The following is a 144179-nucleotide window of genomic DNA, read 5'->3' on the forward strand; positions in this document are numbered from 1 at the left end:
AAATGGTCATCAGTCAAAGTTTAATTCCTGTTCAATAATTCACTCTTTAGAAAAACAATGAGTTTTGATAAATTCTGACCCACAGGGACAGATATTTTTCCTGCCAAAGCACTTCTCTTCTTGTTCATGGTATAGCAACTCTATCTCTATCTGGTAAGGCTGTTCCTCATCCATGGTAACACAGGTGATTACACTCAAATGGTATTTAACATAAATTGCACCAAACTGCCTTATTTCATTTTGGACTGAATTAATTAACTTCACTGTAGGTGGATGACGTATTGAACATAAACCTAACGAACTGTTTCACTGCTTAACCTACCATACATGAATTGTCTCTAAATCAAAAAGTACCAGGTAAAATAACATTCAGTAGGATCCTAAAGGGTAAAGACACAGCATTTATAATAGATGGATTCAGTTTTCCACATATATGCATATCCATCTAAAAGAATTCAGGGGGCACTGCAAACAGTTAAGAGGGATTTAATAAATGTCACCAAGAGTTGGCATGCCTGATATTTTGAAAGACTGTTTACTTTAGGACGTATGCATTTAATAACAAAATGCCTTCTTTGTTCTTGCAAGATGTTTAAATGAAAAGCTCAGCACTTTGCAGCAATCAAAAATAATACTATCTTAATATTGTTGTAAGTTATTTATATCCCAGAGCTTGAAACGTAAATGTAATTTTCTAAAATATTATCTTCTGATCATCAGTATTATAATATCATAAAATATCTATTCTTTCTATTATGTTTCTCCAATTATAATATTATCAAGATCTGACAGCTAATTCTTTGTTTCAAGTTTATAGTCTTCATATATCAAGAAACAAATTAAAAAGACAAACAAAGAATGTGAAAAGCCAGCTCATAAAAAGCTGAAACGTCTTTTATTACATGGCATATTTTTCTGCCATAAACTTCCAGTTTAGAAAATGAGAAAACAAATACTTCTTTTGATGAACTCCTTAACAAACTGTTTAACGCAGTATTTTATTTTATTTTATTTTTAACTGTGGAAGGAAGGAAGGGAAGGAGGGAGGGAGAAAAGGAAGGAGGGAGAAGCCTCCACTTTGTATACCTTTTGGGGAAACTGAGCTAACATTTAACGAGCACAATGTCAAAGAAAGTGCCGTTGAAAACTTCAGCCCAATTTCAAAAGCTTTGCAACACACAGTAAGATTGGCCCCTAGAGAGAGCCTGAATAATTTTGATTGGGGAGGTGGTCCTTGGCCAGGCTTCACCTAAATGGTTCTAGAAAGGGCTTCAGCCTTGTTTCAAAGTACCTCACTGAGGGCACAACTGCTAGGTAATTTCTCTATGAATAAATTCTCTTTCCTGTACAACTTAAATTCTTCTTGATATAATATGCATAAGAAGAAATGACAAGAATATAATTTGGAAGTTTTAACGTTGGTTTGTTATAAGGAAGGCTTCAACTAAAAAAAAAATAAAGAATGCTTAGATGCCACTTTCGGAAACAATTTTGCCTACAGCATCTTCTAGCTCAATAATTTAGTGGCAATGACAGTCACAAATGCTGTCAAAAACAGCAGTGAGGTTTAAAAAAATAAAAATTCAAACAACAATACCCTTTTGCTTTTTAATACCTCATTTACTGAACTGGCAATCACTACAGAGATTTACAAGAGACTTCTAGTTAGAAAAAAATTAACCCTACCTTTTTAGCTTTTCATATATGTGTTGTCTCTAAATTCTATCAGGCAATCATATAGGTTTCCTTCTCAACAAACAGTGTCTATCCTGATGTTGCCACTCACAAGAGACCTTTCGTATCATTGCTCCCTCGAGCCCCAATTCTTACTGGAGTCCTGGGCAAACACAAAAGTAACTGGCAGTTACATCATTCTATATAAATGAAAAAAGACTCTGCTATGTGAAATTAAAGAAAGGCTCCATTTAAATTAATGTTATTTTTTTGTCCAGTGTCCATTTTATTTTGTAATAATCTAGTTCTGATCCAAAAAGAATTCTTACGGGCTTTGAAAAGATCTCTAGAGAGTATACGCAGGGCAGTAATTTTTTATTTCTTGCAATGACATTTAGGGTTCACTGTGATTTGAGATTTTTAGTGCAGTTGCTGACACATTATGGAAACTGTTTTATTGGGAAATTCTGATTAGATTTTAAAAACTGTTCAGCTCTTGTTTACAAGAAGCATTATTATAACAAATGGATTTGTTCCTTTAAGGTATTCAATCTCTTGCTATTTATTCCTGCCTTGATTTTGTAATTCTGTTTGGGTCACTATGGTTAGTTGCTATGGAAATTACCTCCTATGGAAATGATTCCGATGTCATTATTGTAAGAATATGACTTATAATGAATAATATCAATAGCAGACATCAACCCTTACCAGAAAAAGGAAATCTAATTAAAAATTTTAAAAAGGATTAATTCTGAAATTTATTATCATGGCCTACTTTTGATATTTTTGAATTGGCCACCTGCTTTTTAAATAAGTATTAAATGAATTTTAAGGTGTTAATCAGCTACTCATTTACCCAAATTCCAGTGTCACAATGGAAATTAGCACTACGCGTAGAAAAATGGAAGTGAAGAACATTTTATCTATCTTTTTTTTTAATAAATGTTATGCTTTACTTTTGAGAGTTAATATCTACAGGATTTCAGGGCTCATCAAGGAAACAACTTTGAATAGCACATTACAAATTCCCTTTAAAAATTAAGAATTTAATAATCCAAAATTTATCCCAGGAATTTAAAAGGTCAGTGAGTTAATGAGTCAAACAATAGATGAGAGCCAGTGAACCATTAGATGAGAATTCCAGAATGCTAAGAAGAAAGTTTCTTGGGTGGATTTCATAATTTGTGGTTTGAATAAAACTTTTGAAACATTCCATTAGAATTAAAATTCTCACAATGAGAATATGGCTCATATTTAACACATTTTAAATTACTAGACAGTCTCTCTCCAAAGAAGTTTTAATGCTTTCTTCTGAGTAGTGCTTGTTCACTGCCTGGTACTAATTTAGGAATAAATTAACCCTTCCAACAATTAGGATATTGTCTAGAAACTACCTCTTACACTCTGCTAGGAAAATCACTTACATTCTGAAAATCAAAAGCAAAAGAGAAATTCGTTTCTTCACTATAAAACATTTTAATACCTAATAGCTTATTAATTATTGATGCAAATAACTATCTTATTTGTGTACATAATTTCATATTACCACATCTATAGCGCTTCTGAATCAAGACTCACAGTTACAGATTATGTTAAATGTTTTATACATTAAGGGTTTTCTATACTTGTGCCTGTAACCATGATCTAGGGTCCAAAATATCTTTGATAGATTTCTGCCTTGGTGTTGGCACTGGCTTGGCTTCAAAATTGGTTTTAGTGTCTATATGTTCACCATCAGTTAAACTATTTTTCCTGGCAGGAAGAAGTTTTCGAGGAGCAGCCGTTGGTTTCTGTAAATGATGCATGAGGGTTGATAATTTGGTATTTAATGACGAAGTTTGAGATACACTTCCTGCTTTTTCCAAGTTGTCTGTAACCAATGGATCTGTATTGCTCTGTGTTTTTAAGCTGAATGGGGCTTTATCAGAAGGAGGAAGGGGAGCTCGTCTCTTTTTCCTTTTCCCATCGGGTAACTGCTTGTTTGCAGAAGATAATACCTTTTTCTGGATGACCACTGGATGATTACCATCAAAGAGTGTTGCCCAAGGGGGAGGTGAGGCTTCTTCATGCTGACCGATAAGGAACTGTCCATTAGTCTCTTCAACTTTTTTTTGTATTATATCAGTTAAACTTTCAAGTTTTATAGGTGAATCAATGCCTGTAATAATTTAAAGAAAAAATACATGGGAAAAAAATTCAAAACTATACATTTTATCAGAGTAAGTTATTATTTTCCAAACCAATACGCTATCTATAATAGTCATCAAAAATACTCTAGGGAAAGCAATAAACAAGTGGGTTTTTTTCCAAGTGTTTATTTATAAAAATAACCATACCAATAAAACCAAAAAATAAGATCATGTATTGTGCACTGCGCGCGCACACACACACACACACACGCATACATGCATAAATACATGCATTCTTAAATAAGTAAGTAAAATCCAGCTTTCAAAGGAGTGGAGTTACATCAGATTTTTTTCTTTTTAATTCTATAGATTCAGTATTTATTAAATAACTTCCCTTGAATTTAAAATCCATTCTGACTTTTAGGTAAGAGTAGATTCCATTTTTATAAATGTCTCATATATAAACTAGGATGAATGCAACTGAATTATTCTTTCCTGTAGACCAGCAAAGTCTCTGTTAATAGAGTAAAAATACAAAACCAAAACCCCAGAGAAATTCAGTGAATCCCTGATACCATTTTGGTGATAAGAATGAGGGAGAAATTTTCCTTAGCAAAAGTTAGAGAACAGAAATAAATGTCTATAAAGTGAAGTATTTTTCCATGGCTTAAAAATTCCATGGTATTTTCAAATGTATAAACCTAAATGCATCATTTTTAATCTAACATTTTAAATTATATGTCAGTGCAGGGATATTGGTGGCAAAATAGACTAGATTTTAGTGTTGACTTGTGCTTGTTCACACTGTTCACTGAAGCATCTTACAAAAATAAATATCCTTCAATGTGTGAGAAAAAGGAACATTAATGAGTTTAGAAATTTTAATTTTTCCAAAGTATTAAACTTAACCAATTTTTTTGACCTGAGATGAAAGCTTCAATTTATTAATATTCATTTATCAACACTACTTTAAAACAAATTTAATAAAATACAGAAAAAAATTACCGAACATGATTACATTTTAGAATCTGCAAGTTTACATTTTCAGAATTTTCATCAGCTACTCAGCTAATATTTATTTTCAGTGCACCCGTATTCATTTTGAAGCTTTAACATTTTTGTTTGATCTTAAGCATTCAAACTACGAAAAATGTGTATTCATTAATTTTGTATTAAATCATCTATTAAACATGAGTTCCTTAGTCTATAATCATAGTCTTTTTTTCATTCATTTTGACTGTGCCCTGAAAATTTTAGCATTTTAATGTCAATAGAATAAGCTGCTTGAGTATGGACAATGTTGTTTTTGTTACCCTGCAGCTTAGAAAAGACAAACCCCACTTACTCATATCATGGTAGACTGAAGTCGCCTCTTTTGTCAAGAACAAAGGTGGTTTCCGTGGTGACATAATCTCAATTTTCATAAGTTCTTCACAACAATGCTTCCATTGGCCTAAAGAAAGACAGAAAAAGGCAGGCTAGTTTAAAACATAAATGTGAAGATGTATATTTCATTTTCAATAGATATCAACACATTTTTCACTTTGAAAAATAACAATGAATTTATAAAGCATTACCTTAAGGAAGCCACAAAATCTAGTACTATCCATAATTTCAAAGTCCAAGTCTAGGCATAAAAATAATCTATTTTAAAAATGAAGTTCTCTGCACAGATATTAAGCTAAGATCTCTAGGCTATTAAATGCTATACTATTTTACTAAATGGTCAATAAATAAAATTTCTATTCAAGGCAAAAATTTATACAAGTTGTCTTCTTTTAAATATTAAATAAAAATGTCCAGTATTTAAGATAGTTGAATGGTAAAAATCAACTGAAATATAGTTACCTAGGACACAGTAAAAAAATAAGGAATAATGGTTCTCAAAAATGATTTTAACTTTGAAAATTCTAATTAAGAAAAGAAAATTGGTTATTTAACAATTACCTTTTCAAGATAATTATTATGCTTTTAAAAATCATACAACTCTAGAAAAACGCTGTAATTTCATTTAAGTAAAAGCTATATAAAAGCCTATTATTACAAAGACAGAACACTCAAAATTCTAATTGAATCTAATTTATTTTAGGAAATACACTTTAAACAAAGCCATTAGGCATTCAGAATAAAAAAAAACACTCTAGAATAAGTTGTTTCGATTATTAAGTTAAACTTTAAAAGTGTGGCCAACATTAATTTTTCCTTTAATTTTATTTTACTATTTTCATCTTAAAATAAAATTCTCAGATTTACTTCTTCAGAGTGGATATAAAAAAATTTAACCTTTCCATATTTATTGTGCTCCTGCATACTGGATAACAACTGCGTGAGAAACTGTATGTCTATATATTTATATTATAAAAGTTTAAGTTATTGAGGTTCACCATTCTTACATCAGTAGAAAAGTAATTGTAAATACACATGTGCCTTTTAGACTGATTTATGATCTGTATTTGTTTTCCTTTTATTATAGTCTCAATATCCATACTCAATATCCAACTTAATTATTTTTCCATGGCTTAAAAATGAAAGACATTTCATGTTTATTCAAATTATCTGTTCATTTCTGTTGTTTTAAGTCTAATATACTGTCACAGTAATATATGCATAAATTTTAAATCCATCACCTTAAATAGTTAAGCAACATAAAAAATCTTTTTGTATGTTTTATTACAATGCTAAATGCAGAATATCATAAAAATTTCAAAATAACCCACAGAGCAACTCATAAAGGGAATAAAATCTTGAGTTTGAGGCTTCAAAGGTTGCTCTGCAGAATGTAAATCTAATAGGATCTGAGATCTGATAACTTATTCCTCCCCTACACTTCCTTTTTTTAGATAAATATATAAAAGCCAGCTTTTCCTTCTTAGGGGCAGAGAAAAAGGCCATATCTAATGGAAAAATAATGAAACACTTTAAACTAGCAAACATTTCTCTGTCAAATCTTAGACAAATTATAAAGTGCAGTATTTTCTCTATATTGATAGATGAAAGCTTTTGATGGTTAAACTGGTAGCAGAATACTAATCATGCTGAAAATTGGAATATAAAGCCACATTATCCCATGTGTTACTGAAGTCAGTGGTACAAAAATGTGGTATGCTCACTGGTCAAGACTTCACAATTGAAACATTTTAACCAGTGAATAAATGAGTATGCCTCGTTATATGTGCTAACATATGCTAACATAAAGACCCAATATGAAATATTAAATAAATGTTTTATTTACATAAAATCTGTATATTGAATATGTTTCCCACAGTATTTATTGTTACAATATTCCCAGTCAAAACAATCTGTTATGCTAAGCTGCTTATGTAAGTCAATATTTATATTATTAAATATTTGAAAAAAATTTATCTTTCACCCACTATTCCTAGGCTCTACCCTTTTTTTCCCCTTAATTTATTGGGGTGACAATTGTTAGTAAAATTACATAGATTTCAGGTGTACAATTCTGTATTACATCGTCTATGGCTCTACCCTTTTTGATCATCATCCAGAACAAGTGTTGGTTGGCTCTCAAGTATTAAAAATTAACTATTGCATCCCCCTTGCCTAACTTTGGCTCCTCAGGCTATTCTTCTACAGGCTGAACAGACCTAATTTCATTAATGATTTCTCATGATTTCTAATTATCTCACCCTCCTGATTTTCTACTCTTAAGCAGTGTCAAATAATTGAAATTTGCTCTAAACATTAAATTACTTTTTATTGTGTGCTGGATATGTATCCTTTACTTTGTTCTACATATCATATTTCACCTAAGATCACAAGAGGCCAGCTACGCTTATCACTAGGAAGGTAAAAATTTTAAAGTGCAGGTCAATCTTTAGGACATAGAAACACTTCCATCTTTGCTTTGTATCTCCATACACAATGAATTTTAAAGTGCGAATGTAATAAAATTTATACTTTGGAAATTAGATTGGCAGATTTTATCCCTAAAGCATTTAGTACCAAAGAAATAGCCAGACCTAAGAACCCCGTTGTCATCGCTTTCTTATTACTTTGACAGTACAAAAATGCCATGAGATTCTTATCCGTCCAACTCCCTTTTTAGCACGATAAATTATTTTACATAACCTGCAGAATGAAAATATGAGATCATCTGATAGTAGTTTATATCCAGACTATAATATCCTGGCATTTTTACCTCCTTTTATCCCTCCTTCGTGTTTTTACACACATAAAAATTATAAAAATCATTTCTAAAAATAATAGTCTTTTGTAAGACAGACTCTCTAAATCAGGGCATTTAGGAAAGCAGTTAAAATTTTAGCAGTGATCAGCAAACAAAAGGAAGTTGTTGTCTTTTTAGTAACACCTAAGATCAGCTGAAATTTTAAAAGAAAGAAATGCAGTGCATTGCTGATAAGTATGCAACAAATATTTAAACAGCTATTGAGTGCTTAGGGATAGTATTTAAGGAAAACAAGTCTCAAGAAGGCCAAGGAGGGAGTCTTCTGGTTTCCTGCAGCAAACCAGAAACCTTTCAGGACTCAGTTTTCTCATAGTTAGAGCAGAGGAAAATAATTTCTACATCACTAGGTTGTTCTGAGTAATAAAAGGTGCCATATGGTACATGGAAGGTAATCAATAAATTTAGTACCCTTTCTGCCCCCTCCCCCACCAATCACTGTAATACTTGAGCCGGCCATGGATGAGAGCAGGTTTATAAAACTTAATCTGAGGATTGCAGATATTAACTCTTTCATAGAGTTCTCAAATAACAGCTTGTAAGAAGTCATGAAAGGTCTGTTGGATTATTTCTAGGAGTGGCACAAGTAACTATTGTTTGGAAATGGCTGTACTTGTAATTCTAAAGATAAGCATTCTAAAGACATAAAATACTGGTTAAATCTGACAGTAGGCTTAATTTGGTTAGAACTAGCCATTATTACTAGTCTACATTTTCAATATACAATTTCAGTATTTTCCTTTTGATAAAATTCCTCTTTAAATTGAGAATATTGGAGCCTCAAATATTTTACATACTGGAAATCTATTACATTACTATCTCATTGTTTTTATAATTCATGCCATTGGACTGTATTATTGAAACTCAAAAACCATATGTATGGGGTTTAAAAAAAAAATCTCCTTGGATGATGTCCACAATGACATTATAATGAATCTGGAGTTAACAGAAGGTTATAGACCAATGAACCTCCTTCTGAACATTTCAATATTTTAGGATCATCACTAGCTTAGAGAAGTTTTTTATTTCCCAAATATCTTTTTATCCCTTTGATCAAACACATTGCCTTAGGCAGCTAAAACCTAATATTTTGAAAAAAACGGGGTTTAGTTGTTTTAGGGGCCAGAGGAACTCAAAAATAAGAGGTAGGGATACTAGGAATTCAAAGGTAAGCTATACTATAGTCTGTCAGGCACTAGGGAAAGGTTAAGAGAAAGAAGCATGGGTATATACTACCATTTTATTCAAGAGCATAAAAATTTTGATACAAACCATAAGATTATAATTTTAATATTTAGATTGCTGTGTGCATCCTTTCATGCTAAATGAATATACTACTAGAAAATCCAAACATCAACTTACTAAGATCAAAGAAATGCTGCCAGAAGGCTTCCATCCACTTCTGAAGATCTTCTCTATTGTCAGCTGCAAAAATATGAGTTATAGCCTGTCCAGCAACAGGGTTGATGACAGAGAAATTATGGATTCTTGTCTTGGCATTCTTATCCATTGCCCGAATTCTGGTTTCCTAAACATGAAGACAAAATTGGTGTTTTACAAGAGAATATTTCTGTAATGATCAAATGTTTTATTGCTTAGCTACCATATTTACACCAGATGCAATTATAATCTTATTGCTGATCATCTAAAACTTAAAATATGTAATTTTGAGAACTTTCAATATTCAAACTGAAATCTAGGTTTTTAACAAAATGCTTTATATTAAAAATATTTTACATTAAAAAAGTCATGTTTCAAAGTATGCTACATATAGCACTTACGTTAAATTACATGAGATTAAAACATAACCTCTGTTTTGATCTCTCAGTTTAAGTTTCCTGTCTTTTTTATATACATCTTAAAATCTGCAATAAAACAAGTACAGCATGCCATAACTGTAATGTGAATTATGTTAACTATATTTCCAACAGTAATAAAATAGAAGAATCAGTAAAGTGTATTTCTTATTCTAACATTCATGGATAATATACAGTGTTATCAGTTAAAGTAGTAAAACCATAACTTAGTGTTGACTGCAGCAAAACTGTTAGGCTTTTCTCATTAACATTTATTTCAAATGTAATGTTCATTTACAAAACTCTGGCCAAAGATCCATAAAGTAATATAACCCTCATAATGGTAAAAATTATTTTTTCAAATGCCAAGTGCAAGACTCTAGAATAAAGGCCATGTTTTCATTCATGCTGATAGTCCAGACCTTCGTTCTGAGTGGTACTAAGTATGTCGCTGTGGTGATACTTATTGTGTCTGTGTGTAGAAGACAAACGTCTATTCCCAAGTCACATACAAGCACTGCCACGCCAAACGACAAGCTGGCAACTACATGTAGTTTACAAGGAATCTTGGGGGGAAAGTCTGGAATAGAACTATCTATTATGCAAAGACAGGGAGTTGGATGCCTGGATTATGATTGATATTACACAATTCTAGAGCAGTGCTGTCCATTAAAAAATATAATGTGAGCCACATATGTAATTTAAGATGTTCTAATAACCATATTAAAGGTAAAATGAAAATGGTTAAAATAATTATGTAATGATTATCACATTATTTGAAAATAATGTATTTTATGTAACCCAACATATCCAAAATACTAACATAGAATGGACAAAATTTTGAGACATTTTGCATTCTTTTTTCATACTAAGTGTCCAAAATCCAATCTATCTTATACTTACAGCACATCTCAATTCACACCAGCCACATTTTAAGAACCTAACAGCTACTGATGGCTAATGGCTACTGTGTTGGGTAGAGCAGCTCTAGAGGAGTATGGTTAAACCTACTGTAATGTGTGCAGAAGGATATTTGGTTGGCAGTTACAAGAGTTGATTGAGAACGGGAAGAAATTCTTCACATTGATGAGTATAGAGTGAAGAGACACTGTATGTACAGTCACACACCAAAACCAACATACTCATACAGTGGTGTCTATGTGGACATTATAGAAGTAGCAGAGTTAGGAAGAAAATCCATTCATTCCCTGAAAAATGGGTATAGATGGACAGGTGAATGCCAAATGTATTATATGAGAAGTTACTTTTTGAAGGAAGGAATTCTTATTCAAAAATCACATAAGAAAACAATGTGTGTTGTATAAAGCAGCAACATAACTTGGAAACTCTGGAGCATCACAAAATGTAATGATTGGTAACCACTGTCACTTAAAAAAAGTAGCAATGTGAGTTCAGAGGATTATAATGGATTTATGGCCAGCACTGTAATTTTATCATACAACAGGGTCTTTTTATACTTGTATGCATTGGTAATAAACTTTGTGAATTAACTCTTTTAAGTAATTATTTATAGATATTTAAAAATGTTGTCCTAAACGGCATCCTTGAAGCCTGAAAATGCATGTAATCAATCTCTAAGTTTAAAGCTTACTATCACTACCAAAGAATGATTTAGCTCTAGAAAGAATCTTTGATATGCTTTTCTATCTGACTAATTGAAGGCTGACTCAGTGAGAGGCTGGGGGGGGGGGCAGGGGACCATCTATTGTTATTAACACCCAAATAATAAAATATGAAGTATTTGTTGTTGCTGCAATTGTTCTTCCCTTGACCTAAATCCACTTTAATACAAATTTCTGACTACCTTTTGTATATAGAATTAAAATAGATTCAACTTTTAAATAAGAAAAGTGTGATTTTTCTAAATAGATGAGTGTGAACATTTTTAACACCAACATATCATTTCAAATGAAAACCACTATGTAGAAAATCTGATGAATTGAATCATTTATATCCTTCTAAGGGAATATAATGTTATAATATATAAATACTGTTTACTCCATGAACTCTGATAACCAAAAATATTGTTTTTTTAAACGAAGTTTTTAAAGGTGTAAATGAATCACAGAATAGATTCTTTAAATTAACTTCTACATTTTATTACCCCAAATAATTTATCTAATGAGAAATTTTTTAAACCAAAAAGCTTCATGTCAAAGAAAAAGTGATTAGACAAAGTTTAATATTAAATAATGTTAGAAAGTTCATGCAAGCTATTTTTCAGCATGGGAAAGTACCAGTAACAGTGCTCACTTCTCAAATAAGAAATGGATTAGAAAACACAAGGTGAATTTTAGGACTGTTATCATTATGGGCTTACACAATGAATAGATGATGGAAGTATCTCCTCTTAGCAGGGTATGAAGGGAAAAAATTTGGGTATTTTTGTCCACACTATTTCTACCACCGAACATATTGCCTGGCAATATTAATTAATACGACCCATTAAGTGATTGAAAATATTTAATGAATAAAAGAATAAGAAAGGAAAAGATCAACTCGGATAACTATAAAAAGTTTTACAGATCCTAGAGAAAATCTCTAATCCAATTCCTTAATTTATAGATGAGAAAACTTATGTTCTAAGTGTTCTATCCAAGGTCAGAGTTTCCAGTTTTGCTTTTGATAATCCCAAACCTTTTAGTTGATTTTGGAGGTTTTACAGTCAATTTTTATTGTTTTGTGGATAGATTTGAGATTATTCACTGTGAAATTTTAATCCTTGTTGGCTCAACTTTTATCAATCAGCACATATTGAACTACAATTTTCCACTGCATGAGATGATGGCTACCCAGAGGAGGCCAAAAATATAATCTGAGAAACCAATTTTGTAACAAAATTTAACTCTAAAGTCAAAGGAAAGTTTCTTTTAGCTTATTCATTATTTTGAATTAAAACTGTACTTCAACCTCTCCATTTCCGTGATAATGGAAAATTACTAGTTCAGAATTGCCCTAACCTTACTTTTGACTTTAAAAAAATCTGCTATGTACCCAGATTATGGTTTCTAAATACTCTTTGCTATTAAAAAGCACCGGAGCTCTTTAGACGGCTGATTACCAGCCTAGGTCAGGAAATGTACAGGAGGATCCTAGAATATAGGGTGATCCACGAATGAAAGATTACTAAGGTTGTATCAAATGGACCAACTTGGAGAAGTTTCCAGTAGCCAAGATAGGACAATCTGCACACCAATAGAATAACAATGGTAATGGACTGATGCATGAAATGTTTTAAAATCCATAAATTCATAATGATATTTAAAAACTTATTAGTCATCTTTGAAGGATGCTAGGAACCACCTTCATTGTTTTGGTAACTAGTATATAAATGCAAAATATCAAGCCATTAGATTGTCTTTTCTGTAAGAATTGTACCTCAACCAAATATGTGATGAAATAGAGCTATCTCCACCAATAAATGAAGAAAGAAATTTAAAATAGCACCAGTTTGCAATTCCTAATGAAATAATGGAGCTAAGCAATGTTCATCAGTGGGTGTTAATATCAGTGGATGACCCATATTATTATTTAAAATTCTTTTAAATTTTTTCAATTACAGTTGACAAACAATATTAGTTTCAGATGTATAACATAGTGATTATACATTTCTATAACTTACAAAGTAATCACCTTGATAAATCTAGTACCCAGGCATATATGCCTCTTGATAAAAGCAAACAATATTTCCTAAAACATATTTACTAACTAACCAACCAACCGACCAATCAACCAACCTAAATCTGAACCCAAAATATCGTGTTTCCTTGAAAATAAGACCTAGCCAGATCATCAGTTCTAGTGCATCTTTTGGAGCAATAATTAATATAAGACCCGGTATTATATTATATTTTTATATTATATTATACCCGGTCTTGTATTAAAATAAGACTGAGTCTTATATTAATTTTTGCTCCAAAAGACACATTAGAGCTAATGGTCCAGCTAGGTCTTATTTTCGGGGAAATACACTAGAGGAAAAAAAACAACTGGAAGATGCAATCAGCAAAACCCAGAGTGTAGGATAAACGACCCACTTTCTTCAATTTCTTCAACAACAAATTGTGTGTGTGTGTGTGTCTGTGTGTGAGAGAGAGGGAGAGAGAGATAAAGAGAGAGAAAGAATTAAGCCAACAGATTAAGAGATTTAAGAGACCTAATTGATTAAAATGTATGGCTCTTATTTGGATCCTGACTCAAAAAACTATTTAAAAAATTACAAGACTGGAAAATTTGAACCATCTGGATTTTTGATGATATATTGACTACATATATATCTATACATTTTCTTAAGTATGACAAGTATAATATTTACAAATAAAATGATGTGGTCTCTAGGATTTCCTTCAAAAATAATTCTATGGTGGGGGTAATGTGTGAAGGTACAGATGATTCATTTATATTATTCTCTTTATAGATTGTCTTGAAATTAAAAAAAAAAAACAATTAAAAAAATACAGTACAAAAACCTAAGTGTCTGCTTTCTTGTCTATAATGCTGAGATAGTATTTCACTCACACCTTCCTCAGAAGCTTGTTCTAAAGATAAATGAGTTTTTTGAGAGGAGTTTGGTCTAAAGTTAATCAAGAATGGAGACAAAATTGCTGGCTTAAGTTGCTGGCTAAAAACAAGATTTAGACCTTATATATATTAAAGAATGCATAGTTTCATAATATATGACAAGGAATGTAAAGTATAACCATAAATTAAACCAAGCACTACGTATAATTAGTACTAGTGTGATATAATTATTTTCAATTTATGGCAATGAAACCAGATATAAACTGCTAATGGAATCGGCTGTTTAAAATATTATTTTTGCTGTATTTAATAAAGGATAATATGAATAGTTGGCAGGGTTAAGACATTAGGACTAACATAATCAGAAGAAAATCCCCTGTGCTTCATAATAATTTTGCTTGCTAGGGTCCATGATAAACATAATGGTTAAAAGCAATTTCAAGACAATTTAACAAAGGTCTACCACCCCAAGTTGTGTTATGACTTGTTTAGTACAGATTTTAATATTCATTAAAATGAAGTGATGCATAATATTTAAATCAAGAAAAGAACACTGATCTCAAAGAACCACACTTCTTTTCCTTTCCACTCCCCATTGGAAGTGGATAAAACTTTGGCTAATAAAATGCTTTCTACCATGTATAGGAGATTCAGTGGCTCCAGTTAAGTACCCATTATTGAAAATGTCTTACTCAACAACATTCACAAGGAAGTTTTTTGAAGTTGAAGCAATCACTTTGAAGTAAATCATCCTTTCAAATTGGGATTGAAAAGAAGAAGGGAATAGCTTTTAGGCTTTTCTTCCCTTAATGTGACTATTTCCACAGATGGCTCCCTATGAAAATTAATGAACTGACTAAGCCTTACAGGAAGTGCCATTTAGAAGGACAAGAATTATAGTTAGAGAACAGATTCTGTGATCAAAATAACAGAACAATTATTTATATACCTTAGCAACAGCAAAATTTATGTTGTCACATAATTTTTAAAGCAGCATTAAGCAAAATTATTATTTTCTAAATCATGAGAGAAGACAACCAAAATAAAGGAATTCTGGTTTGTATTTAATATCTAACATTACTAAGCATGAAAATATCTTAGACACCCACCATGGGAAGTATACTAAAAACTAAAACAAAATACTATTCTTAAAAGTTTTATTCGGTGCTTACTTGCTCTACATATCAGAAAACACCAACTCGGCATTTATCAAAGCTCCTGTTTATTGAAGAATACATTAATAATGTCCTTAAAAATTTCCAAAGTAAGCAAAACAAGTAAAACATGTATCTCATATTTAAAAACCAAGCAATTGAAAACATTCAATAGATAAAAATCTGTAAGTTTATCGTACTATTTATGGGGTGGTGAGACATGACAGTCATTTGCTACTTCTTGGAGTGGTAGTATCACTCTAATACATATTGCAAATGTCAATACAATACCAATATTCAATACCAATTGGCAATTAAAACAGTAAGCATTTCTCCTGCCTTTTCAGGAGGAACTGTAATAGTTCCTTCCTAGTTGATGAGAAAAGGTCCTCAAAATGAATACAAAAGAATGCCAGCTAATATATCTACAAGGAAAGACAGTACGAGAAAAACATAGCAATCTCCAAGGTAATAACAGATTTAGGTAAGGGCAATCACAAACCATTTACCTCTTAGACTACTTGCTAATTGTAAAGAGCTTACATATTCTAGAGAGAGCTAGTGGTCACCACCTTAACTGAGTCTTTAAACTAGGTATTGCCAATAGTGAGATAACCTGACAACATGTGCCTCTCAACAGGAGGCTCTATAAACTATTTGTCATCATCTATGAAATGTTCTTATAAAAAATGTTTTAAAAGAATCTAATCAAGCCTCTAGACCTAATTTACAGTTTAGAAGAACAAAGGATTCACAATACTTAAATATTCCTAGACTGAAAACAAAAGCTAAAAGAACATTTTGGTGATAATGGGATTGAATATAAACTGGATATTAAACGATATAAGAAAATTATTGTTAATTTGACTGGCTGTGATAATAGTATTGTAAATGTGTGTGTGTGTGTGTGTGTATAGATTTTTTTTTCCAAATAGGTTAGCCAAAAACATGGATAAGTAGAGGCTTTATAAACTTTTAGCTAAAAGATGAATAAGGTCCAAGGATCGAATGTAAAACATGGTGACTATCGTTGACAACACTGTATTGTATAACTGAAATTTGAAACTGAAATAAAAGAGTAGAACTTAAATGTTCTTACAAAAAGATTAAAAATAAAATAATACTATAATCCAACGATTGTAGTCATGATTACATAAGTGTATATTTGTCAAAATTATCAGAAGGTACACTTAAAACTGGTGAATTTTATTTTATGTAAACTGTGCCACCATGAAGCTGATTAAAAATTAAATAAAATATCAAGTGTTCAGCGCCATATTACAAAAAAAGAGAAAAAGATACAGCAAATATGACAAAAAGTTAACTGTTGAATCTAGATGGTCTACAAGTGATTGCTATAGTATTTTTTCAACTTTTCTGTCAATTTGAATAATTTCTTAAGTTTAAAAAATAAGTAAAAATTACTTTAATTAATTTGGTGACATAATTATATAACAAATGTCTTTTCAGAAGTTGACAAATAGATTTCTTGACTGAGATGATATTTGACATATTTAAATAAGGAGACCAATGGCAAGTACTGTTACAAGAGCGAAGTTTTCAGGTGAATAGAAGAGTTCGAAGGATACCTGAGGTAGAAGAACGAAATGCAAAGAGAGAAGGCTCTACAGAGAAAGGAGGAATCAAGAGAAAATTAAGATGACAATACTGTAAAGCTAGATAATGAAGGACTTTCCCATCAGTTTAATATTTGAGGTTAACAACTAACTTATATTAATCTTTCCAACCTTAATTCTTACCTCATAGTTTAATCTTAAATTCTCTTTTGTACTTTAGACAAAAGTCGTGAACAATGGAAGAGATATTTGTCATCAGCCTTTAGGGTCAAATACAACCCAGGTTGTTCCCAAGTCTAAGACTGAGTTTATACAAATTACTTAGATTCATCATTTTTCTGTGAATTTGTAATGGTCAATTGTGGAACCACCATTGGGATTTCTAAGGATGTTGATTTCAGTCATCTTAATAATGGCACTGATTGACTACAGAACCCTATTCACTGCCAGGTCATCAGCCTTTTATTACCACAAGGAAAAATGAGTCAATTGAAAAAAGGTCAATTCTGTCCGGCCATGTAAACACTGTTAACCACTTTTCAGAAATTAGACTCTTGTCGTCAGACAAGAAAATACAGATGCGCTTCCTATAATAACAGTAGTTTCCTTATAACTGCTCTCTAAGATTTAAATGGCAAAGATTCAACACATGCCTAAGCCATAGGTAGTGACTTCAGGCTCAGAACCTCATTTCAGAGCTACTTTTTACTTCCAAAACTGAATCAGAACAGGTATGGAGATAGGAAAGTCTAATTTGCCTTCCAAATCTAGTCTAGCAGTATGTTTACAAGGAAATAGAAAAAACAGTCCATGAATTATTATCTACCCATTAAGAAAAGAGTGAGCCATATAATTTTCCTTACTAGCTAGGCAAGTTCTATCTCATCTGAGTCTATTTCGTCACTTGTAAAACAGAAATAATATACCCGTAAAACAGGGCAGACTTACCTGTTCTGACTACTTTAAAGGGCTGAGATAAAGTAAAATGAATACCTTGAAGACTGTTTTCAAATGAAATAAATCGCTTTAAATATACCATTTGTTTAGATTACATTTTATTTGGTTTATGAGTATCCATATTCCATTGTACAATATGTAAGAAAAAAATTGGTAGGATTCCATTTTTACTACATAGCTACTTAGTAAAAAACAGATTAGACAAAAATCATCTATGTAGAACTCTTGCCAAAAATATTTAACCTGAATCTAGTAAACTAATTAGTCAAATACAGATTTGTGGACTGGTCTGGACTTTTCAAAAAATGTCAATGTAATGAAAGACCTCCCCCCTCAAGTGAAGGGCACAATTGAGATGAAAGGGAAGCAAACAAAAGACATGGTGACCAGATGCAATTTGTGATCCTTGACTGGGTCTTGAATCAAACAATAAATAAAAATTGGAAAGAACATTTTGGGGACAATTGGGGCAATTTGCCCTGTATGTTAGATAATATTATTTTATCAACAATAAATTTCTTGACTGTGCTAATAATATTATGGTTATGAAAGAAATGTCCTTGCTTTTAGGAGAAACATGCTGAAATATTCTAGGGAAGAAATGTTATGCTTTTTGTTACATTCAAATGGTTTAGAAAAAAAACTTGAAACTAGAAAGAAGGCAAATGTGGCAAAATGTTAACAAGAATTAAAGAATATAAGTGAAGGATACACAGGTGTTCATTATTCTATTCTTTCAGCTTTTCTGTACATTTGAAATTTGCAAAAAACTAAGGTGGAGAAAAGTGAATGCTGAATTAACAAAATGAAAATATAAAAAAATAAAAAAATTATATCAATTTTCCAATAAAATTGTACTTTCATAAACCTAATTTTCTAGACCAAAATAAATTCACTGTTGCATAATAATATTGAGGTTTATTATTTAAGAGTAACACTAATCTCTCTAATACACAAAACAGATAAATTAAGTGAATTTATTTATATAATCTAAGGTCTCACAGAAAGATTTCCTCTAAGTAAAAAGCAGTGTAATTTCTAAAAGCAGGATAGCAACAGACCAAATTGAAAAAGATCATAGAAATTAACTCAAGTCCTTATAGGTTAGCAGACCAGTATCTACATGTTTTTCAGGGCATACCACATTACATTTTTCTTCAAAAGAAAATTTAAACACAAGTAGAACATGCAGAGTTAACAGATGTGATGGCTCATATTTTGTAATATACTTCAATTCAACCACACCAAAGGCAAGCAAATTAAAACACTAGAAACAATTAAGTGTAGTCCATAGGCAGAAAACACAATATTCTGCTCTAGAAATGCCATTAAAGTATTCTTGAGTAGGAATGCTGTAAAAAGGGGGGGGGGGGGAAAGCCCTCTAATAAACACTAGACTTGGATGATAGATGAAGACAAATTTAAGATCCTGGGATAAAAGAAAGTCTGGTTTACCTGTATTGTGACAAGTTTTCCTACAGATTGCAGGTGAAAAATTTGTAACTAAATTTTAATAATCTCCTTTGTATGAAATGTGTGTGTGTGTGTGTGTGTGTGTGTGTGTGTGTGTGTGTGTGTTTGATAGATTCTCTAGGTGGTGTAGCACTACTTTTTAAATGTAGTGTAAGTACTCAAGTATTCTAATGGAGTGTCAGGCTTTCCTGTTCTGACAGAAGGCTGGACAATTGCCCATCAACCCCGTAAGAAATCAGAAAGTATACTCAATGTCTTTTTATGGGTTCATATGAATACTAACTAGAAAAAGTATCACTGTAACCTGAGCTAACAATTTATGTTTATATACTCTCTTAATTACATAACTTCATGAAAAATTTAAATATCCTGTTATGGAGTTACATCCTCTGCTTTCAACACTATTTACTGGTATAGCTTTCCAATCACTATTTTTTAAGGAAATACATAGTATTTCCTTTACCAGATAAGCTCTATAATGGAAAGAAAAATAAGATTACTTATCTTATGAACTAACCTATTTTTAGCAGTACTTCCCTTTTCTTTTTAAGATAGCAACAATGTAAACTGTATAAAAAGGAGCAAACTTCATAAAATGTTATATCTTTATTTTCAAAATATCATTTTATTTACCTTGTTAATGGACACTACCAAAGCTGGTTCCACTTTAGCTTCAATTTCTTCTGGAGTATAAAAACAGTAGAGTTTACCCCCTCTTAGAACACAATACAACCTTCTCCAACTAATCAGACCTTCTACCATTTGCTGGGGGGAAAAAAAAATCAAGAAACTATCAACCTTAAATCATTATTTACCATCATAACTCTAAACTCAATAAAATAGTTAAATTATCAAAGTTAAATTAGCTGTTTGAAAATTTTAAATGTGATAGAGTTACCCATTAATTTACTGTGTAATAAGTCAATAGCCCAAAATCAAAGAGTAAGTTAATTTAGAGAAGAAAGGTTTAGAATTTTCAAAAGGATTAAATAAGCAAAATGGAGGTAATGATTACCACATAACTATTATACACATAAAATCACAAATCAACGCAGTTTTCCAGAAGCTAGTCTATTAAACAAACGAGTGCTTAGAATTCCACGGCAATTTATCTAAGGACTCAGAAAAATTATAAAAATAACTCATTCAAAACACAATTTTCCCTTACTGTCCTTAGAACATCGGAAAATGTTGACTACCCGGAAGAATGCAAATTTTCTTTCCTCTTAACGGATTCTTTTAGAAAAAGCTATTGATTCATTGGAGCCCATAATTAATTATTTACTGAATATAAATGACTATGGCTATAAATAAATCAGGAGTAGGTGGCACAGAGACAGCTTTGGAAGCCCAGAGGCCTACACTGTGCCAAAACCTGCCTGCCAGAAAGGCCTTTATGTGAAGGGTGGTGAGTGGTCGTCATCAGTTTCCACAAGGAGTCCTCTGTTGCTGATTATCTTGTTACTGGTATTAATGAGGCAGAGGAACCTGGAGAGGTAGCTCTTTAGCCTTCCAAACTGCATCGGACCCCTCCCTTCCCACCTTCTCATCATCCCCCAGTCTACATCTAACACTGAGAAAACCGTTATTTAAAAGAAGACTTTACAAAATACTTCTTAACATCCGAAGGATTAAGATCTAAATTGGAACTACAATTATTATAGGATATTTAAAGTCCTCTAACCTGCTGATTAAGAAATCCTGCAAATGCATCTTCAGCCATACAAGCTGGCTGGGCGACTAATCGGCAGCACATGTTGCCATATAAGGGAAGCCAAAATGAAGACTCCTCTATTTAAACAAAAGAGAAAAAAATCAGGTTATATGTTTATTTAAGGTCATTATACATTTTGGTTTTTTCTTTTTAGTTTTTTGCTTTATATAAGAACATATGTAAAGGTTCATCCTACTCAAATACTAGTACCATATTTAAAATCAAATCAGAGATACTAAATGGACAGTTTATAGCATGCCATCACCTGGAACAAGACATGGAACTTTCAGTCTCTTGACCTTGTTTGATCTTAAAGTAATTAATCAATAGAAGTAGTTCAGAGCACATAAACTCATTTATTATAAAAAACATTCTAATAAAGTGATTTTTATACGTTGAATCCTACTTTTGCTCTTTCATTATAATAGTAAAGGGATACTCTGAATAAAACATTTCAGAACACAACTTTAAGATAATAATTTTAAAATTTTTTGGCTTTTCCTCTTCCCCTCCCCTTACTGAATAATTCAGTTATAAGCCATTAGGTGGAACCCACCAAGATGGGCATCTGTGCCAGAGGTTTGGGGTGGAGCTGGGGTATGTCACAGCTGGGAGCCGGAGGATGAGAGTGAGCAGACCTGCTAGGCCTCAGATGGGCTGAGGATAGATCACAGGGGGCACAGCCTGGAGCCCAAGGGGGATCTGTGCTCAAGGGATGGCCTGGAACAGGGAGTCAGGGACCAAGCAGAGTAAGGAGTGTGCACATTTGTGGCATAGCCCAGCCATGGCAGTCAGAGTCTGAAAGCAGTGAGGAAGCCACCCACACATTCAATGGCCCAGAGCAGTATGTCAGAGCCCTATAAGAAGGACATCTAAGCAGAAAGGCAGCGGGGTATGGAGTGTCAGAGCACAGGCAGGCTGAGAAGGGTGTCCACATGGGGTTGGGTCAGGGCAGCCAGGTCTGGGGAGTTAAAGCCTGAGCAGAAGGAGGAATGTCTACATGGGACAAGGGTCCACCCAGAATGAAGAGTCAGAGCCCCAGCAAGGAGAAGGAAGCATCCTTGTGGGGGAGATGGGAGAATGGTTGCGTTCAGGGAGACCGATCAAAGAAGAAAAAGCATTCAAGATAACAGGAGACAGGTTTCTCACTGTCACAGAAAGGAATTACACATATATAGAGTGAACTCTCTGTGATGTGGGATTAGAACTGGAGGTACTAGTACAAACTCATGGTTTTCAACATACAGAGATTAACATGACAAAATATACGTACATGTATGTAGCTCTGTCTACTAAGGGGACTTAGGGAAAGCAATTCCCTAATGGTGATACTCCCATAGCAATGAATATACCGTGTTTCCCCGAAAATAAGACCTAGCCAGACAATCAGCTCTAATGCGTCTTTTGGAGCAAAACTTAATATAAGACCCAGTATTATATTATGTTGTACTGTACTGTACTATACTATACTATATTATGTTAGACCCGGTCTTATAGTAAAATAAGACTGGGTATTATATTATATTATATTATATATTATGTTACATTATATTATATAAGACCCGGTCTTATAGTAAAATAGTAAAATAAGACCGGGTCTTATATTAATTTTTGCTCCAAAAGATGCATTAGAACTGATTGTACGGCTAGGTCTTATTTTCAGGGACACACAGGATATGGAACATAATCAATTCTGTGAATCAGGGGTGTAAATAAAAATCTAGCATATGGCCCTTTGTTCACCTGGATCACACAAAAATGAATTTTAAAGTTTTCACTGTACTTCTGTTAGTAGTGTCTATAAAATGGCTAGCCATTGGCTGTTACTATTATTGACCAAAAAAGCCATAGTACTCTGGAAAATAAAACATTTCTAGTAAAAGTAAAATTATTTAATATATAGATGCAATGTAGCCACGGTTTAATATATCAGTTAAATAAAAAAGACCAGCCTAAAATGAAGAGTACAACATAAAACAAAACAGGTTTTCATTAAGTTACCTGCTCAACATTCTATTATAAAATAGCACACAACAAATTGTTGGGGACTATTCAAATATTTTTTTGTTAATATCATGTTAAAGATGCTATCTTTTAGAAATAAAGGGCTTGCCTGAGAGAAATAAACACATATACACAACACGGGCAATGATTCCCAAATGCAGACATACAGACAGACAGAAATAAACAAACAAATAAATAATCTTCTTTCCTAAAATAGGCTGGAAAGGAAATAAAAGTTCTATAAAAGCATGCATCTGAGTAACACATCTGAAATCAACTTTGTGATTTGTGAATTAAAGTTTGAAAACAAATTTCTTTATGAGCAATCCCAGATTTATTAATAACATGTCCTAAATATCTGTAAGCTAGTTGTTTTTAAATTAAGATTCACTTCCTAAAAACAGAATCATAAATGATTAGTTTTGCAGACCAGTTCCTAAAGTTTGTTCAATCAGTAATGTACCGGAACCTAAATATCACATGTAACAATGTGCTTCTCTGATAAAACAAGCTCAGGTTTCATGGCCCACCAAGAAAAAATAATTCCTTCCTGATTGCAGTCGTTGAAAAGGCCTATTGGATGTAGACTTCCTTGCCACATACCATGCAATCACCTGTTACTTCTAATCTAGGTTTCTTTACAGGTTAGGAGCACTGTGGATTAAAATGTAGTCTAGCTCCTCTCTACTTCTGACAAGAAATATGGCATCTAGGCTAGTCACCTAACTTATCTCAGTATAAATTTCTCATTTAAACAATACTACCTATCTTAAGTAGGAGGGCTGTGAAAATCAAATAAGATAATGTGTATATGACATCTATCATTGTGTCTGGCACATAATACTTCTCATAATTTCATATCCAGAGTAGTCTTACTCCCCAAACCATACCCTTTCCATTTTTCAATGCTGTCTCTCAGTCCTTGCGTCAACACATTTAATCAAAATACTCAATTCTTCTTTTCTAACCAAGGGAGGTATAAGGACAAGATGAAATGAAACAGGAAGTGAAAGAGCAGTTCGACTTTTCATTACTTAAAGATATTATCTAATTCATCTGTAGTTTCAAATGGGGAACAAAATGGAGTTTAAAAACGGCAGCAACAACAAAAACAATACACAGGCAAGAGAAAGAATCCAGATAACATCTCAGTTCCGTGTGAGTCAATCTTCACCATGTGGTTTCATTGTTTTGTAAAAAGTATAAAAATTTCTTGATGACAAACATAAACCATATCATTTTGGCTTTTCTAGGAAGAATAATAAAGTTGAGTTATAAATTTCAAAATCCTTGTGTTTCCTCTTGATTTTATGGTAAACATTAACATAACTTTATTTAGGAAAACCCCATTATATTAACGTAGACTTATATTAATGAAAAAATCAGGTGTCTTTTTCTATATAAAACTTTTCATTTTAAGATTTAATTACAAGTTTTTAATTTACACACACTTCTAGGAATATACCTATTACATAAAAAGAGTTAGGCATATAGGTTAGTATTTCTTAGATTATTTTCCAGTGGAATTTACAAATTCTAAAGTCAACAATTTTGGGGTGTTATTGCTTTAAGCATAGGTCTATTCAGTCTTTAATATGCTAATCTGCATAGTGTTTCTATAAGAAAGAGCTATAACCACACAGTTTTCATGTTTATTTGCCCATGAGCATTTTATTCAAGGAGAATGTAGTAATATCTTAAAGAACACTGAAGACAACTGAGGAATCACTGCTAAAATTGATACTCCCTTTGTGAATTCTATTCCTTTCCCCAACTTTTCGGATGATTCAGTTGAAAGAATGGGACCTTTTATTATCAGGTCCATTTTTCACACATGGATAGTATTTTGAGTCTTTTAGTTGCTTTAACAGTAACCATGCCTGACCAGAAACCAGAGCAGAAAGAGCACAGCCTGTCCTGGATTATTTAAAGTCTAGCTCAACCATTTGCTAGTTGCATGACCTAGTATATTATATTCTCTAAACTGTATTTTACTCATCTGTAGACTGTAAATGATAATGAGGAACTTGCAAAGGTCACAGAGAAAGCCAGTGGTAGATCTAGAATGTGAATCCAAGGCTGTGGCCCCACTATTAACCACTTCACTGTAATGTTTCCGTATAACTATATCTCACAGTGACTAAGAATAAAAACTGTGTTAAAAGTGCTTGTTTGCTTATTTATTTATTTCTATTTTATTGTGGTAAGAACAGTAACAGGAGATTTACCCTCTTCACAGATTTTTAAGTGTACAATACAGTATAGTTAACAAAGGCACTATGTTGTCAGCAGATCTCTAGAGCTTATTCATCTTGCATAACTGAAACTTTATACCTGTTCACTAGTAACTCTCCATGTCCCCCTCCCTCCAGCCCCTGGTAACTACCATTCTACTCTCTGCTTCTATGAGTTTTACCATTTTAGAGACCTCATGTAGGTGGAATCATGCAGTATTTGCCCTTCTGTGACTGGCTATTTCAGTTAGCATAATGTCCTCAAGGTTCATTCATGTTGTCGCATATCGTAGATTTTCCTTCTTTTTGAAGGCTGAATAATAGTTCATAGAATAGCATCTGACACATAAGAGGCACTCAACATATGGTAGTAATATATATAATTCTAGAGAACTGTCACAAACGGGATGACAAAGTTCATTTACCAAATTTTCTGATAAAATTGATAATGCTACTACTACTGCATACATCAAGTATGGGATGATGAAAGGCTAGACTATTCAGACCAATCCTCCTATTGAAGATGCTGAATCAACAATGTTTAAAAATTTTTTTCCCAGAGCAACAAAGAGGTAACAACACTACAAGAAATTATCAGTACAAATCGGATAAATGAGAACCAGTGAGTACAGTTGCTGTGTTTGTCTTGACAGCATTTGCTGCTGCCAGCAAATCTGAATTTATGATTTAATGATTCTGCAAGCTGAGGGAAGCAGAACGAAATCACAGTCTAGGGCCTGACAATGTAAGCGGTTTAAAGGGAGATTTACCTCATACTAAGTTGATATCCCAAAGGAATCACCAACAGTGGTGAGCCAGAAGCAAACCAGCCTTGCTATCCAGAATTCCCATTGCCTGGAGGTGAGGAGGAGGGATCCATAGAAACTCGGACATGGCCTTTGGATAAAGTGGTCCTAGACTGACAGTCTCCCCAAGTGCCGGCCAGAAGCAAACAGAAACACTGAACATCAAGTTATTCCTATACTTGAACTTTCAATTACAATGACAAGTACATAAAGATAACCAGATATGCAAGAAATTGAGACATCATGAGTGAGAATGAGTAGAAAAAAACAACAGAAACTAACCTAGAAAGACTTTATATATCTGAATTACTAGTCATACATTATAAAACAGCTATGTTTACTCTTTTAATAAAAACCTAAAAGATAATATTAACAATGTATGCAGGGAATACAAAGTGGAACAGCAGAATTGAAAAAGTAAAATAAAACTTCTAGAGTTGAGAAATATAATAACTGAAATAAAGAACTTAGTATACAAATTTAACAGCAAATCAGACAGAGTTGCAGAGAGAATAAAGGAAATGGAAGATAGTTCAATAAAAATCCAGAAAAGTATCAAAGACAGAAAAAAGATGAAAAGTACATCATAGAGGATAAGAAACAGAGAGTACAGTGAGAAAAACTAACATAGGTGTAACAGGAATGCTAGAAGGAGAAAAGGAAGAGAATGGAGCAGAGGCTGTCTGAATAGACAAGTGACATTTTGTCCAGAATTAATGAAAGATACCAATTTAGAGGAGGAGTTCAAGGAGTTCCAAAAGCAGCATAAATAAAATTAAATTCTATACCTATATCATAGTGAAACTTCAGAAAATCAAAGACAACGAGAAAATAAAAAGTTAGCTTCACAGAAGAGACACACTGACAAATGACTTTCAATAGTTAGTAAAAGAAGCCAGAAGATAGTGGAATTATATCTTTAATATTCAAAAATAACTTTTAAATGTCAAACTTCTATATTATATAAAAATAATTTCAGAAAGCAAAATAAGGTCATCTTCACACAAACACAAAGAACCAAGAAGTAGAGCAGCAGAACATACTAAAAGAAATTCTAAATTATACTTCAAGCAAAAGGAAAATGATCCCAGATGTATGGTGTAAAATAAACGTAATGCATAGAAACATGTAGGTAAATCTAAATAAATATTAAATGCATAAAACATCTTGTGAAATTTAGAAATCAAATAGAATTATAATACATAATAATAGCATATAGGTCAGAGAAATGGTATTTAACTGTTTCAACATTATCTGAAAAGAAGGTAAAATTATGTTTTAATTTTAGCTTTTAATAAATATGATTAATGAAATTTCTAGAGGTAATATATAAAAGATGAGAAAAAGAATTATAACTTTAATTAGAAAAAGAAAAAACTGAAGTCATAAAACCATCAATCCTTAAAAGGCAAGAAAGAACAGAGAACCAGCAAGAGAGAGGTAAGACAAATAGAAAATACAAGATATAATGGTAGATTTAAATCCAAGTATTTAATATAATGTGGGTTATAAACTATTTGGTATTATTTTCAAAATGACCAAATGCTCCAGTAAAAAAAAAAAAAAAAACACACAAATATTGTCAAATTGGATAAAAATTAAAATTCAATATATAACCCTGTTTGAAGCATATCTACAACATAAATATAAGTAGTTTGAGGTAAAAGAGTAGAAGAAAGTACACAATTAAAAACTGTGTGCACCAAATAGTAAAGGCTCAAATTATATAAAGCAAAAATAGACAACTATATGAGAACTAGAAAAATACATAATTATAGATTTTATTATTATAATTGTAATATAGAATATGTAAACTACAATAATTATTTCTAACAAATAATTAGCATATATAGAACACACCAATGACTAAAAACTGACAAACCTACTGCATGACTGACAATAAAAAAAACAGAGAAAGTACAAAAAGCCAGTATCAGGAATAGAAAGGAGGGGCATTGCTACAGATGCTACAGAAATTCAATAAAGCTAATGCTTATAATGCTTATAACCCTCAAATTCTAGATTAAATAGATCCATATGTATAAAAATGTAACTTAACTAAACCTGATTCACAAAACAGTAAACCCAAAAAAACCCTAAAACTATTAAAAATAACTGAATAAGGGATAATTATAATTATACAATGAAATATAATTATATAAAGAGATAATTATACAATAAAATACTATAAGCAAAGAAATGCAAATATACTGAAAAAGAAACAAAAAGCAAGTCACCAAGAAGACATAATGGGATTTCATCTACATAAAGTTCAATCCAGGAAAAACTAAATTATATTATTTAGGGAATCACACATAGGTGGTAAAACCATAAAGAAATATAAGGAAGTGAATTTCATAGAAGTTGGGACATATTTACACCTAGGGTAATTGAGGGGAAGTAGTGTTGGTAATGTTCCATTTATTGATATGGAGGTAATTATGCACACATTCATCTCATACTTATTTGTTAAACTGTTCACTTACATTTTATCAACTTTCCTCTATTTTTAATGTAATTTCTAGTGTGAAACAAAAACACTGCTGTAAAATTGTCCATCTCATCAGTACGCAGCCAGTCAACCTTTACAACAGTATTAGTAAAGTACAATCTACTTGTAATTGTATATATTCTGCTTCAGAATATGAACAAGAATAAATAACACAAATCTTATTTCCAAACTACTTTACCAACACCAGTCTATATTCTTCATCACAGGTAAAATAATCTGGGAGAGTGGGGAGCGCTCATGCTAAGTTTTACAAACCTTCCTAATAACCTAACTCTCTTCTTCACCTTGCCACATATTTCTTTTGGATAAACTACAACTAACAATATCATCCAGAGAGAAAACAGTTAAGACTGATTTAACCTTATCAGCTCATATCCTCTGATTCCCACAACAGAAGGGTTGGCTTCCTCAATTTTAAATTTAAAAATAAGACAGGTCTTTGACTGCCAACTAGTAGAGTGGTGAAGCCATCAAATTTAAGTCAAAGACAAGGATTCAGAATACACAAAACCTTTCTGTTCTCACTAAGCTAGCCTCACACACAAATCTCTGGCAAACAGCATGGAGAAGGGAAACAAAGTTTTCACTTGTGGGGAAAAGGGATGGAAATATTTGAAAGAACCTACAGAATCATTCATGCCTACATTATTTAAGCCAATATCCACTTCAGGGGAACATGTTAAAACTAGAAATTATTACTGTCATCACATATATATACGGACATAATCTATGTAATAAGTAAAATATAGACTGTACTTACCATTTCCATTAATAGACAGATTATGTGTCTTGAAACTGTCCTCAGCATTTTCCAAGGTCAAGGTAGTATGAGCTAGCAAATTATACTTTGCACCACTAATAGTGAGAAAGAAGACATGTTTTAAGTATTTTAGTAATCTTCTATCACATAAAATATTTAGATGTTCAACAACAACAAAAAACTTGATTAAAAAGTGGGCAAAGGACTTGCATACATTTCTCTAAAAGAGTTATACAAATGGGCAATAAAAACATGGAAAGATGCTCAAGATCACTAGTCATGCGAATCAAAACAAGGAGATTATCACTTCACACCCTTTATGATGGCTATTACTGAAAATCAACAAAGAAAAATAGAAAATAACAAATGTTGCCTGGGATATGGAAAAGCTTGAACCTTTGTACAAAGCTGATGGAACTATAAAATGGTGTAACCACTATGAAAAACAGTGTGGTGATTCCTCAAAAAATTGGAAATATTAGGTTGATGCAAAAGTAATTGTGATTTTCCCAATTATTTTTAAGCTTTTAAACCGCAATAACTTTTGCATCAACCTAATAGCATCGACATATAATTCAGCAATTCCACTTCTGGGTATATAGCCAAAGAACTGAAAGGGAGGACTCAAGTAGATATATGCACACCCATGTTAATAGCAGCATTATTCACAATATCTAAATAGTGGAAGAAGCCCGAGTATCCATTCAAGGGTGAAAGGATAAACAAATGTGGTATATACATACAATGGAATATTTTCAGCCTTAAAAAAAAAAAAAAATTCTGACACTTGCTACAACACAGTTGTACTGCAAAGACATTGTGCTAAGTAAAATAAGCCACTCTCAAAAGAACAAATACTGTATGACTCCACTTACATGAGGATCTAGAGTAGTCACATTCATAGAGACAGAAAGTAGCATGGAAGTTGCCAGGGGCTGGGTGGAGTCGGGGAAACGGTGTTATTATTTAATGGATACAGAGTTTCAGGTGGTGATGGTTGCACAACATTGTGTATGTACTTAATGCCACTGAACTACACTCAAAAATGGTTAAAAGGTAAATGTTATGTATACTTTACCACAATAAAAAATGAATTAAAAAAACACATTTAGATGTTATAAATGAGTTTATAGTTAACAACTGATTAATCAACTTAGCATGTTTATTTCTTTATGCTACTTTACCTTAAGAAAATATGAAAAATATTTGGTTTAAGTTATTAAGTATTTCTTTTGAAAGATCTCCATTCACTCAAAAAATATTAACTGAACCCTAATATGTGTCAAGTCTTATGCAAGGTGATGGGCATTAATGGTAAACGAGACTCAGTATTATATTCTGATGCAGGGAGGAGAAAAAAAAGCAGAAGAATTTATCAAATATTCGCATTTGAAAGTTATAATGAAACTTTTTCTATGAAAGAAACAAAGGGGATGAGAAAACTGAGGACCTGTGTTAGGCAGGGGAACCAGGAAAGAACTCTCTGAAAAGGTAAGAGTTATGAACTAATAGAAGGATCGAGCCAAGCAAAGAAGGCAGAAAAACATTCTAAGCAGAGAGAACATGTGTGAAGAAGCTGAAAGATGAGAGTGGCTGAAGCACAGCAAGCAAGCAGAAAACATGGTACAAAACAAGAGTGGAAATACAGACAGGGATTAGATCACCTAAGACATTCTGGGCCTGAGAAGAAGGGTGGATTTAATTCCTAGTGTAAAGGGAAGTCTGCCAATATAGTTCATTAAGCAATAGTTTAAAATTAAGGTATTTTTAAAACAGATACAGAGTGACCATATTTTACTACTGCAAGAATTGTGAATGCAGGGAGCATGACTTATTAACCTTTGAATCCAATGTACCACATGATATAACTGCTGAATAATCATTTCTAAGATCATTAAATGAATGAATAAATAAATTACACTCAATAGCTGAGTAATTCCTTAGTTACATTTGGACACTGCATCATCTTTCACACTACCAAACCATTAATACCCTTGTTCCTCAAAACATAAATAATCCATTTTATTGTGGACAAGTGTTAGTATAGTTGTTTTGTAACTTCTATCTAATTTAAAATGTAGTGTAGTGGCTTTTTTAAAAAGTTAATACACCTGTTTGTCAAGTCAATAATCACTCTCAATTTTACCAGTTTTCACAAGATGATTGTTTAAAATGATGTATATTTACACAATGAAGAATAATGTACTAAATAGGTCTTAAGGAACATAAAATAGTTAATTCAGCTATTAGAGGCACTGGGAAAATGTAGCTACAAGAATTTCAGTAAGCTCAATTCCACAAATTAAATGAATAAATGAATCACATGAGGGAGCATGCTAAAAATTACCAAAAATGTTCAGTGTCTTCTTTCAGATCAAACAATAATACTTTATGATGACATTTCAAGTTACTTCATTTTTAAACCATGACTAATTACAGTGGCAATACTTCCAACACCAACAATGACCTCACTTTTAAAACATTCTTGTCAGGATAACATTTTCTTACTAAAACATTACACTCATTCCTTTTGGCCAACCCTAATATTGAGTTCCCAAAAGTTTAATCAGCTACATTTTTTAAATCAAATAGGTCAATTGTTATAACATTGGGGGGGAGGGGGTGTCCAAAAATGTTATGAAAAAATAAATAACTATTATACTTTAAATGGTAGTCTGAAAAAAATGCACTCTTTTGTCAGAAGAACAGCTATACTTTGTCACATGCCATGTTACTAGATAAGATATATGAGTATATTGCCCAAATTTGATCTCTCATGCCCATTTTGGCTAAAAATTAAAAGCTGTATTAGGAATCTTCTTATTGAACGAGATCACAATTAAGAAAATAACATCGATCCCTTTATGATTACTAATATTATTCTCAAACTCTTATGGTGGTGCTGAAGTACTCCGTTAAGGAAGTATCAGTGAAGAGTGGCTTAACCTCGGATACTCTGGATTCACACCAGAAGCTCGACAGTATGCCAGTATTAAGAGAAAATGATTTGGTGAAATGTTGTAAAAGGTTGTATTCTATCTTTTGACCAAGTTTAATGGTATAAATGAACAAATGGCAGGCAAGTTTCATGGGACATGTTATTCATAAAGGAAATTAATATTTGGATTCATGTATAAACCAGGTAAAATGACAGCTCTAAATAGAAGAATGAATACTTCAAGACAAATATGTCAATCCCTGTTAGACAGAATTTAAGACCAATAATGTGTCTCAAAAATTCCTTTAGGCTTTGAAGAGGAATATAAGTTAAATGCAAGTTCTAACATCATTTAGATTATCGTCTATGAGTTTAAATTTTATTATAAAATATATGTTTATATTTTATAACCCTATGTTAAGTTTCTAAACTACAATGCTTCGGCATGAGTTTTAAAAAAAGCACTGGTCTTGGAACATTAAAATAGTAACAATAATGGTAAGAGCTACATTTATTAAATGCTTACAATATACCAAGTTCATGCATTATCTTTTTGAATCTCATAATAATCCTATGTTGTCGGATATGATTACATTACCATTATTCCCATTTTACAGAGGGAAAAACAAAAACCCAGAGAGTAAATTAATCTGCCCTGGGCCACACAAATAAATGACAGGATAACAAAATGTAAATATTCACTGCCAAACAATAAAGTTTTAAAACTGTTTGAGAGGTCTACTCATTATTTTTATGGGCTTTAAAGGTGTATGAAACACTAAAAAATGTCTCTAAGGATCCTTCTAAAAAGAAATGATTATGTCTAAGCATCCTTACCTTTCCTATGAGAAAACAGAGGCCCTGGGAATAATGTACCTTGTCCAGAACACTATTTGTCCTGTCATTTCTTTTAAATAAGGAATTTTGCTGCTTAAAAAAGTCTTAAAACTACAGAACTCGGTGATTATCTCTAATGTCTCAGTTCTAAAATCTATGTTTTGTAATTGCTTATTTAATCATCAAAAAGAAATCGTTCCACTACGTTATAGTTGAATTAAAGCACCTTTCAGCAAACACTTGACATAATCTTAACCTAGAAAAGTTTTAAGATGGCCTTGATTCTAGAGGAAGAAAATTAAAGGGTCCCCTTTCTCCTTTTGAATGACATTTATATCAGGGAAGACATAGCTTCTGTGACTGTTTTTCAGTGGATTGGACTCATTTATGGGTCATGAAATCAATTTAATAATTCATAAATAGATTTTTAATGGAAAATAACTAGAATAAAAAGTCTAATAACTATATTATAAACAGCAAGAGTTAAGTATTGCTTCATGAAATCTGCTTATGTAGCTATGCACTCAGTCATGATGTAAAATTAAAATGTATTTCTTATTATGGGTCTCCAGCAAAATAGACTGAAAGCCACAATGCTAGAGTACCAAGGTATTTTTCACATGTAATATGTCTGACATGAAAAGTTATTTAATTACATTATGATGACTGATACTTCCAGGATCTATACCTAAAATATTTTCTTTTTGTAATTATAGCAAAATTATTGGCATGTTGAAGGGCTAACTTTACTAAGACATGCAAAGAAATTCTAGGAATGTAGCCTGATCAACAGTTTTCTCAAGATACATCAACATAAAACTATTTGTGAAGCAACAAACACAATGTTTAAAGAAAGTACCTGAAAGAAACCAGGGCTACTTGAAGAAATGGTAATTCCAAGTCTGGGCAGAAAAGTACAAGATGAACGTGGAGCATCGTGTGTCAGAAAGCAAAGAAGCTATGAGAGATCAGGTTGTGTCAAAAAGATGCAGGAGTCAGCTTGAAAGAGGCCCACTGATCAAAGATGGGACTATTTGGCTTCAAAGAGAATAACAACTATAATAGATTGAAATAGAAATATATAAAAATTCAAGAGTTCAAATAAAACAGAACATTGATTACCTCCTCCCTGCTTGCTAGGATATCAACTTATTGTAAATTTGGGTAAATAAAAAAAAAAGCAAGTGTCTTTTTCCCTTTCTTTCATCATTTTTTTGCATTTATATCCAGAGAGTTCATGAAGGAAAGTTCTTTTTGAAAATTCCAGGTTTAAAAAAGAAAAAAAAAAAGTAAAACAAATGTAAAGTCACCTAATGAAATAATGAAATAATGAACGATCTGCAATGACTGCTAAGACCATTAGATAAAAGATTGAGAAGGAACTTTATAATGGATGGATCAGGAGGGCAACACCTGAACCCAGTGATCAATTTTAGTATATGTGCTGCCGAAGCGAGCACCCACTGATCAATTTTAACATGACTAAAAGTGGGACAAGGCCTCCTAATGGGAGACAGTGGGAAGTACATATAATCAATATGAAGTATTATTGCCCTAGAAAAGAACCTGAATCTAATCAGTCCTCTAAATCTACCAGTTGTAGGAAATACAGGGTATAAAAAAGATATTTTTAAAAAACCCACAAGGATGCAATTAGCTAAATTAAAAAATATGGGAAATTCTATAAGATCTGGTTTCTTCAATAAATAATGGAAAGGAAAAAAGTAGATGGGAAAAAAAGATTAAAAAAAAACTTAAAAGACTCACTTGCACTTAGACCTTTTTTGGATCCTGATTTGCACAAATAAACCACAACAGGAGTTTTTCAGAATTGGGGCAATTTGAATACAGACTGGATATAAGATGATATTAAAGACTTATTTTTTATTTTGTTAGGAGTGAAAATGGTAATGTAGTTTTGTTATAAAGAGACAAGTTATTTTTAAAAATCTATAAGAACAAAGCATGACATAAATATAGAAATCCAATTAGCAGACTGTATTTTTAAAAATGTATAAGAATAAAGCATGACATAAATACAGAAATCCAATTAACAGACTGATATGTAGTAAACACTTTGACATATAGATAGTCCCTTTTCAAGAAAAACATTTCATCTTTCTGGTAGATACTAGAATTCCAAATCACTAAAAACACAATCACCCAACTTCTTACTTTCAAAGTAAGGTATTAAGACTACCTCAGCTGGGTAAATGTCAGACAACCAAGTTTTGTTTCTGCTTCAGGATGTTTTTTTCCATTTAAAATGTAAACATACACTCCACAGGCAATACTTTAAAATGTCACAAACATATAATTATACTATGTCACTGTAATTATACTATGTCACTACATTGTATTAGAAACTTACAAAATAGCAGAACTGAAGGACAAGCACGTTTCATGATCTTCTTGAAGCACTGAATTTATTTTCTTTCCTGTAGCTTTACTTATAGATGTCTTCAGTTTCTTAGCTAATTTTTTTGGTGTGTTGGTTATAGAAGATTCCTCTGTACAGCAACTATATAGTTCCACCTTTATCTGAAAGTCTGGCTTTGCTTCATTACTATAAAACAAGGGCATTCGTAATGTTAGGAATTTAACTGAGTAAAAATAAAATTATAACATCTCTTGATGTTTTCATACATTTAGAATCAGCATTTGAAATAGGTTTATGCTAATATATGTTAATGAGACAAAAATCTCCCTGTGTTTATTTAGTATCTAAATGACCTGAGTCACTGCAACATTCAGAGCTACCAGCTTCTAAAGTAGGTCAGTCTTAACTCAAGTTAATCAATATGTACAGGCATAGTACTTAAAGAATAAAATGTCCTGGTCATTTTGCTGCCAATATTATTTCTCCTTGTTATTCCTTTAATAGTTATACTTAAGGTATTTACATTATTCATGTGATTTCCTGAAATGACTATTCTTCCAAAAGGAAAAGGTTTGAAAACAAACAAAAAGGAAAAAAAACAAAGATTTCATCTACTAAAATCTTTAGTTTTCATTTCTTTTTCATAGAGTCACTTACACTCACTACCTTGCCGCTACCTCCCCCCACAACCTGTCCCACCTTTGTACCTAATAACTCTAAAATAAGATTTCATTATTTAGTTATTAATATGTAGGGGAAAACAAACAAACATACAAAAAATAACATAAAGAGATATATCAAGGTATGAACTCCTTGAAGGCAAGTGCTGCTTGGTAATCTTTGTATTCTTAACCATAAAAATTACTCAATAAATACCTATTAAACCAATAGGCAGAAATTCTGCAATTTAACAAACACTAATATTGGCTTTGCCCCCACAGACACGATTAACTACCTTTTCTATACAAGACTGTGAGGGAGTTACTAACAATAAAATATACTTAAAACTGCAAAAGAGGTCCATCAGCAGGAGATGTTGCCTGCAGACGATCCATCAGCCTCAGAGATTTTTAAAATGCAGCACAGACTTTTTAAGATTTAAATGGCCAATCCAAAGTTTGGATAAATCCAAGGAATAACTTCCAGATATTTTTATAGTTTATTATTTGGCAACTTTTAAACATACAGTATTCCTGGTAATGACTAACAAATGTCAATATTTAGAAGAAAACCAGAGATTCATAAATATTGAATACTTATTAAAACCAATCATAACAAAAAGCACATTTTTAAACAACATTTAGAACATCTGACCGCAGTTATTTTTAGAACAATTTAAAATATTTACAGAATTTTTTTAAAAAAATATAAATTATGTGTTGTCTTCCCAAGTAACTTGCATTGTTCTGTCGCTGACAAAAAATAATTTTTGTCTTTGTAGTAAAACGAACAATAGCAAAGCGATGTGAAGAAAAGAGCTCATTAACAAGATGATTTTGACAGGAAAAAAATGTACTAGCAACAGTTGATAATGGAAATAAATGTATTTAGGTAACTAAGAGAAATTATTTTTTGAGTCTCAATTATGTAAGCATTTGGTGATATTTTTGGGATCCTTAATAAATTGCTTTGGTTCAATAGAGCTTGTAAGAGGGTCTGTACTACTGCTAACAACTTAGAACACTGCATTTTATTTTTCCATGCTATACAATTACTTATGGGACACTGGACAGAAGCCACAAAACATGGTTTGCAATAGGTTTTTCAATGTTGTGTGAGTGGCAAAACGAGTACTCTCAAATCTCAACTGTATTGCTCCACAGCAGAAAATGGCAAAAACAATGTATACTGATTTATTTTAATAGTTAAATAGCTATTCATATTTAGATATGAAGATAGTATCTTTCAAACTTTGAAAGAAATACAAATCACACACTGATTTAGGCCAATAGAACCTTTGACAGAGGCCAGGAAAAACTTATGTTAGTTAAAAATGATTTCTATGGCTACCTGAGGAGTTCTTTCTGGTGTTGTATTATGACCACAATAAAATGGGCCTGTAAAAGAGCAGACGCAATAAAAACAGCCCTGAGGATCACCCAATTTTTTATTGTTCTGGAGTACATGAAAGAAGTACACCATAAGAAAAAGAACACTTCGAAATTTTACTAAAGTGCTTTTTCTATGGTATATATTTCAGGACTATCTTATAAATAAAGTTGTAATACTATTTTAGTAATTCTGAAACTAAATCTCCTATATGAAATATAAGAACTTGTTTTAGGCCCAAATTCACTCTATATACAATATAATGAGATTGCATTGTATTCATAGCTTAGTAAATAATTAAACTATAAACACTTACAAAAATTTATAATATCCAATTAGTCAAATATTTACTACTAATACTACATGATTTCTATTTATTTTAAATTGGAAAATTTTAAATGTAGAAATTGGATTCTTTTGAATAAAGTAATTTTAAAAATCCATTTAAACATTTAAAGTTCTTAATGCTTCAAAAATAATCCAAAGACCCAATAATTATAACCTCCTTTAAAAAAGGAAGAATTTTAGATTATTTTCATTCTCTAAAGATTAAAAAATACTTACAATATGGTTACATTTTCAAAACATATATCTGTGATTGTTTTATCCACAATCACCATGTCAGTATCAAAAACTTCAGCTCCCATTTTGAATAAACAAAAAATGGCATAGCGCTGTGATTCTAGAGGAAAAAAAAAAAAATTTTAAGCCATGATCCATGGGATAAATCATGCCTATATTATGATAGAATCTATTTGAAAATGAAAAAACTTAGCTTAAATACTTAATAGATTCTTATTTTCATACATTGCACATTGTAATCCTTTTTATAGTGACTGTTCTGTCACTATATATGTCAGTATATATTAATACCTTACCCAACTACAAAAATTAAACCAGGGAATATCAAAAAATAAAGTAAAAAATATAGGCCTCTCAGCAGCCTAAAATAACCACCAAACTCATAAATTTTATCCTTAGAAAACTCTTTAAACTTTAATTAATAGCAAATTTATTATTATATATATACTACTACCTTTGTTATTTTGGTTTCCAAGTCTATTTAAGAAAAAAAGGTTTTCTATTATAAGAAGTTAAGAGCAGGCACGTTAACAACAGCAAAACATTTTCCACCAAACAGCAAGGGAGGAAACCACAAAAACAATAAAAAGTAGACATGTGAACACAAAAAACATAGCTGCTGGGCCTTTTAATATGGTGATTTTTAAAAAGTATTAGGTGATTAAAGGACTAAATCCTCATTATTGAGAAAATATAGCTCTTTAGAAAAACTTATTCTCTATAGTAATCAGAAAGATGTACTTAATTCCCACATGTATTCTTTGGTAAAGTAAATTATATTTCCTAATTGAATAACAAATACACTAACCTGATTTTGGATTCTTCATATAAAACTAATTATGCTCAATATGATTCAGTTTTTAAACTATGAGTAACAAAGCTATCACAATTGACAAGAAATATAAAGGATTATCATATTTTTACTGCTTTGCTTCTAACAGCTAGAAATCATTTGAGGTTAATTTCCATGACCTAAGCATTACAAGGATTAGTGAAGACTATATAAAGCCGTAAAATGCTGAAGGGGAAAAAGAAAATCAGATCAAACTAAAAATCTTTCTCTCTTACATCCTGTTAAATAATCTGAAGTAACAAAGCAAGGCAGAAAAGATCTCTTAGATTCTGGTCAAATACAATAAATGCTATCTTTACCTTCACTCCTTAAACATTTTCTTTTGTTTCATACTTCCCTTCCCTTATAACTCGTTACAGACTGTCCTTGCAGAGGTTCCTATCAACAACTAAAAGTACATTACATATGCATTACCTTAATTAGTATCAAGCAATTACAACATATCTATACTCAAAATTGGAAAAAAACTGTTCAGCAAGATTTTGCTTATTCTGTCAAATGACATGAATTTATTTCAGTATGGAAGCAGCTTTTTCTCCCAATAATCATAAATTTATTATACACTAAAGAAAATATTTCAATTGCAAATTAAAATCGTACATACGTTCTTTATTGCTGAAGTGATCAGAGTCTTTCCACATTAGTGGTATTCGAATATCTATAAAGGGGGGAAAAATGACAAATAATAATTTTGGTAAATTTCATTTCTTAGAGTGAAATGAACCTCTGAATTCCATACTGGAGGCTGACCATTAAAGCCATATTATTTAAATATTCTAACACAGGTGATATTTTCTGTAAAAAAATAGCTTAGACTAGAAATGTAGTATCTGTTATACTTATTCAAATAATTTACTATAAAAAGAACCCACCATTATTCAAGAAATTAACTTATTGAGTCTGTAATAAGGTCATGCCATAGTATTTTCATTGTGTGATTTATGTTTTTCAAATAGATGAATTATGGGGAACCCAGAGTTGAATTTCTATTTTTGGTAAGTAGTAGCAGCAAAAGTAGTTAGGTAACATTTCAAAATCACAGAATGATATAGGCAGAAAGAACTTTCATCCACATGTAAGTTCTAGAAACTTACTAGTTCTAGTAAGTTCTAGTAAAGATGAAGAAAATAAGTGACTTGTCTAAGATCATTGGTTTCTGGGAGAGACCCAGCTCTTGACAAACATACCCAAACCCTTTGCATTAAGATGTAACTTGTCTACAAAAGAATTTGCAGATCTTTGTATATGTTACTATCATTTCCCTTAAGAAATAAAGCTAAAAAGAGGAATGCATTATTCTTTCAGTCCAAGAAAAGGGCACATGTTCTAAAAGTGATCTAAACATATTTTCTCTAATTCACACATTCTTCAAACTCTAAAGTAATTGTGTTAATAATTTTTATTCCAGAAGTTAATCTAGAGATTTGACACAAATTTTTTTCCTCTTAGTTTCCTCCACTCTTCTCGTTACTTTTAATACTAGATTAACAGTAGTAACAATTTCCCTGACATTCCCATGCTATTTATGTATTTTCAAAGTTAGAGGATCAAGGTTGTACCTACCTTAACAGATGTGTGAACTACGGTATAATATAGCACAGTAGAAATCTCCATGGTAAAGTGAAGTTAGTTTTAATTACTCAGAGTACAAAAACTGTATAAATACCCCAAGCCTTTGTGGAAAATGTCTCTATTTAAGACCCTTCCCTGTTATACTACGGAAGTTTATGTGCATATTTTCATACCTATTAATTATGTCACTTTCAAATAATTACAAGTCTTGATGAAAATAAGCTGTTTGGCTCCATTTAGGTTGTGCTTCACTTTTAGATCCCATGATCCTTTGTCTACATCTTTGTTTGTTTAGAATTGTATTTTTAAGGTTCTTAATGCCTATTTCCAATTTCCTTTCTAGAAAAGCTTTCTAATATTCCTTCATCCTTACCCTACCCAATCACACGGTTATGTATCAGTACCCTTCCCACTGCTGCCTTAGCAGTTTTGATAAAAATATTACTTATTGAACTCTCTCCGTAGGCCAAGCTAAACACTTCACATACATCTCATCAAACAGTAATTTAAAAAATGTTTGCCAATTTAATAGTTAAGTGACAGAATTTAATTGTTTAGATTTGCATTTTCTTGATTAACAAGAAAAATGTTAGGACATTTTATTGGCCACTTCAATGAATCTGTTTGTATCCATGGCCCATTTCTCAATCTCTCTCTTTTTTTAAACATATTATTTATGGTTTCTACTTTTAAAAGTTAATTATTTAATCTATGTGAGAATTTGGGTATGTGAGATAAAATTTTAAAATAATTATTCTTCTTATAAAAATAATAGACAAGTTAATAGACAAGTTTCAGCTCCATTTATAACTAATAGAATATCTTTTCTTTACTGATTTAATGATACCATCTTTATTATTGTTATTATTATTATTAGTTTCAGGTGTACAAAACAATGTAATAGTTAGACATTTACACCCCTCACAACGTGATAACCCACCCCCCCAATCTACTACCCCTCTGACATCGTATATATCAATGATGCCATCTTTATCATATATACCATTCTAAGTGTCTATTCCTTGACTATATACTTTATGATCTAATTGATTTATTTATTAATGACTGTCTATCCTAATATCAATACTATTATAAACATTGAACCTTTATAATATACTTTACTGTTAGAATACATTCTTCCAAAAACAACTTTTTTCACTTGCTAAATTATGTGAATTTTAGAATACTTTATCAAAATTCCCCCTTCAAAATGTTTTATTAGTATTCTATTGTCAAAATTAATTTGGAAACTGATAATGTTATAATATCATCTTTACCCAGAGTAGCTTGATAAAATGACCCTTACATTTTTATTAAGGGTTAGTCTAGGGGGTTGTTAATGTTTGCTTTTTATTGTTTTAATTGTAAAGGAGATCTTTTTCACCATCATATTTTCTAACTAGTTATTGCTGTTTTTGACAGCAGCCACTACTTTTTGTATATTTATCTCAAATCTAGCCATTTGTACTGAATTCTCTATTAATTCAAATAGTGTGTCAGTACATTTCCTTAGATTTTCTAGGTCTGCAATCTATTATCTTCAAATAGTATTTGTCTATTTGTTTTCGGTAGTTTCATCTTTCATTCTTACTATTTTAGCTAGAAATTTCTAAAACTGTGTCAAATTATATTGATACAATAGACATTGTTATTTTGTTCTTGACTTTAATGGGATTGCCTTTATTGTTTTATAATTGTGAATTGGCTGATGTCCTGTCAAAGAGCCTTCTTCTTGCTTCACCACAGTTGCTGACTCATTTCATTTCACAACTGTTCTTTTTCTATTAGGGTGGTATTAACTATTTACACTATCTTGGGAGGAACATGGAACCTGACTTCCTTTACTGTAGACCCACAGCCTGTGGGTCAGTTTTGCCCTTTTCCATGCCTAACTATGTCAGAGCCTCAAGAGGAGAAGGTAGACACTTCTTATCTATTTCCCAGGTGGTCATGTACTGTCAGATGGCAAAGGATGCGTAAGCCACCAACTGTTTCTTAATTCACCTGCAAATAGTAAAAATTCCTTCCTGACTCTTGCAAATGGTTGACACAGTTTTGGTTTACAGTACTCTTACCTTCGTCCTTTTTTGGGTCTTCATTGACATTGTAACGGTAAACCGAAAGAGTCATAGTAAGATGGCTAACTTGACGCTATCAGGCCCTAGACGTCTATCAGAATTTTCAAAAGTGAAAACTGAGGCACTTTGTGAACTGATTTGGCATTAGTCATTGAATTAGCAGCCAGTGAGTAAGCTCAGACAATTACCACAGTGTAGTTATTTGATGCTTGGCAGAAATGATCAGAATACACCTCAGTTATTCTTTTTACTTTTATGAAGATCTGGCCAGTGAACGTGAAGCTGGAAATGAAAAACCCAGGTATCTCCTGGCAATCAATGTAATCTCAGAAACATTATCAAACTTTGTTGAAAATATTCATTTTGATCAAAAGTTACGTTTTCATCCCAATATCAAAAGAAAATAGATTTATAAAGGTGAATTAGCTTTTGTTTTTTATTTTTTACACATAAATAAATGAGATATAATTAAGTCTAAGCAAAGATGAAATGAAATTATGTACGTATCCCATTTTCTGAGACTTTCAGTTCCTTAATTTAAAATTATCTCTTGGAAAGAAGGAACACATGCAGAAATAAGTTTAATTTCTATACTTGAGTATTTGTGGTCAGGAAAATAGTTTTTTCTCTTACTTTAAATGCTTTTACTTAAGCACTCTTCTAAATGTAGTTAATGCTAATTTCATGAGTTGCTGCAGCCAATAAACTATTTATTACGAAATGACAATAGATGTTAACTCTAACATGTCATCTGAGTCTTTAATAGCAATTTAACATATCTCATTTGCATAGTAAATGGCTCTACACTGGAAGAAAGAAATGAAGGATTATGTTTAAGTATTTTTAGAAAATCCTCTTTAAAGATCTATAATATTTATCTATCATGTTAAAATCTATTGAACAACTACTTATGTAAAAGTACTGTTTCACATCGAAACGATACAAGGAGGTGTTTTATTCTAGTCTTATAATTAGAAAGAAGAAAACATGAATATAAATATAAAACAAGCAACCGATTTTTACACAGTTCAGTTATTTTTCTGACAAATTTTTTGATGAGGGCGATTCCTCTGATTTAGGGCAGTTACATCCTATGTGAAATTCAGGCCTATCCTTCCTGTATGAGAATTTTTGTTTATCCATAAAGACATTTCTAAAAACAGTTCCTTGGGTGAGAGGGCCTGAAATACAGCGCAGGGGCCCTGGAGCTAAGAAAACACGGCTTTTGGCCAATGAAAAAACCTAGTTATTACTTAAAGATTGATGGAGGTCTGTTGTTTTTCAAAGTGTACTGGTGAGATATTTGTAAAGGTGCATTATCTAACTAGCATTCACACAAGTCAGCCATGAATTCACTTCAATCTGTGGCATCTCCAAGCCATTGTCTTGAGCTTCCTTAACACTTTGGAGAAACTGAGACAACACAGCATAAGTGCCATCTAGTGGTAAAGGATCTCCTAAATGCATTAGGAATTCAGAGAAGGGAAACTTCATTTCCAGCTGGAATGATAACAGAGAAGACTTTATAGATGAGCAAACAGATCCTGAAGACAATACAATTATTTCAAGAACTAACTGGGTGTCAGAAGCATGGGGTGTGTAGATGGAACAGGGAGAGAAATGTCTGGCTAAAGCAGACAGCTTATGTATAGGAGTAGTAGAAGATATGGCTAGAAAAATAGCTGGGTCAGAATAGAAAACTCGGAGGTGAAAAGTTTGGTCTTTGTCCTATGGGCAACGAAGAACAGTCATTGTATGAGCTTCTGGGTCATTGTATGAGTCACTGTATGAGCTTCTGGGTATATAGTGATGAACAAAACAAACCTCATGGAACTTCTAGCCTAGCAAACATTAAAAACATTATTGAAACTTCTGAGCAGAAAAGGAATGGAGAGTCAAAAGACTTGAGTTTGCAGCCCAGCTCAACCACTTACAGGAAGTCATTTAACCTCTGAGTCTGTAGAAAAAGAGAACTACCCTACATATTTCACAAAGGTGCACTGAGGACAAAACTGCATAATATATATACCATATATGAAACAGCTTTTTCAAACGATTTGTAAAATTCAATACATACGTAAAGCATAATGATGAAAACAGTGTTTTAGAACAAATATTCTGAATGAGGTATGCAAAATAAAATGATGGAAGAGAATGGACACAGAGCATTAAAAAACTCCACCAACTCTAGAAAGTTCCTTTATAGAATTTATTCGGTAATACAAAAACAATCCATCTGTAAGCATACCTGATATGGCAATTTTTCCTTTACATGCTGTTCGTTCTTTACGTTCAAAATTCACATCACTGTCAAAAAGAAAAAGCCTAATGAAAAAAAAGTATCTTTTCTAATAAGCATTTATTTTAACAATCTTTCACAAATGTCTAATTAAAAGCAAACACATAGCCATGAATAATAATGACTTCCACTTAATATAAACACTTGACTCAAACTTTAAGATGTTCAGTCAACAGCTAGCTGCTTTTAGAGAAATATAAAGAGTTATTCTCTTTGATTTTTTCATATAAGCTTTACATTCCCTGATGATTATATACTGGCTGATTCTACAATGAAAACCTTTTGTGATTACTTACGTTTATAAACAAGATATACAATATTTGTACAACTCCCAGGAAGTATCAGACCGCGGATCACCATTTCATAAATTACATTTACATTTCTAGCTTACCAGATTATAGTTGCCTGAAAAAGTTAATGAATGGCCCAATCACAAACTTGTTGCCCAGAAGTAATTCATCCTTATAAAATACAACAAATATTAGAAAAATTACTCTCTGCTCTATATTTATACATAGTAATATAATTTCCTTGAAATTCCAAAAAAAAAACTAAGCATATACTAAAACAATAAATTAACTAAAGTGGAAAAGGAAGGGAATAGCTCCATAAAAAGAATAAAATATGGAGAGGAAAATATTATGACAATAGAAAAAAGTCTCAAAGCATATTCTTGGGATATAAGATACTTCCAGATCTGACTTTAAAATATACTTTTACCATTAAAAACAAACAAACAAACAAACAAAAAACCTTTCAAAATAGTTATTTCCTACTAGACCAAATCAATCCCAACTTCAAGTATTTCTCCAATATCGTATTTCCTAATATCCTGTATTTAAAGATTAGCATTCCATTTCTATGGCAATATTTCCAAGAGTATTCTTTGCACCATTTTTTTGGTCTTTATTTAAATTAGTTAACTAATTAACTGCTGGCTAATTTAATTAGGCACTTCAAATACGTGGTAAGATAGAAACTTTTCATCTGAATACTCTTTGATTTTTCTAAGAGGCCTTTTAGGAAGGATTGGGTGGGAGTTAGAAGTGTATCTAATTAATTTTCAGAAGAGTACGATACCATCTCATTGCATTTCAGTAGGCTTGTTAAAAAGATTGCATATATTCATTATCATGTGTCCAAATTTGAAAATAAAATATATCAGCCTACTTTTCTCTTTTACTCCCTTACTGGATTAAGCACATAAGTATTACAGGTGAAATATATTCCAAATGAGCTACAATAATTTATTAATGTACTTAAGTTAGACATAATATGGTATTTACAGACTCGCATACTAGGTATAACTAGAGTAATGTAGTAGACTTAAAGACTTAAGTTCTCAGAATCCTATCTAATTACTTTATGGTCACCCTGGTATTTAAGTTAAAATATGGAACTGACTCTGTGAAAAATAAAAGTGCTCATTGATTACTTCACAATGTTTCATTGAATCACACATTTTATACTTAAGTTTACTTTGTCATGTTGGAGAACATTAGATTGCTTATTAGTTCATTATAGAGTGAAAAATTCTATTGAATAGTCTACTACATTTTGGTAAAAATAATATACTGACAGGCCCACTCAAAATCAAACACAAATCTCAATTTCCACAAATTGGAACAAGAAATACAGTTTAAATGCAGTTGTTGGCATTTGTAAGTCATATTTCTGAAAACACCTTCTATATGAGCAATGTATAATATAAATTTTTAAAATACTTATTATTTCAGTGAAAAAGTACAAAAAAGCTCAAATACGGTAAGTAACTTGAGTATTAAGAAATAGGTAATAGATTATGCTAAAGTTGAGATCCATTAGGTATTATTAAATTGGATTAAACTTGAGGCTTTGGCAGGCAAGTGATATTCTGAAATACCAGAACCACCAAAAGCAAACTTGCTGAATATTTACCAAAAAGAAAGAAATGTTCCCCTCCCAACTATTCAACCACCTGGCAGAATATAGCTTTCTTCCCTGTAATTATAAATTACTTGCATGGGTATTTCCAGGACCAGTCAACAAACTTATTATATATAGATATTATTAAACGATAATATAATTTCAATTAACCATATAATCTTACAGAATAATTAAGTCTGTCTTTAAAAAACTGAGAGACGAACTGAAGTAGTTTAGCCTCATTTTTCTGAGGCTTAAATTATTTTCAATTCAAATATAATAAATCCTCAAACTGTTATTTAGGGTGCTAAAATGTGATGTATTCTAATTAATCCAAATTGACAATAAAATTGTTAAACATTATCTGTTTAATAATGTGCTACTGTAGCTAATAGTTTGCTCCAGTTAAATAAATGTTTGTTTGAAAATTTGCAATGTTAACGCCAATTCTAAATGCTACAATTAGAGAGCCAGTCGGAGGAAAAAGCAAATAACCACACAATCATCCAAACAAAAGTATAGCTAAGTAACAGTGTATCTTATTCTTATGAACCCAGGTTGGAGAATTATTTTGGTGAGGCCTGTAAATGCTAATTTAAAAAACAGAGAAAAATACAAAAGATACACAACTTTATTATTTACATTACTGCCTGTAGGTAAATAAAATGACCAACAGAGGGTGCCAATCAGCCACCTTGTTGCTCAAAAATCTATATTAAAATTGACTGAGTAAATACAGATTACCCTATTTTATATTATTCCATGTGGGAATGTAAAGTAGCATTTCCTTGCCAAAATGAACAAGCTATCATGAGAAACAGCACAATGATGAAAGTATTTTATATTTTCTTAATGAAGTACTAAAAGAATTCTAAGTGGGATTCTATTATTTGAAAGCAGGTTATAAAACCCTTCACCTCTAATGCAAATCAGTGAAAACTGTAAGACTCAGAAATGTTTAACATGGAATTTTAAACCATTCTGAAACTATGTGGTATAAAATTAATATCTTTATAAGGATCTTAAATTGAGAAGAAGAGTTTTCTATTTCAAACCTTGACATAAATGCTTTTCAACAGATACTAAATGACATAAAGTTTAAAAAATAAAATTAGTAATGTCTGTCATTAATACATACCATGTTTTATTGTAGAAATACCAGCAGCATACAATTTTCACTTGCAACCTACACTTTTTTCTTTAAGTTATAGTATATAAGAAATAAACTAGGCAACTGGAGTATAAAAAACTATTTAATTATTGTGGCATTATTAAAATCCCAATTATGTTAAATGATACACATAATTATGTCCCATAAGTGACTTTGACTAGTATTGTTTTTACAAAGCCAAATAAAGTATTTCAGAAGTTAAGACAAGAGATAGGTTGGCAGGTTGGGGCAAGGGAAGAATATCATTGCCAAAAATGTAAGCTCTGTAAGCATAGGGCCTTGTTTTGTTCACTGTGAATCACCAGTGCCTGCTATATAGCTCAGTATATTCTAAGGACCTCAATAAATGTTTACTAAATATTAAATGAAACGAAATAGGATATGGTCGTTTTGATGGAGCAAGCAGAAGATTTAGTAGATTTAGACCAGAGTCAATGAGTTGCTGTTAACCTCTTAGCCTCAGCATCCTCATCTGTAAAACTGTAAATATCTACCTACCTCATATCTACTGAATGAAATAATATTTTATATGTATTCTATGTCATTCTTTAAAATGTTACACAAATGTAAACATTACTTTGTGAGTATTTATATTTTTGGCCTTGGTATTTAACTTGGAGCTTATGTGAAATAGGCACTAGAACATCTGTTAAATTGATCAGAGTAAGACTTCCTAGTCCCTGGACGATAACGGTAGTCACCTAAATCGGAATCTCTTCAGGCATCCTACAAAGGCTTGCAGATCAACAAGGAAAGCAAATAAGATTACCTATAGCCCACACCTATAGCACAGTTGGGAAACAGAGACTACTACAAACTTTATTTTATATGTAAGTGGGAAAATTAATCACTGAAATCATCAAAGCCAGCTCCTGGAGGCCTAACTCAAGTAAAGAGTCATTGCAAAACGCAGTTATCAACTGTGATCTCCCTAGATGAAAAAAGAATGGATGTAAGACCTGATGGATACAACAGCACTGGTTTCTGGGGAGTTGAAAGGAAGGGGCTCCAAAAGAATTCTAGTTCAGAAGTTGTTAGTCTTAGGGAGAAGAGTGACACACAATGGGGAAGGTATCCTTTGAAAGTTTGGTCATGAAAAAAAAAAAAGGAGAAGAAGCAATTGAAGTTAAAAACCCCAAGAACAAAACAGTATCAAAGAATCAGAAAACCAACCAACCAATCAACCAAACTCCCAAAGACACCATTTATTAAAGAAGTTGCTCTTCACAGTTCCACTTACAGAAAACACTATTGAACTAAGAAACCAAGTAAGCCTTTCTACCCACCCTCCCCATCAGTTGGCCCAGAAAAATCCCATATTTCATTGTATCCAAACACCCATACAAAGCTACTACAAAATGAAAGTAGAAAGAATCAAAATGCTTCAGCTAAAAAAAATACTCCACTAACCACTCTCCAAAAAAATAAAATAACAAAAACTACAACACGATACTCAAAAATGAATGAAGTGCAATTAAATAAGCTGTTGTAAATCTGAAAGAAACTGGGAATCTCAAATCTAAAACCTCAGACTAGTAAAGGAGAAACAACAGGTAAATATGCAGAAAGAAGAAAAAAATGAAAGACCCAAGAAAGAAATTGGAAAAAACTATAAAATCATTTCTGAAATGAAAATACAAAGTGCCCAAGGACAAAGAGATAAAATTGAAAGTACACTAAAAGACATAGTGAATGAGAATGAAAAACCAAACCAAACCAAAATATAGTAAAAAGCTTAAAAACATTAAAGAGAAAGTGATAGGCATAGAAGACATGCAAACAAATCCAACTTTTGTGCAATTGGAGTCCTTAAATAGAAAAAAACAAAACAATGAGATAAAATTAATGCTTTATGCTGGAGGCTTTAACTCCAGAGGAACTTTCTGGAAAAAAAAAAAAAAAAACAATTGAACCTACTTATTGAAAGGGTCCTAATTGAGCCAAAATGCTCAGCCTTAGACACATCCCAGTAAAATACTCAGACTTTAAGATAAAGGAATCTATTTTCAGCCTCCAGAGAAAAAGACTAAGTCATTTACAAAGGAAAAATAATTAGACATTATATTTGTTGATAACAAGACAACAATGGAGCAAGGTTTTCAAGAAACTCAAGGAAAGAAAGTGTTTGCCAAGGATTTTGCATCCAGTCAAGCTGCCCTTTAAGTACCAACACTAAAGAAAAGTACTTTAAACATGCAAGAATGTGGAGAAAACTACTTATGTTGAGGAATCTACTAGCTCATGAGCTTTTCCCCAAACAAGAGATGATTTTGGAAGGTACGACAAAGGACATATAGCAAACATTATACATATTTAATTGCAGACCAAAGACTAAAACAAAGGTGGAGATACAAGATTAATATGTAAATATTATCCATTCCACCAAAAGATAAATAAATAATCATTTTCTGAATAGAATCACCAAGGAAACTGATGATGCAGCACAAAAGAGGTCTTGGTAAGTAGAAAAGAAAGATAGGGCCCATCAGTATACACAAAAGCACTGGAGACGAGAAAATTCAAGCACTGTTTTGGGGATACAGATCTAGCATTTGGCTGAAATAAATTTGTAAAATAGAAATTCGAGAGATGAGACTGAAAGTGTTTGAAATCAGACCACAAACATCTGGAATACAATGCCTATCTAAGGAATTTTAGTAAGTGGAAACCATTAGCTGTTTCTTAAGAAGTGGACTGACATAACCAGTCTTTTAAATAGATGTATCTGGTTATAAGAAGCAGGAAAACGATAGGGAGATAGTCTAGGTTACCAGTCAAAAGACTAGCAAATTGACAGATGGCTGTAACTAAGCAATCCTATCATCTAAACTGAGGCAGTAAGCTGTCTCTATTCCACCCCTCACCCTAACTATCTCCTGTTTACTTAACCTAGAAAGCTTTTTATATCTCACGTTTTAAAATTGCCCTGCCTGTATTGTGAATTGTACACAAACCTGGATATTTCTTGCATATTTAATAGACATAAAAAATGGGTGGTATACCAGAAGGTGTTTCATAACTACACACAATTTAGGAGAACAAAGCTTTTGTTATATAATTAGAACATTATAGTAATAGAACATTTAACCAGTTACCAATATTCCCAGACACGTTTTTTTTTTTAAAAAGGAACAAATGATATGACTTTATCACTGATTTCTCAGTGGGAATTCCTCATCTAAACCACAGAAGGACTATTTTCTCAATTTTCCCAAGAATTGTACAAAACTAGCACTATTCTAGAAACATGGAATTTAAGTCACTGTTTACAACGCATGTCTTGGGGCATTAAGGGCTTAATTCTTTCCTGAAACCCTGGTTTAAAAAAGCTGTAAAATGAAGTAAGATCATTTGCTTACTTTAATAAATTCACAATAAACTGATAAATAACTGAAACTGTTTGCAGAAAGTTGTTTTTGTATAAAGAGCACCTTGAGTGGAAAATCTATTGGAAAACCCCAAAACTCAAGGACTATTTTTGATGTCCTTAATTCTTTCATCAAATTACTTACTCAATCACTTCTAGGTCTGCCTATTGCTAAATAATTTCCCTAAAACTTCGTTATTTCAATTATTTTGTCTCATCGTCCTTTCAATACTCTACTACTGGATAACCTTCCCAAACACCCATTTCATAATGTCTCTTCTTTTGCTGCAAATAAAATGATAAAAGATAAACAATGAAATAAATGTAAACCTTGGGGTAGTACAAAATACATGGGCTTCTTTTTGGAGGATGAGGGGTACTCAGGCTTTTAAGTCAAATGGGTTCATATCCCAGCCACACCTAGTCACTGTGTGCCCTTTGAAACAGTTTCTAAGTTTCAGTTTCTAAGTCCTTAATAAAGATGTTTATACCTCTCTCTCAGTTTGTAATATATTTGTGAACACTTTAGCACAATATCTGGCACCCAGGAAGTCTGTCAATTAATACCAATTAACTTCCTAGCGTTCCAAATTTTTTTGAATCTTGCTACCCCCCCTCCCTCCATTTCCTTTTCAACTTTGGCTTGATCTTCATCTGAACCCCACATACGTCTTCGCTGCGCTTGAATTGTTCATGCTCTTCTTCCACCCTTAGCTTTTATTTTGCTATTTTCCTTTCTTGGAACGCTGATTTCTCCTACTCACCTAACCAAACTCTATCATCCTTCATGATCTAGAAGATTCAGATCCAACTCTTCCATTATACCTTCCTCAGTTCTACGATTTCATACTGATTTGATTCTCCTTTGAAAAAGTTTAGATGTATTATCCGTATTAATTCTTTTGACATTTTATCATAAAATTTTAGAGAAGGTAGACTAGTGGTAGGCAGTAGACTCATAAAAATGCTATTTTAATTCTGGTAGCAATGTAAAAACAGAGCATTTTTCTTACCTTAAAGATGATCAAAACCAAGTTAAGGAACAGACTGTTAAGTCTCTACAGCATATGACTGCAGAATATACATGTAGTCTCGTATTTTGGTAAATTGTGTTTTTTGAATTTGGATATACTAGCACAGTACTTAGTAAGAGTTCTACAAGTAGTAGATATTCGGTAAATATTTGATTGACTAATCAAATGGCATAATTTACATGACTTTCTTCAAGGAACTTAAAAAAACTACCATAAGATTCTCATTAATCTTTAGATCATTTTTATATAATAAGAAGGCAAGCTCTATAATTTCTAGTTACATTCAATCAGTGAACTCAGGTTGTTTCTGCATATAACAAAATGAACTTATAAACAAAAGAATTCATACAGAATACTCAGGTATTTATTTAAAAAATAGAAATATTTCAATAATTAAGGGAGACAATGTTTTTATATGAACAATGAAAAAATATAAATGTGTATAGCATCAAAGCTATTTTCATTTATCAAAAATAATCAATAAAGAAACTGAAAATCATGCACATCTTCAGTTGAGAATCCTAGATATTTTTTTCTGTCTTTGTTATATAAATCCAAGAGGGATTTGGTTTATTTAACGTTTTTTATAAATCAGCCACTTCAGAAAAGTCATACTGCCAAATGATGGAAATGGCCAACTCACAATTAATTTTACAGTACTCCCTCCCTCATCCGTAATTTCACTTTTCACGGTTTCAGTCACCCACGGTCAAATTTGGTCCAAAAATATTAAATGGAAAATTCCAGAAATAAACAATTCGTAAGTTTTAAATTGCACACATTTCTGAGTAGCGTAATAAAATCTCGATCTGTCCCGCCTGAAACATGAGTCATTCCTTTGTCCAGCATAGTGACACTATACATTACCGGCCCGTTAGTCACTTAGCGGCTATATTGGTTATCAAATCGGCTGTTGTGGTATCACAGTGCTCATGTTCAGGTAACCTTTATTTTACTTAATGACCCCAAAGCACAAGAATAGTGATGCTGCCGAGTCGGATATGCCAAAGAAAAGCTGTAAAATGCTTCCTTTTAGTGAAAAGGTGAAAGTACTTGACTTAACAGGAAAGTAACCTCATATGCTGAGGTTACTAACTAAGAACAAATCTTCTATCCATGAAATTGTGAAGAAAGGAAAAGAAATTTGTGCTAGTTTTGCTGTTGTACCTCAAAATGCAAGTTACAGCCATAGTGCATGGTAAGTGCTTAGTTACGATGGAAAAGGCATTAAATTTGTGGGTAGAAGAAATAAACAGAAAACGTGTTCTGATTGACGGTAATGTGTTGTCCAAGAAAGCACTGAGCCTATAAAAGGACTTCAGCAAGGGATCCCCTGAAACAAGTGATACCGAGGCATTTATTGTAAGTAAGGGATGATTACACAGATTCAGGAATAATTTTAGACTGAAATATATAAAAAATTACTGGAGAGGCTGTGTCTGCTAATGAAGAAGCTGCTGCCACATTTCTGGCAGAGTTGAAGAAGTTAATTAAGGTACTATCCGTGGTTTCAGGCATTCAACTGGGGTTTTTGGAACATATCCCCCAAGGGTAAAGGGGGTCTACTGTAAATATTTAAAGAACATGAATATAGCGGACAGACATGATTCTCAGAGGAATATTCCATAAAACTGTGAGAGATGATACAATATTGTTTAATTTTACACCGTCCTTAAATCAGTGCTTCTTAAACTTTTCCACTGAAATAGCCCCCCTTAACCAAACACCCTTATAAAGGCTAGAGAGAAGGAACATATATCCGCACAAGTAGAATAACCCAAAACTATGCCACAATTCTAAATTTCTCATTCTTTAAGTTAAAAAATCACGTTATATGAAGATATTCCATATTTATTCTATGGCTTTGCATATCTCCTAACACATATGATAATCCTGTATTCTCAGTGACACATGTGACCTAGTTTGAGAAGCACTGACTTAAACCAATGTATGTCTATCTGAAAAATATTTTCCTAGACTATGATACTAGGATAATTTCATTTTATAATGCCAGGGATAAATAATAATAAAAATTATTTGACATTTGTTGAATATTAATTATGTAAAAGGCATTACAATAGTTTTTACATATATAATCTTAATTTTCAAAATGTAAACATTATCATGTCAAGTTTCATAAAGATAATTAGGCACAAAGAGATTAAATCACTATCCCAAGGAAATAAAGCTAACAAATATTAGCTACATTGTACATAAGACTTTATTATATCACAGTCACATCAATATTTTGTTTTTACAGAAATCTCTTTCTCTGATCTGCGTTTTCACCTTGCTTTTCAAGAATTTAACGGCACTGTGAACAGCCCAAAGACCGCTGGTGTCTAAAAAGAAACTTTTTACTAATGCTAGAGCTTTAAGACTGATCAACAATAGGTGACATAAGACTATTTATATTAAAAAAAAACAAAAAAAAACAACATCTAGTCACTAAGTTGAGTCAATTCTTAGGTCCAAATAAGACTTTTCCTGAAACCCCCAGAAAGACTTTCCTGTATTGTAAAGAGCACAGGAAGTACATTTTATACACAAATCCCAGACCTGATACAAAAGGGCAGCTCAGAGTGACAGAAAAAGAAACAGAAGTTACTTAGCAAATCCTAAGTGACCTCTCATTAGCTTCTATCACTAGCTAGTTACATGTCCTTGAGTAAGTTGTTTGCCTCTCTAGGATTTATATTCATATGAAAAGGATGTGCTAGCAGATTTTTAAGTCCCCTCCATTCAGAAGGTTTTATATCTTTTCAATTTTGCTGTCCACTCATTTCAATTTACATACTGAAGTTGCCATTACACTCAGCTAGTACCTGCATTATAAACAATTAGTTTTTTCTTTAATTTACATTCTTTATATTCAACTATCGGTCTCAGTCCTTCTTAAAATATTGTCAGTTCTTGCTTCTTAACTATTAAATTTAGAATCTGGAAGTATTAAACACAACAAAACTTCCCAGTGAAAAATGCTGCCTTAATAAGTTTATTCTGCGCTCCATTGTCAAAATGTTTATGTTATCACAGGGCACTTCAGTATATTTTTAAAAGCTTCAGTGATTTGACATTTGACCTTAAGGCTAAATTATATATCATGTTTTTAATTCAAATATGTAAGTACATTAAAAGTCATAGGTAAACTATGCCACTAACCATCTTCCAGTTTGATTTGCAATCTGTTCTTCTAGTTTCTGTAGTTCCAATGTGTAAGCCATTATTCGAGCATTGCACACCATGAGATTCTTTACTGCATGTAAAATCTGGTCTTTCTGAGTGCTCAGAGAAAGGAGTTTCCATATTCCTTGTTGCATTCGAATTTCTAAATCTATTTTTTCTCGAATGCTGCAATCCTTAAAAAAAAAGAGAGAGAAAAGCATTTTTAAAAGATAGAAAAAATCCAAAACTGTAACATTTCTTTTTATCCCTAGTAGATGGATGTGTACTAGATATCATTGTAATTTTCTACCATACTGGCAAAGTAAAAAGTGTTAATGTATGATAGTATAAAAATATAGCTATTTTAAAAAGCTCTTTGCAAAACCTTAATTTCTTGCTTTATTAGGTAGTCTTTATAATCTACTGGACAAACAGAATAGAAACAAAAGTGAAAAATATTACATATTCTTACTGTAACTGTACAAGTTTGAATAGTGTCTCCCAAATATGCCTGTCCTCCCAGAACCTCCGAATATGACCTTATTTGGCTATTGGGTTTTACAGATACAGATATAATTAGTTGAGAACACACTGAATTGGCATGGGCCCTAAACTCAGTGATTGGTGCCCTTGTAGGAAGGCCGTGTGAAGACACAGAGAGAACTCCATGTAGAGATGGAGGCAGAGACTGGAGTAATGACACTCTAAACCAAGGGACTCGAAACATTGCCAACAACCACCAGAAGCTGGAAAAGGCCAGGAAGGAGTTTTCCCTAAGGGCCTTTTGTGGGAGAATGGCCCTGCGGATTCCTTAATTTCAGATTTCTGGCCTCCAGAACGATGAGAGAATAAATTTCTAGGGTGTTAAGCCACTCGGTTATGGTAATTTGTTATGGTAGCCTCAGGAAACTATTACAATAATATAATAACTAATGTGAACAATATAGCACATGTACCTCTTCTTTAAGTTAGATTGTGGAATGGCAAGATGTGGTTGACGGCACTGAATTAACCAAGGGAAAACTTTCTAAAATAGCAGATGCTGAATAAAGAAACTAAGCTTTAGCATCAGGGAGGTAAAAATGTAAAGCAATGCTAAGCAATGTAAATAAAATCTCAGAAGCAACAGAGCAAAAATAAAAGCACTGTGCTTAGAAAAATATGAGAAGTTTTAGCTACCTGAAACAGAGATTTAGAATATTGTTTTGGGTATATTTCAGTTTTAAGAGTCAAAATGAAACTACTAAATCATTTAGTTCTGAAAGTCTTTTATTCCATAAAAATGATCTTGTAATGGCCTGACTCTATATACTAGTTTCATCCGTAACACTAAAATTCTGTAAGCTAAAATGTACTGTTCTGATTTAATTCACAGTGGGTTTTTTAAAATTATAAATCATCAGATACTATACTATACTACAAACAAGAAATAATGCTCCAGTATGTCTATTTTTAAAATAAAGTGACCATCCTGCTTTCTGTGTTTAAAAATGAATGTTATAATTTATCTTCTATTTGGATCAAAATCTACGTAAAAATGTGAATGGAATCTAATAACAAAAGTTCCAGATATTAAAGACAATCTTCTCAAAAAGAAAAGCTGAAAGTTGGGAGAGCAATAGTCTACAAAGATGACCCAAAAAGAGAAACTGCAGTAGATGATTTCACTTGGCTATCCAAATCAATCAGATATACTAGTCGAATGAAAAAAAAAACCAGATCTGTTTAATTACCTTCTGTAATTACATCATGTAATCACCAGATAAAGTCTTCTCTTGTAGTATAACTCAAAACTGCTGTACTATATAAATGCAGTCATTTGCTGGTTTTCCTTCTTTACACATGACTGAACTTCAACAACTCCATTTCATCCTTTTATGACTTGTCAGCCCCAAAGTAAATTCTTATTTAATGTAATTAATACTTAGTTTCAAGGATTATCTATGTGACCCACATATCTACAGAAATAAACTCTGGCAGGCTGGTTAATATTGGAAGAATGCACATAGTGAGCAACTTGAAGCTGGGATGTATAGCTTTACTCCGCAACTCAAATATAAACAAATACCATCTGGTGCCATTAAATTCAATTTTGCTTTGTAAATGCTACAGTGAGGCAGCTAGTTGAACTAGTACAGTGGTTCTTAAAGCTGGCCATACATTAGAATTACCTCAGGCAGATAGGAAGGGCCTTATAAAAGTTTATGACCTACCCCCAATTAGGATCTCTGGAGAAGGAACCTGAGCTTTTTTTTTTTTTTTCAAGTTCCTCTGGTGATTTGATATTCAGCCAGAGTAGAGAACTACTACTGCTGGACTACTTAAAATTCCACAGCAATCTGGAAAGTTGCAACAACCTTAAGGAACCAGTAGATGGCCATAGCCACATTAAGGAATCAGTCTGGGCTTCCAGGGTTTCCATCTTGTAAATGAAGACTGTATTCTCTTCATCGTTTATTGATAAAGACTTTATAAAATTATAGAGGCTTGGGAAAGAGCAGAGAAAAAAATGTAAAGTCAGGGTTTTTTTTTAAATGTAGTTATACGATTAAATATTCATTAAGGAAGTGAGATATATCTAGCAAGTATTAATATCAGAATTCTACCCTTCAGAGCAGGAGTCAGCAAACTATAGCCTGGCTGGTGCCTGTCTTTGTAAATAAAGTTGTGCTGGAGCATAGCCACGCCCATTTGTATGCAAGCTGCAAATGCAGAGCTGAGGGATTTCAAGACTGTCTAGCCAGCAAAGCTGAAAATATTTACTATGTCCTTTTAGAGAAATAATTTGCTGATTCCTAAACCAGCCAATTTAACATACGTGACATACAAACTATGACTGTACCTCTCCTGCTCTATCTACAGAGAGAGGATGTGGATCTGGGAGGGCTATTGTGTTAGCCAGTCTTGTCTTCTCCATGCAACTTCTTTCAGTACACGTCTCTTACTTTACACGCAGAGAAAACCTCTCTGGTCAAGCCATATTACTCTAGCTAGGAAAGGCTTTATGGAGTTGAAGGACTTGTCTTAGGGGGTGCAAAGTGTGCTAAGGTAGGAGTTGATGTCTAGGGCTATCCCCAATGAAAATAATGATCACGCAATCAGGGCACCCATTGAGCATTCAATGGTGATGCTTACTGACCTCAAAGAGGAAGAGGAAAGCGCTAAAATCTTCACCGCTGCTGCCTCGACCATCATGGCAGATTCAAGACCGATTAGGACCCACGACAAAAGCATGTTTCCCTATACCCATCCCTCTTAAAAGTGTCTGAATGCAAACCTCCAGGAAGAGAAGAGAAGAGAATGGGAAGAGATCCATCCTCTTGCTATTTCTTCAATTTTCTGAATAAGGGCTTGCTTGTATACATGGCAAACAAAGGCCTATGGCACTGTCCTGATCTTGTAGGTATTTGAAGTCAGGTTGATAAAAATAAATGGACAGGGCAAGGCTAAAAGTGCAATAGGGAGATGACGTAAAAGTGAAAATCTAGATCATGTAGAAAACAGAAACATAGGAAGCTAGAATGGTACAAAGGAAGTGCAAAGAAAATGGCCTTACTGTTAGAAGTAAGCACTGATTTAAAAAAAAAAGAAGAAGAAGATGAAGAAGAAGTTGGGCTGCTGGTGAAGACAACTGTACTAAGCCAGATAGAAACTATCATCCACTTAATGGATATAGTTAAACCATGCTAGCTAAGAAACCAACGTGAAAAAGAAGATTGAACAAGAGTATATTCAATATACATTCTTCTAAAAGAAATGGTGTGTATTTTAAGAATTGTTCATGTACAGAATAAAATCTGGAAATTGTTAATAGCGGTCATGCTGGGAAATGGAATTGGAGAAAGAATTCTTAAATTCATGTTTCTATATACGTTCACTTTTCTGCAATGAGACGGTATTACTTCTCGAATTTTATTTTTATGAAGATTTCAAAAGCTTAAACATTTGTAAACCACGGTAGGTGGCCGCTCCAACTGCTCAGATGAATAAGACAAAAAAAGATAATAACAAAAACAGTCATCTCTCAAGCATGTTCTGGGTGAAAAGTACGGTACTAAGCACTTTAAAGAGATTCTCGAATTCCAACAACTTTCTGGGATAGGCATTTTACCCATTCTACAGCTATGGAAACAGATTTAGAAAAGACAGGTAACTTATTCAAGGTTGCACAACAAGCAGATTTGGAGTTGAACTTAACCTGACTCCAAATCCAATATTCTGTGCTCTGAGTAGTCACAGATGATTACAAGGTTTGAGGAGAGGTGTTTCAACAGTGTGTGACCACCTCAAATTCTTCGGTCCTATTCCTATTAGATGGCAGGGTCATTAATATCAAAGGAAGTACACCAAATAAAAATTCAGTGTTAGTCAAGTATAAAAGTCTTATTGACCCTCAATATTCCTGCTAGGTTGAAACCTATTACTATTTTACAATTAATTTTTCTCCAAGATTCAAACAGAAGGAATTCCACAACTAAATTAATTTGATTTCTTGCTGCCTGAGCAATCATTAAGTATTGTACATTCTCACATGTAAATAATTCAGCTCTTATGTATATTTAAATATTTATTTTCATTCCATGTAGCTAAATTTCTTTCGTGACCATACCCTCTTGTCTATTTTGTATCATTCCTAAACATTCCTGCTGCACAGAGCTCATTAAATATACTTGAATGGCTACACCAATAACTTATATGATAAGTGCAATAAGTCGCCAATTCCCTAGAAATCAAGATGTCAAATTAACAATCAAGATAAAGTACATAACATTATAGGGCAGAAAAAACTACTTTACATCAAAGTGTTTGAAATATTTGAACACGTTGTCATAAAACAGTATAAATTACTGACAAAAGCACTGGGCTTTTTTGCATAATGATTCTTAATGTTTTGCTTTATTTTTCACAGTAGACTTGAAAACTTCCTAACAATTTTGTATCCGCTGAAGTTTTTAAGGTTTCTTGAAAAGGTAAAGGTTTCTAAACAAAGGTTTTACCAGGTTTCTAAACAAAGATAGTAAGTTGGACCATACATATTTGCTAACTTCGTACCAATTTCGCCCTACAAAACTGGCAATTTCATATAGTTTAACCTACTTCAGAAGTAAGTAAACGGAGGTGGAGATTAAAATGGAGGTGACGATTCAGCATAATGACATCACAATTTTCTTTTAAGACCCTAGAGTTCTGGTTGAGAGTGGAAAGGATAACACTTTAATAACTGATTTTGCCAAGAAACAATGTTGGTCTATATTAAGTAAAAAGGTTTCTAACACATTTTAGGTGACTAAATAGAGAACATCAAACTTCTAGCCAACTCAAAAAGAATCCACTATCAAATCAACTTTTTCTAAAGTCCAAGGGTTGCAGTTTGCTTCTCCGCCCCGCCCACGTAAGTTTATGTGGTGCGCAGACATGGTTGCAATAATTGTTTTCCATCAGTCAAGTAAAATAAGCACACTGCTCTCTATTGGCCTCGGGTGAGCTTCTCGTAAATCTTAGGGCTCCCATTTCCCATGCGTTACCTACACTGGCAACAAGACTAGGGTCCAAATCTTGCAGGAGGGCGGGGAGCGGACAGGTGCGCCTGGAACCGCGCGGCGGTACTCCGGCATCGCTTCCCCATTCCGAGCTTGTTTCCTCCATAAGAAATCGGGGGCGGGGTGTGTGAAGATTTGCAAGTTCCATTAGACCCTCAAAAGGCAGTCTCCTAGTCCTGCCCTTTGTTTCTGGCCACCGCTGAATACGAGATGCGGAGTGAGGGCTTTCCCGACGACGAGACAGAACGATCGCATGAGCACTTGAAGCCGGGCCCCCACCTCACTCACCTGCTGTGCAGGAAGCCCGGTCAGGCAGAGATCGGGACCCCTCAGCGTCTGCCCCTCCATCTCCAGCGCTTTCAGCTGAGACCGCCACCACTCCTCCAAAGATAAGATTTGAAAAGCCCGCCCCTGTCTGGAGCAGCGGAGGACGCCAACCGTCCGGCCGTACCAAGTCTCGGCCGTACCAAGTCCGGCTGCAAGAGGAGGGGGTGCAGGGGCTGCCGATCGGGCGCGCGCACGCGCAGTGGGCGCTCCCTGCGCCCCTCGCCTCCCGCACGGGTAGTTTGCCGAGACCCGAGTTCTCAGTACGCGCTGGGATGTGGGAAGCGGCTGACTGACTTAAGGCACTGATTGGGATGTGGGCGGGCCTGGACCCAGAGTGGGCGGGGCTGTAGGGAAAATGTCTGCCACTGAGTGCCCCTGACCCAGCTCTGGGTTTAGGCTGGTGGTTTTCGAGGCACGCCCTTTGCACGGGGAGCCTTCTGCCTGCATCCCACCGGTGGCCTTCCGAAGCACTCGGAGGCCGCTGACTTTGGAGTGAAGTCGCTGGGCTCCGACAAACAGCTCATGGACACATAGTGTTTCTAAGAGCCCATGGTCTGGCTTCCAAAGGCCCGATTGACATTTTTTTCAGAGATTACTCTCTCCCACAGCACAGAATTGTTACCCAGGGTCACTCAGATCACAGCTTTATTGATCAGGCTGGTGAGACATCATGCCAGGCATTTCACAAGATCTATTCTTTTACCCCAATGTTTCTTTATGATTCCAGATGCCTCTTACCCAAGTAGTCCGTTCTTTCTTGCAGAACACCTCTGTCCTTATTCTTTCCCCGCCAACATCCAGGGTGACAGCAGAATGGGTTGTTTTCCCAGAGCTCCGTTTTTTGCTGTCCCTAAAGACCAATACAAATATTCTTTTGAATTAAATGTTTCTGTTATTAATCATAATGGGAAAGTATGAAATCTTTAAAAGTCAAAATTGTAGTGCCAAAGATTTCAGGCCCTTTCTCTGGCCTTATCCTGACTTCCTCTTGAAAGGGCAATAAGATACCTCTTTGGCTTCTGACATTTTTTATCCAAAGGGTCAAGAATCTATCAAATCAACTCTCCCATCTTCACCTCATGGAAGGATTTGAACACTTTTTCTTCCACAAATAGGGAGACCATATTTTTTATTTGCCTGAGACAGTCCTTTCTGGATATGTGTCTCAATTTCCCACCAGTCTTGCACTTGTCCCACAGTGGATATTAAATTATATGGTCACATTATCCAGAAAGCCCTTTAAAAACAGTTGAAGATGTACTTATAAAAACGTAAGTGCCTTTCCTCTCAAATGTGTAATTTGCCTCTCTGAGGCCCTTTGGACTAGGTGATAAGATAAGCTGCCCAGCTAAGAATGACCCTCCCCTTACTTTAGGAATGACCCATATCCTTACACACAACTATAAAATATGTAAAGCTCAAAATTACCAACACAGAGTTCACCTCGTTCTCTCCAAACACAGATCTGAATTCCAGAGTCATTAGGTACCCTTCTCCTAGTGTACACCTCTCTCTTACACTTACCATTTTGTGATATAATTATTCCCTCTTCAGGGTAAGCTGCATAAGGCTCCTATAGTACCTGACTCATAAGAGAAGCACGCACAGGGAGATCATCATCAGATGTATATTATTTTTCATATAACACACACAGCTCTCAGGCTCAGATCAAAATACCTAATGTAATCATCATTTCATGGAAACAGAGGCAAGCCAACCAAGTTTAAATTGGGCACTGATGTAGGAATATATGATGAGTAAATACTAGGTATGTATATCTGCAGAAGCATTTATTTATAATCCTCGAAGAAAGAGATCTAGGAATGGTCATATTTAGTAATTATCTGTAGAATACACAGTTGCTATTAAAGAACTTTCTCTTTGGAGAAGAAGATATGATGTGGTATTATCTCTTTATTATTCATCAAAGGATGGATCTAGGAAGTGCTAAAAATGTAACTATTACATGGTGATTAAAATGCCTCCGAGTAGGAATGCTGCTTCCTTATTTATCCCTAGGTCCTTTCTTGTTACTGCTAGTTTCATCAGTTTTCCCTTGTGCATGTAATGTACATAAAATAAAAGTAGAATAATCCATGGAAACTACCGAAAGGTTAAAGATTTCACATGTAGTAGTTTGATTAGCTTGAGAATGAATGAAACAATGGCCAGAAAGTAAGAAGCACATTACTACCTATTACTATTTCAAATGTTTGAGAGATAATATTTGGGCATCTCTCATTTGCAAACAACATCTCACCCTGCTTGGGCTCCCACAGTAGGTGGATACTCACCCAGCTCATGCCTACACTCAGATAGGAGCCTCTACTGGAGGTTGAGTGATGGAGTTACTGTCCTACCAATATTACATCCTGTCGTAAGTTTAACATTTAATGCTGATGATAAGTATTAATTATACCTAATATAACAAATAGACAATATTTAATAGTAGTTAACTAATTAAATATAAAATCAGTATTTGATATCGATCGGACAGCCAATTTAGATAATACTAATAAATGTTAAAGTATATTTCTTCTCTTTATTTCCCATATTCTTCTTTTTAATTCTCTAAAGGCCAAAAAAGAAAATACTGAACTTGAAATTAGCTCTCTTACATGATAAACCCATTATTTCCAAAAATGTGATTTGCTCCAGAGTAGATAACTGTTATGGTTTTTAATATCCCCCTAAACTCTCTTAAATTACAAAATATATTCTATTTAAAAATTGGCACTTCCTTTACTCTTATGTTATATTATAGATAGAGTTTAGAATGAACTTCAGAGACTAGAGCTGTAATTTGAATTATATGTATATATATATATATATATATATACATATATATATATATATATATATATATATATATAAAGAAATGAAGTAAAGATGCTAAACAGAGGTGCAGCATTTGCTTAAATCAATAGGCCATCATTTAGAAATAGCTGAAGCATCATATAATCATAAGGAGGATATGGAATACAAATTCAGAGGACTTATTAGTTGTACAATCTTGGGCAAACCAATCAGTCTCCTTATCTATAAAACCAATATAATGATACCCAGCTTGTGTATTAAAAGTTGTTGGGAAGTCAAATGAGATAAGATTTGTGAAAGTGCTTTGTATACTGGTTATCTAACACAAACGTGAGGCATTGCTACTGAAGGAAGAAAACATCATCAGTATCTATGGGCAAATGTACAGGACCCACAGGATACTGAGAACTGAATGAGATAAGTCTATGTGACAAAAGTTGGATATAATCAAGATATATCACAACTGAAAAATAATTAATACCTGGATTATATATAAAGAACTCTTACAAATCAATAAAAATTCAACTGGAAAATCGTGAAAAGTTATGGTAGGTATACGGTAAAAGAATAAACCCAAATGACAATAAATTGTGTAATTTGAAATTTACATATTAAGACCACAAGGAGATAATATTTTATCTAGATTGATAAATATTAAGATGTTTGGTAACACTTAGTGTTGGTGAAGATACAAGTCAAAAGGTATGGGCAATGTCAATTTGTTCAATCCCTCTTAAAAAAAAATTCAGAACTATCTTGTAAAGTTGAAAATGTGTATACACAACATTTCTACTCTTAGGTATATATATCCTTAGGGGAATTCTTGCAAGTATGTATTAATACTAGCAACATTGCTTGTAATAGCAAAATTATTAAAACAATCCAAATATTCATTTCAGGAGAATGGGTAAAAAAAATTATGGTGATTTACCCAATGGAATATTATGCATCACTAATCACAAATAAACCATGTAACATCATTGCTGAATCTTAGAAATATTGAATGAAGAAAGCAAGTTACAGAGGAGTACATAGAATATATAATTTTTATAAAGTTGAATAATAAGGACACCTAAACAATATGTTGTTTAGAAATACATACATGTGATAAAAGTTTATATTTAAAAGGAAGAGAGTGCTAAAAACAAAACTCAGGATAGTGACTAGAAAGGCGGGGAATGGGAAGGAGACAGAGCATGCAGATAGATTTAAAACTACTGCTAATATTTCAGTTCTTAAGTTGAGTGATGGGTTCAAGGGTATTCATTTTATTTTATTTTATTTTATTTTATTTTATTTTATTTTATTTTATTTTATTTTATTTTATTTTATTTTTATTATTAGTTTCAGGTGAACAAAACAATGTAATAGTTAGACATTTACACCCCTCACAAAGTGATAGCCCCCCACCCCAATCTACCACCCCTCTGACATCATATATATCTATTACAATTCCATTGACTCTATCCCCTACGCTGGACTCCATATCCCAAGAAGAGTATTCATTTTAATGTTTACCTGATAGTGTACATATATATTACATATACATTCTATTGTATTTCATAATAAGAAATAATTCTAAAATATTCTTGTACAAGTTAAACAATAGTGATAATGTGTAGTATTTTAAAAGATCCTTACTTGGCCACATAGTACATTTTTGGCTTACAAAATTTGACTTACATTTGATTGGTTTCTGGTACGTTTTACTATGTGAAAGCGCGGAAAGCACAGCTGTTAGGCAATGATGCCTATGCCCAGTGAGAGACAACTGCCATGTGGATTTATCAGTGAACACTTAAAGAGCCACTTCTTGGGGGTGTGGGTTGGGGGTGGGGTGGGTGGAATTTGCAAAGGATGAGAGGTTTTGTCAGCAGGTGAGAACGAAATAAAGTTTAATTTGAGTTATTACTGTTAATGTGACCTGCGTATTACTCACAGGCATGAGGATATTTGAATGACATTAAAATCAGAGGGCTACTTACTGAGCAAGTAAATCAGCCAGAGAAATTAGTTACATGACTCGAATAAATGGTCCTCAAACTGTGGCACACAAAGCCTTCCCAAGGTTTATATAGGCTTGGGAAATTTTAAAGGAATCATTGTTAAGATCTTCAACCTATGGTCCCCGTCCTAGTATAAAATTGCTCTACCTAAACCTTGCTTGCTGTCTGGCCCTCACATTGGTCTCTCTTTACAATTACCTTTTCCCACTTGACAAAAGAAAAACATCACTTTCACCCATCTCTACTGCATTGCCCCAAGGTATAAAAACCATCTGGGTGCTGAAGGGACAATTACATTTATTGGTATTGGTATTGTTCTAAGCAATGAACCAGGAGTTCAGTACTTACATTTATAAAAATGAAAACCAGATGTGGACGTGATGTTGAAACCCGTGTCATTCTAACATTATTTAATATTCACCCACATATACACAAATAATTGGAGGGGAAAAATGGTTCATCCATCTCATTATGAAATTTACTTCCAGGAAAACATTTTCTTTCACCGTATAATATTGATCCATTATAATTTGTAATATAGTTATTTTGTTTTTATCAGTTGTGTACTAGCAATAACTTTAATAATGCAATCCAAAAGAAAACTCTGGACAATTAAATCTTATAGCCCATGAAATGTAAAAAAAGGATAAAATTCCAATTTATATGCATCTCTTTGCTGCGGAGAACATGATAAGATGAGTAATAAAAAACAAAAACATTTTATATGAGCATAATATGCTGTGGAGAAAATGGAATAAAAATACAAGTTCAGATAGGAAAATGAACAATGTAAAGTTGTTCATATATATTTTTAAATGGATGATGGCGGCTGGGTATCAAATCTTTAATAGTTAGAATTCCATTGTATACACTTAATAAATATAATGTTTTAAATTTTAAATTGTAGTTCTTTTCAATACACCAGCAATTATATCCTTTGTAACTATTTAAATGTATGCTACAACAACAGATGCCACCTTAAAAATATGTAAGGGGGAAAAGTTTTTAAAAATTCTTTTAGGTGTTTTGCACAAAAAGTTTTGAAAATTGCTGAGTTAGGTATCTAATAGCACCAGATTACAATAACCGGAAGCCTCTATGTTTAACAGAGGGGTACACTTGCAGACTCACTCCCTCAAATTTTTCTCTGATTCTGCTGTCTCTACTTACCATCACCCCTCACAGTCTCTCATGTACACCTCTAGTTTCCTGGATAGACTCAGTTACTTCTCTAGGTAATTTTTTCTTTAGGTATATTAATGCATTAGGCTAAGGACAAATTCTGCTCTTCCTGCTTTGGTTCTGGAAATATTTTCTTTGTAGATGTTCATTGTTTTTTTCTTCTCAAGAGTATCTTGGCTATTAATGGACCTTTGCTCCTCTCTCACATAAAAGCTTGAATCAGCTTCTCAAGTTCTGAAGAAACAAAAAAGGAAGGCTGTTGGAATTTTTATTGGAATGGAATTGAATTTGGAAGGAAATTGTATATTTAGGATATTGGCATTCCTATCCATGAACATCACATGTTGCAAATTTACATCTCCTTTAATGTCTTCCTGTAAAGTTTTACTGTTTTTTTCCACATAGGCTTTGCATATCTTTTGTGCCATATATTTTAGATTCCTTCTATCTTTTCTTGCTATTTTAAATAATTCTTTAAAAAATATGTCTTCTGTTTGTGGCTAGTGAATAGAGATAAAATTAATTTTTGTCTCTTGGTTTTATATCCAGATACCTTACTAAATTCTCTTACTATTTCTAGCAAACTGTAGGTTTCTAGGGGGTATTCTATGTAGACAACTAAGTGTAAATATTAATTTTGGTTTTAAGAGTTCACCATATTATTTTTGTTTTTCTCCTTCTGCAAATGTAGCCACCTGAAGAAGTTGATCAGTGACCCAATAAGGTCATATTCACTGATGTTCACTTCGAATGTATCCAAAGAGTAAAATAAAAAAGACAGAATCTTTCAGAGGTAGAACAAGGAGTCATGGCGAAGAAATGGACTGGAAAACCCCCTCCAGGTCTAACCAAGGAACATTTCTGTCCTTTGGGTAGTGGATCCTTACAATACCTGCCCACCGGGCTTTCACATCTGCTACAGACCAGTAACTGCTGTGTCTCCCATACTTCTCCTTTCTAAGTGAGAATAGTTATTGAAGTTACCCAAGCATGTTTCACCAGTGTATATTGGATGTTTGGGGAGCAGATGACCTGCCTATGTACTTCATAGGTTTTCTTTGGTTCGAAGAGAACCACAGCCAGACCTGAAGCACACTTCTCCCTGACGTAGGTATTACAGTATGTCACCCAGAGACCCTGCTCTTTGAGCTTGATATTCCTAATAAATAGCACTTTTGGTTTTTCGCCTTCAGAGGGATGAGTCCATATATTGCCTATAGGAAAGAGAGTGAATTGAATGTTTAGTGCCCAGAAGGACTGACTATTGTAATCAGTGACATTTCCCAAATATTTCTGGTTTGGTTCACTGCCTCATAGGTTTGCCCATTTGCAGTTAGCTATGACTATGAAGTATGTTTGGCTGATGAACCATGAGCAGGAGTGTCTGCACATCAGCTTTAAGAGCAAGTGTGTGATTTGCTATATTTTATTTCCCTCTGTCTCAGTGACAGACAACTTTCCAGATAGTGGATAATACAATATCCTGGGTTTCAGACTGAGAGAATGAAAGAGAGTCCCCAGACATCTTGTGATGAATGTGTATTAAGAGCAAGAATGTTTTTGTTGTTTTGAGCCTCTGGATCTTGAGATTGTTTGTCGCTGCAGCATTACCTAGTCCATCCTAATTCATACAAGTACCAAATGAGAGACAGGATTTAAAGTGTAATCTTAGCCTTGCCATCTATGTGTCAGGTCACTTGACATTTCTGAACCTAAGTTTCTTTACTTGGGATGTAGGACTAATAACTAATAATTCTTGCCCTATTTGCTTCAAAGGCTCGGTTTTGGTATCCAGTATTGTGAACATATTTGAAAAATGGAAAGCATGCACAAAACTATGCCAGTAGTATCATTAACAGCATTGCGTTGGTTTATTCCTGTTGATATAATGCCAATCCCAAGAAGAAAATATTAAGGAAGGTATGAAAACTCAAGATTTAAATCAGATAACAGTGGAATGAATGACGTGATAACTTCAGCATGAAGTAGTGATATTTCCAGCTAAAATATCTTTAAAAAAAACTATGTTACCTTCTTTTATAGCCATAAACTTCTTTAAAAGAGTTTTTAATGCTTTGAAACGTTATTGTAAGTTAAATAGTCGTGACAAACAAAATAAAACCAAAGGTAGTTTTAAAAGAAAAAAGTTTACTTTGGTTTTAGAAAACATTTTATTTTTATTTCATGTGATGTGAGTGTGAACACTGAGTTGGCTTGCTTTTCACAAATTTCAGAGTCTAACTTATTAAAGTGCTTTGTTTGCAAAATCCAGTTACCTTTTTCTTACCCCCAAATTCCAAGTTCCCGGAGGTGGACCCTTGTTTTCCATTGAGATCACCACATTAGAAGAACAAATCATAGTCTTGTAACAATACTCTTATTATTAATTCCTGAAAACCCAAAAGCAGAAGAGAACATCCTGTGACCAGTTTCCAGAGTGTGTGAACCTGTTTAGAAGTTCTGAATTGGTTCACGAAGACCATAAACTGATCATTAAAGACAGCTGTCTGTGGGGAGGAACTCTGGGTCATATAAGATTGTTAATTTTAGCTTATTTACTACGTTATGAATGTCCAGGCAGGCTACATGATGACTATGTAAAGTGCTGTGTTGACTGGTGCTATCACAGTAATAATGATGAAGATGCGTGATGAATAATTATAAATGAAACACTTAGCTCCTTCTCCTACATATCAGATACCTGAAATGGATTACTTATCTCTGCCTGTTCTCATTTTCCAATGGGAAATCTAAAATTTTGGAATTTATTTTGAGCTGTATAAGTTTTACTGATTAGTTGCGCTCAAATTAGGAGTTAAATAATAGCTAATGCTAAGTGAAAGCCTGCTTTTTGCTGATCATTCTTCTTTCTTTCCATCAATTAACTGTGCCATGAATAGAATTTCATTTCTTTAAAGCATTTCTCCACTACTTACAGGAAGATAATCATTCATTTATAAAACATGCACTAAATTCTTTAATTAAAATAACTAAATAAAGTGTAAAATAGTATATAGTATCAACAAGAAACTTTTTGTGACTCGTATCTCAAATCATGTGGCTCTGACTTCTTGAAAGGACACTTGTGCATGCTAGAAAATATAGTTATCAGATATACATATTTATTTTTTATGTCCTAACCATATCTTCATCTTCTGGAATTTTATTTCTTTGCTTTGTGGATGTTGGTATAACAATGTCACTCTTTCTCCCTAGCACAGTATAAAAAAACCTCTGAGATTTTTATCTGCAGGTTTAATGTATCTTCCTTAATGTGTAGCTCTTAAGTACTTTGGAAAATTCTGTATGCTAATCATATACTTTACTCATATTTGGAAAGTGTCTAACCAAAATATTCTTTTTAAATGTTGCTGTGACCAGAAGAAGAAACTCATATAGATAGAAAAGACTAGGTAATCTCCTTGCTGAAAGAATTTTTTTTCAATGTTCAAAACTTATTTTTGTGCATAGTTTTCATTTAGTTGAATTCTACGTTGCTTCACTTTCTTATGCTCAAGCTAATTGTAGAAATTACCTACAAAATGATATGTATTTGGTTATCTAAGATGAGATTAGTTTCTGCTTTTGGACATTACTTATTTACAGAAACTAAATTTGCCTCCATTAACTGTATTTCAAATTCATAAAATTAATAAAATAAAAAGAAGGTTAAAAAAATCAGGATTACCATAAATTATTTTTTCACATAATGCAGTTTTAATAAAAATTAATTTTATAAGTTTTGAAAATGACTGCAGAAAGGAATTTTTAAAATTCTTAAATGTCCTTAGTGTATCTTATTGATTTTTTCTATATCTTAATTCATTAATAGGGGAAACAAACTAATTATTGATTATGCATGTTAATCAGCTTTTATTATTCAAACAAAATATATCCCCCTGAAAAAATTTAGGTTGTTCCAGAAAATTCATTTTAATAGAATGACTGGTTAGATCTGTTAAATAAATAGAAGATTTAACTATATATATTTTGAATATGAGAATGTTTTAGTAATTATCACCAAGTATACAAGATAGATGTTATACTATGTTTTTCTAAGGTACAGAATAAAACCTATTGTGTAATAATATTAGCAATAAAAGATATAGGTTGATGTCAATTCTTTATGGCTTAATCTGGTCAGAATTTTTATGATTATTCACAAAACGTATTACGGGACTTTAAAAGAAGATAGAATCACAGAATTTTAGAAATTAGAACAAGCCTTAGAGAATATATATCTAGTTCTATTTCATAGTTTTATAGGAGAAGGTAGAAACAATGCAATCATTATAAAATATTATAAAAATAAGAAAAGAATCGACTACTTATTAAGTACATTTAATATGTCACTAGGGCATATTGGCAATTTCTTCCTACAGATCTTTAGTAATATGATAAATTGCTGGTTTTCATTTATTATGTATTTGTATAAATATTGATGTATACTATAGGTCATCTTGAGCTACAAGTCCTACATCTGATAAAAGAACATTTTACAAAACAGTTTTCTGATGAGGCCTTTTTGATGACAACATTTACTAAAGGACATGAATTGGTTGTTAATGGTGGACTACCACAATATTTTTCCATCATTTAAAAATGACTACTTACAATATTGGCAAAGCTTTCACCCAGGTAGCAATACATGATTTCCCCAAGGGCTATCTCCTTATGCTTACCTCTCAACTCTGACAGCAGTATATGAAAGGCTGTTGCTACAATTTGTCTCTCCAGCTGGGAGCCAAAAAGTTATATGTGCTGTTAGGTGTGTGGACACTTAAATGAGAAGAAACGAGAGAGTGAAAAAGAAAAGTTGCCCATTACTGAAGACCTTGCTGTGCTACTTGTTTTCCTGCCTTCTGTACCCAATTGTCATAGTTTATATAAGATTCATTAATCAACCAGGAGCTCAGCGGTCATGACAGTTGCAATGTCTTTTAAATAAAATGCTTCCTTGACTGCACTGTGGTACAGCTGCACATACCACAGAACAAATATATCCATTCGTCCACTGGGAGAGCCATTTGTTTTTTCCTTGCAGTAGTAGCAATTTTTCTTTTCAAAAATAAAGCAAAATCTAACTTTTAAGACAGAACTCTTGAACAATAGTCATATCTCTCTCTCTAAAGCCAAGAGTCAGCCTCAATCTTGTTGAATTTATTTTCAGGTTTTATTAGAGAAAGATTACCATTAGAAGTGTAACCACACGTAGCCTTTCATCTGTTGAATTTTCAGCCTTTAATTTTTTTCAGATGGAATGTACAACAAAAAGCCTTGACACCCTCAACCTCGACTCCCCTATACTTTGTAAGATTCTACATCTTGAATTAAATAATTTCTCAAGATCATTATTATTTATTTCTGTGGCTACCTTTCAGATATCAAATTAACAAGATTAATATCAAAAGGTTGTACAACACTAGGTAAAATGTTAGTCTGATATCACAGTAATCAATTTTAAAAATGGGACCACAAATCCAAATCTATTATTATGATCATATTGATGATGGTATGAATAAAGTTATTCATTCTAGACTGTTAATAAGATGTCTTTCATGTATCATTAAAATAACTTATGTCAAGTAGTTGGCTAAATTATTGACATAATTTCAGTATTAATGATTTCATGCAAATGTCTAGCAAGAATAACCAGTCAAAATTAATTAATGATCAATTAGGATAGATTATTTCTCTTGGCTCTCATTTGCTTTCCTAATAATCAACTTGCCTTTTTTCTAAAATAGGTCAATATTAAATGAGTCCTAGTCATTTGCAGTTCTATTTTTTAATAAACCAAAACTCTTTCAAGAAATGAGTGATTCCCTTGTAAGTTATTAATCTTTATGGATATTATAAATCGTGTTTTCATCCTTTAAATTTGATATGTTCATTTTCTCTTTAATTACTGTGTACTAATATGGTAATACCACAGTAATTTTATTAGTTCTACTTCTAATACATTTTGTAAAAATTGGTTTATTCTAAAATGAATCATATTTGACTTAATAGTACAAACATCCTTCTCATTATTACACTGTTTTTTGGGGGAAACTTATTTTCAGGATGTTTAGCTAAAAGTACAAAAGGGGACATTAATGTCTTTAATTTTTAATTATTTTTACTCTGATTTGTATTTTATTTTTGTGACTCAATGTTTGTTTCACAAATGTCTCATTAATTTAGGCTAGAATACAAAGATGAAGAATCAAACTCTGACTTTTTTTTAGCAGAGGATATAACATTAGCAAGTCATATTATCTAGCAAGCTGTAGAAAAGAATACAGATCTGAAATGTCAAGTAAGAATTAAACCTGTGAATCTTAGGCGTGTTGAAGAGATGCTGAATCCGGATTCTGACAAAAAGTATTATGCTCTTCCATGGTTACTATATTTGAGAAAGGTCATTCCCTTTATGTATTTGTAGAATTTACTACTTCATTTAACAATTTTTCAAAGTTACAGATGAATATTAAAATGGAAAAAATTATGAAAATAACTGTAGAATAAAGATAAGCAGAAGCATTATCCTGAAAACATAATTATTTTTAGAAATTCCACCAGCTAATTATTCTTAATGTTAAGTTTATACTTTAACGTAATTGGGGTCAATTTGTTTTTCACCTACATCACTGAAACGTAGTATATATTTTCCTAATGGTTTTGAATTAACAGCTTATGTACCTACTCTTAAATTATTTCTACAGATCTTAGTATGCTAAATAAATTGCATGCCATTTTTCTAATTGTTTTCTGCACCTTCTAAATAGTCTCCCCATTTAAAATTGGAATTGAAGCCTGTTTGCTTAGATAATAATATAATCTTTTCAATAGCCCTATGATATAAGGTATGAATTAGAGACTTTGCATATAATAATACAGCAGCAGCAGCAGCTAGTATTTACTTAGTATCTTTGTTTTGCAGTCATTATGCTTAGTGTTTTATATGTCCTATCTTATTGAATCCTCACAACTCTGATGCAAGTAAATAGAGAAAAGGAAAGGAAGAAGACTCACAAGGTAAATAACTTACTTAATTCACACAGCTAATAAGTGGCTGAACTGACCGGGACTTAAAAAACAAGATTTGTTTGATTCTAGAGATTGCTATACTACCTTTCCAACTGCAATGGAATGGAATGGAATGGAATAGAATAGAATAGGAAAGAATAGGATAGAATAGAATAGAATGGAATACAGTATAATACAATACAATACCATACCATACAATACAATACAATACAATGTTAGAATCTGTTCATTGTTACAAAGAAGAAATGTCAAAACTCTGATCTCCACCATAGACAAGATTTTGAGAGACATATTGTAAACTCCAAAAGGCTGCCCCATAATCATTCCTAAACCTGATCAAAATCAACTGGTTAAGGGAAGAGAAAAGTGTGAGGAGGAACGAAGAGTTTAGAAACTGTGTGCTCCTGGGAAAAGGGTGTTAACAGAAACCCAAGACAGGTTGGGGATCCAAGATCAAGAGGTCCTGGGCCTCACTCCTGGATAGAAATTTGGAGAAGTACTAAGGTCCCAGAAAAGAAATATCTGTGAGGTGTCTAGGTAACTGGATGCACTGGAGAAGGGCTTGGCAGTTTCCCTTGCCTTTCAGTAGGAACAGAAAAGGGTGCCAGGAAGGAAAGGTCCTTGACCGTGTTCTCATAGCCCAGCACAGCTTGGGAGCAGCATGCAGATCCCAGGGCACCTTGAGAGTGGCACTGAAGTTGCAGAAAGAGAACCGGACCTGAAAAGACCTTGCAGATGGGCCTGAAGGGACACTCCTAGCAACTTGTGTGGAACTGCAATGAGGGAAAAGGCAAGACAGTAGCCATCTCAGAAGATGTCACTGAAAGAAGTTGCTAGGGCGAGGGACCCCTCCCAAAGGCAGTGACACTATACAAGATGGCCACCCCAGGAGAGAGAACAAATCCTGAATTGACTGGTCACAAAGTGAAATTTTAAAACCTATTAGAAAAATGTAGATCCTGTTCACATAAATGAAATCTTTAAGTAGAAACTAAAACGAGGGTTGTTTTTATTTCCTAGTGGTCACCCAAATGTTCCAACCCTAGACTGAATGATTTACTTGATTTCGTTCTTTTATCATTTGATTGGTGATGTCATCAGTCTGAGGATTTTAAGTATTCATTTTGACAATTTTGTGGGGGAGGGAGGTTTGCTCACCCCCATCATCCATGCACTGCTTTTGCCCTGCCCTGTGCTGTGACCCCTTTGACCTGCATCTCCCAGACTCTTTTGCAGCTGGCTTCTAGTTGGTTCAACTGGTGGGAGTCACTGGCAGTAATGGGAGGACAGGGGAGGGGACAGAGTGGCCAGTGTTTTATCCTCATTCCCTCCTGCTTTGAGTAGTGGCTATAACCCTTCCTAAGCTCAGCATCTACTTCAAGGTTCTAACTGCCATTGGACTTCAGTAACAACATTTCCTCTCTTTGCCCCTTCAGGCATGTGGGCTCCAAGGGCTTCTCCCTGTTGCTTGACCCAGAATCCTCATCATGCCTTGCTGTTTCCCTTCACTCTGCTCACAGCTCAGGGGACAGACCCTTTGTTAGAATCTCTTGAATTTTCTGAGTTGGATTCTCTGTCTTGAGATATCTTGACTGATACAGTTTATTATTATTATTTTTTTTAAATTTCTAATTTAGAGTGTCTTGTTGGGAGCTAATAAAGAGATTCAAGTGGGAACTAAAGCTCCCATAAGCCACTCCTTGGTGGTAATTATCTGGGCATAGAGTTATGAATAAACCAGACATGATTCCTGACCTGATAGGGCTTCAAACTAGAATGAAATTTCTAATACGTAAGGTCTCATTTCTCAAAATGTCGTCCTGCCTCAGATGCACCTGGTATGTTTGTTCAAAGCTGATGCCCAGTCCTGACCAGGTCTCCTGATTTTTGTTCTACAAGGACATTGATATTCATATTTCTTGCTGTAGCACAGTTTTCCAAATGTATAAAGTAAATAATTCAGCATTTGATTAGCATAAAATTACTTTAGTACTATAAGAAACATTTCCATTGTACTGCATTGATTAACAATAACAATAAACACAAATTAATATTGGGATATTATAATTGCATATTACAGTCATAAAGTACTTTAAACATTCACATTTTGGGAGAGGATTACAAAATGTTGAAAAAATTTAGATTCACACAAACTAGTAATAGAAATTGTACTACTTTTCAACCACTCACCTTGCAATCTCAGGGTGTTCTTTATTCAATTAAACAGTGGTGGCAGAAGTAACTTCATTCTGTACTTTTAGGCAAATCAAGTTAACATATATATGGTAATAAGTAGGTAAACATCCAAGTTTTGTGTTTTTTTTTAAATAAAAATTTAAAAAATAATTGGAAAAATATCTAAAAAGTAAAATTTGAAACAAATATTTCTGCTATGGAACCCCAGGGTTAGTGAGGGGCCCTACCTGAAAACGACTATACTGAGCATTGTGTTAGACTTTGTTCTGTCTACTTAATATAAGATAGTGATTTAGCGATACTTTTGTTAAGTAGATCAATAGAGCCAGCAAATTTAGATTAAAGCAAATATATTGTGTTTTTCTCTGGGCAATTGACTTAGTAATTAATAACTTAAATCATTAAGCAAAAAATTAAGCTGTTTAATATAGGAATAGTGTATGAGGCTAAACTATTAGGAAAGACATATCTAAATATTTAATTAATTGATTGATTAATTATATTAGTTTCAGGTGTACAAAAAAAAGACCATAGTGATTAAATATATATACATCACAAAATAACTCCAGTAATTCTATTACCCATATGACACTGTACATGGTTATTAGAATATTACTGATTATGTTCTCTATGCTGTACTATATATCCCCAGGACTAATTTTTTAAAAATAATAGTTAATATTCAATATTATTTTGTATTAGTTTCATGTGTACATCATAGTGGTTAGACATTTATATAATTTATGAAGTGATCCCCCCAATGAGTCTAGTACCCATCTGACACTATACATAGTTTTTACAATATTATTTACTGTATTCCCCATACTGTACTTTACATCCCCATGACTCTTGTAATTACCAATTTGTACTTCTTAATTCCTTCACCTTTCTCATCCAGGCTCCCAAACTCCCTCCCATCTAGTAATCATCAGTTTGTTCTCTGTATCCACGAGTCTATTTTTGTTTTGTTTGTTCATTTATTTTGTTCTTTAGATTCCACATACAAGTGAGATCATTTCTCAGTCTGACTTATTTCACCTAGCATAAAATGCTCTAGGTCCATTTTGTCACAAAGGTAAGATTTCATTCCTTTTTTATGGCTGAGTAATATTCCATTTTGTATATGTGTACCACCATTTCTTTGTCCAATCGTCTATTGATGGGCATTTCAGTTGTTTCCATATCTTGGCTATTGTGAATAGCACTGCAGTAAACAGAGGGGTGCATATATCTATTCGAATTAGTGTTTTGGATTTCTTTGTATAAATACTCAGGAGTAGAATTGCTGGGTCATAGGGTAGTTCTATTCTTAATTTTTTGAGGAAACTCCATACTGTTTTCCATAGAGACTGCACCAACTTGCAATCCCACCAACAGTACACAAGTGTTCCCTTTTCTCCACATCCTCACCAATACTTGTTTGCTGATTTATTGATGATGGCCATTCTGGCAGCTGTAAGGTGATATATCTCATTGTGGTTTTTATTTGCATTTCTCTGATAACTAGTGATGCTGAGCATCTTTTCATATGTCTAACGGCCATCTGTATGTCTCTTTGGAGAAATGTCTGCTCAGGTCCTCTGCCCGTTTTTTAATTGGATTTTTTTTTTTTTTTTTTGGTTTTGAGTTGTATGAGTTTTTAAATAAATTTTGGATATTAACCCCTTATCAATGTATCATTGGCAAATGTCTTCTCCCATTCAATAGGATGTCTTTTCGTTTTGTTTCAGTTATTGTATTCTTTATTTCTGACTGGTTGTTTTTATGGTTTCTGTGTCCTTCTTTATGCTTATTATCTCTTTGTTGAAGTTTTCACTAAGTTCCTTAAGCATTCTTACAACCAGTGCTTTAAACTCTGTCTCTGGTTTGTTGGTTGCCTCCATTTCGTTTAGTTCTTTTTCTGGAGTTTTCTCCTGTTCTTTTATTTGGGACATGTTTCTTTGTTTCCTCATTCTGGCTGCCTCTCTGTGTTTGCTTCTATGTATTAGGTAGATCTCCTACATATGTCTCTCAGTCTTTGCCAGGTGATCTTATATAGGATGTGTCCTATATGGTCCAGTGGTTCAGGTTCCCTGGACACTTGTGTGTGTGTTGCAGGAGTATTTTTTGTGTGTGTTGTGTGTATTCTTCTGTCGTAGTTGAACTTTAATTGCTTTTGGCATGTCAGTGGGTGGGATTGACTCTCAGGCTACGTGGCTATGCCCATAGTGTATTAGCTGCTGTGTGGGGGCTGACTTCTCAGAGCGAGATTCACCTGATCAGGCTCTTGTGCCTGTTAAGACGACCCTTTGGGTTTGCCATTTGTGGGGTTAATTGGGTAGTGCTGTGGTGTGGTCTGAAGACAGACTCTGAGTGTGTTGTTTTTGGTGCCTCCCATGCAAGCTAATTTCTGCCTTGCCTGTGACCAGCCTTGGGCTACCTGGTTAGAGCTATAAAACTATATGCAATTGGTTGCTGCCAATGTTGGGCCTGGAGAGGTGTGGGGTTGCCTCATTGTGAACCAAGGCTGGCTGCCACCAGTATCGGGCCTGGAGCAGCTTAGCAAAAGGCCCAGAGCCCCCGTAGGCCTATTGCCACCTACTGGTTGCCTGTAAGGCTCAGTCACAGAAAGAGCCTCCTTAGTTGCTCATTGACTGCTGTTGACAGTGCCCCCAGTGATGCCGCCTGAGTGGGTGGGGTGGGGTCACAGGGAATTATGGGGTGTGGTCCGTAGTTTTCACAAAGTTAATGCACATTCAGTTCTTGCGCAGGTGCTGAGCCTGTGGCCACTCTGCAAAAGGCCCAGAGAATACTGTGGAGAGCCATTGCTTGCCTCCGGCCCAAAAACCCCCGAGAGCCACCCAAGAAAGGCTGAAGCATGAGCTGAGCCTGACCACCCACCACCGAAAGTTTGACAGGCCGCTTCAGGCTGCCCGCTGTTGTACAAGCCTCCAGCAGCTGTGGAGCAGGGCAAGCTGCCCAGGAGCTGAGAGATCCCCTGTCGATGCAGAGATAGCTGGGTAGGGTAGGGTCAAAGGGAGTTACCAAGTTGGTGCATGCACATGTGGATTTTATCAGACCAATGGGGTCTCAGATCTGGCCCTTTGGGGTGGGTCCAACCCCTCCTGTAGGTGGGCTCCACACAGGGATAATGGTGGCTGTCCCTCTAGCTCTTGCCCTAAAGCCATACAACTCAGACTTTCTCTCTATGTCTCTGGCGCCTCTTGAATTGCCGTCCCTCCAATGGAGCCTAGGGTGAGTGCTTGCAAGTGAGTGAGTCTGTGTGCAGACCCTTTAAGAGGATGTCTGGGTTTCCAGCCACCTTTCAGCTCACCAGGACAGATGGATAGAATTCTCACTGATATTCACTGAGAGATGTTGTGGGGACTCCACTTCCTGGCACAGGAACCATAGGCTGAAGAGTCCCATGTGGGGTTGGGACCTCTCACTCTTCAGGGGGGACCTCCACCACCGAAGTGTACTTCCTGGTGCTCAACCACTATGCTTGGGTTTGGGGTCAGTCTGTTTTGCATATCTGTCCCTACTACTAGTCTTGATGTGGCCTCTTCTTTATATCCTTATTTATAGGGGTTCTGTTCAGCTAGTCTTCAGGTATTTCTCGAGGTTGATTGTTCTATAATTTAGTTGTAATTTTATTTTACTTATTTATTTTTTTAATTAAAGTTTATTGAGGTGACAATTGTTAGTAAAATTACATAGATTTCAGGTGTACAATTCTGTACTACATCATCTATAAATCCCATTGTGTGTTCACCACCCAGAGTAAGTTCTCCTTCCATCACCATATATTTGATCCCTTTTACCCTCATCTACCACCCCTCCCCCCTCACCCTCTGGTATTTTTTATTATTTTTAATAGACAAGTATATATAAATATTTTATTTTAATAATATTCTTTATCACTTGAATTTAAATCATTACATTATGCAAATGTCTTCATTGAAGAGAGACTATTTCTTCAAAACTCTAAATTAAGTAGAGCTTTATCAATTAAATTTACAGCAATACAGCATTTAGAAATACATAATTCTTCATTTTACAATACTTTCCCTTTAAAAATTTGTCGTGGTTGTCACAGATTTAAAATACAAGGCACCTAATGCTATAAAAGGGTAGTACAGCATATGTAGTGTAAGTGAAGCAGATCTTTTCTCAAATATTCTTTCTAAAGTCCCACAAAATTTGCGTGAACATGCTTGTTACATAAATTAAATATTTCTTGTCTTAATTTCCAATACTCTACAAAATTCAAAACCAGAATCCATACCTATCATAGGCAGCTGATTTTAGCATTTTACCTGTAAGAAACCCTGATCTACACACTTAAATGATTTTTTCAAAATATACATAGTGCAGCATATAACAACTAATATGTGTAAGATAGTCTCCAGAACATTAGGATTATATTCCTTGATTAGTTCAAATTATTTTATCAGCTGAATTCTTTGAGATGTGTAAGTCAGGTTGGTCCTTTAGATGGACTGTGGACTGAAACTTCCTATAACTGTAGTAATATATACACAGCAACATACCAAAGTAATTCATTATGAAAATGAAGAAAACCGATATGAGGAAAATAGACTTTAGATTTCCAAAGAACTGAAACTGTTATTATTCAGACGAGGCACTGAAACATTTTTCTACAAAAACTTGCCAGAGATTTTCTCTTCGCTGTAAAATATTCCATTGTCAAGCTGGACTACAGACAACAGCTAAGTAGCTCCATCCTCCTCTGAAACACTGTGCACAGGAATGAGATTCTCACCCTGTTCGCTGTTTTGCGGAATCTCTGAAAACCTCTGATGATTTCTGCATATAAAGGCAAAAATTCTGACTTCCACCACTACGGGATCCCAGTTAGTAGAATGGCATAGGAGAGTTACAATAAAAATGAAAAAAATACAGGGATAGCACCTGCAAAAAATAACCAAGAAAACCGCACCTTTTCCAGACTCATGTCAGCTATTATGGACAGAGGTATTATAAGGCTTAGTACAAGTGTGCCTATCAGTGATGAGATAAGAAAGCAGCCCCACACCCACAGGATCTCTAAGAGAACTGTTCCAGTAAGACCATTACTGACAATGTACATTAATACTTCTTCATTGGGAAACTCAAAGTCCTCAAATCCAATATAATGAAGTAAAAAGAAACCTGGCCACAAGAGCAGCAGATTAAACAGACCTACAAAACCAAAGAACATTGGGATATCCAACTCATCTTGTCTGATTTTTCCCCAACTTTTTCCAGTTTGCCTAAATATTTTTATCGTCTTCACATTTTAAGCACTAATTGTTTGCATTACATCAATTTTAATTATTTTTAACATATGATTTTAAATATACCATAGGTTAAAAAAATATTTGAATGCCTTTAGAGAGAGTTAAAAACTGCCACTGGGATTAGTTTTCACCTTGGTTCCATGATCAGATTATATTTTTACTCACTAAAATACAATTATACTCAGAAGAATATATATATATATCTCAATATAATTGTGATTGGGGTACAAGGCTCATTTTTCTATACTACTCATTTCAAATTAATCCAGCTGCCCTGTTGATATCTATTTTTCTGAACCTCTTATGAAAGCTGCGAAAATTTAGTATTTATAAAACTGTCTTCAAAATTTGGATAAAATTCATGCAAAAGGCAGTAACAAGTTTGCTTCTCATATGTACAGCTATAATTAAATTTGAAAATAAAAAAGCCATCTGTCCTGGCTTTTGAAAAAAATAAAGCAACATCATTTAGAAAAAAATTGGAAAGAATATTTAATTTACAAATGGTTCAAGTCTTTAAAAGTCACTGAAAAAAATGCACTGAAGAAATATATTTACTATTGGAAGTAGCCTACTTTTTTGTGTGGAAAAATACCAAAAACCTCTGACTCTCAATTCTGCCAGTCAGCTGAGTGCAGCTTTTATGTCTTTATGCTCTTTTCCTATAAGAAAATTTCTCAGCAGTGAGCAATGGAAGTGACATGCATTTGCAGAATGTGTGGTGGATAAAAGAGCACATTAATCATATATTCTAAAAATAATCTTATCTCAAAGATTGAAAATAAGATAAAGATGAAGAAGCCTATAAAATATTAACCAATTTTATGTTAAAATTGTACCACAGCCTGTTTATTATGGCTCAATGATCTCCCCAGTAAGTGCATGAATGCTCTACTTAACACACATGAATGTTTGGGTGAACCGATATGAATAGATGGACAGAAAACCCACTTTCAAAAAATGAATAACCTTCATAATTTTTACTAATTTGATAATAGTATACCAATGCATAATAAAAAGATAAATTTTAAATGAGATATCTTATTATACATGATTGGTGGCAAAGGACAGAAACTGACTTGAAGTAGCTTAAATAAATGAACTATTTCTCCCTGAAAGATCCAGGGAAAATCAGTGTGGTAGACCCTCCTAGTGGCGTACATCACTGTACTACCATTTTTTTTTTTCTTGCTGAAAGAGCCTATCACTCATTGTAGAGGTGAAAAATTCCAGATCTGCACTTACCCAGCCTCCCTTACAGCTAGGGTATGGGCATGTGACCAATCTTGGCCAATGAGATATAAAGAGAAGTCAACTTGGGACCCTTGAAAAACAACTTTCCTTCTCGATAAAAAGAGAGAGAGAATCCACTTTTTTATACTGCAGGATTATATCCTGCAGTAGGTTGGACAAGAGGTGTGGGCCAAGAGCCCTGATACAATCTACTGAATCAGTGCTAGAACAATCTACCCCTGAACTCTTTGTTATATGAGGAAAACTGATGTTATATCAGTTTTAATGCAATGTTTTATTATTTGCAGCCAAAGCCACTCTAATTGATATTGACAATTTCAGGCATGGCCGGGTTCAGAAGCTTAAGAGATATTATCAAACCTTTATCTTTTTTTCCACAACTCTGTGTTTTTCTTTTTCTTTTTCTTTTTTTTTTTTTTTTTTTTTTTGCAGTATTGGCTTCATGATCAAGCCCCAGGTAGTGGCCTCAAGCAGGTTCAAACTAACATCAAATTTACTGATATCAATTTTAGCCTAAGGAGAACTTCCTCCATAAGAGTACAGAATACAGTCTTGAGGTTTAGTCAGATTCCTCTGACTTGAGTTCTCTACTGTTCCCTGGAACAATCTCTCCAGCCAAGGCCATGAAATACAGTGATCAGGAGCCAGGGGTGGGGTCCATCCTACCCAAACTACCCAGATTGTAAAGCGATTTCCAATGTCGTTGTTAACTGAAAATGGAAGTGGATGCTATGTAGACAAACAAAACAAAGAAGCAACAAAAAAATCCAGATGTTCAGTGTAATAATAAAAACAAACAAAAAAGTAAAGAAATAAATAAATGATTACATTGCCTAAATAAAGAATGTATAGTGAAAAAGGTAGTCTTGGATAGGGAGACTTTGATTCTAATGACGAATCTTTTAAAGACAGCTTCTGGGTATGATAAAGATGCTGAGGACACAGAAATTCAGACCCACAACATCTGTCCATCCAGTCAAATGAGAGAGATAGAGGGAAATCAGTAATTTCAACACAGCAGGTAAATGCCAGGTACACTGTGTTTTATGGTTTTGCAAAGGGAAGGCTGAGGAGAGGTATGTGTCTACAGGTTTCCACAAAACTTTCCAAGAGTAGGTAAGATAACAACTGAGTTTTAGAAACTTGAGATGGTGAGAACATCATGAGCAAAAATCAAAGAGGCAGGAGCACTCTTGGTGCATTTGGCTAATTCTAGGCTACTTCCACATCTGCTGGTGGCCTTGGACAGGTTTTCTAGCTTCTCTGTTATTAGTAAATAAACAGTGGGTTGTGAAGTAGGAAAAGGATGGATAGGGCAGGACTTTTCCAAGATTCTTTACAGATTTAAAATCTGACTATGCTATTATAACTTCTTGTTACAAATATCTCTAATTGATGTGACAAAAGCCTATAAAGACAAAGAGTTTCTAATTTTGATACAATCATGAAATTGACAACTGATCCAGTTTTCTAACCATTGCCAGAAAAAAGATTTTAGTTTAACACTGAATAACAGATGATAAAAGTCATCATATTTGGAAAATGTTCCCCTAAAATTAACTGCCTTATAGTTAACCCATTTTCTAAGGACACATTTTACTATTTTTCTCTCAGTGAGTTTACCAAGAAGCTAGGTTGTTAAAGTTAAAAGTTCATTTGGTGCTTTTCTGAGCTGTTTTGTTTTGGTATACACCTTTTTAAAGCTAAAATTGTCTTGTTCTTCCTTAGAAGTTTCAAGGACCTTTTCACACTCATTTACTGGAACATGTTTATTGTCATTATTGTGAATATCTGAATTACTAAGCCTCTGTTGCACTTCCACTGAATAGTACAAAAAAGTTCAGAATTGTACAAAAAGTTCAGAAAATAAAGAAGGGAAAATAAAGGAACAGAAATTACTTAGGGGGATTAAAGTGGATGAGAGAAAATTTCTTCTGCGATGGGTCCTATGATGAGAGGTTATGAACACCTGAGTCAAATTCTCATCATCCTGAACTTGGCACCTATTTATACTAAAAAATAAAATAAAACAAAGCGTCACTTTATCTCTTAATGTCTTTTCTCTAATAAATACACATTTATTCTCTTTGACTTTCGCCATACTATCAAAGTACTTTTACAAAATAGCCCCATTTTAAACGTATTCTAAAATGTATTCTAATGTTCATATTAACTTGGGATAGACCTATATTTATAGACATCTTGAACTTCCTCTTAGAAAACATCTTCCTCTGTAGAAATATGAAATTTTCTCATCTCTTTTCCACACTCTTTTCACTACAACAGAAAATTCTAACGTCTATTAAACTCAACATCTGAACATGAGAGAGAAGCTAATACTTGTTGGCCAAATAGTGAAAGATTTCAGTTTTGAGGCTTAGCATTTTAATGTCCTGTATTTCTTATTAGATTTGAGAAATTATATTCAAGAAAGGAGGCATTTATTATGCTTCTGTTATTTTTTCAGAAATTAGAATGGTAGGAATAGAAATGAACTTTGAAAATATCTGAGACTGTATAGATCTATTCTGCTACCAGGGGCCTGTTTATTTCAAAGTTTGACAGCAAATTTATCAGAAAACAACAATGTCATACATATTAACTGCGTGCTACATTAATTTGAAAATATTCATTATGACAAGAAATGAGAGGAACAGAATGCTCTATTTGTTTAAGTGATCAGAAAACTCATTTGGAGGAATAATGGGCTTTCTCTGGAAATCTGACACAGGAAACTATGAGAGGGCACACGTAGCTTATTTAAAGCGTGTCTTTGTATTTCATTTTATTGGAAAGGCTTTTTTTTTTTTTTTTTTTAGATGAATCCAGGTAATTATTTTGGAAGACAGAGTGTTCTTATGTTGTGCCAAGCTAACTGAATATTCAACTCGCTGCAGTCAGTGACGCGAAACTAACACCCAGGACAGGAAAAAGAGAAATACTGCAATTTCATGTATATTGAGATGAAGTAACTCACCTTAATTTACCACTCTGAAGGAAAGGGATTCCCCCTCCTCTGAATTCCACTCTATTAAGGGAAGTTCTGTTAAGATTTGTCATACCATAAACCCCAGACATTATCGCTCCAATCCATTCTTCACTCACCATCTCAGCTGCTGCTACTTGCTGTTCATATGCGAGGACTGCACTTGGAGGGCAAGGCCTTCGGAGTGACCACTCAAGGTCACCCAGGCCTCCCTTTGCTGACCCCTACAGCCATTACCACAGGCATCGTGGGCACCACAAGGCCCTGAGGCTGTTAAATGGCGGAGGCTTTGCCACAGCCATTGCATCAGCCATCTTTGGCAGCACCACCAGCATCAAAATTTTCTCTCAAATTAAAAATGTTGCTCTGCAAAGGATACAGTTAAGAGGATGAAGAAACAAGTTACAGATGAGGATACATTTTCAAATCACATATCCTACAAAAACAACTTATAAAAAGTATGTATAAAGAATTTTTAAAACTCAACAATAAGAATATAATCACCCCAAATTAAAAAGGAGCAAAGGACTTGAGTAGATACTTTTCCAAAGAGAATACAGAAGGCAAATATGTACATTAAAAGATGTTCAATATCATCAATCACTTGGGAAATGCCAATTAAAACCACAATAAGATATCGCTTCAAACTATTAGAATGACTTTTAAAAAAGACAGTATCAAGTGCTCTCTGCCACTGGAACTCTCAAACATTGCTGATGGGAATACAAAATGGTACAACCATGCTGGAAAACAGTTTGGCATCTTCTTATAAAGTTCCACATACACTTATTATTCAGCAATTCCACTCCTTGGTATTCACCCAATTGAAATGAAAACCTGTGTTCACACAAAAACCCATGCACAAATGTTTATAGCAGCTTTCTTCATAATCACTAAAAACTAGAAACAATTCAAATGTTCTTCAAAAGGTGAATATATAAACAAACTTTATTACATCCACACAATGGAATTCTACCCAGTAATAAAAAGGAACCAATGATTGATACATGCAACAACTTGGAAGAATATCAAAGACATTGTGCTGAATGAAAGAAACCACACTTAAAAAAACTCTAGCAACAGACAAAAGATCAGTGATCGTGACACATTAGGGTGGAAGAGAATGTGACTACAACAGGATAGCATGAGAAAGTATTGGGGTCAAGGAACTGCCTATATCCTGACTTAGGTGGTGGTTACACGAATCTATGCTTGTGCTAAAATTCATAAAACTATACCTATCAAAAAAAAATCAAACCAACCTGTTTTAGTTCTCTAATACAGGACTTAACGTTCATCTCTGTCTGATATGTTTCCGCTTATTCATTTATTGTATGATGGTTATTTATTGTTACATTCCACCAGAATATAAGATTCCTAAAAGCAGGCATGTTGTTGGTCTTGAACATTATCATCTCTACCTACAGTGCCCGGCTCATAATACGGGCTCAAATCCTATCGATTTCAATGCATGTTGTCCACTACATATGTCCATAAACATGTGCAACCTGGGAATAGAGCAAGGGGGTAGAGAAGAAAGGACCATCACCTTTATTTATTATCTTAAGACCAAATAAGTACAAAACACTTTTAGGTCTATTTTGAAACCCAGTGTTGAAATGGTGATAAGACGTAATGTAATCCCATACAAAATTTCAAAAGTAAAATCCCACTTGCCAAGAGAAAATTGTTTGTTATTACAGAGCACGCTATGTCTTTTGAAAATTAACTACCCATTTATACCTCAGAAGTTGGTTTATCGTGCTGAGTGAGTCTGATTTTCCATTTAATATAAAGGAACAGAAGTTCTGTGCATGCCAGAGATGGGGAAATCTGTCCTCCTTCCCCGTGTCTCCCACCCACAAGCCCACTGACTGTTCTCTACATTGTGGGCACATCCATTCTCCAAATTGTGCAACACAGAATGCTGCTAATTTCCTGATATTTAATCATCATTTTGCTAAAAAACAATTTTAGGCTAATAATAGAGGTGAACTCTTCGTACAAGTTTGTAACAACCCAGGGGAAAAATAGAGGCTGAAAGATAAAGTTTAGAGGCAGAAAACAATTTGTAAGAGGTAAAAGACCAATTTAGAACATGTTATTTGGAATCTAATTACATTTCCAATGGTGATTGCAGACCAAGGACTAAAATCTGATTCAAATCAGTAGTAAGAGTGAGAATTTATCTTTTGTGAGTTTAAATACTTTGGAAATTATTTCATTACTAAATGTTTTATGCATGCGTCCTCTAATGTATTTTGTTTCAGTTTTGACTGAGATAGTCATTAGAATTTATTGATGGTTTGTGTTAGTTCTCTGAATGCTAGAGACCTTGACTTAATGTTGGGTCTCTGAATGTTAGGTCTCAGAGACCTTGACTTACAGACAGAGCCATGTCTGCAAGAAAACAACAAAATGTCTGTCGGCCTGCACCTGCAGACAGAGCCAAACTTGCGATAACAGAAAATGCCACAAAACAGCCACTGGCTTGCAGGCAATCAACATTTTCTGTTCAAACAATGCTACCCTGTCAGCCCAGCCCCTATAAAATCCTCCTCACCCTCTCCTTCAGGGCTGCAAGTCTCCTTTAGGCGTGCAGCCCGGACTGTAGGAGTCTTTGCTCAGTCCGATATAGTTTTCTCTCCTACAAAAGAAACTTACTTAACTTGCCTGACCATGCACGTTCCTTTACCGGTCGACCTATCAGTTTGCTTCTTAGGAATTTACATTTGAGATATTAGAAGAGTGTTTTATATGTTTGGGTCCCCTTTTCCACAACAGAGGGGGTTGGAGTGTGAAGAAGGAGCTGTCCACAGGGCAAGCCTGGGAAGTGGAAGCTGTCCAGGTCAACCAGAGAAGGCAGACAGCTTAGAAGTGACGGTGCACCAGGAAAGGTTGTCCAGCTCAGAAGGGGAGAGGGCCGCATCATTAGCCCTGTTGAAGGGACAGAGCAAAGATGAAAAGGTAGGGAGGTGATAATGTTGGTAGCCAGAAGATCTCTAGATACTGTAATTTGGGGCTTTGTTTTTTTAATTGGGTGGATCCAACAAAGAGTTTTCAATTTTTCAGTTTCCCGAGTAAGAACACTGACAAACCCTGCCTATTACTTATTCAGCAGCCTTTTCCACCCCACTATAGTCAGACTTGCTCAGTCAGAGAGGGGAGATTGCTTGATCCTAGGAAAGGTAGGCCTCTACTTCATAAAACCCTAGACCAACGTGTTCATTGATTCATTGAGCCATCATTCATTCATTCATTCATTCATTCATTCATTTGATGTTAATCAAGCACCCACCATGAGCCAGGCATAGTTGTAAGCGTTAGGGATACAGCAGTGAACAAAACAGACAAAGCTCCTGCCTGAAGGAGCTTATATTCTAGTGGGAGGAGATAAACAATAACTAAATACATAAGCAAACAGAGTATGTCGGATGGTGGGCTAGGGAGAAAAATTAAGCAAGATGAGCTAAGGAGTGATGGGCTGAGGGGTAGGATGGTTGTTGTTTCACTTCACACTGATGGTTAGAGATGGCCTCAATGGGAAGGGAGTGAGTCAGACTGGTATCTGGAGGCAGAGAACACTGCAAGCCCAGAGGCCTTGAGGAGGTGGTGTACCGGGAGTGTTCAGAGAACTACAAAGAGGCCAGGGTGTTTGGAACAGAGTGAGTGAGGGGGAGAACAGGAGACAATCAGACAGGGAATACAGTGGGGAGGCCAGATTGTGTGAGGCTGAGTAGAGTTTGGTTTTTACCTTGAGCACAATGGGGAAACCGTTGGAAGTATGAGCAGAGGCATGACATGATCTGGGATTTATGCTTTTTGTTAAAAGAAAGCTCTAGGGGCGGCAGGTTGGCTCAGTTGGTTAGAGTGCAGTGTTCATAACACCAAAGTCACTGGTTCGATTCCTACATGGGCCAGTGAGCTGCGCCCTCCACAACTAGAGTGAAAACAACGACTCCACAACTAGACTGAAAACTACGACTTGACTTGGAGCTGAGCTGCATCCTCAACAACTAGATTGAAAAAAACAATGACTTGACTTGGAGATGATGGGTCCTGGAAAAACACATTTTTCCACAATATCCCCCCCCCCCAATAAAAAATAAGTAAAATTAAAATAAATTAAAAAAAGCTCTGAAGCCGTCTCGATCAGGTCAGTGATTTGGTTTATAGGCTGTTGTGAGCCTCATTCTGTCTGTTGAAATGTAAAGGGACATCTATTGGGGAGGGCTTCTTTGACCAAATTTTTTTAAAAAAACTAAATATTATGAATAGAAGGCCTTTGCCCTTTCCCCTTTCTGCCTGGAACTTGAATGTGATGCCTAGAACTACAGCAGCTGTTTTGCTACCAGGAAGTGAGGAGGTATCCTGCTAAGGATGAGGTATCATTCTCAGCATGGTGGAGCTAAAATATAGAATGAGCCTGGATCTTCGAGAATATCGCTGAACCTTGATAGCAGCCCTTAACTAGCCTACTGCCAAACTTTCTGTTAGACCTATTTTAGTGTGTTAATTGTCCTTGTAATTAAATTAGAAATTGGAACTGTTGAAAACAACAACCATTACACACTCAAAATTACATTTAAATACCAAAAGAGAGTGGGAAGGGCACAACCTCAGAATACGATACAAATTTTTATTTGAATCAGTTTAGTTTTATAAAAGTATCATAACTGAGTATTAATTATTCTTATTTCCCTGAGAGCCAGTAAAAGCATCATCACAGACTAATCTCTAAAGCATAAGGCTAGATGGAACAACTGGGCAATTCAGCAAACTAGGTCTTTAAACAGTGGTCATGATCTTGATGCGCCCTACTAGGGTTTGGGTCAGGCTTCAAGTTTGGGTGATCATATGTCAAGGTTTGCTGAGGACATTCCTGGCTTATGCTTGCTGTTCCTGCATAATCTTTAGTAGTACCTTCTTTCACCTTCAAAAGTGTCTTGGTTTGGATAACAAATTACAACATCTCACGCACACACACACACACACACACACACACACACACACACACATTCACTGACACACAGGAGTGAATGAATAAAACCTTCCTGAAAAGATTTATAAGGTTTTCTTTGGAAATGGGACCAGGTTTGGGCAAGAGTTACAGTTTATATATTATTTGTTTCAATTTTGCATCAAGTGTATGTTTTACTTTCAAAATTAAAAAAATAAAATAAAACAATTAAAAGAAGCACTTACCAAATAAGAAGAAGGATTCTAAACTTTATTTTTCCTATGTAGGAAGTCAATCATGGACAAAAATGTCAGATTCTATTGGAAACAACATTTGAATGAAACAAAAAGCTAATATTTGAGAATAAATGTCAGTTACTTGGCTCTGAGAGTGTGGTCAATACATGGAAAGTAGGTTTTGAGACATCTGATTCTCGTGCTGGCTATACCATTTACTCACCTCCCGCCAGGATCAACGTGTTTCCTAACACTAATGTAGCTCAGGGATTGAAGACAGAATGGAAACATTTTCAGTAACATTCAATAAACATTCAACACAGGTTTTCTGAGTTCCTACTATGCGTGAGGCATAGCACTGGGCTCTGGGGTAATTAAACTGATCTGCTCCCTGCCCCTGTGGAACTCATAGTCCAGCAGAAGAGACAGACAACAAACAAACAAATAATATATATATAAGGAATTACAGATTGTAGTAAGTGTTATGAAGCAAATGAAAAAGGCACAGTGCTAGAGAATAAATAAGTAGATGAACTAACACTATATTTTGCTGGAATAACAACAACAATAAGAGCTGAAAGCTTTTATTTCCTTCTTCTATGATGGGAGGTACGGTCCAGGAGTGAAAAGGAGACAGGATTCGGTCAGAATAGTCCAGTTCTGGTTCCACCACATAATAATACTTTGGCGGTAAAGATGACAAATATTCCAAGCCTCCTTTTAAGGTCGTTGTGAATAAACAAAACAAAGTTAATCAAAGCAAGAGAAATACTATAAAGTACTACTTATGATTTATTCTCTCAACAATGATTTATTGAGTACCGTCTTTGGGTTCAGCTTCTGGGCTTGGAGATTGATAATACAAAGCTTCAAGGTACAGGTAGTAGTCACAAAGAATTCATGTCTGATTTGGGGAGATAGATAAAATATGTAACTATGTGCGTGCGCGCGAAGTTTACTCTTTTCTTTTTAAGGATGCTTTTCAAAGTATGCTTTTTAGACAAACAGAAGTAAAAAGTTAACATACGAGATTGATTTTAAAGGCCTTTTCAAAGTCTTGCTCATGCAATAGTGGAGACCCAGCCCAATGTTTGTCATCATTTATATCTGCTATCGTAGGCAATGAGAATAAATGTTTACAATGGGATACTGAGGTTAAATCTTTGTCATGTCATATGAATCACCAAAGTTTAAATAATTATCAGTATATGTTTGTATTTTATAGATGAGAAAACAAATAATTTATATGTAATAAAAATGACCACTCTGGAATTTTAGTTTGCCATAACATATTATTCCATGATGGCAATGCCAGATAAATGAGTTTTCTTTTAAAATCAAAACAAAATGAAACAAGAAAAAGCACTTTTTAATTACGGACCATGGATTTAAATTACGGACCATGGATTTAAATTATGGACCAAGCATGTAACACAAAGAATTTGTGGATGAGTTGAAGATGATTTTGCCAAAACTGGAGTCATGTAAAGACTAGGAGGAGTTGGAAACATTGTTCCTATAGCTCGCCTTTCTCAAGTGTTCAAGCAGAGCCTTTATTTAAATTAAAATTAAAATAGAAAGTTTAAAATATCTCTTTTGCTCTTTTAAACATGGCGACTCCACAATGTTTACTCAGTCATTAAGAATTATTTTGCTGACAAGTTCTACAATTGGTTTGCCTCAAGAGGTTGAATTTTTTTGACGGGATGAGATATTTTGATTTATCTCTATACTTGTAGATGCTCAGAAATCACTCACGTCGACATACCCTCTCAAGTGGCCTGCTTCTTTTTCAAAACTCTCACATTCCTACCTGTGTTTAGTTTGATCTTTATAAAGCATGTTATATGAATGCCACCTGAGATGTGTGGTACTCAATAAAATTCTTGAAATAATTAAGGACATGTTCTCAAAATTGGATAAACAACACAAAGAAGTGGGTAAAACTTCTAGAAAATTCCTCTTGGCAATTTTATAAGAATAAAATGCCCCTATTGCCTTGTGCTGTTATCCACATGGCCTTACTCTGCTTAACTGGGACTTAATTATTCCTGTTTCTGGGTTATTATAGTTCCCTGCTTCCTTTCTTTTCCCCCGTTGCAACTTGACATTTGTCTTCAGCAAGAGACTAAATGATCTGACTTTTAACATTTTCTCTATTAATAATTCTTGTTATGCATAAGATGGAGCAAGAGGCAGAAGGCATTCACAGAAAGGCAGCTCATGGCTTACCGGATGACAATCACTTCCTGTCGAGCGGTAACTCCAATGAGAGCCATGACCAGGCCCGTCACACTCCACGCCACGTCTCCAGGACCTGGTGTGGGAGTTGGGAGCTGACAGGTGTTCAGTAAATATTGATGGCATAACTTAACTCATCTCAGCCGTGGGTCTTGCTACTGTGTGTGACCCAGGCTAACTGTAAAATCCCAGTCAAATCACGATAGTAGGAGGGATTGGCCAATAACTAGTTATAACACTGGGCGAGGTGCTTTGTTTCTCAGCGCATGGCTTTTTAATTTTAAAATAAGGACTTAGGACAAGAGTACTATTTTGAAAACTTTTTTGTTTGTTTTTTTTAAGTAATGAATCATTGTTTCCCCCAAAAGCTATCTTACGTGGAATATCAATATTCTTTATACAGTTACCAAAAGCAGAACAAATTTGGTTTGAAAGAGGGTCAGGAGGTCCCTTGCTTGGAAACCCTACCCTCGTTGCTTCCTTTCCCAGAATGAGCCTTCGGTCACCTTTTATGGAATCCTAAGGCGCCAGAGAACACAATTTGAAAGTCACTGGTTTAATTATTTTTAATATTCTAGTTTGAAAATTTTATGACCAACATGAAATGCTGTCATCATGAAGAGAGAACACACAGTTTTCAATAATAGCTGAAGGCGAGCTCTAGCCCTGTGTTGCTGTGTGATTTTGTTTCTTATCTATCAAATAGAATGATGCTGCTTAAAAGTGGTCTGCTGATCAATGACAACACAACTTAGGAGGGAATTGTTCTGGTTACGTATTGCTATAATAGAAACTCCCCAAATCTTGGTGGTTAAAATAGCATGCAAGTCAGGATCAGGCAGAGTTTGCCTGGGGGATTTTTCTGTTTGCTTAATATTATTTAGCTGGAAAATGGGCTGGACTGGAGGATCCAAGACAGCTTCATTCACATGGCTGTCTCCTTGGTAGGAATGGATGGCTGGAAGCTTGGACTCAGCTGGGACTGTTAACTGGGGTCCCTATCTCAGAGCTTTCCATCATAGTAGACTTAAGGCAGTCAGATTCTTAAATGGTGGCTCGATGCTCTAAGAAGAATGTTCCAGCAAATAAGGCAACAGCTGTGTGGCCTTTATTACCCAGCCTTGGAAAACACATAGCATCCCTTCTGCCATACTCTATTATTGGAAGCTATCACAAGCTTGTCACGATTCAAGGGAAGGGGCTGACACTCAACCCCTCAATGGGAGGAATGCCAAAGAATTTGTAGCCATGTTTTAAAACGGCCACTCCAGCATCTGTCTTATTACTGCCGAAGTCAAGGAAAATTGGTAGGAGTGAGTAATCCATTTCTCTCCACTGTCACAGGAGGAGAATATTGCAAGTGATTTCATAGTTTCTTGAAAATTTTATGTTGAGATTAAATGTACCAAGTCAAATCAAATGACTACTGAGTTTCTTGACTTCTATGCTTTAGGCAAACCTCATACCTGTGCTACAAAATGTTTTGGCAGAGTTCTTGCCATCAGTATCATTCCATGTAAACAAGGCTTCTCTAGTTAAGATGTGTTATAAACCACTCAAGCATTGTTTGGGTAATGAAAACAGAACATGCACATTTGGAGGACTGCTTTTGGAATTGGGACTCTAAGAGTTCCTGGTATCTAGGTTGTGTTATGCAACCAGAATCATTTGGATATTCTTTTCCTGCCTCCCAGTAATACTAGACTAGAAATAAATAAGTTGAAACTATAGAAGTTATGTTGTCTAGGGAAACATATTGGATGCGGTTTTGGACACAGCTGTTTTTGAAAAATGTATTATTATGTGAAAGGAGAATGTGAAAATGTTTAGGAGGCTAAATTACTTATTGTCCTTGATAGTGATAAATGGACTTGGCTGGGCTTTTTCTACACAAATGAAAGGTAACAGGGAGTCTTGTTCTACCACCAAAAATGATTTTCTTTTTTACGTCTGTTAATTCTACATGTTGCCTGGAGAATTTTTCTCCTAGGTGGAATATATAACTCAGAATTTTTAAAGACACGTAAGGGAAAAAAAATTCAGGAATCAAATTACTTTCGTGGAGAAATGCCACAGAATTTTTTTCACAAAATGAAATATGAGAGTTTTTTTAGTGTCTTGCACAAGACCATTTTACACCAAGTGGGTCTGTAGTCAATAAGGATATAACCACCAAAAGGTCTCTTAATCATTACAGCAGTCTCTATAACTACCAGAACAGGTTAACCCCTTTGTTTAAATTAAGGTAATGGGTCAACAAGAGTTCTTGCTATCCCTCAGAGAGGTAATAATTGAAAATTTTCATTGTTTATTGCTTTCAGTTTTATATGCCTCATGTGAGTGAAGTCATATGGTTCTTGACTTTTTCACAGACAACAGTTTAGTGGCTACCAGAGGGCAAGTGGGAAGGGGGTGGTGGTAGAAGAGGGAAAAAGGAGTCAAATATATGGTGATGGAAGGAGAACTGACTCTGGGTGGTGAACACACAATGCAACATAAAGATGATGTTGTATAGAATAGTACATTTGAAACCTATATAATTTTACTAACGAATGTCATCCCAATAAATTTAATAAAAATTAAAAAATAAATAAGCAAAATTTTTCAGTAAGTGCTCTAGAGCGCAGTATTATTACCTAGGTAACCTGTCATAGGGATAGTAGTGTTCTGAGAGCTTGTGACACAAGGGAAATGGGAAAAGGTGACATTTTCCTGAGTACATTTTTACCTTAAATAAAGTCTGCTCTTACTAAGAAAGAAGGTCAGCATTCCCTTGACCAAATAGGATGGACATCAAAGACCAAATTTTGAGACCGGAGAAAGATAGCTATGGGAGAGCAACATAAGCTATTTCCTGTTATCTGTTTCCTAGACTGGGTCTGAACTAGCCAAATAAACTGTAATCTGAGACAATTACCTGAATAGTAGGGAAAAAAAGAAATGGCTCAGCTAATGGGCAGAGGGATTTTATGCTACTTTCTGGGCTAAAACTAAGTGTGTAGAAAAAGTTGGGAGCGGTGGTGGTGATGCTAAGGACAGGGGCTTTTGCCAGATTCACATTTGGGTCCCTGGGAGAGACAGCCTTATGTTTCCCATGTACAAACCTGGGAGCTGGCCATATCAGTGTGAACTTGGAAGTTCTCTCCATGATAGATATAGGGAAGACTGAGGTTTAGCTTTCCAGAACTCTTCTAATTCCTGTGTGCCACGGATTGGACCAATGGGTGCCTGAAAGCTGAGATAGGGTATGGGGGTCAAATCAGAAGATTGTTCTATGGAAGTCAGCAGACCTGGGCAGGATGATCTTATAGCAGATGCTGTGGGATCAGACTCAAAGCAGAGACAGATGGAGGAGATGGGAGAAACCTAGGAAGTCTTAAATACCAGTAAGCCCTACGGTAGACCAAGTCAGTCTGAGAGCACCACTGAGCCTGAACACGTTAAGAGAGACCAGACAGGAAAGGACACCAGTTGCCAACTTCAGCTGCAGATGCCAGCATGGAAAGCATGACCAGGCAGAAAAGAGAGATCAAGGATCCTAGTTTCCCTCACCAAGAGATGATTTAATCTACCCCTAACCCGATATTGTTTGGGGAGAATTAAGGTAAATCAGAGGAACCAATATTTTACCCAGAGCCACACAAAAGATAACTATTTAAATCATTCACATAGGTGGTTAATGCTATTGCTTTTTAAAACTATGCTTCATTTTTATAGTAATATAGTCACATGATCCACAAATTACAGAGATTTACAGGAAGAAGTCTTGCCTCTCGTCCACCCCATTCCTACTCCCCCAATAGCACTCCTCCCAAAGGTCACTATTTTCATTGGCTTCTTGTGTATTTTTCCAGTTTCTTTATGTTAACAAATGTGAATGTATATTCTTAATCTTATTTTCTTCCTTTTCTTAAGTCAAAGTTAGCAGAATTGTTTTTTTAATTTTTTATTGGGCAATATTGGGGAACAGTGTGTTTTTCTAGGGATCATCAGCTCCAAGTTGTTGTCCCTCAATCTAGTTGTGGAGGGCGCAGCTCAGCTCCAAGTCCAGTTGCCATTTTCAATCTTTAGTTGCAGGGGGCACAGCCCACCATCCCATGTGGGAATTTAACCGGCAACCCTGTTGTTGAGAGCTCGTGCTCTAACCAACTGAGCCATCAGGCCGCCCCTCCAACAGCTCAGCGGCAGTTCGTTGTCTTCAATCTAGTTGTGGAGGGCGCAGCTCACTGGCCTATGTGGGAATCAAACCGGCAACCCTGTTGTTCAGAGCTCCCACTCTAACTAACTAAGCCATCCGGCTGCCCCCAGAATTGTTTCTGACCCTCATTTTCCCATTTAAAAATATATCATTGGGATTTCCATATCAGTAAGCATATAGCGTACTATTCTTTTGTTTGTTTTTTGAAGGGTATTTCATTATAAGGATGCTTTAGAACTTATTTAACTCTTTCCTTATTGATGGCATATAGATAAAATTTTGCTGTTACAAACAATGCTGCAATGAATAGCTTTATAAATATTTTATTTTGTATACATGCAGGTATATCTTTAACAAAAACCTAGGGGGTAAACTTTAAATGAATGTGTAAGGTGGATGGAGACATTTATGCCACAGAACACTGTAACATTGCCAAGTTTCATTGTCTTAGGCACCCAGTGAGAACTATCTTTAGGTGATCAGATCAGTTAATGGGAAATAAAGCCACATAAGCTTGGTACATCTAAGAATATTGTTAGTAAGTTTGTGATTACTTCATATCCACATACCGTGTTTCCCCGAAAATAAGACCTAGCCGGACAATCTGCTCTAATGCATCTTTTGTAGCAAAAATTAATATAAGACCCGGTCTTATTTTAATATAATATAAGAGCAGGTGTAATATAATATAATATAATATAATATAATATAATATAATATAAATATCGGGTCTTGTATTAATTTTTCTTCCAAAATATGCATTAGAGTTGATGGTCTGGCCGGGTCTTAATTTCGGGAAACACGGTATATGTATATACAAGTACACATTAAAAATATAAAATTGGGCTCAGAGTCTGTAGACTGTTAAACTGTTGTTGTAACCATTGCAAGATAGAGGCCTACTAAGGCCAATCCATATAAAGGGCTTACTGAAAGGATTTACACAGAATGACAAGGAAATTGTTTTAGCAATCTCGGAGCAGGGGATTAGGGCCTGCCTCTTGTGGAATGAACTAGAGTGTGGGTCTGGGTCCTAAGCAGCTGCCACGACCTGGGCATCAGGAGCTGGAGTCTTCGTAGCAGATCTGTGTGACAACATGACTGGTTGCCCATCATTTGTCTTTTTGCGCGGCCTCCAACTGGTTTTTGCTACCAATTCTTAATTTCTGCTCCCCCATATTTTCAGTCTGCTACTTCTTATAGTGGCTACTCTAGTTTTAACTCTACCTTGTGACCTTTTCATTTGAGCTTTCACCTTTATTGTCCTGTACTTCCTGAGTGTTTAGTACAAACTTCAGACTTTGCTCTCATGTTCCATCAAGCCCACATAGACAATAGGTTGCTGGAAAGTCTACTGATTGGTCACTCTTGGATCTGTTACTCATTCCTGAACCAATCATGGAAAGTGGAGGGAGGAGTCATGTAGTAAAACAAGGTCCTCCCTCCCTGACTGTAAGAGGGTTGGGTGGAGCTGATTTTGGTAATAACTGAGGATGGTCAGGGCAGACACATTAACTTTTCCAATATACCAGATCACGATAACATTTTTCCATGTTTAATATCCCCACATAATTATAAATAACTGCATAGTTGTATATCATGTGGAAATTCTGTCATTTATATTATGAATTCCTGTTGCTAGACATTTAGATTTTCTTAAGTTGGTTTGAAAATCTTGTTAAAATAAAAATGAGACCAGGTTTGAAAATCCCCCAAGCAGACAAAACAATTTAAGCCACATAAGGAAAACTAAATCTAGCTTATTTTATGAACATAAGTGAAACTTAGGTTATTTCTTGTCAATGCCTCTGATAATCATAAAACTTAAGTCATCTTCCTAACATTGTATAAGATAATCACTTTTAATCTATTCCCTGCCATCTGGAAACCCCCACGGTTATAACCAATCATTGTGAATTAAGCTAAACCACTTCCTCATTTTCACTTTATAAGCACTCTTATAATGTCATGCCTTGAACTTCATACTAGTTTTGGATTTGAAGTCTCCCTGTCCTCCACCAGCTTGTTTCTCACTCTAAAAATATTCATAATAAGTAAAGCTCTCTGAATATTATTTTGACAATACAAACAATATTCCAATAAAAATCAAGGGAAGAGATGCTGCAAGTGTTCGAAACAGGGCCAGCTTCATGAGTATAATCTATGCAATTGCCCAGAGTCACTGCATTTGGAAGGTTCCCATGCTTGGTTTAATGTTCTGCAGAAATTAGTGATACTTTTTGAACAAGGGGCCTTGCATTTTTTTGTGTGCTGGGTCCCTCAAATTATGTCGCAAATTCTGGTTAGAAAATATATGCACGAAGGAGACAGGGATGAAACCGTGATGCATGTTGAAGGGAGGTCAAGAAACTTATCAGAACCTGATTGACATTTCTCCCACATGCATGTGTAGAAAGATATGATATTGAGGTATTAAATGGTGTGTTTTTCCCCCATCCTCCTTTTTCTCCTATGACTCTCCTGACTTCCACTGAGGCAGCTTCTGGGAAAAGATGACACAGGAGAAAGGAAGAACAAGTAAGCAATTCTTCATGCTAGAGTTTTAAAATAGACCTTTGGAATCATAGCAGGAACAATTGTCTTGAGAGAAAAGGTGCTTTGAGTTGCAAGAGCCTGCATTCTGAAAGCTTCAGAACAGAATAATGGCTTTGAAAGAAAATGTTCTCAGTTCAAGACAGATTTCCCACCCTTTCAACTATAATGTCCATAAGAAAGAAGCATCAGAGGACACAGACACTGATGTTTTCTAGAGAGAGACCCTGGGCCTCCGTCCCTGCTGTTAGGGCTGGTCCTGGAGAAAGTTTTGGGACAGGATCACAGCAGACAAGAGCTGTGTGCCTCACTTTCAGTGTGAATCTAGGAGTGGCAGCAAGTTTTATGGGTCCCCCCTTGGCAGCGTGGTGGGGAAGTAATAGAGCAGATGTGCTGAAAGGGTGTCTGTATAGAAGAGCCTGATACACTTTCACATTGTCCTCCAAACCCAGGAGACCTAGGGGAGCCAAGAATGCTTTCTGGAGAGACCAAGTGACGGGCGAAGGCCATTGGTAGAGAGTTGGACCTAAGGGATTTTATAGTCAGGAGTAAATAGGATCCATGACCTGAGGCTAGGGGGTACAGAGGATATCTCAGGGGATGCCATCACAGACAGACAAGGAGCACCAGGCAACGGAGTCCTTCCCTGATGCCTCAGAATTGCCTGCATTAGACTTAACCATGGACAGAGACAGGCAGGGTACATTAGATATCAGGGTAATAGGACATAAAAATAGAAGTTAAGTCAGTTGCAGAAAAATGAAACACATTTTAAAAACTCGCACTTGTGGCCTCAGATTCTTACCTGCTAACACATATTTTTCATGGGGGCAAATATTTGAGCTTAGATATCCCTTGGAGCTCATCAAACACTTGAGAAACATGTGACTTAAGAATAAACACTCCTCTGTTCTTTTAAGAGTTTTTATATTTCATTAATAGTTGAACTGGTGTCTGGCTCCTAAGATACTTTGATAAACATCTCAGAAGTGGACACAAGATGTTCACATTTTTAGAGAAGTGATTTTTCAGATTTGGCATACCTTAGCAGTGGAACCCTCTCTTCAAACAAAATATGAAGAACCTTAAATAGCTAAGAGAGGGGTGTTCTGCTGGGAGATCATTCTCCTACTCTCTCACTGTCCCCTTTAACTCCCTGATGTGGCCCTGGAAACCCCTGTAACCTTGACTCATGCACAAGCTGGAAAAGCACCACTTGTTCAGACTGCTCCCGTCCTGATGGCTTCAAAGATAAGAAACGAAATGGTGACATCGCCCTTAGCCACTGGTCCTCGGTCACCGTGTCTGTAAAGTGATCGGGATGAAATAGCTCAATGGTGTGGGAGTCATTAGAATCTCCTAAGTGGCTTCAAGGATATCTATGCCTGCCTCCCTTGCCTTCACTGAGATTAATCTGGAGTGGGGCCCAGGAATCTGATTTTTAACCACTCCCCTCTGCTCCCCACAATTCTAATATTCAGCCACCATGAGAACTGTAGAGGAAGGTGATCGTTGAGGACTGCTATTAACAATAAAACTCCATAAGTAAGAATTTGGAGAAAAAAGACATTACATTTTAACCAAATCTTTAAGTGATTGGAATAATTTGCTGGTTTACCTTAATTTGACGATCCAATTGGAACAAACTCGAAAGGGTAGGAGAGTCCTTTGAGGACTCATAGGAAGTAGAAATCATACATTTTTGGTTTCAGTGGTGTTAACTCAGACAGTGAAGCAGAACAAATACTATTCTCCAAAGAAAGCAAGAATTTCTCTCCAGTAAAAAGTCCTTGAAATAATTATTTGTCCTTGACTCCTTGGAAAAGCATGGCTCATTGCCAGCTGGGTATAGAAGAAGGATGATTTTATTCATGTGAATGTCAATATTGCCTTCAGGAGGTAGGAATGTTAAAAACAGTGTTTGAAAATTTTGGAGCCTCGTTACCTCATAATTCAATTAAATCTCAGCTACAATCTTGCCTTCTCTGAGAAGAGTATTATTCTATTTTTGTTAAATATTTAAAAATTAACCTATAAGGAAATGAAAATCATCATTTTAATCTTACCTCATATTTGTTTAATAATCTCAAATGATTAATTTTCTAATTAAGGAAATGGAATTGATTTTGGAAAATTATCATGTAGTATTTATGGTTGAAGTGTTCAATATTTCATTATGACATTTAGCCCCGTTTAATAAAAATTCTTCTGCAGTTTTCTAAAAGAGCATTCCCGAAATGTGTCCTATTGCTGCTGCAAGAGGTTAATAGAGGTCTCAAACACACAAAACATTTCTGTATTGAAAGACATCTGGGGAACTCAACATACTTATATATATAGGTTTGTGTTTGAATTTCCATACGTTAATTAAAATTCTTAGAAATTTCCTTTATAATACGTGATTCTTTAAAAAAATTTTTACCTCAAGATTTTTTATAGACATAGAATAAAAGGCAAAGACAGATTTTTTAAAAAAAAGTTGTTATTCCCAGTCCCATCTCTACTTACTCAAAGACCACAACAAATGGGAACCCATGTCTTCTGCTTCTTGGTTCTCCAAATAGAGATGCTGACAGATCATATGGGCATTCTAAGCAGCTTTCTGGGACTCTTAAGCAGATCAAGGTTTGAGTAATGAGGTTCCTCTCAGAAGTCTGAGGAGGAAGCAGATGAAAAGATACAATTTTGGGGTGAGTTATTGATTTTTATCCCTTCATCAGGGTGAATTCTGACATGTGAGGTAGTAGCTGCATTGTCCAATATGATAGTCCCTAGCCACATGGGGCTATTTAAATTTAAATGTAATTAATTAAAATTAAATGAAAACTAAAATTCAGCTGCACAGATGCACAGGCCACATTTCAAGGGCTCAATAGCCACAAGCGAACCTTTCCATCATTGCAGAAAGTTCTATTGGAAACACAAAGAGAGAATGTTGGTCCCAGCCATTGAGCCCTAACTCAAGATAAGAGTTTTCTGTATTTTCTGTTGGCTGGGGCCTTCCCCCAACCATCTGCATTAAGCTCCAGCATCTTGACATTTGGTGTTTAGTTTATATTTCACACGATTTTCTCTCTAGGCACTATTTTAGTCCCTACTTTAGTGTTCAGATGTCTATTTTATTTTTATGACTCTGATGGTTAGCTGGGCTCTGTTGGTTCTTCCTCTTCACATGGTATTGACTAGGATCTCTTGTGAGAGTTTCATGTGACCTGGAAAGTCCAAGATGGCTTCACCTATATTCGGGGCACTTTAGCTGGGATGACTGGAATGGCTGGGTGTTGGCTGGGTCTTTCTCTGTCTTATATTATAGTTCAACTCTTGTTTCACCCTATAAACAAGTGAAAGCAGAAGCTGCCGTACCTCTTAAGGAATGGGCCTAGAATTGGCCCAACATGGCTTCCATTACATTCTATAGGTTATAGCAAGTCACAAAACCAACTAGAGTCAAGGGGAGGGAATATAGTCTTCACTGCTTGATGGGAGGAATAATTATCTTTGCAGACAATCTATTATACTACATAACGCCTTTTTTGGTCATCACACAAGATAGTTCTTAAGGATAAATGTATAACATAACTGTATAATGAATAGCAACAAATAAACTTTTACAGTTTTTTCATGTAGTAATATGAACTCATAAATAATATTTCCATAGCATCTAGGAACCAGAGCTTGTAGAATCATAAACTGAGATGCTTAAAAGAAATTCTTAGACAGGCAGTTCATAAGTAAAAGGAATATTTAATACTAAAACTCATTCATAATTTAAGGATGCAATTAAAAAACAAGATATCATGTTCTACAAATTATATTTTCCATAATTAGAACATTAATGACTTCCAGGATGAGAATGTGTGTGTGTGTGGACAGGGGGTGGGATTCAAGATAATATAAACTTGTGGAAATGTACACTTAAACAACTTTTTAGAGGGTATTTTGACAATATTTATCAAAATTTAAAAGGCATATATCATTTAAGTCAGCATTTCCACTTATAGGAATTTACCCTCATTCCATTAAATCCTTAATCAAATCTCTCTTTTACCACACTCCATACATTTAATTATCTTTTGTCTCTTGGGGAAAAAGAGAAATATCAAATTGTGAGATAACAGTTGTTCACAAGTAAGTCATATTAGAATCAGCATGTTCCTTTTTTAGAAAGAACCGCTTCATATTATTGCCACAAATTGAACATATAATGATTATAGAGTTTATGGAAAAAAATCTCTGTTAAAGAAACTGATCCAGCATGCTGTTTAATTAGCATGAAGGATCTGGGACACCCCATTGATTTCTACCTTAAGGAAGGTAATTAAAAAAAACAGACTCGCTCTTTGAAGATGTCACTCACCTGTAGGCAAAAATCCTCCATGATCATCTTGATAAAACATGGTGAGTCCAGACAGCTCAGATATTTGAAACAATTTTGCTCACCAGTAGCAGACTGAAGCCAATGTGGTAATATCTGAATATTGAATAATGTTGCTTTGAGTAGAGAATAAAGATGCTGTACAACTCTTTAACTGGCTTCTAGATCTCTCGGGGCCCTGAAATGTATGCCCCGTTATTTATTATAACCAAATTTAAGACTTGCTTAGAGGGTGATCCTTGATTTTTAAGCACCTAATTCAGTTTGACAGATAAACTCACATAAATATGCAAAGATTTCCATACAGGATTGACTGTTGCAGTATTGTTTGCAATAAAAAATAAAAAAGGAAACAACCCTAGTAGGGATTGGTTACCTGGATGATGTACAGCCATACAATGGAAGGCCAATATATGTAGCCATTAAAACAAAAATGTAGAACTATATGTGCTTGTATAAAAAAGATGTGTAAAATATGTTAAGTGAAAAAAGAAAGGTGCAGAACATTATGCAAAATATGTATTTGTCTAAGTAAAAAAACAATGCATGTGTGTGTGTTTGTGTGTTTGTGTGTGTGTCTGTGTGTATGTGTTTGAACACAGGCAGAAGTTTTCTGAAAAGAACTTTGTAAGAAATTTAAGCAGCAGGTAAGGGGGGGAGGGGTGGTAGATGAGGGTAAAGGAGATCAAATATATGGTGATGGAAAGAGAACTGACTCTGGGTGGTGAACACACAATGTGATATATAGAAGATATAATACAGAATTGTACACCTGAAATCTACACACCTTTAGTAACAATTGTCACCCCAATAAACTTTAATTTAAAAAAAAGGAAATTTAACAGTGGTCATCTCTAGAAAGAATGAGGATAGGGAAGTTTTACTTTTAATTATAGATTTTTATTATTTGATCTTTAAAAACACACAAGTAAGCCTTACTTTTGTAACAAAAAAACTAATTAAATGGCAAAGAAATAAAATAAAGAAAAGGAGAAAGAAAAATTTAAAGGTAATGTGTTCTAAAACAATCCCTTATGAATGTAATTAAATTATTGTTTTAATCTGAAGCACATGGCAATTGATGGATTTATTATACATAAGAAAGACTACAGGGTTTGGAGCCAGACAGATCCAGGATTAAATCCCAGCTACCCAGCGCTTGGATTAGAGCTTTGGACAGGTCACTTAAACTTTCAGAAATTCAGTTTTCACATCGTCAAATGGGTAGAATTATACCTTCTTTATAGTCTCACTGTGAGGACAATTATGTTGGTAAAATACTTCACATACTGCCGGGCCCATAGTACTTGCTCAATAAATGGTTGTTGTTTTCCTTATATTATACACAAACTGTATGGACTTCAGAATTTCAACTTCAGTTTCTACATCTGAAAACAGGAAAAATTAGTACCTATTATACTGGCTATAAAGAGGTGAGCTCAGGTAATAGGCAAATGGTATTTTTTAAATCTCTGCACAGATTTCCTAAGAGTGATACTTGAGGGGTGGTTTCAAACTCACAAAATAGAAGAAAAACATTAGTTTCCATTAAATCTACTCCATGACCAGCCTACAAAAGACAATTTTAGTTGAAGTTCCTCCCAATGGCATTCTCTTTTTATATCTTGTTGCTCACAACCTTTTTAATTAATTCCTACATTGGAGACTACTGACTCACATCCCTCAGCACTAATGACAGTTTACATCTTAGTAAACTCATTTTAGTCAGAAATCTCCCTTTAGTCCATGGTTTTTAAATTATGTAACATATTTTCTTATGGTTGTATTAATCAGGGTTCTCCAGAGAAACAGAGCCAACCAGTAGGATATATATGGATATATGTAAACTTTCTTATAGGAATTGGATCATGCAGTATGGAGTCTGAGAGAATTCCCAGTCTGTCATCTGCAAGCTGGAGAACCAGGAAAGACAGTGGTGTAATTCAGTCTGAGTCAGTAGGCCTGAGAACCAGGGGAGTCAATGGTGTAACCCCCAGTGCAAGTCAAAGGCCTAAAAACAGAGGGCCGCTGGTGTAAGTCCCAGGGTCTGAAGGCCCGAGAACCCAGAGCTCCGATGTCTGAGGGAAGGAAGTATGGATGTCCAAGCTCAAGAAGAGAGAGAGGGAATTCACCATTCTTCCTCCTTTTGGTTCTTAAGAGATTGGATAATGTCCACTTACATTGGTAAGGGGGGATCTTCTTTCCTTAGTCTACTGAATCAAGTGCTAATCTCTTTCAGAAACACCTTCACAGACACACTCAAAAATAATGTTTTACATCATCTATATATCACATTGTGTGTTCACCACCCAGAGTCAGTTCTCCTTCCATCACCATATATTTGATCCCCTTTACCCTCATCTCCCACCCCCCACCCCCCTTACCCTCTGGCAACCACTAAACTATTGTCTGTGTCTATGAGTTTTTGTTTCTCATTTGTTTGTCTTGTTCTTTTGTTGTTTTTGGTTCATATAATACAGAATTGCACACCTGAAACCTATGTAACTTTACTAACAACTGTCACCCCAATAAACTTTAATTTAAAAAAAAAATGTTTCACCAGCTATCTAGGCATCCCTTAGCTCAGTCATGTTAACACAAAAAATTAACTATCACATGAGTTTGAATCCACTCTTAAAATATTCCCATCCATCCACAGCTGTAGATACTGGATTATTTTCCCCCCAATATTTGTTGTCTCATGTATAGAAATAGACATAAAATATATCCTCTATTAGTGGTTTAAAAAATGGAATCTTTGTTTATGTTTGACTTAGGCTTCTGATAAAATACCAGGCCATCTTTCCATGTGAAGCCAAGCAGCTTAATTTATCATGTATATCTTTGTGAGTAGGAAGAGGTATTTAGTATAAAAAATCTTAAATTTCTCAGTCTTCCCAATTTACTCTATGAGCAAATTCTACAAAATGTTATAAAATTTAACCCATAAACTCTTTAGTCATAAAATCTCTGGTAGATATCACCACATGCACCAAATTTAATGATTCTATAATATTATCCAATACACAGCCTATGTTCAAATGTTCCTGATGTCTCAAAATGTATTTTTGAATCAGAATTCAAAGATCTGTATATTATATTTGGCTATATGTCTCTTAAATATATAACCCAAAACTTACAGACCTAAAAAAAGGAATATCCAAGTCAACAGGATAGTGATGAAGCAAGCAGTAAAAATCTGTCCTTGTACACTGTTGGTGGAAATGTAAATTGGTACAGCCATTATGGAAAAGAGGTCCTCAAAAAATAAAAAATAAAACTACCATATGATCCAGCAGCCCCACTTCTGGGTACATATTTAAAGGAAACAAAATCAATTCCTGGAAGAGATATCTGCACTCCCACGTTCATTGCAGCATTATTTACAATAGCAAGATATGGAAACAACCTAAGTGTCCATCAATGGATGAATGGATAAAGACAATGTAGTGTATATGTACCGTGGGATATTATTCAGCCATAAAAAGGAAGAAAATCCTGCCACTTGTGACAACATGGATGAACCCAGAAGGTATTGTGGTAGGTAAAATAAGCTATATAAGAGAAAGACAAATACTACCTGGAATAGACAAATACTACTATGGAATCTCAAAAAATCGAGCTCATGGAAACAGTAGAATGGTGGTTGCTAGGGGCTGGGGGATGGGGAAATGTAGAGATGTTTCCACTATAAGATGACTAAATTCTGTTATAATATACAACATGGGGAGTATAACTAACAATTCTGTACTGTATACTTGAAATTTGCTAAGGGAGTAGATCTTAAACACTCTCACAAAAAAAGGAAAAAAATAGAGAGAAAAGAAACAAATCACTAACAAAGAAGATTTGAATAATAGGATTAAGACTTGATCTAAATGACATACACAGAACACTCCAACCAATAGTGATAGAATTCACATATTTTCAAGTGTACATGGAACAAACCTTAAGTTATCACATGCTGGGCCATAAAGCAAGTCTCTACAAATTTGACAGGATTGAAAACATACAGAATATGCTCTTTTATAATGGTAGTATTAAATTAGAAATCAATAAAAAAATATAAAATACCACAAATTTTTGGAGATTAAGCAAATACTTTGCATAACTTATAATTTAAAGAAGTCATACTGGAAGCATCTGAAATATAATAACATGGGGGAATACTTCAATAAACTATGGGGGAGGATTTCTTAAACTGGAAACAAAAAGCACTGATTACAACGGAAGCATTGAGAAATGCTTAAAATTAGAAGTGAAAACAGTAGTTTCTTTTGAGAGGATGGTAGAGTTAGTGACTTGGAAGGAATACAAAGGAAACTTCTGGAGTGGGGCTGGTAATGTTCTATTTCTTGATTTGGATAGCATTTACATGAGTACATTCACTTTCTGTTAATTCATCAAGCCATACATTTATAATTTGTTCTCTTTTCTGTATGCATATGAAAGTTTAGAAAAAATTGTAAGATATGCTATCTATAAATAAATCTAACAAAAATTTGCAATTCCTTTAAAGAGAGAAAATTAAAACTAAAACTAAACAAAAGATGTAGAGAAGATTTAAAGACCTGCACTATATTAATAGATTGACAGATTCAGTAATGTGGAGATGGCAAAGATACTGAGAGGCTAATCTAAAAATTTTATGTGGAGTAGCAATGACCTAAAATGAGCCCAGATACTATTTTATCACCTTTTTTTTTATTGTGGAAAAATACATATAACATAAAACGTACATTTTAACCATTTTAAACTGTACCTTTAGATAGCGGCATTTAGTACATTCATAACATTCAGTAATCGTCATCATTAGCTATTCCAGAATATTTTTATCACCCTCCCCCAAAAAAAATCCCAAACCCATTAAGTAGTTAATCCCCATTCTCCTTTATCCCCAGCTCCTGACAACCAGTAATCTGCTTTCTGTGTCTATGAATTTGTCGATTCTGGATATATCATATAAACGAAATCATACCGTGTGTGGCCTTTGTGTCTAGTTATTTTGGTTAGCACGATTATTTTAAGGTTCATCCACATTGTAGAATATATCAGGACTTTATGATTTCTTACGGCAAAATAATATTCTATTGTATGGATATGCCATATTTGTTCGTCTGTTCATCAGTTTCTAGTTTGTTTCTACCTTTTGGCTATTGTGAGTAGTGCTGCTATAAACATTTTTGTATACATTTTCATTGGAACACCTGTTTTCACTTCTTTTGGGTATATTCTCCGTAGAAGTAGAGTAATATGGTAATTGTTGAATTATGTGGAATTCTGTGTTTAACTTATTAAAGAACTACCAAACTATTTTCCACAATGGCTACACCATTTTACATTCCCACTGGTAATGTATGAGACCTCCAATTTCCACACATCCTCACCAACACTGATTTTTGTTTTGTTTTTGCTTTTAAATTATAGCCATCCTAGTGGGTATGAGAAACATCTCATTGTGATTTTGATTTACATTTCCCTAGTGACTAGTGATATCAAGCATCTTTTCATGTGCTTGTTGACCACTTGTAGACATTGTTTGGAGAATGTCTTTTTACAAAAGTCCTTTGCCCATTTTTTAAAATTGGGTTGTTTTTCTTTATATTTTTGAATTATAAGAGCTTCTTATATATTCTAGATGCTAAACCCTTATCAGAGATATGACTTTCAAATATTTACTCCTGTTCTGTAAGTTGGATTTTCATTCTCTTGATAGTTTCCCTAAATGCACAAAAGTTGTTAATTTTAATAAAGGCTAATTTATCTATTGTTTTTCTTTTGTTGCTTGTGCTTTTGATGCCATCTCTAAGAAACCATTGCCAAATCATAGGTTATGAAGACCCTCTTCTAGTTTCCTAGGGCTGCCATAATAAATGTCCCAAACAGGGCAACTTAAACCAACAGAAATTTACTGTTTCACAGCCCTGGAAGCTAGAAATCCAAAGGTGTCAGCAGCGCCATATTCTCTTTGACAGCTCTGGGGGGGGTGGGGGACTCCTTCCTTGCCTCTTGCAGCTTCTGGTGTTTGCTGACAATGCTTGGCATGCTTTGGCTTGTAGCTGTGTCACGTAGGTGACTTTTTTTTGGGTGTCTTCACATGATCTTCCCTCTGTGCATGTTGGTCTTTGTGCCCACATTTTCCCTTTTTATAAGGACACCAGTCATGTTGGATTAAGGCCTACCCTCATGATTTCATTTTAACTTGATTACCTCCATAAAGATTCTGTTTCCAAATAAAATAATATTCTGAGATACTGGGAGTTAGGATTTCAACATAAATTTTTTGGGGGGACACAATTCAATCCATAACAACCTCTTGTTTGCCTCAACTGATATCCTACTCCCAGGTAGCAGAAAGTAATTCATCTGCCTGTAAACGTTCTTGGAAAATCCCTCTATGTACCAACTTTGTTGCCCTGAGAGATTTCCCAGTTACACAAAATAAAGGCACACTCTTTGCATCAGTCCTCCAGGGAGTGTGACCAGACAGGTGAAAAGAGACAACTACAATTCTTTGAGAACAAGCTTAGCTCTGCTCCCTCCATAAGCTGCTGTCTCATCATTGAGCTGGAAAGAGGGGAATGGCGCAAGGGTGGATTAAAATGCCTCAGAGAATTCCTGCCAGGTTTCAGTTGTCCTGTTCTTAAGTATTTGCTTGGTTGCTTTCCAGAGTTCTGATAAAGTTGATTCTGACAGTTTTTGTCAGTTTTTCAGTGTTTCTGTTGAGAGACAGGCCCTTGGAGTTCCTTACTGTGCCATTTTTCCTGCCATTCCTCAAACACTTTTTAAGAAATAGAATAACACAGGGGCTTGCTATAACAGTTATTAAGAATTATTATAAAACTAGAGTCATGAGAGAGTGTGATTTTGTTTTAGGGTTATTCAAATTGATCAACAGAAAAGAAGAGAAAGCACTAACGTACGCTCCAATTATATTGTTAGTGGCCCATTTTCTAGTTTGATTGATAAATATCTATTCTTACATATAGCTTTTTGACTGTGTCAAATATTGTATAATGAAGCATGTTTACATTCTAACTATTTGGAAACTGAGAAATGTATTTCTGGATAACCACTGGATTAAGGATGAACTCAAAATAAATTATGAACTATCTAGAAAGTAAAACAAGAATATCACTTTGCATCAAAACCTGAGACTGCTGCAAAAACTACACTAAGAAGTGAAAGAAAGTATTAGCCTTAAATGCTTTCCTTATTAAAGAAGAAATAACAAACGAACAAAAAAGGAGTGAATTCATAGTATACATCTTAAGAACACTGAAAAAGACCAGCAATATAAACCAAAAGATGAAATTTTAAAATAAGAAGAAAAAGTTAATAAAGTATAAAGCCAAAAGAATGTAAAGATTAATAATGCTTTCAAAATGGAAAAGATCAATAAAATTAAACTCCTCTTAAGTCTGGTGAAGGAAAAATAGAGTAAAAAATACCGATTTTGCTCAATTCTAAGAAGGAAGCAAACAGGATTCTGTGATGAAAAAATAACTTAGGAGAACTAATAAAGATAGCAGATGGGGGAACTTTTCCTAATGTAAGAATGAGAAGGACCTAGTCTAGGTCTAGGACATTTGGGGGAGGTGATAGGAAGATTTTGAGGATGTTCTTGAAGTCAGAAAGTATAGTGTGTTCAAAAAATTCAGTTTCTGTGTCTAGGACTCAGTAAAGAAGGCTCATATGAGGTAGAACAATGCCTGAGTGAATCAATGATGTCACAGAATCTGTCTTTCTTTCCAAAGAGCCACAAGTCGGCAACAAGAGGGAAAATAAGAAATATATCTGATTATTAAGATACACACTCTTAAAATATATTATATGCAGAGGCAAATTGGATAATCAAGGCTTGGATAATATCTGAGCACAATTCCAAATCCAATCTCCAAAGGGAGGGTTTTTTTTTTTTTTTTTTTTTTTTGGCTCTTTCTCATGTAGTTTTTAACTCAGGGAATTCTATTTGCTTTGCTCATTTCATCATGTAACTTAACACATGGGTTAGTCACTTCCTGTGTGGCCAATCTACTATGTAAATAAATTGGGTCCCCAGAAATGAGGAAGTATATGAATAATCTCTGTGAAGCTCTTACTCATCATGCATTAGTGATTTGAATACTAATTAGTTTTTGTCAAGTAGGAGGGGAAGCAGAAGTGAAATGATGGCTGATTGTCATTACCTGATAGTAATGAACATGTCACAATATTATTGTAAAAAATAATATCCTACTGTCCTTTCATCTTGTTAAAGAAATGAATCTTTACCTTACTTTACATGGAAACATTTGGAGCAGATAGGGACAATTAATAAAATATGGTTTCAAAAAGGATAAAAGTTATGAAACCTATACTTCAACTTCTAATATGAGGTCTGACAATTAAGTTCGCAAACTTGTCACCATGAGCTTACATTGGCAGCACTGTACAAACAGCTCGGTAAGGTTTCATAACCTTGGTGTACCAGTGTCTTACAGCTGTGTTTGTATCAACATGTGGCAGTGTTTTGCTGAGTGGAGTTCATTATTGTTGCATGTTTTTGTCTGTCATCGCGAGAATGTCTGAGCTTGAATTAGAGCGCCAACAAATATTAAATTCTTGTTAAACTTGGCAAGAATAGAAGTGAAATCAGGGACATGTTAGTCCAGTTTATAGGGATAATACCATGAAGAAAAACGGCAGGGTACAAATGGATTCAATGTTTTTCTGAGGGGAGAGAATGCATCACTGATGAAGACAGGTCAAGACGGCCAGTAATGAGCAGAACTTATGAAAACGTTGCAAAAATTGGTCGAATTGTGTGTCAAAATCATCGGCTGACTGTGTGAAGCATAGCAGACCAAGTAAACATCGATAGAGAAACAGTTGGAAAAATCTTAACTGAAAATCTTGGCAGTAGAAAAGTGTGTGCAAAAATGGTCCCGAAGGAGCTCACCAACAAACAAAAGCAAAGGAGAGTCGAAGTTTGCCAAGACCTTTTGGAGATGCAAGATGATGTTTTGGGCCGTGTTATCACTGGTGATGAAACATGGGTGTACCAATACAATGCTGAAACAAAGCGTCAGAGTACACAATGGAAGTCAGCCAATTTTCCAGGGCCAAAAAAGTTCCGTCAGTCCAAATCAAGAATCAAAAAGATGTTGCTAACATTTTTTTGGTATCAGAGGGATTATTCATTATGAATTTGTACCAACTGGACAAACAGTTTGCCAAGTTTACTATTTGGAAGTGCTGAAAAGGCTGTGTGAAAAAGTTAGATGACTTGAATTTTTGCCAGCAATTTGTGGCTCTTGCATCATGACAATGCACCAGATCACACAGCACTATTTGTGAGGGAGTTTTTTGCCAGTCAACAAACAACTGTATTGGAAAACCTCCCTACTCACCTGATCTGGCCCCCAATGACATCTTTCTTTACCCGAAGATAAAGGAAATATTGAAAGGGAGACATTTTGATGACATTCAGGACATCAAGTATAATACACGACAGCTCTGATGGCTATTCCTGAAAAAGAGTTCCAAAAGTGCTTTGAAGGGTGGACTAGGTGCTGGCGTCAGTGCAGAGATTCCCAAGGGGAGGACTTCGAAGGTGACTGTAGTGATATTCAGCAATGAGGTATGGAGCATTTTTTCTATGATGAATTCTCCAACTTAATTGTTAATTGTATCTCTCCTAATCATCAGACCCCCACATACAAGGACTTATTCAATAGATTCAGCTGTATATTTTCAAATGTCAAAAAGTTAAAGTCATTCACAGTGTGTTCTTTCCACAGTAGAATCAATTTAAAAAATATATAACTAGAATAATGCCAACTGCTTGATAATTAAACACTTTAACACCAATTAATTTGACAGTTTAGGTGAAATAGATAAATTCCTAGAAAAATATAACTTTTCAAAACTGTCAGAAGTGGAAAGTCTGAATAACTCAGTATCTATTAAAGATATTTAATGCATAATTTTAAAATCTCCCCCAAAGTAAACTCTAGGCTCACATGGTTTCACTGGTAAATTCCTGAAAAAAATTAAGGAAAACAAAAAATAACATGAGTCTTGCACAAACTCTTCCAGAAAACAGACAATGAGACAACTTTTTCTGATGCAACTTTTATGAGGTCAGTAAAACTACAATTCCAAAACTTAACAAGAACATTAAAAGTAAGAGAATTATAGACCAATCTTTCATGAACATAGATGTAAACATCTTTAACAAAATAACAGATGACTGAATCTCTTGATAGATAAATTGAGCTTATTCTAGGAATGCAAGATTGGCTTAACACATTTAAAAATTAACCCAACCACATTAACATAAAGAAAGGAGAAAGGTTATATGAACATCTTAATAGATGTAGAGAAACAATTTACAAAATTTATCTCTTCCTCATTTATTGTATGCTAAAAAAAACTCTTCACAAACTGAGAATAAAAGGCAACTTTCTTAAATAAAAATGTATTACAAAAACACCCCAGCAAACATCATAAACAGTGGTGAAATATTAAAATCTTTCCTTCTAAGATTGGAAATGAGACAAGGATGCCAGCTACTTATATTCAATGTTTTACTGGGTCCTAGTCATTGCAATATATTTTTTAAAAAGGTGTTAAGACTTGAAAGGAAGAAAAGAAGCAATCGTCATTTGTAGACAGCATGAGTATATGCCAATAAAATCCAAAAGAATCTATAAACTATTTGAACTAATAATTGAAACTGCAATGTTGCTAGACACAAGGTCATTATTTAAAAATCATTTGTATTTCTATATATCATTCACAAACAAGTATAAAATTATAATTTAAAGCATACTGTTTACAATAGTATTAAAATATAAACTACATAGGAATATTTTCTAACAGAAGATTTGCAATGCTCCAATACTGAAAGCTACCAACATCCTTGAGAGAAACTAAATCGCTAAATAAACTTAGAAATAAACTTTTAATATTTAGAAAGCTCAATATTGTAAAGATGTCATTTCTTCCCAAATTGATCTATAAATTAACACTTTCCAATCAAAATCCTCGCAGGATTTTTTTTTTTTTTTGAGAAGTTGGCAGGCTGATTCTAAAATTCATATGAAAATGAAAAGGGCCAAGGATATCTACAGGAATTGAAAAGGAAGAACAAAGCTGGAAGATGCATTCTACCTGAGAACAAAACCCATGATAAAGCTATAGTAATGAAGACCTTATGGGATCGACACAAAGTTATATAAACTAAACAATGAACTAAATTAGAGAGCCTACACATCCATGGTCACCTGATTCATTACAAACGAAACAATGCAATGGGTGAGAGAATTATATTTTCAATGAATGTTGCTAGATCAATTGAATACAACTTATGTTTTACAGAGGAATTCGACTAGAAGGTAGACACTGAAGAACACTACTTATTTTCACCTTTGAATAATAACGACCAAAATAAGCTATCGTTTTTAACTCACCTGATCTTAGCCATGAAATGCCTAGTAAAACACATCTCTTAGCACAGTCTAGGGAATCATTCCTGCACTGCTATGAGGGCCTGGTAATGGAAGGGAATCCTTTCTCCCAATTAGAAAAATTATTTTTATAGCCTATATTTTATTTTCAAGTTCAGTTCTCCGCTGCCTATAGTTATGGCTTTTTTTCCCCTCTCTGCCTCTAAAAACAAACATAATTTTCACCTAAAATAGTAGAATAAAATTGCCTATTCTAGGTCCTAGAAAACAGCCCCTATTTTGACAGAACATCAGTTCCATAATTTATTCTTCACAGAATTACATAATTCAAACTCATTATCTAACAATTCCCCTATTTCAGCTGTATCTTTTTCTGTATCTTTTAGTCCATAGCAACATGCTTCCTAGCTCTCCCACAACCATTTCATTTAGGGGAGCTGTCTCAAAGGTTTCTCTTCACATTATAAACTACCAAGAAAGGAAAGGGCTTGAAACTTTGGGAATAATAGACACTGAAAACCTTCTAACATAGCAGTCATTCACTGCACATTCAATAATTAGTTTTTGAAAAGGGCCCTGAGAATGCCAGGCAATTATCTAACCACTAGAGGTACAAAGGAATAATGGTCAAGCCCGAGGTTCTGAATTTATGTACAAACTCTAGCTATATAATTGACTACATCTCTGAAAATGATGTTCACTTTAACCTCTCTATGACTCAGTTTACTCATTTATGAAATAGGGATACTAGTATTCCTTTCCCCTAGTCTCGTTAAGAAGGTTAAATGGTACATTATGTGAAAATCATTTCAATCCATCCTTGGCACATAGTAGATGTCAGCTGTTATTACCAGAAGAGATGACACTTAATATTTGCCAAATCACCTATTAACAAACTTCTCCACCACTACCACGGCTGCCTGTCATGTTCTCTCCCCTAGCTATCCATCCATGCTAGGAAGGAAATGACAGTCAGTCACTGGACTAGCAACTAGAACTGTGGCACTGTAAAGTCCTTAGTCCATCCCAGCTCCTGCCTTTTATGAATGGGGACAGTAAAGCCCAAAGATAACGCTCAGCTTGAATTGAATCCACAAAGCCAGTTAGAGGGGGAACCTGGTATTAGCCCTTCTGTCTTCACATTCCTAGTCCAGATCCTGGTCTGGAATAACCTCCAAACTGGAAGATTAGCCCATTCTCTCTCATCTGGATTGTGTTTGATATCACCAAGGGGAACAAGTCAGTCACACTCCTAGCAGAAGGGGGGGAAATTTGCTGTAAGTTGTCTATTTTTAGCCTCTCTATATGGCCTGCTCTCTGCAGACTCACTTGGGCTAACAGACTGCTGTGGGATTTAAGGCACTCTCTATGGTGTTGCTGGGTGGTTGCTATGCCAACGAAATTTAACAGAAATAGAGTTTTCTAGTAGATTATTCTGAAAGAGGCTTTAAAGCCAGATTATAGCTCCAACTCTGAAGCTTAAATGATGTAAGTGATTAGTACTGGTATACAGTAGGTGCATAATCCATGTTAAAAAAACAGATAAAATACATGAGTGCGATTAGTTGCATTAGGGAGCTGAAGATGTAGCAGCGGAGAACTGATCTGCTACTTAAAGTTAATATTTAAAGTCAGTCTGGTGCAAGTTTACTTATATTGTCTCTGAATTTTCATAATTACCTGACACTCTCTGTGTGAAACGATTTGTCTTATTCCAAAGGACTTCCTCTGATGTTCAGTCCACTTACTAGCTCTGCAACCCAGGGGGCTATGGCTGCACACAGATGCTTGTTGCAGACGTGGAAAAGGTAGCAGGAATCTGACCCTGGGCACCTTTGCAGGCCTTTTATGGAGGGAGCTTACTCATACCTGAGAGGGTCGGTGTTCAGTCCTTCTAAGGATGCTTTTTGGCAAATGCAATCATACTTAATTAATGTATTTTTTATTTAAACAGTCTCTCTGGTTCAAGAAACCTGAGTTTGAAAGACTATCCTCTGGCTTCAAGGAGTGAATGTTATCAAAGAAGCAGAGGGTCAAGGGAGCTCATAAATCTCCATTCAGTTTCCAGGTCTTTCAACAAGGATCCTCTGACAACCCTGCCTGATGGGTTCTTTTGTCTCTATTAATCTACTCTCTCTATTAATCATTTGGCCTCTCTCTCCCTCCTTCCCTTCCTCTCTCTGTCCTTTTCTTCCTCCTTTCCTGCCTATTCTTTCATTCTGCCTTCCACTTTCTTTTCCTCTTCCTCTCCCTCCTTCCTTCCACAGCGGCAGTGAAAAGAACAGTTTTTGGAGTCAAAAGTAGATTCAAAGCCTTCTATCTCTGATACTTACTAGTGGTGTGACGTTCAGCAACTTTCATTATATCTTGAGCAGCATTTCCTCTTGTGTACAAGGGACTACCAATGTCTGTCTTGGATGGTTAAGGTAATGATGGATTGGTTCATCAAACATTAGTGGGCATGAGAGTCACCTAGGGAGTTGGTGAAAGTGCCGATTCTCGAGACTCATGCTCATAGAGCCCAATCCATTAGGTTCAAGTTCCAGGCACCTGCATTTTAACAAGGTTCCAGACTTCAAGGGTCCTACTTTGAGAAACTGTACATGCTTGTAAATGCTTAGTAGAATGAGACATGTGGTAAACACACAAAAGGCAGAAGTTATGATCATTATTCATTCAGTAAACATTTACTGAACATCTACTATATACCAGGCATGATATCAGGCTCTGTAGATATGTCTCACTGAACTTCTTTTACTATGAATTTAATTTGTCCTATATGTATGCCTTGTCCCATCCCACTAACTGTAAGTTCCTGGAGGGCAGAATAAAGCAGCATAATGTGGTATAGGAGAACATAAATGCTAGAAGACATGAATTCTAATCCTCATTCTATTCTTTATTAGCTATATGACTTTAGGCAAGTCATTTATGTCTCTGAACTTTATTTTCTTAATAATAAATTGGAAAGGCAATGAGTGTAGTGGTTAAAAGTCTAAAAGTTTGAAGTCCTGGTTCTAGTGCTTTCTAAGTGTGTGATCTCGGGAAAGTAACTTAATTTATTTAAGCCTCAGCTTCCTCTTACATAGAAAGGGGATTCATTTGTTGAACATTCATTCCTTCAACAAATATTTATTAAGCACTTTCTATGTGACCAATACTGTGTTAGATACTAAAAGAATATATTGGGGAGTAAGACAGACAGGGTCCCTGACTCATGTAGTTTACAATTTAACAGTGGGCACAAACATTAAATAGGTAACTACACAAATAACCAATTCATTATGATACATTCTGTTGTGATAAATTTAACTAGCTAACCTAGCCTGGGAGTATCAGGGAAGATCTCCTGGGAGAGGGGATACTGAAGCTGTGCCCTGAGGGATGAGTAGGCATAAGCTGGAAAAGAAGGACGTGAGGTGGGAAAAAGCTGGACTCTTGAAGAAGTAAAGGGATACCCATGAGGCTGAAAATGACTGTACCAGGTCCAGCCCCACCTCACAGGTGTTGAAAGGATGAAATGAGATTATAAAGTACTTAGTACAAGGCCCAGCACAGAGAAACATACTGATCATGGAGATAACACACCTTCGGGTTTGTTGTAGACAATGTTTGAAGTACTTCGAAAACCAGAGGTTCTCAAACTAGCATTTATCAGAATCACCTGGAGGGCTTTTTAAACCACAGATTGCTGGGTTCCACCTCCAGAATTTCTGGTTCAGTAGATCTGGCTTGAGGTAGAGAATCTGTAATTCTAGTCTAACAAATTACTAGGTAATGGTAATGCTGCTGGGGGTGGGGTGGAAGTGAGGGTGAATTTGACAACCACTAGTGTAAACCTTAAGGTCCTAAATGCCTGTCAATCAAAGTTGAATCTCCCACAATGCTCAGCTCTAGACCATGCACAGAACAACCTCTCCATAATTATTTAATAATATTCTTTATACTTTTAGGGTGAGAAAAGGCCCTCGAAAATCCCCAATCCTTTCATTTATACAGGAGAGAAACTCAAGGAAAGGAGAAGGCAAGGATGCTGTCTTAGAAATAGGAGGAGCCTGAACCCTAGAGGTGTACCTCTCAAGAGCACATTTTTGGTGTATAGGTGTGTAGGCCCTCTCTTGTGTTAATAATATTAGTAACGGAAATGAAAATGATAGCCGATATTATCAGTGCATGTCTGGGTCAGAGAGTGCTTTACCCTCATCACCTCATTTGACCCTCACCACCAATTTATGAGGTAGGTCCTGATTATATCCATTTCATAAATGAGGAATCCAAGGCATAGAAAAGTCTGGAAACGTGATGTAGGTCCTAGTGCCCAGATTTGAATCAAGGCTGACTCTAGAGCTTGGACTCTTAATTACATTGAGGCGATAACTCATTTGTCCAAAAAAGGTGGGGGGAAATTAGTGTTGAAACGAGTAATAGTAAGCTCTGAGAACAGACGTCCTGAGGAGTCCAGAAGATGCATTTAAGTAACTGTCTATAGATGAACAATCTCTCCTTTAGACAAGAAAAGCCAACAACTTTTATCCTGGTTTCATATTTCAAGAGTTAGACTAGGAATATCCCCAGATTTTTTTTTTTAAGTTGAGTCATTAGGATCCTTCAGAAGGAAAGAAAACTCTATTTAGGTTGACAAAAACCTAAAAAGGGAAGGAAGGGGCCTGTTCCTTAGATATGGGGGTGTGGGTGGGGGGACCTCATTGCTTTATTTATTCACAACCCATATACTTCACTAGATTTAGTTCTGCCGGTTAACTTAGCACCAGGACACTCGAGTAGGAAGGCTAGACTAGACTTTCTAGGTTATTTTATGACATCTCCCGGTTGCTTAGGATGTAGCGGTCCTAATACAAATACCCGGACCTCCCTGCGGGCAGATTTTTAAAGAAGATGCCCAGCCATGCTTCATTCTCATCCACACTCTCCCGCTCCCCAATAACTGTAAAGTACAAAAAAGCTTGCCAGGGCCTGCAGAAGGCGCAGCGCCTCCAAGGCTGGCACGCTTTGCCCCTTCCCTCGCCCAGGGAGCGATCCCAGCATCGCTCCCCGTGTGTCGGTGGAATCCTGAGCCTCAACCCGCTCCACAGCTTAGGGAGGGAAGACGGTGCTCTTGGCACCTGGGCAGAGAGGGGGGTGTCATCCGAGGGACCACAGCACTCCAGGACTCCAGGGCCCCAAGGCGTTCGCCCTCCGGACACCCGGGGTCCCCAACAGCCAAGCGCACCGCCCCCGCCGGCCCGCGCCACGCTCCGCCCTGGACGCGGCTCGTCCCGGCGCCGGGGTGCGCGCGGGTGGGAGCGGGCCCGGCTCAGCCTGATTTACGGCTCTGCTGAAAACCGCTCGGCTCCCGCAGCAGTAGCACCAACGGTGGCGGCGGCGGCAGCAGCAGCAGCAGCAGCAGCAGCAGCGGAGCCTGCAGCTACAGCAACAAGTCGGGTAAGTGGCGGCCGCGGGGCTCCGGCGCCTGCGGCCCGGCCCAGGGGGCGCGGCGGAGGGGACCGGTAGGGGCTGGTCAGGAGTTCCCGTCCCCTCACCCCCGCGGGGAGTTGGGCTTCCCGGCCCCTACCTGCAGGAACTCGTGTGCGCGCGTACCGGCTCTGGGGCTGGCACGCTGCGGGGCGGGGACGGGGAGCGCCGGCAGCCCCGCGCAGGAGGGTCTTTGCCAACCTGCCTTGCTCAGGCAGAGGAAATTAGGGCTGTTTCCGCCCACCCTATGCATTGGGGTTTCTGCTGGGCCCTTGAAAGCTTGCGTACTCGCGGAGTGCGTGATTACCCATTTCCCCATACAGAACGCCTCCCCTTTCCCACTGACCCCTATAACCCTGTCTTCCCCTTCCTTCATCTCTCATCTGCATTTTCTATCAGGATTTGTATCCCATCCCAGAAATCCGGTGGTTAAACCGGTGGTGCCTGGTGTAGCACAGGAAGAGATTCCCCCTCTGGGGGCCAGAGGCTTTTATTATTAACCTGGAAGCTTGCCTAATTGTCTGGGGACCACTTACACCTCTGCTTTTGAAGAGGTTGAGGGCCCAGTAATAACACTTCTCAGCCCAGACCCTTAGCTAAGCTCCCTCTTTTGGGGGCCCAATGCTTCTTACATTTAAGTAGAAACCATTCCTGGAAGAAATGGATACGCGCTGCTTGCAGAATTGGGTTGCTAGCAGTCATCTGTTGCTAAGGCTAAGATGAATTCTTACAAGGAAATAGTAACTTTCTGTTATTAAAAGAGTTATGCTGATACCTACCTGGTCGCACATTGGCCATTTCTAGAGGTTGTCATTAATGCCTAGAGGTTGATCCTTAAAACAGGACCACAGACAAGACAAATCCATCCAGAACACTCTTATGTTAATAAAGTCTTGGCCATGGCCCACTAAGGTCAGATAATATTTGACACTTTGGGTTCCCAAATTTTAGTAAATCTGGAGTATGGCAGCTATTGCTGTTACAATAATACTTTGATTTATGTTATTACAGCAATCATGAGAGGACAAAATTAAGGGCAAAAATCGCAGGTTGAAAACTTTTCAGCTGATGGCTTGGATGCCACTGCACCTAGTTTGAGTAATATCTTTCCTATTCTTGAGTAAAGAGAGCTGGGCTTGCTCTCCTAGGGTCAGTTCTGATAATTCACGCTCAGTTTTCCTCATTTTTTGTATTCATGCTTACCAGGTTATCAGTAAAATAGGGCACAGTTTTGCAGTTAGTATACTAAATTCAGGAGGGCAGGAAACCTGAATCTGCTTCTGGATCTGCCATTTTCCATCTGGCCTTCAGTTAATTACTTTACCTCCTTGCTCCAGTATTCTTACCTGTGAAAACGAATATTACCCATCTTTTTTATTCTAGGCAGGAGTCGGCAAACTTTTTCTGTAAAGGCCAAGTAGCAAGTATTTTTGGCTTTGCAGGTCATAGAGTCTCTGTCTCAACTATTCACCTCTGCCTTTTAGTGCAAAAAGAGCGGTAGACGGTAGGGACCTGGATGGATGAGGCTGGATTTGGCCCAGGGTTTGCAGGTTTTAATTTTCACGTAAGATTTATGCAAACGTCATTTGAAACCAAAAGGCCTCTGCCCTCATGGAGATGAGCAACAACAGTCATTTCAGTAGCATTTTAAAACAGACATGTAAACTATCTGTTTTTTGCCTCCTGCCCAGGACTTTTAGAGTAATGCAACAGAAGGCTTTTGAGGACAGCAGATACCCCTGGCAGGAATCCTTTGAGAATGTTGCTGTGTGCCTGCCATTCCGCTGCCCGAGGTGTGGAGACCATACCAGATTTAGAAGCCTGTCGTCATTGAGGGCCCATCTGGAATTCAGTCACAGCTACCAGGAGAGAACCCTCTTGACAAAATGCAACCTCTTTCCCTCCCTCAAAGACACAGACCTTGTTACTTCCTCAGAACCTCTGAAACAGGGAAAATTGCAGAGCTGTGGCAATGTGGTGAAGCAGAAACCAAGCTATGTTAACTTATATAGCATTTCGCACGAACACTCCAAGGACAGGAAGCCATTCGAGGTGGTGGCAGAGAGACCTGTGTCCTACGTGCAGACCTACACTGCCGTGGACCTACGAACAGACTCGCTGGATGGGCCGCGATCGAGTCCTGGACTTCCCACCTCAGACACCAAAGCTGCTTTCGAGGCCCATGTCAGAGAAAAATTCAATCGGATGGTCGAGGCGGTGGATAGGACCATCGAAAAGAGAATCGATAAACTCACCAAAGAGTTGGCCCAGAAAACTGCCGAACTGTTGGAAGTTCGGGCGGCTTTTGTCCAGCTGACTCAGAAAAAGCAGGAAGTTCAGAGACGAGAGCGGGCCCTGAATAGACAGGTGGACGTGGCCGTGGAGATGATCGCTGGGCTGAGGCAGCGCCTGACGGAATCCGAGGAGGAGCTTCTCAGAAAAGAAGAGTAAGTGGCTCTGAAACAGGATGCTAACCCGATTTCTTTAGGCTCCTTCCCCCTGAGTTACAAGCAAATGTTAAGTAAGGTTTGGTTTTGTGTTACTTGCAGGTATCTTGGCTGTATTTCTCATTGATACAGTTGAATGTAAGAGACACAAGGCTTTTAATATTATTTACCCTAGCTGTATGGTCTGCAACCTGGCAACATGAAAGTCAAAATATCTAATTCCTTCTCACCTTGGAAACTGTAACATACAGATAATGTTATTAGAGAGGGGAGTAATGCATTGTTTCTGTGGTGGGTTCCATTCCCAGCACCCACTGGTGAGCCAGGGAATTGAACGGGAAGGCAGAAGGGCATGCTGGGCAACTTTCCTTCTTAACAGTCTCCATGTAATGAAGTCAAGAACACGAGATGCTGTCTTAGTCAAGGACAAAAATATGCTCTAAGCACAAATACTGTGTTTCCCCGAAAATAAGACCCAATCGGAAAATAAGCCCTAGCATGATTTTTCAGGATGACGTCCCCTGAACATAAGCCCTAATGCGTCTTTTGGAGCAAACCTTAATGTAAGACGCGGTGTTATTTTAGGGGAAACACCGTAATTTTGGCTTCTTTGCCATTTAGGACTATCTTCCCATGTTAATAAAACGTTGATTGCTGAAAATCCATTTCATTACAACTTTTATTTGGAAGAAGCAGACATTAGGAAACCCAGAGGAAACTTTCTGATATTGCTGTGCTTCTGTGATTTAAGTTTCAGACTTCTTTTTTTGTAAAAGAAATATGTCATACTATAGTAAGTCGTGCCTGCTTACAAAGAGTTGACACTGGTTTTCACAAGTTATCGGCGATCAGAGAAACTAATTCTTTAAAAATCATACTTGGAAAACCATTTCCTTATCAGTAAGTATGGATTCAACCCAAAGTAGAAAAGTATGCATACCAACGCAGTGTATTTCCCAAGTGCAGAATGTTGGATTTCATTTTAAATAGAGGCGCAGAATTCATGGAATGAAAAGACATAACAACTGATAAACTAAAACATTCTAGAAGGAAAGTTTCTAAATAATTTGAGTTCCATTATAGAGATTGACTTAAGTTCATCCTTTTTTGCCTTGTGGCAGGCTTCCATCTGCGTTGTCTCTTAAAATACAGTAGTAATTCAAGCTTCTTCCACTTGGTAAGAGGTTGAGAAACCCTATATATCAAAGAGCTCATCACTTGCTATCACTAAATGCTTACTTTCTACGTAGAGGAAAAGCCTGATCTGCTCAACTTGACATTTTTTAAATTATGGAGTAAGGACGGAATTGATTGAGCCACTGATTTACTTTGCTCTTAGAGAAATGATTGCTAATGAGAAATGTTTCTGTCTTGGCTTCTGGTGTTTCCTGGTGGGAAGTTAATGCCCATTAAGGCGACCAGGGTGGCTAGCATTGCGCCACTGTGGAATGCACCACCATTTTTCCACTGGTGGAAAAATGGCAGATGTGGTTGCCCTACGTGCAGAGAAAAGCTTAGAATTAAATGTTATGGTATTTCTGTTTGATTAAAGAGCAGTTGATTTAAAAAGTAACCAAATTAATTGTTTGCATTTACTTATTTGTTGTGTTTTATTTATTATTTACACAAGTAATAATGGATGTGCGATTTGAGGTGGTGGTTGCCTGGAGTATGAGAAGACAATATGGTGACGGGAAGGAACATATGGTTAGATCTAGGTTATGGTCAAGGACCTAATTTTTACTTGGGTTGGTGGGTTCAAGGATGCTTTATTATTAGAAAAGAATTGGTTAACAAGTAAAAGTGGGCCATGCATGGGTCAATAATGATAATGTGTTATGGTTAATTCAGCACTGTCACCTGAGGACCAATTGGAAAACTAATACATACTTGTAAAAAACATTAACAGAGTAGAATTGTATATGTTAAAAGTCCTCCCTCCTTTCCAAGCATACACCACCCCATCCTGTGGAGACAGCTACTGTTTAGTTTAGTGAATGTCCTTCTAGATCCTTCCTGTGTGCATATAATCTGTACTGTATATGCATATACAGTTACTGTGTTTTCCCAAATGGAATCATGACACATACTTTTCTTCCACTTGTGTGTGGAGTTTGTTTTTGTTTTAACATAGTATGTTGTAGGTATCTTTCTTGCATTGAATATAGAATTATATCATTCCTTTTGGCTATTGCATGGTATTCCATGCTGTGGATGCACCATGGCTGATTTAATCTGCTTGCTATGATGAATATATGGTTTTGTTCCATTTTCCTAGTTTTAAAAATAGTGCCTCTGTTAACATTCTTGTACATATGTCTTTTTTCATGTTTTTTGTGAGTATATCTGAGGGTAAATCATGAATTGATTTTTAGTATGATATTTTTTGGACTACCAGAAAAAGGAAAGCAATGTCATTTAAAACAAAACAAAACACTTTAGATGAAAATACAGTGAAACTGCCTTCAACTTTTAAACATAAAATAAACAAAGTCTTCATTTTTTTAAGCCTCCATTTGGCCTGCCCCATCGGTTTCTGTATTCAAACCTCAAATAATCACTCTTTCTGTACATAAAATAGGACTGAAAGAGTCTTGTTTCCCTGCAGGACAGTGGAGCTCTTGGTCTGAGAGAGCAACGCTGGCCCTCAGCCTCAGTGTCTACAGGATCCACCCTGCCCTCCCCTGACCCCCCACAATAGGGATGCAGAGGGAGCCAGTTGCCAGTCTCCCACACCATTGAAACCGGTTGATTTGACTTGATCTGCCTGGCTGGGCCATGCGCTTTCCCTCCTCACCACTCAACTCACAGAGCTGAGTCTTCCACCAAAGAAGTGACCTTTCAGATACGGGAAGCTGCTTTTTGTCCAAGGAACATGCCAGGGGCTGTGCTCCCCTGCTAAACCCATCCAGATGAGCTCTCAAGGCCCGTTTGTGAGAGAAAGTAGGTGTTTACAGTACATTCGAAATCGAGTTAAACTCTGTGGACCTTTTGAGACACAAATGGTAGATTCAGTTAAGAAAAAAAAGCAAACATCAGTATTTAACATTCACGTGAGGTTCTGTTGCTTATGGATTTTTCTCTCAACTTTAAAATCCTTTCTTTCAAACTGAAATAAAAGACTCAAGGGCCGGTTTTGCCCTGAGGCCATCTGTAGACTGAAGCACCTTGGTTGTAGGAGTCATATATATATGTGCTCTGTAACAGAGGAGATTGTTTGAATTGGCAATATGTTGTACCTCTGTGCTGGTGAGTCTCATTGCACCTTTGTAAAGAGCTACTACATGTTTCTGCAGAGCAAATCTGAAAAAGAAATTGTTCATTGTCTTCACAAAGTCCCCATAACTTTAAAAGTCCCATGGAAACAGGTATTTACTTATTTAAGAGTATTCAGGACTGGAGGGTAGCACTGCTGGTAATCAGGTAAATCAATCCTGGCCAACCTTGCCGTAAGGTATCCCTTAACAAGAAAGGATGGATGTGGGTAGTAGCTGATCCCTGGTGGAGTTCACCTGGGGTTTAGAGGACATCGGTGTAATAACGGTCATCCTAAATTTACTTGCACACTCTTCTGCTGGTGAGGTTGGAAAGTCCAGACTGAGCACCTGTGAAGTATCGAGCACTGTGTGTGTGGGGAGAACACAACATTCTTGATATTTTTCTCTAAGGAGCTTACACTCTACATAGGAAGAATAAAACTACCCATGAACACACCTATATTCAATCCTAGGGTACTTTGAACAGTGGTTAAATGCAAGCCATGTTTTTAAGTTGATAAAAAGTTAGAGAACAGATGTTTCCAGGTGAAGAGGCCACACTGAAGGAGTGAGGATGAAAGGCAGGATTTGCACTGGTGGCTGGATAGTGACATTGAAGAAGAGCAGGGAGGTGACTGTTAGAGATGACCCGTAAGGGAACTGCGTGATTTTAGTACTGGAAGTTACTCCTGGCTCCTTCAGGATAACACCCTCATTTTACAGATGTAGAAAATAAGACCCAGGGTAGTGGAATGACTTAGCAGCAAAATAAAACTTTAGTAGCAAAGCTGAAAATGGAACCCAAATTCCCTGTCTCTCTGCTGATTGCTTTTTCCATTCACTGTATCTCAGCCAGACTTTTGAAAATGTGATATTTGCCCAAAGTATAAAGATTTAAGTAATACGAAATCGGGCCCATTTGGAATGGACTTGCTTCTTTGCTGTTTTGAGAGAACTGCCAGGGTGACATCATTTATTTTTCTGATGTGATTAAAGGAATTGTCACTTGGCATCAAAGGTGTTAGGAAATGGGGTAAGGGCTGTGTCAGTAAATATGGTAATGATACTAAGCTTCCGGAACACTAGCCCAGGGCTTTTAACTTCCAACATGGGCTTTTAACTTGATTGGCACATCCATGGCCGGTCAGGGTGGAGCGTGTGCCACTGCCAGCCTTTGACTGTGGTGAGGGGTCACTTTGTAATTCCATCTCTAATTTCCATCCTGCTCCCTTGCGAACTATGATAGATATGATCTTTTCCCTTCTTCCTTCATCATTTGCCCTGTTCCCAGCAGAAGGAGTCAGTAGAAGGCAAATCTTTGTTGAGTGCCCTCTGAGTGCCAGGTACTGTTCTAGTTCGAGTCAGACAGTGATCAACCAAATGAGTCCACTTCCTGCTTTCCTGGCAGTAATAGATCAGAAGGTAAAGTAGACATTAAACCGATCATCATGGGTGTGATAAAAGAGATGTAGATAGGTGCCCTGAGCCAGGTAATGTCCCTTTAGGTTTCTGTCCAAAGCTGGCTGTGGAATGCTGGCCTTTAAAAAGCAAACTTGACTTGCAAACTTGCTTTGTACAACGAAAAACCCTCTTGCTGCTTAATTCATCTTTCCCATTTTTGATCAGCTAAAGCGGTGAGGAGGCGATTTGGTCTCCAGACTGATCCATAGCTAGGAAGCAGGCCAAGAAAAATGATGTTAGATGTCGCATTCAGTGGGACAAGGAGGGGTCTGTTTGCTTCACATTTTAATGCATTTATATAAATGAGGGTCCTCTCTTTCCAGGCTAGGTTCCATGCAGACTTACAGACTAATGGAGAAAAAGCTAGATGTCAAACATACTCTCTGAGGGGTGGCGTGTGGTAAAATTTGGAGACTCAGGGAAGTTTTCTGTTTTTCTCTGTCTCTCTCTTGCTCTTTCCCTTCCCTCCCTCCAAGCCCCCAACCCTTCTCTGGCCTGAAGGGCTTAGAATGTAAATGTTGAGCTACTTAGAACCAATAAGAATAATTTGACTTTCTCATTACTTTGTAAATCCTTAGTGAGAAATATATATGCTTTTGGTTTATTCAAAGAAGCCAAAAAAGAGAGATGAGGTAAAGGGCTGACACAAGTAGAGATGTGACACGGCCCCAGATGTGGAACAGGTATACATTCTACCCTGTGGGGCCCCGTGGGGTACACAGGAGCCGTCCTTGAACTCCGAGTTTGCAGCCAGGTTCCCAGTGCTCAGAGGTGATGGAGCCTAGCTTTGGGATTTGCCTCCTGGCTGACACTACGGTCTGTCTGAGGTGCTCTGTGATCAATGGCTGGACTATTTTTAGCCAGAGGTATTTTTACCATTTCATATACCTCTGAAGAGGTTCATAAATCAGTAATGTAAAATGAAATTTAAATAACTTGGTAGTGCTTTGCCTTTGGGACATGAAGCTGATATTAAAGTGTTGTTTAAGAATAGAAAGAAGAGTGGCATCAATTTTAGATCCCACCCCCATTCCTGTAGGAGGTACCTGTGTTGCAAGGTTACTCACTTACTGGTTTTATTTCCAGTACTAGTCTGGGAAAAGATGAAAAGAAAGAAAGAAAGAAAAGTTAAAGATTTTCAACTAGAGATGTAGTTGCACATTTCGTGCATTCAGCAGAAATTTGTTGATCCCCTTTTGTGTGCTGGGTTCATGTTAGGTGCTGGGGGTATCACAGGAGCCCTGATTTTACTTCCTGATTTTACAGTGGAATGGGATAAATGTGTCCTGTGATAGGGTGCAAAGTTCTGTGGGAGTAACAGTAGGTCAACAGTAACAGCCATATGTTTGGGAGAGCTTCTTAGCAGGAGAGCCCTGAGGTGGGAGAGATCAGCAAGAGTGGGGACTTAGGAAGGGCAGTAGGAGAGACTCTGCTGGAGGAACAGCATGTGCAAAAGTAAGGATCTGTAACCATATTACTCAAGGTAATGTCTGCAAATTTTCTTCCTATATTTTAGGAGTTTTATGGTGTCAGATCTTACATTTAAGTCTTTAATCCATTTTGAATTTATTCTCGTCCATGGTGTAAGGAGGTGGTCCAGCTTCATTTTTTTTGCAGAGAAAGACAAATACCATATGATCTCACTTATATGTGGAATCTAAAGAATAGAATAAATGAGCACGCTAATCAGAAACAGTCTCAGAGATAGAGGAAAAAAACTGAGGGTTGCTAGATGGGCAGATGAGGATGAGGAAGAAGGTGAGGGGATTAGAAAGCACAAATTGGTAACCACAAGATGGCCACGGGGATACAAAAGACAGTTTGGGGAATATAATCAATAATGTTGTAAAGATTTTGTAGGGTAGCAGATGGGCACTTGTCTTATTAGGGAGACCACTTCATGGACGGTGTAGATGCCTGACCACTATGCTGTACACCTGAGGCTGAAGCTGAATAATACTGAATGTCAACCATAATCGAATATATGTATAGTCACAGGATGTGGAGTTCAGCGTAGGGAATAGAGGCAATGGAATTCTAATAGATATGTACGATGTCAGAGGGACAATAGAGGGGCAACTTTGTGAGGGGTGTAAATGTCTAACTATTATCTTGTTTTGTACACCTGAAACTAATTAAAAAAAAAAAAGTAAGGATCTAGCTGAAAGAAGAGTGTTCACTGAGGCTGGAGCAGAGAGGGATGTGTTGTGTATGAACGAGGCCTGAGGAACATAAGGCGACAGGATGGCCACGAAAGCTGGAAACATACGGGAATAGGCAAAATAAGCGGTGGATTTATAGTAGATTACAATATGTGGCATGATCTGTGTGTGTCCCTCTTTAACATGTGTAGTTCAGTGACTATGTAAAATAGAAACGGACACCACCCTTAACGTGCATTTCCTTCTGTCTCTACCCATTTCTAGAGAATGTTGTCCACATAATAGTATGTCTTTGATTTTTCTGAATTAACCTGTCTTTAACCCACCTCAGAAAAAGTAAGTGAGGGGGTTGAAAAAATAATCTCTCTTGTTGTAGACGTTATGGCCTTCCTGTAAATGAATGAGTGCATGAATGAACAAATATTTTTTTCCTAAATAAAGCTTTGATTGTACCAAAACGGCTTTTTCACTCAGTGCTCCCTTATGTACTACTTGTTCCTGAATGTCCGTGAATCTCAGGATGCTGACAGATTTCCAGGTCTGCAAGTCATTCGGCAAAAGAGTGAACTTCAGGCCCGTTGCTTATACTATACTGGTATTTTTTCCTTTAGTATCAAATAATGCTTTAAATAAGCATATTTCCCAGTGAATTTTGAAACTGGAAACTTTGGATTTAATGACATTTAATCTTTCTAAAAAAATAAGTAAGAAGTCAAAGATGGGACTGAGAGTAGCCTAGAATCAGTTAAGTTCCCCAAAGCTGGTCAATACCACACCCTGATTGAATTTCACTCAGCTTTGCCCTTACTTATCTTCTCATCTGGCCTCCAGCTTTCACACTGGATTCTGAATCACAGGCTTGAGAACCTAAAATAAAACCACACAAGTCTTTCTGCTCTTCTGTCTGATAGCATCATATTATTCTTTTTCTTAGTCACTTTCAGCTCAGCTTTGTAATTACACATTTATTTTAGTACGTGTTCCTTTTAATGTCTGCTTTGCTCACTGCATCAGGGTTCAGCGCACCACCAGCCACATCCGGCCTGCTACCTGTTTTTGTGGAGCTCGTGAACTAAGAAGGCTTTTATATTTTTCAATGGTTGAAAAAAAATCAAAAGAAAAATAATAATTCGTGACATATGGAAATTATAGGAACTTCAAATTTCAGTGTCCATAAATAAAGTAAAATAATAAAAAATAAAGTTTTATTGTTACACAGCCACACTCATTCGTTTACACGTCATCTATGACTCTTTTTGCGCTAGGCAGAGTTGAGTAGTTGTGATAGATACTGAATGACCTGCAGAGCCTGAAATAATAACTCCCCCGCCCTTTACTGGAACGGCTGATCCTTAGGTTAGACACTAAGCTTCATGAATGTAGCCATGGGTCCAAGAGTGCCCCAGCACTAAGCCCAGTACCTGGTAGCGTCAATAAATATTTGTTGAGTGACTAGATAATGGAATAAATAAATGTATGGCTTGTGGCTGCATCTTCCTCATGTTCTAGCCCATGTTGTTTACCCTCACCAGAGTTCTGAGTTCTGGATCACTCTGGATCACTCTGGTATACAGTATGGCAGCAATTTTCAAATTTTCTGGCCTCACTTCCCTTTACATTCCTAAAAAAATCTGACGATCCCCAAAAGCTTTTTCTTGTGTAGGTTTTTTCTATTGATATTTACTGTATTAGAAATTAAAACTTAGAAATTTGAAAAACACTAACTCATTAACAAATAGCAATAAGAAATCCATTACTTGATAACATAAATATTTCTGCGAAAAAATAATGATTTTCCCAAAAACAACTTAGTGAAAAGAGTGGCATTGTTTTTAAGTTTTGCACATATTTTTAATATCTGATCTAAAGAAGGCAGCTGGATCTTGTTAGTTCTTCTGCATTTAATCTGTTGCAAATTTATTTTGGTTGAAGTAATAGATGAAGGAAATCCAATCTCAGATATGTAGTAGGAAAATGGAGGGGTATTTTAATAGCATTTTCAGAGAATAGTGGATATTCTGCTTTGATACTATGCCAAATTCGACATTTGGTAGTTTGTTTAAGGTTAATTGCAACATGGAATCTGAAATCATATTAACGAGTATTTTGTCCTCCCTGGCATTGAAATCCATTGGTCTTTCTTCTACTTTCAATGGATGTTTTACTTTTTGGAGAATAATTATTAAAGAGGTTCCAAATGTAATGTAGTTAAACTTCTTTCTTTTCCATTCAGGAAATTCCCCAAATCCTTGGGGAAATAAGAGGTGTTTCTGGATATTGTTAATCCAGACTGAGCAGGATGTAACAGGGGAATCTGAAGTTGTACACACATGCTCTTCCACAATTAGTCACTGGGTTTTTGTTACTGTTTTTATCTAATATAGATACCCAACCACAATCTCAGTATGATGAGTTTTTCCAGCCCTTGTCTTGTGTAACTTCTCTTTTAAAATTAAATCATCAGGCTTGTTTTAACCTTTTGTTTTAGTTGATGTGAAACATCCATAAACTGAAATTAGGTTAGCATTGGTGCCAGGTTAGTTGAAAAAGACACAGGGTATTTACTTCTCAGCTTCAGGGCATAAGATAATTGGATGAGGGGGAAGTTAGAAAAAGATGTTTTTCTTCTACAACATGGCATAACACTCCACTATCAGCTAGGAGCATTAGTGTTAATTCGTGAAAGTTTTATATGGAACCAATAGCAAAACATTACATGATTTAAAAATACAGCCACAATCATAAGCTGTATTGCATTCAGATTTGTTTTCTTTTGAGATGCTAATCCTGTGGGATTAAGCTGTCATATATTTCTGTCTTATATTCTAAACTGTACAACCTGAGAGTCATATGCACAGAGGGGAAAAAAGACTGGAAAAAATATACCAGGATATTTACAGTAGTTACCTTTGGGTGGTGGTAGGATTATGGGTCATTTTTTTGTTTGTTTTTCCTTTGTCCTTTTAAAAAATTAATTACAGCAAATATTTATTGACTATTATGTGTCATGTATTGTGTTGAGTGAGGGGCTTAGAGCAAAAAAAAAAGCTGATTCGGACCTTGCTCAGTTAGATCCTCCAAATAGGTCAATTTTCCTATTTTCCATGGTAAGGGAGTATGCAATTTTCCTGTAATGAGATAAATACAGTAAATATTAAAAACCAAAATGAATTGAAAAAAAACACAACAAACACTGGCTCTTTTATCTATGTTTTTGTTTTTATCTGTGTTGGGTTTTTGGTTGTTTTCCCTGTTAAGTACAATTTGGAGACTGTTTCATAATTCAGTTATCCTAAATACCACCCAGGAAGTACCCACAGTGGGCTGGACTCTGAATGAATTGAAACTTTAGTGTTGGAAAGAAGAAGGAGTAGCTATTTTCTGGGCTATGTTTTCAGTGGTGCTTTTGAACTGTGAAGATACTCTGTCCAAAGGATCTCAACTGTCGAACATAACTACCGTGTTTCCCCAAAAATAAGACCGAGTCTTATATTAAGTTTTGCTCCAAAAGACGCATTAAGGCTTATGTTCAGGGGATGTCATCCTGAAAAATCATGCTAGGGCTTATTTTCCAGTTAGGTCTTATTTTCGGGGAAACTTGGTAGGAACCATGAAACAGCTGAATGTAGCACTCAGACAGACCCGCCACTATTTTGCTGCTAGTTAAGGTCTGTGACTCACCTAGGAGACAGATCAAAGCCAAATGACCGTGGAGCTTGAAAATTGGCTTGTGTTCATGGCCTGAACAGCTTGGAAAGTGCATATCTTCTATTCAGGGCTTGTTCGGAAACACCTGGAAATAAACTTCAGACTTGATGATGAAAGAAAACTCCTTTACAGAAGGACTGTTATTTCTCTTATGTGAATATCTTTTGACTACTGAAAGATAATGGAATTATTATGGGATTGGGGTTTATGTTTCATCTTGGATAGGAAACTAGAAAAATGGAAGCTGGTATAATGAACAATTCTTTGAGCGAATCATTGTGAGAACCAGTCTCTTTTCTATTTTTATAAATAGATAATTCCCAAGGTTTTGCAGAGACGTTTGACTCTGTAGGATGTCTCAGAAAAAGTTTCAGTATGGCTCAATGTGACATATTTGTGAGAGAAAAATCAGGACTAATTGTAAAAACAGCTCACTGACTAGTTGTACAGAAAGGAGCTAGAAGCCACGAACAGCTATTTGGCAAAGACTTTCTACGAAACTGACTCCTGAGCCTGACTTCCCTGAAGTTCTACTCTTTAAGAAATTATGGAGCCCTGTGAAAAATAAAGATCAAATGGAGATTGAGAAGATGCAGAGAAGTCAATGAATTTAACTATCTAGAACAACTGCATGAGGTTAGATTTAAAAAATAGGATTCATTTACCTAAAATGAAAGAGGCTGGAGGGTAGAGGGCGGACAGTTATCAGAGTGTTTAGAATCTTGCTTCTGCATAAACTGAGCATGGCCAGAAAAATGAAGGGCCGCTCCTCGAGGGTTGAGAGAGATATTGAAGACACATAAAAGAAGTACTATATCCAACAGGTAGTACTATTATGGAATTCGTTAGCTTCAGTGGGGGTGGCAGAGCATACAGAGGGGGTGGCTGAAAGGATCTTCATGGTTTCTTACTAAATGAGGCAAATCAGATGTGATACTGTACACCTCTTGGTAGTGCTGATTACTTGGAGCTTGGCCTGAGAAAAAGGTCAAGCACCTGTGTGTGTGTGTGTGTGTGTGTGTGTGTGTGTGTGTGTGTATGTGTGTAAATGCTTATGAGGATCGCTACCAAAATGTTAATGGTGGCGGTCTCAGGATAATGGGGTTTCAGAGGATAGTTCTTATATATATTGTAATGTGTTTGAATTTTTTACAAAGAACTTTTATTAGTTATAAATCAGAAAAGTGTTATTTTCGTTCTTGCGTTATCAATAAAAAATATGAAATAGTAATAAAGTTATTAAAAATATTCTGGATTTGTGCCTCCACAAGGAATTATGTAGGTAAAGGAATATTGTTTGAAGTACTTTGCTCAACATTTTAGGGAAAGGCAGCCTGCACATTGCTTCTCTTCTGTCAGCTAAAACAGCTTTCCCAGTGGATCTTGAATCCACTTCAAGATGGCATTTCTTGGGCTGTTTCATTCTTAGCTCGAAAATCTACTATCCGACAAGGTTACTCATTTTATAAACTTCGGTGCTTAGCATGGCCTCTCGCTTCCATACCTTGCCTCCCCGTAGTCTTTTCTCCTCTAATAGCTAGACTTAAAATGTAAGTCAGAACTTTTCTCAAAAGCATCTGATGGTTTCCCATCTCATTTTTAATGAAATCTGGAATCCTCACTGTGACCTGTGAGGTCCTACCTGGCTCCCTGCTCCCACTGTTCACCCCTCCCCCACTCTGCTCCGACCACACAGGCCTCCTTGCTGTACCTCAGACCCATCTGTACATTCCCTCGGAGCTGTTCCCAGGTAGCTGCATGGCTTATTCCTTTCTTCCTTCAGGTGTCTGTTCAAATGTTACCCCGTCCAAAAGGTCGACCCCTGACTTTGCTTTCTCAAATATCACTCATTCCTTCCCTTCTTCTGTCACTCTGTCCTTTTGCACCCAGTTTCAGTTTTCTCCTTAGCATTTATCACCACCTGACATATATATTGCTTGTATATGTTCTATGGTTATCTCCTACTAAACTGTGATCTCTAAATGTAATCACTAAAATGGAATTTTATCTCTCGTCATTGCTGTGGCCATACTGCCTAAGGCAGTACCCGACACATAGTAGGCAATCAATAAATACGTATTGAATGAATGAATTCCTGTCTCATTTCTCTATTTTGTGTTCTGACATTTGTCTTTGCAGAGAAGTTGTTACATTCAACCACTTCCTTGAAGCAGCAGCCGAGAAGGAGGTTCAAGGGAAAGCTCGGCTCCAGGACTTTATTGAGAACCTGTTGCAACGGGTAGAACTGGCGGAAAAGCAGTTAGAGTACTATCAAAGCCAGCAGGCGGACGGCCTCTGCCGAGACATCAGTGAGCACGTGGTAAGTGACACAGGTCCAGCCACCAAGTGTGAGGTGCTTGAGTATTAGATCGGGTCAAGGACAGAAGCAAAGGGAGCTGGGGAGGGACTTGTAGGGACTCTCTTGACATCATTTGAAAGCACTGCCCTGGCCATGCCTGTGTTATGGAAGTGATATAGGTGAACCCAAGACACCTGGAAGTAAGCGATGCACCGTCTCCAGTTCTTCTTCACTCTCCGAAGTAGAGCCAAGATGAATGGGTAGAAATATTTTCATATTTGTAGAATAACAGAGTTTTGAAGTATGCGAAGAAATCATCTGTCCCAACCTTGGTGTTCAGGTAGATCGGAAGATACTGTTTTTTAGAGCTTTTCAAGCAAATCTTATGAAAGCTTTGGCCTTTCTCAGTAAAGCAAGATTTAACAACATTCTTTTTCTTCTTTAATAGAAAGGAAAACACTGTTCAGTAGTCTGTATATGTTAAACATTCTTTAAGTCTATTTTCAAAAAGACAGAAAAATTCACAGGTGATAAGTTTACATATAGTTTCAGGGGCTAAAGAAACCACCAGAGTCCAGATGAGAATCCTGGATATGGATGAAGGTCCAGACTCTCACAGTGGCTTGATCAAGCTTCCTCGTCTCTTTGGAGGACAGGGAGGAGGTACAAATTACCATACTGTAGGTGCCCTGCATACAGTTTCTTTGGTGGTATACACAACAAAGCCAAAGAAAGGATTTTTGAAACCCCGAAGTGGTTTATTTATAACATTGTCATTATTTATTGAAGTTTATGTTTACCTCCTTCCCAGAAGATTTTTAAATAATTCTTTTACCTACCCCAAAATGGACTATATATATAAATAGGAAACATTTATGTTAACCAAAAGTTTAGGTTGCTCTTGGTTGATAAAAAAAAGTTTAGTTTGAGCATTCTGGAAGCCAAGATGAAAAGGAAACATAAGTAATAAAAGAAGGAATGAAATGGAAGGCAGGTGGGTAAAAGAAGGAAGACGGGAGGGAGAGAGACAACAGGAAAGAAAGGAGAGAGGGAGGAAGGAAAGAAATGAAGAAATCTGACCCAGTGCTTCCTGTAATAATATGTGCTTAGCCTTAGAGCAGTACAGTAATGCAGGCTCCAGAGCTTTCCAGTCAGGAGCAGAGTAGACTGGAAGGAAGTATATTTGTTACATCTGTGAGGTTTCTGTGTTCAAAGCAGTTTCAGCCTCATGACATATTATTTTCCAGGTAGGTGTCTTTGGTCTTCCACATGTAACTTTCTTGAGAGGGAACCTTTACTTCTCTCCTGGATTACTGTGTTACCTCCTTGGGAAACTGTGCGAGTGTCCAGTCATAACTAACTGTGGCTGGAGGGACACTGTGAGTCCTTTCCTTTCTTCTTCCATCTTGCCCTCTCTCAGGAGAGGCTTGTGGCCTAAGGTCACAGAGCTGAGACGTGAGGTGAAAAGGCCTGACTTCTAGATCATTCCTACCCTCTTGACTGGGCAAAACACTTTGTCTTCCTTGGCCTATAATTCTTAAGATGAAGCAGTTGGGCTAGTTGCACTATAAGGTCTTTGGGTCTCTTAAATTCTCTGATTATCACCTGACTTTGGTGGTTAGGAATTCTGAAATTAAAATGTAGCCTTAATGTTTTCAGTCTTTAGGCTTATAAGTAACCCAGAGGTAAGATATGTAAAATCCTACTATACTAAGCCAAGAGGATTTTAGGAAACAGTGGAAGGCAGGGAAGAAGAAAGAAAGCCCATTAGTCCGCTGTCTCATTTATATTTCTGTGTTCACTTCCTCTGCTCAGTTTATTTTTCCAGCTTGAAAACTGAACATCTTTTAAAAGACATAGCCAGTCATTATTTGTCATCCTGCTATACCATGCGATCAAAAGTTGAACAGCATCTCTACTCGTCTAGTCAGATGTGTATATATAAAATTATATGTATGTGTGCATGTACACACAACATATATACATGCACACCTATATACACATAAATACATATAGACACACATATTCACATGTGCACATACACACATACATACATACATACAAATATGGTAGGAAACTAGTAAATATTTATTTTAGGCCCTCTGTGTCCCAAACATGACAATATCTGCCTTCATCAGACTTGATTTACCTGGGGGAGAATTGACTAATTCAGACAAAGTGCAGTTAAGATTTTAGCAGGGAATTTGGAAGTGAGAGCTGCTTGTGAGTAGGACATGATCAGGCTGGAGGGAGGTGAACTCTAGTGGAAGGTGAGTACATCACCCTGAGAAGACCAAGAATGAGGTGTTTGATTTCTGAAAAGATTTAGCAGATGTAGTTTCCCCTGTTTTGATGTGTAATCTTTTAAACTCTACTTTGGACCGTGATATACTACATTGTGAGACAGTCTATAGACCGACCCTAAGACCATGTCTCCTTTTTAGTCAGTCTATTTCATTGTAATCAGATACATTCACCTATGAAATTAGGAGACATGTCTGATGTAATGAAAGTACTAAGTCTAGCTTCCCAGGGTATCCGTGGCTCTAGATACACAGAAGAGCTTGGATGTTTTAGCAGGAGAAGTTTGACACATCTTTATTAACCTTGTTGGCCCTACTTAGTGAAGGTCTGGAGCACTGAGATGCCTGGGCTTCTGGAGCCTCAGTCCCACCGAGGGGAGCTCCTGGCCCCAGTGTCCAGGATGGAGCAGAACATTCTAATCTGTTCCTCCCACATCTCAGCTCCGTCCTGCAGAACAGTCGGAAAAGTCATCACCAGCCTGGCCTGGCTCTACCATCTCCACTAAGGCTACACTGCAAAAAAAATTGTCAGTTCTTTATCTCCCTTCTTCCACCCACCCCGAGTTCCTGCCCTCTCTCCTCTTTCCCTCATTACCATCTCCAGATAGCAGTGAAATTTCTAGATTGATGTATACGTTGATTCTTTCTGAGGTGTCTTCTAACTTTAAATTCTTTTGTGCTCTAAAAATATTTCCTCCCCCCTCACATTTAGTGCCTTTTTCTGAAATAATGTTTTGGCATCTGTATCTTTCCCTTAATCCCCTTGAGCATTTATGTTCTTTTTCACCTGGCTGGTTTCTAAAAATGTACTATGCTTACTCAGATATTTTGTCTTTATGCTCTAAAAAACGCTGTCGAATTAGACACAAAGTGACCTAATATCCCATCTGCCAAAATCACTGACAGAACTGCTCCCATGAAAGGTCATGAAACAGCTTGGATAATCTTATTTTAAGCGATGCATTTATTTCCTGCAGGTTGCTAAATTAGGACTAGCAGTAATTCATTTAACACTCATTTATTGGGGATGCAACGCTGACTGAGTGCTGAGGAAACTTCAGTGAGTGAGATAGATGAGGTCCCTGCTCCCAGTGAGGAGAGGCATGCAATAAACAAGTAAACAAATAGCAAAGATAATTTTGTATAGTGACAACTCCTAGAAAGAAAAAAAGATGACTGTGTTGGAGATGTCCACTTGAGCACTAGTGACATGCTTTCAGGAAAAGCCTTGCTGAGGAGGCAATATTTGCGCTGTGACCGGAATAACAAGAAGAAGGCAGCCCTGGAAATTTGGAAGTGGAATGTTCTAGGCCAAAGAGTAGGAATTGCACGTGCCTCAGGAGGGAATAAGCGTGGCACATTTGAGTGGTAGGAGATGAAGTCCGAGAGTTGGAAAGGGTCTAGAGCACGCTGTGGTCTGTAGGTCACGGGAGGAATTTGTATTTACTCCGGAACACAGAGAGAAGCCATTGGAAGGTTTTAAGCAGGAGGTGATCTGTGTTTTAGCAGAATGGCTCTGGCTGCTCTGGGGGGAATTGACTGGAGGGGCACAAGAACGAGAGATGGCTTAGAAGTTGGTTATGAGGTGACAGGTCAGAGGGGATAGCATTTTTGGATAGAGGGGCGGTAAAGAGAAGGAATGGGGATAAGGACATGTTCTGGGAGTAGAATAGACAAGAGCAGTTGGCCTTGCTGAAGGATTAGGTTAGAGGGTAAAGGAAAGAGGAATCAAGAGTGAATCTAAGGTTTTGTCCCGGACAATTGAGTAGAAAGGGCTGCTATTTACACAAAGGGGAGGTTGGATGAGGGCTGAGTGTCCAGTGTCCCCAAGCCTGAAACAACCTGAGATGACACCATGTTTGTGTTTTAGAAATGCTTAGATTGGCTCTCAGTGCAAGGTTGTTTATATTTTTCCACCCTGGAGCCTCAATCAAGGGCGCTCTTGATGCCCATCTTCATACTCGTCCCTCCCTAAACAAAAGGAAGACTAAGTAGCATAGGAGAAATGGAGGCAGGAAGATGGGCTAAGTAGGAAGAGCCTTTCTGTCTGCCTGTGTCTGTTGCCATCAGAAGGAACAATGGCCTCCTGTGTTCAAAGGGAAGAGAGTATATGAAATTCTCTGGTGTGTGATAACCGGTCCGGCATCCACCCCAAACCTCATAATCATAGATCGCTGGAGAAATTCTGATCCAGCCATGGATTCCACTTAACGTTTTGTGTATGTACTTCCTTGCTCTTATACTTAATGTACACAAACACACACTGTTTAGGGAGGCTGTGCAGAGTGAAGGCTTGCTCTGGCTTGGAATGTGCTAACTTGGGTTTAAAGCCCCGCCCTAACAGTGCTAAAATGTTGAGGCTTTGAACCAGCTACTTAACTTTTCTGCCTTACTTTCCTTATCTATAAAATGGGGATTATAGTGCTTACCTCATAGTTGTTTTGAGAGTTATTTCTGCTTGTTATACTCATATGGTCAGTATTTTACCCAGCACGTGACATATAGATATGCGCAATTTATGGTACCTGTATATGTGTACATGTGAGGTTTATGGCTCATCTTTACCTATTTTTATGCATTTCCCTTACTATAAGACATAGTGAATTCTTATCATTTCCTGAGGTCCATCAGTGACATTCATAGGCGCTAAGGTTGTAGTTATTAAAACTTTAATAACTACATTTTGGAAGTCAGGGACTCCTTTGAACATTTGATAACACTGTTGGCCTTTTCCCCAGAGAGGAAAGCAGGGAAGCATTCTAGCGTTCTCTCTCTCTCTCTCTCTCTCCCTCTCTCTCTCTCTCTCTCTCTCTCCCTCTCTCTCTCTCTTTGCATAAAATTCCGAAGGACATGATGTATACATATAAGTTATCAAACTATATGCTTACATAAAGGGAAAAAAATTTTGTTATGCCTCAATAATAATACAAAAAAAAAGTAGGCAGGAATTTAAAGGAAGAAAGATTCTAGATTTTTTAGTTTACACATACACTAAAGTCTATTCAAGGAGCCCAGTTGAGAAACACTTATTGGTGGTGGTGGGGCAGGAGGGCAAGAAGGTAGAAATGCTGATGCTTTGCGATTCCCAGAAGCTGCCTGCCTGGTATGTATCTGAGCCATATGTCCTGCCTTCTTTGTGTATTGCATACCTCACACCCTTCATGCAAGAAGGTACCTTTTTTTGTCCATATTTACTAATCTCATAGAATCCAGCCAGCGTGAACAGTGGCAACAATAATGCTGACCTTTGATTGTCAAAAGGCGGAAGGCAAATCTTGCCTTCTTGGGGTATGACCCTCAAAAGTTTAAGAAAACTTCTTTCTGATTTGCTCCTGACTAAAGCTCACGCTGCAGATAAAAGAACCAGGCAAGTGATGCTCTTAGGCGGAGCTTGGTTCCTCAGGTTATCTGAGTACAGCAGGGACATGGATCTAGGCCACACTGGGCCTCAACATCAAGATGGCCTTTCCCCCACATTTTCTTTGTCATCCTCAGCGTCCATCCGTCTGCCTGCCACTTCTTTTAGGGAAGGCACATGGGGGAGGTCAGGAACAAAAGGTTGGGAATACACTGGGTTTGCCTGTAAAGTGGATGGTGACATCTGGATCACAAAATGATAATTATCAATTTATTCTGGAAATGATATTCCTAGCTTCGCCACAGAAGTGCATGAAGATATGTTATTGGGGTCGGCCGGTTAGCTCAGTTGGTTAGAGCGCGGTGCTCTTAACAAGGCTGCTGGTTCGGTTCCCACATGGGCCACTGTGAGCTGTGCCCTCCACAGCTATATTGAAACAACTCCTTGACTTGGAGCTGATGGGTTCTAGAAAAACACACTTAAATAAATAAAAGTTTTTTTTTAAAGGAAGATATTTTATTGGGAGTGGAAAATAATCTCAGTGATAGATGGCCTCAGGGACGACTATGGAATTGGTTGGTCTTCGTAGGCTCTCATTTTAGAAATGATGTAGTTTAGGCAATAAACATGTTATGCCAGTTTCCCTCTTAGTTGATACACTGTGGTCCACCACACCTGTAGTAAATGAGCTGCAAATACATCCTGAATCAGTCAAGAAATAATGGCACATCATTCCAGCTTTTAAAAACATATTTCTTCACATGTTGCTCTATTGGAGGGCTCTTTGACCTTTGAAATTTTGAAATCTGCAGCAACTGGCTTCTTGGAAATCTCAGAACAGGGAGCCGCAGAGGCTCCCTGAGTAAACAGAGGCTGAGCATGAGGTGTGCTTGTTCACTGCTGCGATGGATGGTGCCGTGGGCAGTGCTCCCAATAGCAGTTACTGGCTTCCTTGATGGGAAAACAATTTCTTAAAAATAGAAGCAAGACTTTAGAAATCAAATCCAACCTTCAAGTGAAGTAATGTTTCTTTCTTGTTTTCCTTTAGCTTACAGATATCTCCTCAAATAGGAAATCCAAATGCCTGTATGTATATCTTTTTATACTTGGGCCATTTGATAATGTCTATATACGATGTTTTCCTGTTGCATTTTATAAGACATCCATAATATAAATGGATTTGAGAGTCTCAGGTGAAAATTTACCCGATTATGCACCTAACTTTCTAAAATGTGGGTCTGACTTTTAGCTATGTTATTAGGTTGGTGCAGAAGCAATTACGGTTTAAAAGGTTAAAAATAATTGCAA

At 35.7% G+C, this 144179-nt stretch overlaps 2 protein-coding genes across 3 annotated transcripts in view; one reads left to right on the forward strand and one right to left on the reverse strand.

The window, feature by feature from the left end:
• Positions 1-1032: 1032 nt before the first annotated feature.
• On the reverse strand, positions 1033-61886 carry RTKN2 (rhotekin 2). 2 transcript variants are annotated; one of them, XM_033130795.1, is made up of 12 exons: positions 61595-61886; positions 55764-55960; positions 45074-45132; positions 39780-39833; positions 38305-38422; positions 35683-35877; positions 29537-29631; positions 21191-21297; positions 20140-20271; positions 9370-9535; positions 5149-5256; positions 1033-3832 (listed from the first exon to the last, which is right to left on the reverse strand). In XM_033130795.1, exons 1-12 carry the CDS (start codon positions 61652-61654, stop codon positions 3294-3296), a joined length of 1830 nt encoding a protein of 609 aa, XP_032986686.1. In that variant the 5' UTR covers positions 61655-61886; the 3' UTR covers positions 1033-3293. The 2 variants fall into 2 exon arrangements, with proteins under 2 accessions (XP_032986686.1, XP_032986687.1); XM_033130796.1 differs by lacking the exon at positions 55764-55960.
• A 59683-nt stretch (positions 61887-121569) lies between these two features.
• The window catches only part of ZNF365 (zinc finger protein 365), a 25997-nt gene continuing 3387 nt past the window's right edge, over positions 121570-144179 (forward strand). Inside the window, 4 exon segments of the mRNA XM_033129679.1 lie at positions 121570-121846; positions 123568-124323; positions 137051-137231; positions 143920-143957. Coding sequence (XP_032985570.1) covers positions 123581-124323; positions 137051-137231; positions 143920-143957 — 962 coding nt within the window. The 5' untranslated portion in view covers positions 121570-121846; positions 123568-123580.

This window comes from Rhinolophus ferrumequinum, chromosome 16, assembly GCF_004115265.2.
Source record: "Rhinolophus ferrumequinum isolate MPI-CBG mRhiFer1 chromosome 16, mRhiFer1_v1.p, whole genome shotgun sequence".
In the NCBI taxonomy this organism is placed as follows: domain Eukaryota; kingdom Metazoa; phylum Chordata; class Mammalia; order Chiroptera; family Rhinolophidae; genus Rhinolophus; species Rhinolophus ferrumequinum.

Excerpts from the sequence above, each read along its gene's own strand:
- RTKN2 (XM_033130795.1), bottom strand. The coding sequence starts at position 61,654 with ATGGAGGGGCAGACGCTGAGGGGTCCCGATCTCTGCCTGACCGGGCTT. Across the intron at positions 35,878-38,304 it reads TTTGAAAATGTAACCATATT|TAATGAAGCAAAGCCAGACT; the intron begins GTAAGTATTTTT and ends CTTGTTTTATAG. Across the intron at positions 21,298-29,536 it reads TCTGTCTATTAATGGAAATG|AGGAGTCTTCATTTTGGCTT; the intron begins GTAAGTACAGTC and ends TTGTTTAAATAG.